This window comes from Chelonia mydas, chromosome 26 (assembly GCF_015237465.2).
Source record: "Chelonia mydas isolate rCheMyd1 chromosome 26, rCheMyd1.pri.v2, whole genome shotgun sequence".
NCBI lineage: Eukaryota > Metazoa > Chordata > Testudines > Cheloniidae > Chelonia > Chelonia mydas.
Genome location: NC_057859.1, coordinates 1,139,375 through 1,261,270, shown reverse-complemented (window position 1 = coordinate 1,261,270; position 121,896 = coordinate 1,139,375). Strand labels below are relative to the sequence as shown.

Below are 121,896 nucleotides of genomic sequence, written 5' to 3'. Positions count from 1 at the left end.
GAGCTCGGGTGAGGCGGCACGAGCGGGGGGGCGGAGCTCGCGGACCTGGAGCCGCAGGCCGGGCGGGAAGCAGGTGCGGTATCATGAGAGGAGGAGGCGACCTGCCCGAGCGCGGAAACGGGCGTCTCCGATTGGGTGGGAATCTGGGTGGGGCTTGTGGGTGGTGGGCGGAGCCTGCAGAAAGCGGCCGGCGCGCGGCCACAGACGGCGGCAGAGGCGCGGCGCGACGGCCGCTGTCGGGTCTCCCCGAGCGCGGGGCAGACGGGTCGGGCCCGCCCCGACCGAGGAGCCCCCACCCCGGGCGGCAGCGCGGAGGCCCCTGCCGCGGCGGGACTTGCCCCGCTGGACGGAAAGGGCCCCCCGGGCGGGGCCGGGTGGCAGCACTTGCCGGGCCGGGCCGCCTGCGGGCTCCGGGGGGGGCGGCGGGAGCCGGCGGCGGGGCCGGGGCTGGGGCAGGACGCAGCCCTGGGCGGTGCACCGGGAAACGCGGTGCCCCAAATCTCCGGGGGCCCTGCGCGGCAAGGTAGGGCGCAGGTCTCTTCCCCCTCGGCTGCGTTAGCCGGCCTGGAGAGTGAGCGCCCTGTAAGAAGGGTGCAGGTGGCACCCCTGTGACTCAGTGAGGAGGTCGAGCTCTGTAATCCCCAAGGTCAGTGTAACCTCCCTGCAAGTAGAGTTCAGGTCTCCCCTTTTGCTGTGGTGGGTTTAAGAACCGTTGGCGTGCTCCTCGGTGACCTCCCTGTAATCGGGGTCTGGCTCATGTCCCCATGGCTGGTGGGGTGAAGGGCTCGCTTACTAGGCTGGATGCCAGTGACCTGCCTGTAACTTTGGGTTTGGGTCTTTCCCCTTTCGGCTTTCTCGGCACTGTGGTGCTCCAGCAAGGCAGTCAGGAAGACCGCTCGCTTCACAAGAGTTCAGGTCTTGATTTTCATTCACAGAGGATGTTGAGCCCTTAAGTACCTTGAGACCGAGTGACCGCCCTGTAACCAGGGTTCTTGTCTCTCCCCTTGTGAGCTGTAAGTGGGAAACCGTGCTGTCGGGCTAGTCGGCCTGAGCGCCCTGTAAGTAGGGTTCTGGTCTCATTCCTCTCACCTGTGGCATGAGCAGGGTGACCTTTTTTTGCCTTTTTAATATGCTGGGCCCCATAGCCTTTCCCAGTTTGCTCTTTTTCTGCTTTGGGAAGTGCTGTGTCATCTGGTATATCTGTGCTGGAGAGCGAATGTGATGTGTGTGGGTGTGGAAGGTCTTTAGTTATTATTTATTTGTAAATTGCTGCAGCTTTTTTGTTTTTTTTTGGTTGGTTTGAATGAGCTCTTCCCAGAACTAGAAAAAGAACTGTTGGTTTTTATACCCCCCATTTACCTGTATAGTGGCACGATTGATGGTTTGGGTCTCATACCTTAAGGCTGAAAAGGTGTTTGGGCCCCTTGCTTAAGTTCCTCTAGACCGTGTGATCTCCCTGCATCGTCCCCCTCTCCCTTCTGGGGGAATGATGGACTTCCAAGAACCTTAGGTCTGAGGGACCTCCCTGTAACCAAGGTTGAGGTCTCTTGGTATTTATGCTCTATTAAGCCAGCCGGTGAGCATGGCCACCCTGTAAACACAAGCCCTGGTCACGTCCATGGTTCTCGGTGGAAAGGGAGATTAGAGCTTTTTAATACCTTGGGCATATGAGCTCCCTGTAATTTGGCTTCAGGTCTCTTTTTCCCTTTGGTACGTTAGCTACCTTGTTTAGCCATTTCCCCGCCCCTCTTCCCCCACCCTGTCTCGAGGGTTTGGGACTCATCCCTGACCCTCCCAGCTCTTTTTTAGTACCTTGGCCTTGAGTGGCCGCCCTGTAATTAGGTGGCAGGTCCCATCCCTTGCTTACGGCGGGGGGGGTGTTAGTGAACTGTTTGGGGACCTAGAGCAGCAAGACCTGCCTGCAACTACAGTTCAGAGGTGTCTCCTTCTTGCATTCTCGTGACTCTTCTCCTTTTTGGCTTCTGAGTCAGAGTGGCCGTCCTGTAAGAAGGGTGCAGGTCACGTGAGTGGGGATCGGGAACCAGTGGCAGCTAGAGCAGCGAGACTGCCCTGTAACCACGGTTCAGATCGTTCCTCTTTTTTTCCCTTGGGCTTGTGAACCCTTGACAGGCTGCTCGGTGTGACCTCCCTGACTTCTTTCTCGTTTATGTGGGATTAGGGGGCCGTCTTGGTCCCCTGAGAGCTCCCTGTAACTTAGGGTTTTGGTCTCTAGTCATTATGCTGCTCTTGCAGGCTGGCCAGAGTGACCATTCTGTAATTGGGGCTCAGGTCACATCCCTCTCGCTTATGGGGGGAATTCAGGTCTTAATCGCGCAGGTCTTTGGGACCTCCCTGTAATCAGGGTTGTGGTCCTTCTTCTCTTTTTGTTCTTGTGGGATTATGACCCTTTAGGCTTAGGGGAGGGACCTCCTCCACAGTTAGGGTGCAAGTCACATTGGCCCCTTTGACGCTCCAGGCACAGTCCTGGCCCTCTGGAGTGGGTTTCAAGCTCGCCCTGGGTTCTGCAGTGACACCTCCTGGGTTCTGCCTCGCTTTTGATCATCAGAGTCCGGAGAGTCTGCAACAACTGCTGGCGAATTCAAGGTTCCGTTCAACCCTTTACCTGGTTTGTTTGTTAAACCAGTCAGTACACAGCACCTTGTGTCTGTGACTCTTGCTGTTAAAGTGCATTTCTCACTAACCCGCCTCCCCCTTCCCCCCCCTCCCCCCGGCATAACATGCTGCTGATTTATTTCATAGTGAGGAAGCTGGAAACCTGGCTCCACAGTAGGGCATCAGTTGAGTCTTTGGCACTTTGGGAGAGTTGGAGGCCTGGGCGTCGAGTGTGCCATCAAAGCGCATGATGGGGACAGCTCAGAATTCCCTGCCAGCTATAGGTCGAAGGCTGCATGTAGAGGCAAGAAGACAAGGTAGCAACTTTAATGCGCTCTGTTTATATTTGAAGATCTACGGACTCTCTTAATCCTGTCGTAACCTGTCTTGCACACTCCCTCTCTCCTTTTCCAGCATGTGAGGAAGAAAATGGGAAGGAGGAAAGAAAAGATGATGCAGAAGATGGAAGAGGAGGAGAAAATACACACCGGGCACAATGACTGTCCTGTAACTAGGGTGGAAGTCGCTCTCTCTCCGCCCCCCCCCCCCCCCCCCCAACCCCACAAAGAAGAGGGCCAGCCTGAACCCGGTAGTACCTTGAGCACCGAGACCTCCTTATAACTAGGGTGCAGGTCTCTTTCCCCCTCGGCTCCGTTAGCTGGCTGGGGAGAGTGACCACCCTGTAAGAAGGGTGCAGGTGACACCCCTGTGTCTCAGTGATGTCATCGAGCTCTTTAATCCCCATGGGCAATGTAGCCTCCCTGTAAGTAGAGTTCAGGTGTCCCCTTTTGCTGTGGTGGGTTTAAGAACCGTTGGCATGCTACTCGGTGACTTCCCTGTAATCAGGGTCAGGCTCACGTCCCTGTGGTTGGTGGGGTTTAGGGCTCGCTTACTAGGCTGGACGCCAGTGACCTGCCTGTAACTTTGGGTTTTGGTCTTTCCCCTTTTGGCTTTCTTGGCACTGTGGTGCTCCAGGCAGTCAGGAAGACTGCTCACTTCACAAGAGTTCATTCACAGAGGATATTGAGCCCTTAAGTACCTTGAGACCAAGACTGCCCTGTAAGTGGGGAAACCGTGCTGTCTGGCTAGTTGGCCTGAGCGCCCAGTAAGTAGGGTTCTGGTCTCATTTCTCTCTCCTGTGGCATGAGCAGGGTGACCTTTTGTTGCCTTTTTAATATGCTGGGCCCATAACCTTTCCCAGTTTGCTCTTTTTCTGCTTTGGGAAGTGCTGTGTCATCGGGTATGTCTGTGCTGGAGAGCGAATGTGATGTGCGTGGGGTGAAAGGTCTTTGGTTATTTTATTTTATTTATTTTTTGTAAATCGCTGCAGCTTTTGTTTTTTGTATTTTGGTTTGTTTGGTTTGAATGAGCTCTTCCCAGAACTAGAAAAAACTTTGGTTTTTTTATGCCCCCCATTTACCTGTATAGTGGCACGATTGATGGTTTGGGTCTCGTGCCTTAAGGCTGAAAAAGCATTTGGGCCCCTTGCTTAAGTTCCTCTAGACCGTGTGATCTCCCTGCATCACGTCCCTCTCCCTTCTGGGGGAATGTTGGACTTCCAAGAACCTTAGGTCTGAGGGACCTCCCTGTAACCAAGGTTGAGGTCTCTTGGTATTTATGCTCCATTAAGCCAGCCGGTGAGAGTGGCAACCCTGTAAAGACGAGCCCTGGTCACGTCCTTGTGCCTTGGTAGAAGGGGAGATTAGAGATTTCTAATACCTTTGGGGATATGACCTCCCTGTAATTTGGCTTCAGGTCTCTCTTCTCCCCCCCCCCCCCCCCCCCCCCCGGCCTTTGGTACGTTAGCCACCTTGTTTTAAGATTCTCTCTTCTCTCTTCCCCCCCCCCCCCCCTCCAGTCTCGAGGGTTCGGGTCTTGTCCCTGGTCCTCCCGGCTCTTTTTAGTACCTTGGCCTTGAGTGGCCTCCCCGTAATTAGGTGGCAGGTCCCATCCCTTGCTTGCGGGGGGTTAGTGAACCCTTTGGGGACCAAGAGCAGCGAGACCTGCCTGCAACTGCAGTTGAGGGGTGTCTCCTTGCTTTCTCGTGATTCTTCTTTTTAGCTTCTGAGTCAGAGTGACTGTCCTGTAGGAAGGGTGCAGGTCACATGAGTGGGCATCGGGAGCTGGCGCTAGCTAGAGCAGCGAGACCACCCTGTAACTATGGTTCAGATCGTTTTCCTCTTTTTCTCTTGGGTTTATGAATCCTTGACAGGCTGCTCGGTGTGACCTCCCTCTAAGCAGGGTTTACATCACTACTTTTTTGTTTGTGGGATTAGGGGGCTATCTTGGTCCCCTGAGAGCTCCCTGTAACTTAGGGTTTTGGTCTCTAGTCATTATGCTGCTCTTGCAGGCTGGCCAGAGTGACCATTCTGTAACTGGGGCTCAGGTCACGTCCCTCTTGCTCATGGGGTGGGGGGATTCAGGTCTTAATTGTGTGGGACTTTGGGACTTCCCTGTAATTGGGGTTGTGGTCCTTCTCTTTTTGCTCTTGTGGGATTATGGCCCTTTAGGCTAAGCAGAGGGACCTCCTCTATAGTTAGGATGCGAGTCACGTCAGCCCCTTTGCTGCTGCTGATACGCACTCCAGAGGGCCAGGACGGTGTCCAGCTCGCCCTGGGTTCTACAGCGACGCCTCCTGGGTTCTGCCTCTCTTGATCGTCTGAGTCCAGAGAGTCTGCAACAACTGCTGGCGAATTCAAGGTTCCGTTCAACCCTTTACCTGGGTTTGTTTGTTTTGTTTGTTAAACCAGTCAGTACACAGCACCTTGTGTCTGTGACTCTTGCTGTTAAAGTGCATTTCTCACTACCCCCTTCCCCCCCTCCCCCCGGCATAACATGCTGCTGATTTATTTCATAGTGAGGAAGCTGGAAACCTGGCTCCACAGTAGGGCATCAGTTGAGTCTTTGGCACTTTGGGAGAGTAGGAGGCCTGGGCGTCGAGTGTGCCATCAAAGCGCATGATGGGGACAGCTCAGAATTCCCTGCCAGCTATAGGTCGAAGGCTGCATGTAGAGGCAAGAAGACAAGGTAGCAACTTTAATGCGCTCTGTTTATATTTGAAGATCTACGGACTCTCTTAATCCTGTCGTAACCTGTCTTGCACACTCCCTCTCTCCTTTTCCAGCATGTGAGGAAGAAAATGGGAAGGAGGAAAGAAAAGATGATGCAGAAGATGGAAGAGGAGGAGAAAATACACACCGGGCACAATGACTGTCCTGTAACTAGGGTGGAATTCCCTCTTCTTTGTGTGTGTGTGGAGGGGTGGGGGTGGGGGGAGAGCACCAACCTGAACCCGGTAGTACCTTGAGCAGTGAGACCTCCTTATAACTAGGGTGCAGGTCTCTTTCCCCCTCGGCTCTGTTAGCCAGCTGGGGAGAGTGACCACCCTGTAAGAAGGGTGCAGGTGACACCCCTGTGACTCAGTGAGGAGGTCAAGCTCTTTAATCCCCAAGGTCAGTGTAACCTCCCTGCAAGTAGAGTTCAGGTCTCCCCTTTTGCTGTGGTGGGTTTAAGAACCGTTGGCATGCTACTCGGTGACCTCCCTGTAATCGGGGTCTGGCTCACGTCCCCATGGCTGGTGGGGTTTAGGGCTCGCTTACTAGGCTGGATGCCAGTGACCTGCCTGTAACTTTGGGTTTTGATCTTTCCTCTTTTGGCTTTCTTGGCACTGTGGTGCTCCAGCAAGACAGTCAGGAAGACCGCTCGCTTCACAAGAGTTCAGGTCTTGATTTTCATTCACAGAGGATATTGAGCCCTTAAGTATCTTGAGACTGAGTGACCGCCCTGTAAGTAGGGTTCTGGTCTCTCAGCATGTGAGTTCCAGGTGCTAAACCCTGCTGGCTGGCTAGTCAGCGTGGCCCACCCTGTAACTAGGGTCCAGGTCTGTTCCCTTACACCCTGCTGTTTGACAAGTCAGACCACCTGGAACTAGGGTTCAGGTCTCTTCCTTTCTTTCATCTAGGTGATAGACGTTTATGGCTGGTGAACTGGTATGACTGCCCTGCAACAAGGGTTCAGGTTGCTCCCCTCCTTTTACTTTAGGTCATAGACACTTATGGCTGGCTGGTTGGTGTGACAGCCCTAGAACTCCATATCTCTCCCCTTTTAAAACCCAAGTAATGTAGAATTATGGCTGGCTAGTCAGCATGGCCCACCTTGTATCTAGGGTTGTATCTCTCCCCTTATGAGCTGTAAGTGGTAAACCATGCTGTCTGGCTAGTCGGCCTGAGCGCCCTGTAAGTAGGGTTTTGATCTCATTCCTCTGGCATGAGCAGGGTGACCTTTTGTGCCTTTTTTAATACGCTGGGCCCATAACCTTTCCCAGTTTGCTCCTTTTCTGCTTTGGGAAGTGCTGTGTCATCTGGTATGTCTGTGCTGGAGAGCGAACGTGATGTGCATGGGTGTGGAAGGTCTTTGGTGGTTATTTATTTGTAAATCGCTGCAGCTTTTTTTTTTGTATTTTGGTTTGAATGAGCTCTTCCCAGAACTAGAAAAAGAACTGCTGGTTTTTTATGCCCCCCCATTTACCTGGTATAGTGGCACAATTGATGGTTTTGGTCTTGTGCCTTAAGGCTGAAAAGGCATTTGAGCCCCTTGCTTAAGTTTCTCTAGACCATGGGCTCTCCCTGCATCATCCCCCTCTCCTTTTTGGGGGAATGATGGACTTCCAAGAACCTTAGGTCTGAGGGACCTCCTTGTAACCAAGGTTGAGGTCTCTTGGTATTTATGCTCCGTTAAGGCAGCCGGTGAGCGTGGCCACCCTATAAAGACAAGCCCTGGTCACATCCATGGTTCTCGGTGGAAAGGGAGATTAGAGCTTTTTAATACCTTGGGGATATGAGCTCCCTGTAATTTGGCTTCAGGTCTTTTTTTTCCTTTGGTACCTTAACCACCTTGTTTAGCGATTTTTTTTTTTCTCCCCCCCCCTCTTCCCCCCCCCCCCCCCCCCCCCCGGTCTCGAGGGTTTGGGTCTTGTCCCTGGCCCTCCCGGCTCTTTTTAGTAACTTGGCCTTGAGTGGCCGCCCTGTAATTAGGTGGCAGGTCCCATCCCTTGCTTACCGGGGGTTAGTGAACCGTTTGGGGACCTAGAGCAGCAAGACCTGCCTGCAACTGCAGTTCAGAGGTGTCTCCTTCTTGCTTTCTCGTGACTCTTCTCCTTTTTGGCTTCTGAGTCAGAGTGGCCGTCCTGTAAGAAGGGTGCAGGTCACGTGAGTGGGGGATCGGGAGCCAGTGGCAGCTAGAGCAGCGAGTCCACCCTGTAACCACAGTTCAGATGGTTCCCCTCTTTTTCTCTTGGGCTTATGAACCCTTGACAGGCTGCTCGGTGTGACCTCTCTGACTTTTCTCGTTTATGTGGGATTAGGGGGCCATCTTGGTCCCCTGAGAGCTCCCTGTAACTTAGGGTTTTGGTCTCTAGTCATTATGCTGCTCTTGCAGGCTGGCCAGAGTGACTATTCTGTAACTGGGGCTCAGGTCACGTCCCTCTCGCTTATGGGGGGAATTCAGGTCTTAATCGCGCAGGTCTTTGGGACCTCCCTGTAATCAGGGTTGTGTCCTTCTCTTTTTGTTCTTGTGGGATTATGGCCCTTTAGGCTTAGGGGAGGGACCTCCTCCACAGTTAGGGTGAGAGTCACATTGGCCCCTTTGACACTCCAGGCACAGTCCTGGCCCTCTGGAGTGGGTTTCAAGCTCGCCCTGGGCTCTGCAGCGACACCTCCTGGGTTCTGCCTCGCTTTTGATCGTCAGAGTCCAGGGAGTCTGCAACAACTGTTGGCGAATGTAAGGGTTAGTTCAAGCCTTCACCCCTTTTTTTCTCTTTTGTGTTTTGTCTGTTTGTAACAAATGTCTGATATATATCCTCTGTGGACACACAGATACTATACACTATGATTTATGCTTTATACTACTCAAGTGAAGTATTTCGGGTGTTTTCTTATTTGCATCACGAGGTATATGGAACCAATTTTTAGATCTCTGGCATTACTACTTTAAGTGAAGGCCTTTGTTTTGTATAGTCGTATTTTTTTAAATATGACTATACAAAACAAAGTACCTCTTAGAAGGAGGAGGTTTTTAAATGCTTGCAGTTCTGGTATTCTCTTTCAATTCAAACAGAACTAAAACTCAAGACACTTGGAACTAATGTCAAAAATTTGCTGCTGTTAAATGTTAATAGGAACAAAATGAACTTTAACAGAAGTCATCAGATTTAATAGTAATATTAAAACTATTAAATCAGTCATACTTATCCATATTAAATTTCGTAATCTTTTTGGGTTATTAAACATTTGTACACTAAAGTACAGTGTAAAATTATTGCATTTTGGTCAATCTTTTTAAGACACACCCTTTCTAAATCAAATCTGTGACAAAAAGCTATTCCAGACTTACTGTTTTTTAAGTAACTGAATCTTATTTGACCTTTTAAGTTATTTATATACTGAAGAAGGTGGTGGGTGGTGTGTGTTTGGTTTTTTTAGGTCTCTTAGGTACCATATTTATATTCCCAAGGGAATTCTGCAGATTAAATGTTTAAACTATGGAATTGAACCTGTTAAGACTTTTACACTTTAACACCTCCTTTATTTAACAGAGGAAGCTGGATGCTCACCCAGGTGATATGGGGTAATATGGTGAAGCAATCCAGCCTGAATTAGTTGAGCTCTTTAGTGTATAGTATTGCCAACCCCAAACGTTGAATAATCCTGTCAGGCTCACCAAAAATCCTGAGGTTTTCTAAGAATAATAGATGATGATGTGTTCTTTGTAGTTGCCTTCTGCTTTTTGAGCTTTTAGGGTGCCCTGGTGACACATTTTGTAGCTTTTTGCACAGCCATGAGGGCTAGAAAGTTCCATCTTTAAGAATGGAGGCTGAAACTGTCATATATTCACTTGACTGTAGGAGCTGGGGCTTTATAGTCTCATGATCAATATTCTGGGAACAAAGATGAACAAGTTAGTTTAGCGTGCTCTATATCCATTCTGGCTGGATGCAGATAATTATTCTTAAACTGTTTGTTTTAAGACTCATGTTCATTATTCAGATTAACTTATTTGTTTGGCCATGGTTTATTCATCCATAGGTTTGGGGGCTATTTCATGGCATTCCTGCCTAACTGCTGTGAAGGAGGCACCTTTTCAACATCCTGGAACTTCTGTGCTCCAGACTCCTCAACTGAGCTGCATTTACTGAAGTCGGAAAACTAGCTCTTCCCCTTGGCTCTTTTCCCTGCCACCCCAGCAATTTCCCCCTCTGTTTCCTAGCTCTCTCATTTACTACTTTTTCCATGGGACAGATAACAAAATAAGTTAGCCAGGAGAATGACAAATAGGTTTGTTATTACCTGGCTAATTGATTTCATGTTCTTGTTTCTACCTTTTTTTCTTTTGCTGGCAGCCAGCAAGTCCAGACTGTCTGTCTGACTAGGCCTTCAGCTATGGTTCGAATACTGAGAGTATCTTACATTCTTATTTGTACCAGTTGAACTTGGCACTGTTCAGTTCATAAGCTCAGAATTCAGGGGCTGCGTGCAAGAGTGTGGCTCTGTACCATGAAGCTCTATTTAGTTGTATGTTGCTGCTGCTGCCAGTAAAAGTGCTACTTTGCTGACTCGCATGGCATATGGGTGTTCTCATACAAGAGAGTGTGGGAGCAGTGCTGAATTTCAGTGATGCTACAGACAGTTTAATCTCTGGATACATGCCACTTTGCATAAACACCTTATGGTATGTAGTTGTAGCCCTCTTGGTCCCAGGATATTAGAGAGACAAGGTGGGTGAGGTAATGTCTTTCATTTAACCAACTGCTGTTGGTGAGCTGAAGCAGTGCTTTGTATGGCTCGAAAGCTTGTCTCTTTCCAACAGAAGTTGGTCCAGTAAAAGATCTTGCCTTATCCACCTTGTCTCTCCAAAAAAGGTGTTAGAAATGAACTTTTCTTAGTATGAAACTGTTTAATCTTAGAAAAATGGTGTCACCCCTGAATATATACCAATATTAGAGTGCTTGTTTACATCGTTTCCAATCAGGCGTTTGCTGCATGCACTGTTGTCGGAAAGGTTTTCCATTAGCAGCTCCCATCGGGTCGGCGAGGGAGCCCCCTGGACTGGCGCCTCTGTGGTGCTCAAGATATGACCCTGCTGACCCGACCTCCCCCTTCAGTTCCTTCTTGATGGCTGTTGGAACCGTGACTTGCTTGCTTCGCAAGTGCTGCCTTATCGCAGTTACCTAGTTCTTGTTTTGTAGTTGTTAGTATAGTTAGTCTAGGTGTTTGTGAGTGGGATATTTCCCTATCCCCCTCAAAACCTTGGGCTCGTGGCATGTCCCAGCGCCCAAGAAGGGGTACGTCTTGCAGAGCATGTAACAAGCCTATACCAAATACTGACCCCCCCCCCCCCATGCCTCTTGCCTGAGGGGTCTGGGGGAGGTGCATCAGACCCAGCGCTGAAAAATCTGCAGGGCTTTTAAAAAAAGCAGGATTTCCGTGTGAAGCAGCTGCAGCCTGCTCATGGAATCCCCGCTTTGTCAAGAATCTGCCAAGGATCAGGCGGAGCGCTCCGGCATTGGTTCGCAACTCTGGGCCGAGGAAGGACTCTCGTGTGAGAGACCCTCGGCATTGGTGATCCCTGGCACCACTCTACTTCCCTGGTGCCCCACAAGCACCATAAAAAGACAGAGGGTGCTCTCCTCAGAGCTGCGGGACAGCCAGGGGTTGGTTTGCTGCACCTGAGGAAGGCCAGGCTCCCAGACGGCCAGAGTCGGTGCAGTCGACACAGGTTGGGCAGATGCCAAAGGAATGCATGTGCAGTCTGGAAGCCACAGTAGTAACCCCCTGCACAATGGCCGTTTTTAGACCCCCCTAAGCTTACCATCAGGCCCAGGGTACCCCTTCTAGGGGCTCTAGGTCTGATCTCAGGACACTGCCCTTCCCAGTCTTCTAGAGGCCTGCCCCTCAGGGAGCTGAAGCTGCCCTCTCCAGGCCACCCCCTCAGAGTGCAGAGGCAGGGCCAGAACCAGCTCAGGACCTGCTGCTAATGCATGGGACAGTTGCCCCTGCTGAACCAGTGGTAGAGCCTGGTACAGTCCAGGAGCAACCCAGGCAGCTCGAGGGCTGGGAGGCCCTGTACCACCACTTGCCACCTCATCTTCCTCGCCCGATGAGGCGGTAGCAGGGGCGTCGGCCTCAGGGCCCCCGCCTATTGAGCGCAGGGCACACCAAGACCTGCTCCGTCGCATTGCCCGCAACACTGGCCTGTAGGCGGAGGAAGCGGTTGAGGCAGAGGACCCTACGGTAGACCACCTTGCCCCAAAGGTCCCTCCTGGGTGCCGCTACTGGTAATAAAGACCATCCAAAACACTAAACACCCTGTGGTAAAGTCCAGCCTCCATTCCGCCCACCGCTAGGGGCATAGAGAGGAAGTAGTTTGTCCCTTCCAAGGGCTACGAGTACCTCTTCTTGCACCCGCACCCTTGCTTCCTGGTCGTCTCGGCAGTAAACAAAAAGGAGCGTCGGGGGCGACAGGCACCGGCGCCCAAGTCTACGGAGGCTAAAAACATGGACCTCTTCAGCAGAAAGATCTATCCCGCAGGGGACCTCCAGCTGAGGATAGCCAACCAGCAGGCTATCCTCAGCAGGTACAACTGAAATTCTTGAACTTCCATGTCTAAGTATAAGGAGTTCCTTCCAGCAGAATGAAGGGTGGAATTTTCCACCATAGTCAAGGAGGGGAAGGCAGTAGCAAGGACTTCCCTACAGGCCTCCCTTGATTCAGCTGCCCGTCCCTTTCCTTGGTGGTAATGAAAAGAATTTCCTGGCTCCAAGAGTCCAGGTTACTTCCAGAAGTACAACAGTCCTTGCAGGACTGTTCTCAGACCAGACCGACTCAAAGCTGCACAGCCCGAAACACTCTCTAGGGCAACTTCGAAGTCAATAGGGATGCACACGCCAGCTGCCCAGCACAAGCATTTCAAGCCTCAGCCGTAGCATCAGCCCTGTCCTAGACAGGACCCCTACCACTGAAAGGGCAGAAATAACAGGCGCAAGCCTTCAAACCGTCCGTCAGGGCAGGGACAGGGCCCGACCGAGCCATTGTCGGGCTCCAAACAAGGCTTTTGAAGGGAGGCTCGAGGACGGTGTACCTGCCGCAATGCCGGATCCTTCCCTGTGCTTCATGAATCGTTTGTCCCACTTCTACCATTCTCGGTCACAAATAACGTCAGACCGCTGGGAGCTCCGCACGGTAGAAGTGGGATATTCTCTCCAGTTCTGCTCCTCCCTTCCCTCCTACCCCCTGTCCTTGTCATGAGCAACTCCTTATCCAGGTTGTGCAATCGTTCCATGACATAGGGGCAGTGGAGGAGGTTCCTAAGGAGCTAAGGGGCAAGGGATTCTATTCCTGATGCTTCCTTTCTTCTCCCCAAGGCAAAGGGGGGGCCTCAGACCCATTCTAGACCTGCGAGGACTCCACCAGTTCATGGTCAAGTTGAAGTTCTCCAGGGTCTCTGAGCACAATCATACCTTCCCTGGATCTGGGAGAATGGTATGTTGCCCTCGACATGAAGGATGCGTGCGCATTTCTGGTCTCCCATGTTTAAGAAGGATGAATTCAAACTGGAACAGGTACAGAGAAGGGCTACTAGGATGATCCGGGGAATGGAAAACCTGTCTTGCGAAAGGAGACTGAAAGAGCGTGGCTTGTTTAGCTTAACCAAAAGAAGGCTGAGGGGAGATATGATTGCTCCCTGTAAATATATCAGAGGAATAAATACCAGGGAGGGAGGGAGAATTATTTAAGCTTGGTACCAATGCGGACACAAGAACAAATGGATATAAACTGGCCATCGGGAAGTTTAGACTTGAAATTAGACGAAGGTTTCTAACCATCAGAGGAGTAAAGCTCTGGAATAGCCTTCCAAAGGGAGCTGTGGAGGCCAAACGACACATCTGTCTTCAAGACTAAGCCCCATCGCCTAATTTTGGCAATTAATTGATCGTTGACTGTTAGCAGTAAATATGCCCAATGGCCTGCGATGGGACACTAGATAGGGTGGGATATGAATTACTACAGAGAATTCTTTCCTGGGTGTCTGGCTGATGAGTCTTGCCCACATGCTCAGGGTTTAGCTGATCGCCATGTTTGGGGTCGGGAAGGAATTTTCCTCCAGGGCAGATTGGCAGAGTCCCTGGTGGTTTTTCGCCTTCCTCTGCAGCATGGGGCACGGGTCACTTGCTGGAGGATTCTCTGCATTTTGAAGTCTTTAAACTATGAGTTGAGGACTTAGGTCAGGGCTTTGTTACAGGAGTGGGTGGGTGAGATTCTGTGGCCCGCCTTGTGCAGGCGGTCAGACTAGATGATCATAATGGTCCCTTCTGACCTTAAAGTCCTGAGTTTTGAGTCCACATAGCGATTCATCCGGCACACAGGTGCTTCCTGTGCTTTGTGGTCAACCACAAACCTTACCAGTTCACAGCCCTTCCCTTTGGCCTTTCCACGGCCCCCCCGGGTGTTCAGCAAGCATATGTCGGTCGTGGCCGCCTTCCTCTGTCGACGGCAGGTGGAAGTATATCCTTACCTTGAAGACTGGCTGCTTTGGGGGTGCAGTCCCCCCCTCTGCCTGGTCAGGGATACATTCCTTTGGCTGGATCTCTTCCTTAACATAGCAAAGTTGACCCTGGAACCAACCTAGAGGATAGAGTTCATCAGGGTAGTCCTGGACTCTGTTCAGGTGCGGGCTATCCTTCCGGACTCTCTCATTTCCAAGGTATCGTGGGCCTCATTCAGGGCCTTCAGAGCTTTCCGACCTTGACAGCAAGAGGTTGCCAGAGTCTCCTCAGCCACGTGGCTTCATGTACATACGTGACCCACCGCACCCGGCTCCAGCTTTGGCCCTTGCACCCCGGGCGGTAGACTGAGGCGAGCCATGCTTGTAACAGCCTGAATTCAGCGGTCATCGTCCCGGAGCGGGTCCTTGCCTCCCTCTGCTTGTGACTCGATCCCTGGGTGGTGTGCGAGGGAGTCCCCTTTCACAGCCCTCAGCCTTCCTTGTCCCTGGTCATGGATGCATCAGCTCTGGGGTAGGGCGCTCATCTGAGAAACCTTTGGAGTCGGGGGCTGTGGTCTCCATTTGAGCTCTCCCTCCATATCGACATGAGGGAGCTGATGGCAGTGTGTCTTGCTTGTCAAGACTTCCAGGCGCACCTGTGTAGTTTGTCCGTGAGAACTGCCACACAACACCATGGCCATGTTCTACATCAACAAGCAGTGGGGGGGGCCCATTCCTCCCCGTGCCAAGAAGCCATTCGACTGTGGGAGTTCTGCATAGCCCGCTCCATTCAGATCCAGAATACACTGGTGGACTGCCTCAGTAGGTCCTTCCAGTCACAGGAGTGGTCCCTCTGGCCAGATGTCATCCACCTCATCTTCCACAGGTGGGGGTTTCCCCAGATTGACTTGTTTGCCACCCGCAGCAATGAGAAGTGCCCAGCGTTCTGCTCCTTCCAAGGTTGCAGCCTGGCTTCCCTCACAGACGTGTTCCTGCTTCTCTGGACAAGCTACCTGCTTTACACCTTTCCTCCGTTCCCCCTCGTGCACGAGGTTGTACTCAAGATCTGCAGGGATGGGGCAAGGGTGAGTCTGGTAGCTCCAGTGTGGCCTCGCCAGCATAGGGTGCTGGTGTGCCTCATTTTGGAGTACCTCCTACACCTGAAACAGCAAGGCCTGGTGATGGCAGTGAGGTGAACCTCCATGGAGGACATCTCGGCCTTCCACCCGGGCTCGTCTGGCTGCTCGCTCTTCACCAACCCAATAGTCGGTCGCTTTCTCCACGGCTTGGACCATCTCTGTCCTCGGATCCGGCAACCTGTCCCTGCATGGGACCTTAACCTTGCCCTTTCAAAGCTCATGGGGGCCCCTGTTCGAATCGCTGGCCACGTGCTCCCTCCTGTATCTTTCCTGGAAGACTGCTTTCCCGGTCGCCATTATGTTGGCGAGACTTGTCTCCGAGCTTGGCCTTTTACACCAGCCAGGATATTTTCCTGCCCGTTTTTTACCCTAAACCTCATGCTGGTCCCAGAGAGCAGTGGCCAGATTCCCTCTATGTCCACAGGGCCCTTGCCCTAAGCCGTTCAGGAAATCACCCAGCTCTTCATTGCAGTGGTGGACCAGATGAAAGGCCTCCCTGTCTCCTCTCAAAGGATTTGTTCCTGGATCATGTCCCGCATCCATGCTTGCTATGAGCTGGCCTGCGTCGTGACCTCAGCTCTCACCGCACACGCCACGAAGGGCCAGGCCTCGGCGGCGGTGGCGTTCCTGGCCCAGGTACCGATCCAAGAAATCTGCAGGGCAGCGACTCGGTCCTCGGTGCGTAGCTTTGCTTCGCACTACGCCATCGTCCAGCACACGAGACGATGTGGCTTTCGGTAGAGCAGTCCTGCAGTCAACGTTCTCTCACTGTGACCCTACTGCCTAGATAAGGCTTGGGAGTCACCTCATCGGAATCACCTGATTGGAATCAATATGAGCAAGTACTCGAAGAAAAAACGGTTACTCAGCTTCGTAACTGTTTGTTCTTTGGGATGTGTTGCATTCCAAACGTGCCCCTTCCCCCTGTCAGAGTAGCTGGCAAGAAGGAACTGAGGGGGCGCTGGGTTGGCAGGCTCATATATAGAGCATCATCCAGGCGCCGCTCCAGGGGGCTCTACAGCCAACCCGATGGATGCCGCTGGAGGAAAAACTTTCCGACGGCTGTGCCCGCAGCACGTGCCCGCCTAGTTGGAGTGGACACGAGCAACACATCTTGAACAGTTACAAAGGTGAGTAACCGTGTTTTTTCCCTCTGATATTCACCCCTTCTTTCAACTGTTGGAAATGGGCCACATCCACGCTGATTGAATTGGCCTTGTTAGCGCTGACCCCACACTTGGTAAGGCAACTCCCATCTTTTCACGTGCTGTATATTTATACCTGCGTACTGTATTTTAGTTGGGCATAAGCTTTTGTGGGCTATAATCCACTTCATCAGATGCATGGAGTGGAAAATAGTTGTGGCACCTTAGACTAAGAACGCCGCGTTGTTTTTACATTACAAGGTTTGTCATAAAATGCACTGAATGTATTTGATTTAATTTCCTTAGCGTGAATAGCTGTTCCAGTGAGAAAATGCTAGTGTACCATCAGTGCCTTGTTTGAATGCAAGGGAAGGGGTGTGCGCTTTTTTTTTTCTCAGATGTCAAGGGAGCATGGGTGAGTCTGAATGTAAGAACTTTGAAAATTCACCCAGTTTTTAGCCTGGCAGAAGATGTGAAATCTCAGATGTGTGGGTTTAATGTTCGGCACAGTAAAGAGCAGGGGCGCCGATCAAACTTACGGCGACGGAAGGCCATTTCTGCTCTACCCCTGGAGACGAGCGTGTCTCCATAGTAACAGTTTACATTGGGTTAGCTCACTGCCTGAACATCTGCAGAGCATGGTCTTTTGCACGGCGGTGTGCATCAGTTCTGAATGCTGCTGCTCTCGCTACCATGCTGTAAGCATATCTGTGAGCACGAGTGGCATCATGGGACTAAAGACCTGCAGTATGACAAAAGGAAATGCCATGTTGGGTTCTTAAAATTTTGCCCACTTAAAACCAAATACCCCTGTAAGGAGGGTGAAGTCAGTTTCCTGAAAACCTCCTCCAAAGAGCTAATGTATCTTTTTAAAAAAAAAAAAAAAAAAAAAAAAAAAAAAAAAAGGCAAGCCAGTGCTCTACAACAGCATTGGTCATGTTGGGAAATTGACAAGTAATAAATAACCTCTGGCTTTCTCTACTTCATGAATGGACTAAAAAGTTGTAAGGAGAGCTTTATTCCAGGCTAGGCCAACAGGAGACCACCTATGAGGTGGCATCATATTGCGTGCTTGTAGGACTGCCAAAGGGGTCCTTCTTGGCAACCCAATTGTAAATTGAAGTCAGGTGTTGGTTAGACCAAAAAGCATATTGTATTTGTTGTTTCATTAAATAGAATGTTTGGTAAAAAAAAATCACAAAATATTATGTAAACTTTCACTGTTTATATATAAGCCAAATAATGCTAAATAGTCAAACTGAAACTGATTCCCATCGCTATTAATTGCAGAGCCTGCCTTTTTCTAACCTTCTTCAGGAATTCCAGAACAGAAATGGGAGCGCACTACTCAATAGAAGAGTCTTTGTTTCATTCTCCTGTCTTTAAAGTCTGGTTCACGCTATTGCATGTTTACACTTTAGCCATTTATTTTAAAACACATGCAGAATGTGCTCATAGTATTGCCTGTACCTAGCTATCAAAAGGCAAAGACTCCTTTTTATTCTCCACTTGTCACTGGCTCTAGCACATCGGGTGCCTTTAAAGCTCATCCTTATATGGCCTGAAGCAGCAAATCCTGAACGATGGCACTGGGAAACAAGCCACCCGTGTAAGGCCCACGTTACAGCAGGGGTCCCCAAAGGCAACCCCTGTTAGGATGTTAAACTACAGCAACCAGGAAATTGACCCCTTCCTCTAGGAACAAGAAGTCTCTATCTTGTATTACTTCCACAAGGGAAAGTATGCCAGGCAAGTCTTGATGAGTGTGATATTCCAGAATATTGCAATAGACTTTCAGTGTGGTGCCAAGAAGATGTTTCATCATACACAGATGTAACTATAGTAATGGTCCTGGCTTTGGCCTGGAGTTCCATCTCCTGTGAGGAACGGATACCGCGCGGCTCTTTTGCAAAGGCGAGGCTCACGGTGTGTGTTCGACCAAGTATGGCAACAATAACAGGTTTTGCCAGATGCTGTCCATCCTATAGGTACTGTACCACTAACACACTGCTGATTATGGTATAATTTCTGTTAATGCTACCGTGTCTTATAGTTGCCTGTCATAGTATATAGCAGCTGCTTCCATTATATGTACTATGTCATTGTGAAGGGTCCCAAAGCCCTTGGTGCTTACTGATGTGTAATCTTAGGTAGGGATTTCCACATCCACTGCTGACATGCAGGTGTGTAATGATGTGCAGCGGAACCTGTGGGATGGGGAAATAAGAATAATCTTGTGTCCTGTGGAAGCTGCAGGGGGAATGTAGGTGTGACGTTATTGATGTGAACTGGGACCGTATAGATCATTGTCGGTGTGACTGAGATCCTGTAGTGGTGCCGAATCTTGTATAAAGGGGGTCAAGTAAGGTGTCTAAGACAAGGTTATGGTTTGCTGGTTATGATTAAACACAAAAATGACACACACACACACACACACACACACACACACACACACACACACACACACACACACACACACACACACACACACACACACACACACACACACACACACACACACACACACACACACACACCCGCCCTCCCCCCCCCCGGTACAGTTATAAGTATGGGCTCTATACTGTCTGTATTTCAAAGTTGTGCTATGCTTCTGGGTGACACCCCAGACAATGGGCCATCGAGCAGGCTACGCGGTGCTGATGCCAAATTAAGGCCCAATGAATATCCCTTAAGGACCATGGGCTATACAGTTGACCCTTGTGACTCAGCAAGGTATGCAGAGAACCGCCTATGGACAGAATTCTAAGAGTTTTTCAGTGCCTTGCGCTGGATAGCGTGTCTTTGAAGACAAGATGGGGGAGATGTATCAGCCTTTTATAGTCTTTTGCCATGTGGTTTCTGCTTTCTTTATCCCAGTCCTGCTTCTTGCCTCTGGGGGAATCTTGCTACAAACTGAAGCTCTGAACAAAGGACCGAATGACCCATCCCGGCTGCGGATGTACTCTAGAGACTTGATTTGAACCTGCAGTTAATTCCATCGCTGCTACAAGCCTGAACCAAGAACTTTGCCGTTACTACATGTCATTGATTCCATTTAACCAATTCTAGCTCTCATCTATATCTTTTTCCTTTCATGAAAAAACCTTCAGATTCTAAAGATTGGGAAGAGCGTGATTTGTATATCGACCTGGGTCTGGGACTTGGCCCTTTGGGATCAGGAGAACCTTTTTTTTTTTTTTTTGTTTTTTAAATTTCTTTCCTTCCCCTTTGGCTGGGGTATTGGTTTTCATAACCATTCATCCCCATAACAAGCAGCACTGGTGGCGATACTGGGAAACTGGAGCCTCTAAGGGAATTGCTTGTGTGACTTACGGTTAGCCAGCGGGGTAAAACCGAGGCCTTCTCTGTTAGGCCGGTTCAGTTTGCCTTCGTGTGCAAAGGAACCCCAGCCTTTGGCTGGAACAGCTCTGCTTTAAGCAATTTGTCCTGAATCTGCACTCTCAGTTGGGTCCCACCAGAATCGGCATTGGTACAGTAGGCAAATGTCACATAGGTTCTTTACTTCCTTAGAGGTGACACCCCTACTCTTACAAAAACACCAAGGGGTCTTTAATGACCAGAAGTAGCCAAGAGCAGAGTGAGTCTCTTTGGGGAAGTCAGCATGGATTCTGAAAACAGAATAGACATTGAGCACAGATTTCTGACAGGACCAGCGTCTGGGATGCAGGAGGTGGCTAAGCTTTTCTGCAGTTTACCCAAGCTCCTTGTGGCTTATACCGGTGTCAATTAACCTGTACAGCAACAACGGGCACGTCCATATCGAAATAGCACCGGACGGCCCTAGGCTCGGACGGTTGCTCGCAGTCGCCGGAAATGACCGGATTAATTGGCATTCTGAATAACATGCCCGTTTGTCTCTCCGTCACTTACCCTTTTGCTTTGCTCCCGCCAGGCACAAACCAAGTTCCCCCGGTTCGCTTCAGAGAAGCGAGGGCTCGAAGGAACCAATTTGGCAACTGCAGCGTTACATTTCTGGTATGCACGTCTGCTCTCCGTAAACTCAAGTAGGTTTTACATGTTAATAGTTTGGCTCTACTGGAAGGCTGAAGAGCTACTTACTTTAAAGAGTGAATAAATGTTTAATTATAATTAGGGTCATATGAGGAGAGAATTGTAGTGGCAAGCAGTGAATTGCATCTGTGAAACAGTGTGGGGTCGTGAGTGAATGAACGTTTTTGGTAAGGAGGTGTGAATTTGTTCTTAAAAGTATGGAAGTTAAGTTTGCGTGCATGGTGAGATCGCTGCTTTCCTATCCCGTAACAAGAACAGCGGTAGGAATACATTAATAGTGTAACCTTTCCTCTTAGGGAGACCGACTATTCAAATGGCTGGCCACGGTCTGGAATTTTTAAAAAGCTTACAGCGCTCTTAGGTCCGAACGGTAACTCCGAGATGCAGTTTCTCTTAGGTTTCAGAGTAACAGCCATGTTAGTCTGTATTCGCAAAAAGAAAAGGAGGACTTGTGGCACCTTAGACTAACCAATTTATTTGAGCCTGAGCTTTCAGCTGTAGCTCACGAAAGCTCATGCTCAAATAAATTGGTTAGTCTCTAAAGGTGCCACAAGTACTCCTTTTAGTTTCTCTTAGCTTAATGTTCAAAGTCAAAAAGGATCAGGAGCCAGAAGGGCTCTCATAGTTGGTAGCATGTCTCCCTCAAACCCTGAAGCAGTGTGAGTTCAGGCCCCTCTTTTGTCCTCCCTCATACTAGGCTTTTAACAGCCAGGAAATTGAGGTTCTACTGTACTTCTCTGTTATCACCAGAGTTACGAACATCTTGGGAATGGAGGTTAGCGGAACTGTGGTCAAAACGTTACGGCGGTTGTTTCAAAGGTGTACAAGTGAACATTGACACATTTGAAACTCTACTCTGCTGACGAAAAATGCTGCTTTCCCTTTATAGCACTGTGTTGAACCGACTACTTTTTAAAAGGAATTTTTTTTTGCGGTGGGGTGTGTCTGCTGCTGCCCGATTGCGTACCTCTGGCTTCCAGTGAGGTGTGTCGTTGACCAGTCAGTTTGTCACTCCAGAAGCTTGGAGTTATGAGCACCACTGTATTGAAAATTTGGTTACGAGTGGGGAAAAGAATGAGTTTGGTTAAAGCACCCCAAAAAAGGTCTAAATCTATGGCTCCGTTTACCTGTGTGTGTAAAGGAGGCCAATGTTAGAAGACATATGTACCCAAATTTAAGTACATAAGCAGAAAGAAATGTGAGGAACAAAAGGTGCGACGTGGTCTTGAGGGTGTGTCTTACTCAGTCTTTTCTTCCAACATCCTTTGTATAAGGGAAGACGAGAGTTTTTATTCAGACTTTATTAAATGATTTTAAACTGGATTTATTAGCAGCCTTTTACAAGCATCCTCGCTGCCTTGACAACCGATGTAAGCCACGGACAGGTGGAGAGCTTGGAGGGTTATGATGACGGGGGGGAAAAAAAGCTGGATGAAGGCTGAATTTCTAATGTAAAATTAAGCATAGTTGAAAATAGTTCTGTAGCCTGAGACTAAGCACAAGTGTGTTTTGTTTTCCAGTCAGAGCTCCTGTAGTCATTCAAAATAAAATTACTTGTTGGAGGTGTTTTTTCCCTACCCTCAGATTCAAAATGTCACACGTCTGTCTTCTGCAGGCAGCGGTGCCCGTTCCTAAATGGCTTGGGAGTTTCTGGTATCTCCCCATGTATCGATAAGTACATCGTTCACCCTCCCGGATTTACATAGCGGTACAATCTGCCGTACGATGCCTAACTACTGTGTAGTAGATATTCCGTCCGTCTTACCTCGTTACGCAACCATAAGTTTGGAGTAAGACAGTTAGATGGTGACAAACTCTAAGATCTTAGTTTAAGAGGAGAGTCATTTCCATAGGTTGTTCTCTCCTTAATGGTGGATTGTTTTAGTTCCTCCTTGTAAACAGATGAGCATCAGCTGATTTCTAGGGGGAAGAAGTCTAATAGGGACCGGTATCTGAGAGCACCCTCCATGTAAAATGGAGAGCAATAGCTGGCGGGTGGCAAATCACGAGACCTATAGATATGAGCAAGCAACACACTTTGATAAATCCCACTCGATCTTCATGTCCTACAGTAACCAGAACTAAATTAGTCTTTTATCTCCTTGAACTAAAATAACGTGGCTATAGATGGGGGCAGGAACAGTGAACTTTCTCACAACTGTTAGGACGTGCTTGAAGAAACAAATGCACTACCTTTGTGGCGGAGTGCAATGACAAAAAGTCATCCTATAGTCCCATGTGTAGTGTGCTCTTTTGGGGCAGGGGGTCTACGGCCCCGATCCTCAGCTAGTGTAAATCAGGAAAACTGCATCGATGCCCAAGGGAGTCTGTCAATAGACCTCTGTAGTGGTTCTAGCCTGACACATGTGGGTATTCGTACTGCAAGTCTCTGAAAGGGGGACTGTCTAACGGTAGCTGTGACATACGTATCATTTGTTTGGTACGATAAAATGCCACCTGGGAGGGAGAGGAGGTGCTGGGTGTTTGTTTTGTTTTTAAATCTTTTCTTTTCTCTAGAAAAGCGTCTCTCTACTTTTAAATTGCAGAATCCAATCACGTACACGGTCACCTCGGGAGTGACTAAAAATCACTGAGAGAAAGCACTTTCCTGTTGTACCGACTGGATTTGTTTGTAACACAAGCTTGCCTTTTACTGCTGGTTGGGGTGAACAAGTATTAGTACTTAGGAAATTTTTGGTTTTTATATGTGCAAAGCTTGTTTCAACGGGCCTCTAAAATTTGATTACCGAGCCCTAAATCCTTGAGTTTTCTATATTTAATGTATCAATGTACAGAAGTAAAACCCATTCAAAACTGTAGCCATTAGAAGGTTGGTGAATTCCACCATTTTTATTTGGGGTTTGTTCTGCTACTAATGGACTTTAATTTCCAAGCGTTTCAGCAATGCACTGTTGGTTTTGGTTAGAATGGGGCGGGAGGGGGAGAGACTAGTACAGGAGACCCGAGTAGCGAAACTTTGCTGTCTTTCTCCAAGAAGAGCTTCCCTTTATACCTGTCTCTCTTAAAAGGAACAAAGTTCAGACCCTTTTCTTCTGGAAAACAGACAGTAGTAGACCATTTTTATTATTAAAGCAGGAGTAAGGACAAGAAACAATGTAATAAATACTGTCTATTACTAAAACTTGGATGTGCCCTTTAGTTATGGGAGTTAAATGGCATAAACGACAATCTCTATTTTCATTAACAAAGCATTATGGGGCGCAACCTCACAGGCAGCGAGCCAAATTCTTGATTGTTTCTTTGGTTGTTTTTCTCCCAGTCAGTCGTACTCAAGAGGATGAATGTTCACACTTGTACAAACAGTTTCTTCATGTTGAGGATGAATATATAGAAATATCATGTCATATTTATATGCATGTAAAGATATTTTATGCTAGATGTTCCAGCTAGCTCAATGAAGGTGTTGGATCATATTAAAGAAGTTCTGTATTAAAATCAAATGAGTTTGATTCCCCATAGTTTAAATTCCAGGGTATTACTAATTAAGAGGTCTCTTGGTTTTTGGTACTGTTTCTCTCCCTCTGTGTGTGAAACTTGCAAGCTGCTAATTGTGTTAGTACATTCTAAGACAGTCTGTTCTCAAAGCAATTCACAGAGAGAGAGAGACTCAAAGCAATACTCTAACAACAGAAACAGCACCCAGAGACTCCCCGCCCTTTTGTTGTATTAACAATTGTGATTAAAATAGAGATAGAGGATGTATGCGGATGGACGCTTGGTGTGGCTAATAACTGAATGATCAGGGAGGTGCCAGCCTAAGAATCCACTGTCCATCGGCTAAAGAAGGCGTCAAGTGGAAATAACCAGAGGACCCCCGGAGGGCAGACTGGAATCCACCCAACAGCCTCAAGAATGGGAGAACCAAAGAACAAGATAACATCTAGCAGCACGGAGCCGTCAGGAATGTGCCATCTGCCGATTGATTCGGCAACAGCATGATGAAGCAATTCCCATAGACTGGCCTAGGAAGAAATGCCTATAAAAAGAGACTCTAAAAAGTGAGAACTTTGGGGTCTGATTCTGCAAAGCAACTTCCAGGAGCGTCAGATGAGCATCTGACAAGGCCCTGCTCCTCCTCATGTCCAGGCCACCTGGCCAGTGGCTTGGCATGAGCAACTCTAAGGCTGGTAACTATGATAACAACCTTGCAGAACCTGTGAGAGAGAATGAATGTGTGAATAAATGAGATTGAATGGAATGTTATAGCTATAACTGCTTACTATGATTCTTTCTGTATTCACAATAAATGTGGCATTTTGCCTTTTTCCCTTTTTCCCTTTAATAAGATCCTGCTGGTTTTTATTTTATTGGTATAACAAAGTTTGAATGTTCCTAGGAAAGCTCAGATATGCATTGGTGTCTCCCAAACACTCACGAGCATAATGCTCATAAGGAACAGTGGACTGTGCTGTAGGAAGCGCGTATGTTCTCTATGTACAAGCGTAGGGTGAAGGGGTTATTCAGGTAATTGTTGACCAAATCTGCCTTTAAGTACTCCCAAACTAATATGTGCACAATAGCGTCTTTTGCGAACGATCTGGCTTTTTGCAGGCCCTGTGACTTGCCTAGGCATGTAGAGATTCCATCTTGCGGCCATGACGTTGCGCACGAGAGAGATTCTAAAAGGCCCCGGAAACCCCTCCATTGGGTCTTCAGCTGGCTCAGAAGATGCCAAAGAGATGCCTGAAAGGAACTGGAACAAAGGACAGTAACTACAGGGGTGATCTAGACCAAGAAGGCGTCTAGTCTATCAAAGAAGCTTATCGGAACACCTCCGTGGGTGAGATTTACTTTTGTTTCATAAGCAGACAATTTACACCGCTTACTATTTTGTACAGAACAAACACTACAAGTGTCCTACTGTATTAGGCTTAAAGTAAATGCAGGTAAAAGTGTGTGTTTGACTTTATGTGCACAGTTGTCAGAACCAAATTATACAAAATTACTTGCTCTGGGTTATAAAGCTTTAGAGGGTGGACAAAGGAGTTGAGTAAATTCCTGGGGGAGCAGAGCACGGAGAATTCAATCAGAGTAGTGTTAAATACTCTAATAATGTAGTAATTGGGGTTTGGAGCCCACAGGGAGCTGGGCGCGCTTTCTAAGCTGTTTTCTGTCGGGGATGCGGTTCCGACCCGGGTCAGTGTTGTAGCAGGTGCAACAAGACAGGGTAGTGAAGTCCCAAGCTGCCAAGGAAAATGGGCTTGGGGTAGTCTCAGCACAGCGGGTGGCAGTCCCAAGGGCTGGGGGCAGTGGGGGTTGGGTCTGGTCTCTGACCCAACTTGTCACACTGCCTACCCTGACAACTGCTTTCCCTTTGAAGTTCCATTCTGACTCTCAATTTAAAGTGTGTGTGTGCGCGCGCGCGCGCCCACAGCCTCGTAATCCATGTTGGGGGGGGGTGTAATGTACGTTCTGCTGTAACAGATTTCATAGGCTAGTGCATTTCCTGTATAAACGCACAATGGGAAAGGTGTGAGTAGTACCGATTAGAAGGTATAGGAAGTAAAATATTGGGACTTGGCATCAGTGGAAGAGGCTCATTTAATTTTTTTTGTATGCACAAGAAAACCATTCCTTACTCACTGTCTTGTGGGGGGATTGTCAAACTCTGTTTTAAGATTACACTGCTTTCATACCCCATAGCGGGCCTCTAGTCCAACCAGCCAGGCCTGCGTGTAGGGGAAAACTTCTTACAGGAAGTTTGGCCACTAGGGTCATTGATCAGTAACATTACTGACCATCTGGTTACTTTATTTTCCTGGTGTGTGACTCACTTCTAGTCTGATAAGTCATTACTTTAACACCAAGGGGGTGGGGGAGAGCGGCAGTGTGTAAGGTTTCCAGTTCATCTACGGGTGGAGGTATTGGGAGACTCCTCTCCCCCTCCACGAATGGGTGAGAGAGTTCAGTGTTCTCCTCGCAGTTGCCTCTAGCTGTACTGAGCTGGCGGAAAGTCTGGTGCATGTGTCTTTTTTTGCATAATGAGGAAATAGTGGCGTCACTGACCCGCCTGCTCCCCGAAAACATGGCTTGTGAAAGGGGAAGTTTCACCTCTTCATCTAAAGGGGGGGAATACACCTCTGTGTTGGTCCCACTGTAATCTATTTGCGCATCCTTCCCCCTCCCATATATCACTGGCATGCAACAGCAAGAACAGCGATTGTGAGCATGGCTGGGCCCTCCCAGACTGTAAAATCAGAGGATTGGGAGGCAGTGTTGGCAGCGGACCTCCGACTCCTCCCCTCACAGATTTGTTTTTACAATGCTTCTTACCTGTCAGTGGAGCATGGCACTGCGTGCTGGTCTTTGCGCTCAAAAGCTCTCTCCTTGTTGACCCCCAAGAGCAACATGCCTGTTTAGCAAAGAGGGTTTTCCAAAGCGAGCGAAGAGGCTTTTGCCCTTATCTTGAAGCTCCTTGGACTGTGGGAGACTTGGTTGTACGCTAAGGAGGGCTAGAACACCGTCACTGTCTGAAGGGTATGTGTTGAGGAAGATGGCTTTAGTTTTGTACTTTGCCTTTCCCCATTGCAAATACTGAACAGTGTGATGTGCTGTTTTTATGACCTACATATTGATATGTCTGTTCCGCAAGGCTCAGCAAACAAACTAGGTGTGGAGGTGTTTCTTCAGGTGTTTAGTTTTTAAAAAAAAAAAATGCCTGGAATCGCTCAAGCACTTGACCTAGTTGTTTTGTACAAGGATTCCAATGTGTGTGGCACGCAGCAGTAGACAATTAGAGTCCACTTACTTATCAATCTAGAGCTAAATATGGATGTGAAATGTGGCTGTAAAAGATTTTAGGTGGGAGGGCCAAGGTGGTAGATAAAGGAATGATCATAGAAACAGTTATTTATTTCAGCCTACTGACGGTCAATCCAGGCCACATTTGGCATACCGGTCCAATGACCAAGGAAATTGCCACTGTGATACATCTTCAGAGATCTTGGTGTACGCCACCTTTTGTTTGTGTTTCAGGAGGTAGCCTTGGCAGTTGCACATTGCTCCGACCGTGAAGCATTTGCAGCCTCTTTCTATGTTCCAGATCTACTACCGGCTCCATGAGGTTGCTTTTTCAGTCCTAAAAACACAGTACGTGTGTATTGAGCAAATTACCCAGAAAATCTTGAGCAATTAAATCTCAATGTCAACTGTACATATGAATCTCTTGCTGTGTGAAAGAGGAGAGGTAACTTGTGTATCTGTTGCATGTTAGTAAATCTGAGTGTACACATACTTTGTATGGTTAGGTTGGACACACATGAGATTTACTTACTATGTATGTGTAATTGACAGCTATTGAGTAAATACCAGGTAGTATACCGCTAATCTATAAACTATCACACCAACATTTTTATACTTGGGTGCTGTGTTGTGTTCTTACAGATAAATCTACATTAAAATGTCATGCATGGATAATTGGGATGGTTTTCAGAGATAAGAGGGAGTTACTACAATCTGAGTTGACTTTAAGACTGATCCGCATAAAGCGGATAGCGTAGATGGGACATTTCAGAGTAGCAGCTGTGTTAGTCTAAGGTGCCACAAGTCCTCCTCCTTTTCTGTTTTGCCAATACAGACTAATCTACGTGAAAAATCCATGACAACTTATTACATTCATTAGTTTAAACTGGTAGGTGATGAACTGTTGAAAGATACAGGGGTGGAGTAGTTTCAACTTAAACTACTTGATCAACTTCTATCCGAGTAGCATGTTTGATTGTAAAAGATCTCCATTGTGTAAAGGGACTCAACTTGATAAACCATCACAAATGGAACTATCAACCTGACCAAGACAGCATAGTGTGATCAACTACATGGTTGTAATTTTTGTAAAATGAGCATAATCATTTTATCCTCTTAATTGTTTAATCAACTTGCTATCACTTGATTGATACAATTATACCATAGCAAAACTACAACCTAGTTAATAAAGCTATGCAGCAATAGCGTGTAGTTAACTGTTTAGTGTACTACGAGAAAAGAAATAGTTTAATGACATCTCAACCTAGGTCTTTTGCATCAATAACAATGTATAGTTTGTTTAAATTTAAGATTATGATCAGTTAGTTAACCATGTTTCCCATGTGGATTGAGTTCACTGCTGTCATCTAAATACCAAGATCTGTTACACAATTTCTTAAGCATGATAGGTGGCATAAGTATCTAGACCATAATATGAGATGAATGAGTGATTAGGAATCACTCAAACTACTAGTATACAAATATTACCATGACTCTGTTTTAGACTTCTTGTTGGTTACATACTTTAATTGTAGTTTGGATATGAAGTAAGGTTTGTAAGCTGACAAATTGTTACTTTGCCAAGATAGTTATTAGGTTGAGTGTACAATTAATGTAAGGTATCAAGTATTTGATATCAGTTTAACACGCACAGGTCTTTAGTTTTAGTCTGGTCATCAAACTAGTAAGAATTTGAGTACATGCACAATAGCTGTGTGTAGTTATTGTGCACTTAGTGATAGTAAGGTTGATACTTTTTCAATTGAGTAGTGCACACTGTCAATCCAATATCTATTTAGGAATAATTGGGTTAGTGTGTATCACTTGATCTTTAGGCAAAACCCAATTTATCAACAATGTGATAAGATTTTTGTTTATTCATTGTTAGATTAACTGTCAGATTATTTGCTGAGAAGATTTTTACTGTAATCACAGAAATATTGGTAATACTAAAATCTGCTTAAAACATACTAGTATCAGTTGTTAAAAGGTCAAGTCATGCAGATTACTGAATTCAAACCTGACTTGTTAATCTGTTGGTTAGAAACTCAACCATAGATCTGACATGCTCAGTTGTCAATTTCATAAATCTCACTGAATGGACAAGTAGCTGTAAATTAACAGGGAAATTGTACATCACTCACATTACTGGAGTAGATCTGTAACATTGAATACTTAAGATTTGTAACAAGGATTTGTTTTCCACTGTACTAGAGTAGCAGCCGTGTTAGTCAGTCTCTACAGTGCCACAAGTACTCCTTTTCTTTTTAAAGGACTACTTATGGCACCTTAGCTTATGCTCAAATAAATTTGTATCTGCAAAAAGAAGGGTTAATCACCAAGGGGTTTAAATAGAACATTTCTTCTAGTTTGTTGATAGCAGTCCAAGTTACTTTGACTACTGAAACTGCTAGGAGATATGGTACTTAATGTACCATACAATCCATCTGGTAGATTTGACACCTAGAAGAGGAAATCTAAGTTCCTAATCCATCAAGAAGATTTGAGGAATTAACTGCTTGCATGAGTAGTTGACACAACTTAAGGTAGAATGTATTCATCTACCTACTTTGAGCTGTACATCTCTCGATCTATCCATCCATTGGATCAGTTTGGGTGTTTGAGGTAGTCCCTGGTCAGCAAGTATGTGATGTGCTTAGGCAAAGATCTACCAGTAACACACACACACACACACACACACACAGGTCAAAGTAAACAAAGTTAACATGAACATGTTCATCTGTTTCCTTGACCAAGTTAGGTCTAACAACACTGGTTTAAACTACTTTTTCCTTTAACACACACGGTAAAGTTTCATAACTAAACTTGTTCAATGTCAGAAACTAGTTTGTTTGGTTACCTGAAAACTGCCTAAACACCAGGTTATACTTATCTCAAGTTGCTAGATTAACTATAAGGTAGAGCTAAGTTGGAAGTGTGGTTGTTTGCAGAGTTAGATGTGTAGCTTAGTTTAAACACTTAGCTAGTTTTGTTAACTACAAATGGAAATATGTTGTACATATAAACTAGTGTACAAGGTCTAGTTTAGAACAGACCTAAAGATGTAGACACTGAACTGTACACTTTTGTATATAGTGTATACCTTTGTTTACTCTGCACAGTATTTGTCTACCAAGATTTAAACAACTAAAAGGGTTGGAGTACTCAACATTACATGGTGTTTAAACACCATTTGCACTTTGGGTACTCAATATGTACTCAGCAAGATTAATTTCTATAACAGTTTGTCACTTAGAATGAGTCTACTCTCTCCTAAAGTGAGTATACTTGCTAGACTAATACATTGAGTAAACAGAACTTTACTGATTTAGTCTACAACCTTTGTAAACTCTTGAGATGTAAACTCCAAAGTGTAAAGTTTTGAAAAATCTAGAAACACTCTAGATTGATTGAGTAGCAGCCGTGTTAGTCTGTATTCGCAAAAAGGAAAGGAGTACTTGTGGCACCTGAGACTAACCAATTTATTTGAGCATAAGCTTTCGTGAGCTACAGCTCACTAGATTTAGTAAAACACTGCAGTACTCATACTGCTGATCAGTAAACACTAATCAGCATTAATCATTTACATGCACATTTATACTGAATTGTTAGTAAATTTGAGTTTAATACTCAACACCAAATTCAACAGACTATACATGTTTAGGGTATGGATTAGTAAGAGAACTACTCTAAACATTAGTATTTACATAAGTGTAATCTCTGTACAGTATTCACTACAGTGTAGACAAGTGAAACTGACAAATTGAGTGTACTTTTTTACTTGTTTCTAGTGTACAACTCTAAACAGTTTATTTCAGTCTCTCAGTGATTGTAAGCACTAAATCTTAGAGTATGGTTTTGTTGAAAAAGTTTGTATACAAAGTATGAATCCTATTTAAACTGAAGATGAATCTCTCAGAATGTACTACCCTCTGGAAAAACACAGACTAGATCTAGTCAACCAAACTATAGATATGGCTTGAGTTGTTTCAGACTGTTCCATAACTTTGTAATTAAAGTCTAACTAAGACTGTTCCGTAACTTTGACAAATACAGTTGTCAATCTAAACCCTATAACAGTTTGTGACAGTCAAGTAAAGCATTGATAGTGAAATAGACCATTAGTTTGTTTCTAAAGTAAACCCTATGTCAGTACTTTACATGGGACAAATTGTTTAAACACGTGATTCAACAATTACGGAGCACAAGGTTGAGTGTATACACTGTTAAAGTTTTTCCTAAAGTATGCTTTATTAGTACTGTAGAGTTTAGGAAAGAACAGCAAGTAAACAGGGCAAAGTAACTGTTCATATCTTGTTTGCTTATAAAGACTAAACTTGGAAAGTTAGTACTTTAGTTTAAGTGACATTACCAAATAGTTAAGTCTTCAAGTACTTGAAGACTTAACTAAGTCTACTGTACTTTATACAATGGAACCGTTGACCTAGTATAGTGTAAACTGTTACTATTGCTGACAATCCAAACAAACAGTTAAAAGAAAGTATGTGTACAGGCTATTCAAGTACATTACAATATTTAACATGTAACTTTGGAAAATGTTAGTTTAACATCATTCGTTAAGTTTCAACAACATTAACTAAACATTTCTAAAAGTTTCAAGGAGCAACATTACAGTACATAACCTAAATATGACAACTACTTGTTTAACATTCAAGTTATATAGTTTAAAATTTTGTATGTTTCAAGTCACCTTATAGATGAAGGGCAACTTTGTTCACCAGCTACAAACAGTCAAACTTTAAGTACCTTTGATATGAAAACAAACGTAGTTGAAGTTACAGTTCAACTGTTCAAACTTTTATAAAACTAAGTTCAACTGGTGTACTTTTACAGTTCAACTAAGTTTGTTTTGTTTATTCAGTTTTGTTTATTTGTTCGAACATGAGTACCTGTGTATGTACAAAGTAACGGTTACTTTAATCATGTAAATGAACTCAGTGGTTTAACAGTTAAACCACTTTTAAGTTTGTTTGTGTAGCAGTGTAGTTAACTGATTACTCAACCCATGAACAATGTGTAAACATTGAGTTTAACAATGTTAATGTTTATAAAGCTTGTTCAAGTTACTGTACAAGGAAATATACTCTAAAGCTTGTTCAGGTGTAATTGTGTACATTCTGAAAGTGAAGTACTTTGTGTCAAACATCTGTGTTAAAATCTAAGTATGAAAACTATTAACCTCACAAGTACTAGACGTAAGTCCAGAAGTACTTTACTTCAGTTCATATTTACAAAGTTGAGCTGAGTGAAAGTAAAAACAGTACTAACTGAGTGTTTCCAAACAGTTAGTACTGAGTACTTTTGAACTGGAAACTGTTACTTTTTCTTGTACTTAAACAAAAAGTTGGAAAAAAATGAACATCTTTTTAAACAGAGCATTTTAACAAATTTGAGAGTTAGTGTATACAGTATTTGTTTACATTACTAAATGTAACCTTTGTTGTAGTTTTCCACTTTACATTTGTGTTACAGTACCAAGAGATTAAGTATTGGAAAGTGTTCAAACTATTACCATTTATGTTCCACTTCGTTTACAACTTTAAAGTAGTTATCAAACAGTGGAAAGAGTACTGTAAACACTGTAGTTTAACTTACATCACTGTTTGAAAACTAAACAAACTACTAGTCATGTGAAGATTGACACTTGTCATTAAGAAGATCTGTTAAACTAATGTCATACAAAAGTTAAACTGTACTACAAAGTACATTAGTTTGTTAAATGGAACTAAACTACTCAATTTGTACTTTCAATTTACCACATGCTGTTGCTGTTAGTTTACTGTAAGCTTTATTCACTTAGTTGCCCTTTGATCTGAATACTGTATTTAATGGAAAAAAGTACTTATGATCTTTTGTAAGTACAAGAAACACTGATCTTAGTACTAACACTGTTGATCAAATTAATTGTAGATCTTTAACGTCATTTGATCAACAGCTAATGTCATTCACTTGAAACTGAACATTGAGATCAAGGAAGCTGTTGTACAGCTTCAAGATAAAGATCTACAATTTACTTGAACATACAATGCACTTTGAACATTGAGATCAAAGTATAAAGTTGAGAAACAGATGTTTGAGCTACTTGAAATCTCTACAGTGCTGTATTAGTCATCTGATTCAGTACTGAATCTTCAAAACAAGATAAAGTAGCTCAAACAGTAATTTGAGCAACATTCAAATTAGTACTTATAGTTCAATATTCAAGCTGGTGACAAGTTTTGTTTGACAGTACTAAGTGCTCAACAAAACATTGAACTCTAGGGTAAATAAACTTTTTGCTTTAGTTTAAATGTCAAGGTTCCTTCCCCACTCAATTGTAAAGCACAGCTTCCCTCCAAAATATCCCCCAAAGCCCTACAGCCCCCTTTCCTGGGGAAGGCTTGATAAAAATCCTCACCAATTTGTACAGGTGAACACAGACCCAAACCCTTGGATCTTTATACCGGAGTTTTAAGATTTGTAGGTTACAGAGGCAATTCTTTGAGAGGGTAGTCACCATCCTTGCTTGATTGTTGTTTGTTACAGGGTAACTGAAGAATCACATCATCACATTCAAAACATCAAGAATCCCTGTAGGCTACATCTTAAGCTGTGCCAAATGGAATGTATGCATGGCTGATAACCTACAAAAAGACACAAAATAAACAGTAATTACTTACTTAGCCATTTCTAGCTAGATTTCCTTTAGTTTTACTTACAGTCAGTCTCAGAACTTCTGTTAGTGTCTGTCTGCATTCCTAATCTGTTCCCAGCAACAGCACCACACTGACTTTCAGACCTGGAGAGGGGGAACAAAGGATCTTGTCTCAACCTTGCTGGCACCTGACCAGGTTCTGGCTCTGGCCAGGAGGGATTTTATAGCACTGTTAACACTACTACTTTGATGTAGTACAGTTCATGTTTCAAAATAGTTACTAAAGTACTTTCCATATAATCTGAAAGGTGGTTGTTTACTTTGGTTTATACTTAACTAATGTCCTGTACAGTTAGTCTTTATAGTGTAGTCTGTTTACACTTTTACAGTTTAGTCAACCTTAAGGTAAACAGACTACACTGGTTGTACATTAAACTAAAACTAGATGTAAACTGGTGTAAGTAGTTGTAACAAGGAAAGGTCAAGTACATGTCATGAAGTAATTACTTCATAAATGTATATTAATGATGTACATTGTAGTCTACTCTAAACACTTTTTACAAAGTTTGTAAAAAGTGTTTAACTGTACAAGCATATACAAAGTTTAGTCTACTCTAAACTTTGTAAAGTTGTATAACAACCATTAGACGTTAATATAAAGTTGACTAAACTGATTAAAGTACATTAAGTTTTCAGACAAACAAACTGAATGTGTAGTACTAAAAAGACACCAGTTAAAGTTTAAAAACTTAGACTTTAAATTAGTGAGTGTGCAGTGACCTTTGCACAGTTGAGTGAAATGTTACCAACTTCACTTTAGGTAAAGTATACTTTACCTAAACACAAACAACATAAGGGCCCTTTCGGTTATAAACCTTAAAGTGCCCTAAGTTGAGTTCATTTACGTTAACATAAACAAAGTAATGTTGTGTTAACATGAACAAGTGAACTTACTTTGACAACTAAAAACGTACACTTATATGAAAACTAAATTTAATGTTAAACATGAAAGCATAATTTGTCCTAGAAAGTACTGAACTCATGTTCACTTTAGTATACTAACCAAACTACTGAATACTGAACTCAAGACCTATATAGGTCACATTCACTTAAACTACATTTGCAGTTGTTTCAAAGTTAAGTTTGTTCACCTTGTTTCAATGAACTGTACAAAATAAGTATAAACCTTTGTACTTCAACTTCACTGTCCTACAGTCAGTCATTTATATGTAGACTAGTCAAACTACAAAGTATTCTACAGTACAAAGTAAAGGTCACTTAGTTTATGTCAAATGCAAAATTACTGTAAAGTATAAACAAACCAACTTCAAAATGACAACTGTTCAAGTAGTACTTTATCCTTGTCATTTATTAGTTAAGTAAATATTATAAAGTATAAAGGATAATGTTGAACAGTTTTACTTAACATAACATAACGTTTACCATCTACTTCTATGTTAAGTAAAAGTAAATATTATAATGTTAAGTTATAGTAAATTCAAATTGTTCTGTGTACTTTACTTCTTTCTATGTTAAACAGTCTCAGTGACTTTAAAGCAAGTAGTAAGGTCACTTCAAGTAGTTAGTAGTTTAATGTAACTTTGACTGTTCTAAAGTCTACAAACTTCACTGCACTAAAGTATTTAAACACACTAAACTACTTCAAAAGTAAAGTGATAAAAGACAGTCTGAACATGTAAGACTGTCTATAAAAGTAGAAGTACAAAAAGTTTAGTACATACTTTAACAAACTTAATGTTCACTAACTCAAACCCAGAGACAAACAAGCTTTAGACAAACTTTCAGTATTCTGTTTAAAAGTGTACTTCTTCTAGACTGTTAAACTTTGTAGTACAAGTGTAGTTGAAAAGTCTACTTTAGAAGTAGTACACATAGTGTAAAACATTAAGGCCAGTAAAAACTAACAGTGTACTGAGTTTGAATATGTGAGACCAATAGTATTTTACTTTAAAGTGAACAAAACAAAGTAGTTGTTTAGTTGTTTGACTTAGTTTGCTTAAGTCAAACAACTAGAGTTTCAACTTAAGTCAGACTGAGTTTAATAACTATAACAAGTACTTTAACCTGTAGTTTGCTGAAGTTGTTCTCTATAATGCAAAGGTTTAGACATAAAACAAACAGAACATTCCCCTAGAGTAATTACTTTAAACAGAGTGTGTTTGTTTTAGTTGGACTATAGTCCAACTAAAACACTTTTAAACTAGGTTCACGTTTTAGTTAACATTAGAGAAAAGTACTCGGGAAGTACTTTTACACTAAAAGTCCTAATAATTTGAGAACAAACAGACACACTTTCGTAGTTACTGTTTAGTAACAAAGTTTACTAAGACCTTTGTCAACCACAGTTTGTTTAACCAAAACATAGTTTACAGGTTTGCTTAAGTAATGTTAGGACTTAACTACGAGAGTACTTTAAATGACGGCAAGTAAAGTAGTTTATTAACTTTAAAAGAAAACTAACTTTGTTGAGTACGCTTTAAACCAACTGTTTGTGGTTTACGTTAACTACTTTATTCTTTAGTTAAGTAACCTTTGTGGTTACTTAAGTTCACTTAGGGTTGATGAACAAACTGACAGTGTAGTTTAGTAATGTATAGTTCTAATGTATAGTTTAGAACTATACAGGTTACTTACTGTGTAGAGTAATTTGTTGAAGTACACTGAACTGTGTAGTGTATACTTTTACCTGAATAAACAGTTACCAGAACATACATACTCTATGTATTCCCTGTCCCAAGTATACTTTATACTTTACATATAGTTCTGTCAGTAGTTTTTACAGTATGTAAAATTACTATGTTAAAACACTACAGTACATAATTAGCTTATGAACTTGAACTTGTTCTGATTACTTTTGTAAACTACACTTTACTCAGTTTACGTATTTGTAAAAACTGGGAACATGTAGAAACAGTTACACTAAACTAAGATACATATCAGAACAACTTACCTAAAACGAAAACTGGTTACTTATGTACTTAAGTAGTGTAAACTACAAACTTTGTAATCCCTTGAAACATACATGTTCTATGTAGTTTGTCTACAGTTTAGTTTTAGTTTAGAACTATACATATTTAAACATCTTAAAGTAAAAGCTTAAACAGTTTAATGATCAGAATAGTTTTTACAAACTACAAAAGTAAATCATCCATGATTTTACTTGCTTACTTGACATTGTGATTAGACTTTGTCTATCTGATCATGAGTTAGTACTCTACTTATTGGTATATAATCAGTACATTCTCAATCTGTAAATTTTATAGCATACTTTAACCATTACTTGATCATTGGATATTACATGATTTATTTGGTAATATGAATCTGAAAATCATTCTGATTTTACGTCAAGACTATGCTGAGAAGTGTATATACCAACTTTTTCACTGAGAGATAACTGAGTCTTTAATCAGAGAGTAAAGATCTGGAGTACACTTTAGATAACTGTCTAATTTGAGTAAATTTTTAAAGAAAACAAGGAGTATAATTACCTGCTGGAGATTAATCTAGATTGTTAAATTTGGTATGAGTCTAGAGAAACTAGAGCAATCTAGATCCTGACAAGTTTAATTACTGTAACTACACAAGTTTTAGCTTAATCTCAAGCTTGGACAAAATTGTTGGTTTAGATTAATATCTCAATATAAATTTTGTAAACTAATCAATGCTTAGATCCTGTCAGATTTAGAATATAATCAAGTGGTTGTCAGTTTTTAGATAATCTAGAGGTCATGTTTACTTTTTGTAAACTCAACCAAACAGGCAGAATTTAGGTCTAAGATTATGAAGTTTGACATTAAACTGATTTAGTAAGTGCTCTCAGACTTCAAACTATAGAATGTCTAGTAGTTGATAGAGATCTGTTTAGTTTTGACTGAAACATGTAGACAGACAGACATAAACTCCTAAATTTTACATTAGGATAAATCTAAAATTGAGATTTGAGTTATGTAGAATTACTATGATTTAATCTACACTAATCAATACATTAGTTCCACATTGCTTCATGTTAAATCTGAGGACTTTGAAAACATGTTTGTTAGCTGTTAATTGAGTATGTTAACATTTGAGATTTGTAAACTTTTGATTAAACACCTGTAAGATCTGACTGTACAGTCAAAGATCCAATGACATACATATACAGATCTAAAAACATGCTTAATATCAACTGAACTTTGATGCATTTTTACAGTTTAAATGTATAACTAGTTAGTTTAGTTTTACAGTAAACTTACAAACTAACTTAAAGTACTAGAACTATTTCAATAGATTATAAACCTTACAATCATTAGATCTGTTGAAGTAGGGTACAGTTTAAAAACTACCTAAATGTAGATTAAATCAAAAGCATTTAAACTAGATTTAGATCTAAACTTTGTAGTTCAGTACTATAAAATAGATTTCAAACTGTAGCATTACATTAACAACTGAAAACTGATATAAAAATCTCTGCTTTATAAATTTAACTATGAATTATTTAAACATCACTGTAGTTACAAAACTTGATTTCCTCCAGAAAACAGAAAACTAACACTCAAATTTGTAACTAAATTTGATGTTTGTAACTTTCCACAAATCTACATTACTAAGATTACTACTTTCAACTCATAAGAGAAACAATTTCTGAGTAAACTAGGTGACTCAACTCAAAACAAACAATCTATGTTTAGTTAGAGTTGAGAACTTTGTGTTATAGTACTATAACTATTAACACAATCATTTAATTAGTTTCTCTAACAATGAAACAGTTAAACTACAACAATGAACTTAATAGTTAAATCTAGTTTGTTTTAAAAGAGAGAAACTAATTCAGGTTAACAAAAACATGACTTTGATGTTTAAACCAGGAAACTTCTTGTTTTTATTCAGTTATATGAATGTTTTACATAGTAAGTAAGTGTGAATAAACAATAGTGTACAATCCATAAAGACACTATTGTTTGCATTGAAACTGTTTGAGACAGAACACCCATTTTTTGAGAATGTACATTTTAATGTTTGTAAATTCAAAAGTTTCTATAACAAATTTGTCTAAACCTATAAACACTGTAGCTGTCACATTGTACACAACACTGAACTCCTGTGAGTAGTTTAGTACAGCCAAATCAATCATCTCCATCTGATGTTCATGATCTATGCCAAAACTTAAATCAATACCTTATCTCATCTAGAGACAAACTTAGCACATGGGATCTTTTATAAACACAAATCTCACTACTGACCACTTAGTACAGCATGAGAAGGCAAATACACCATATTTATTGAAAATAAACAGCAGATGCTTTTCAGTCACACAACATACACACACATTCTGCAGGTGGTCTTTGTTGTAGCTCAAGTCAGACTGGTAACTATAATCTAATGGCCAGTTTGAGCATGAGTGAGGAGCTAGGCTCTGTCAGTTGCAATCCAAGGCTTTGCAGGACTGAACTCGGCGTTCCATGGCAAAACACCCCATCTTTATGTGACTCAATGATTACAGGATGACATTGCAAAATGCATGGAGTCCTTAAGTGGTGTTAATCTTGGTTTTCTGCTGTTAATGAGGGGAAGCCAGACAATAACCATCAAATGACATCTCCTATTTGTCATCTTGCCTTCAGGGGTGCCTGCCTCGCCTCTGAGGTCATCGGTGCTGCTAACATGTTTGTCTCCTGGTGTTTAGCCTTGGATATTTTCCGATAGATACAATGGAAAGTCTCTCACTTTTCCTGACGCGTGCATTCCTCTTTGAAGGTTTCTGTGAGAGAGACTGTTTGTGATGGCTTTCACATCTTATCTTTTTCTTGGACAAAGGTATACAGAATACATAAATAGATTAGAGAAACGTTGAGGGCCTGAAGCGCCAATGTGAACTGTTTGTATTACAAAGACAAAATCCTGAGTGACTGTCTAAGGTTTAGTAAGATAGTTATAGGAAACCAGTGTAAGTAAACTAATCCAGACTTATATAGATTTAGCAAAAGTAAACAGTCAGAACGTCTATAGTTATCCTACTAAAACAAAAGGGTGACCATAAGGATGGTTAAGTTGTTCTGGTCGGTCCCTGCCTTATTGGTACAGACACTGGCAGTCTAGCAGAAAGGAATGCATCTGACATTCAATGTATGTCTTTATAGATTCAAAAAGGGTGGCCGGTAAAATATGATTATAAAATACTGCTCCTACAAGAATAAAGGTACTAACTTTGTGACAAAAGAGAAAGTACAGCACAAGATTTGTACATGTACAACAATACTATAAAGTTGAAAACTAAAGTAGAATCCTAAATTACTGGATGATCAGTTCAACTGATCCAAACAAATACTTGTTAGAGTTTTTACTTCAAATTCAAGTAGAAATTGATTAGTACTGACACAGACAAACCCTTATTGTAAACATTTAAGGATTTGAGTGTTTTGAGAAATACCATTAACTTAAAAGTAACTTACACAGATTCAAAAGTGTAGAGTAGATATCAAAACCTTTTGGTAATGAGATTTTTCACAAAGATGATGTCTTTTTAATCAAGTGTACCTGTAAAGTAGTAAAATCTGAACAGGGACTGTAAACTAACATATCTGGTTGTGATTTGTGAGATTTCTTACTACAAAAGATGATAATTGGATGAGGTGTAGATGGAATCTGAAACACTAAATCTATCATAAGTAAGAGTACAAAAGTGAGATCCAGTTTTAGATGAGATTCTCTAGTATTAGAAAGTTTTGACCACTTAATGAGTCAGTACAGATCAAAATGTTTGCTTAATTCCAAATTTAAGAAGTAGAAAAGTAAAACTGTCACTTATAGTATTTGTTTCAGTTTAGTCACTTGACATTAATATTCAGGTCAATAAGTTATGAGATTTAACTAAAAGTTTTGTCTGTAAAGTATCTGACAAACAGTGACTCAGTTTTTGAGAGAGTTTGTAGTTACTTGGTTTTAAAGAAGTAGATTAATCTAAACTGTTGTTTTTTAAAAACCGGTCAAGCAGAATATAACCCTATCCTGTAAATGCAGACACAGAATGCTACTACTCTATGCTTAAGATGAGTTTAAAGTGATGATGGTTTTGATAAACTATGACAGAAGTAAGTAAACTAAAACAGTTTTAAAGAATCTTATCCTTTACTATGTTACCAAGATATCCTGTCAACTAACAAAGCATCTTACAAATGCTTTGAAAACACAGAAGTGTTAAGCATACTCCTACTACTGTTTAAATCTAATCTGGAAAGTAACTATATCACTTTGGTATACCAATCAACTTTAGTATAATGAAATCAACATCTGAAGATTAGTGTCAAATCTTATGACTAATCTTCAGAAGATGGATATATCCATGTCTCAGTTTCGAGTCATGTGCATTAGTCTCTTAAGTGCACTTTAATGCACTTTGAATATTATCCTAATCATCATAATGTTTGCTTTGAATTTGGCTGAACTCAACTGTTTGGAAAACAGGTTTGTTAATTGTGTGAAAACTAAACAAAAGAACAAACTAAATGACAATCTTTAACCTTTGGATATCAACTACAAAAACGTCTAGTTTTGTAATAATAGTTCAATCTATGGACAGTGATTACTGATTCTGATAACTGTCATCTGATTGAATGTTAAACTCCACATTAGAAAAATCACATGACAGAGAATCTAGGATGTTTGTTCACTAACATCCTAGATTCTTTGTCATCTGATTAAATACTGATTAGAATAATAAACTCTACAATCAGATGACATAGTGAACAATCACTGTCCATAGATTCTGATAACTGTTAGTTTGGTAACATCCTATCAACATCAAGATCTAGGATGTTACATTGATTGTTTTTCTAGTGTGATAGTTTGGTATTTGGGCATGTGTTGTTAAAAGGTGCCACTGGACTCAGTTAACTACTGGTAGTAAAGCAAAATAACTTTTACCCACAAAAGCTTATTGGATCAATACCCTTAAACACATAAACCACTTCTTCAGATGCAATGTTACAACAACAGTCTCACATTTGTTCACCAATCCTCAACTTTGATAAGATCAGATACTGATAATCTTGAGTTTGATAACAGTCTCAACACTGATGTATTTCCTGATATCTAACTAGTTACAAATGCTGAATATCCTGAATACAAAGCACCTCAACACTTCAACTATTTGTATCTCACAGATCTATATAGTCTGAAAGTTCAGCAATTAACATGTTGCTCTGAGTTTGATTCTTTCCTTGTCAGTAAGTTTGTTAACAAACTTTAAGATTAAAACTTGTTAGTCGACTAAAACTGATTTTGACTGATATCTTGAGACAAATCTTGTTTTCAGTAAGATCCTAGAATATCATCTGATAAAACATCAGGTAATATTACATTTTATCACCCTACATAGTTAATATAAAACTGTTAAATTGATTATGTTTGCTATATTTATAACTAACTATGTAGGGTGATCTAGTTTTATATTACCTGGATTTACTGTTAGACAAACATGTCTACATCATTCTTGGATGAGTTCGATGAGAGAGTGTATTAGATAAGATTTTTCACTCTGATCTTTAACTGGTTGATATGTTTGTTTCTTAGATTAATCAAACTCAGAAGTAAATCAGTTGTTATGCAGACTTGATCAGTTTTCAAAATATTCTCAAATTGTTTTAACACTTTCAGTGTAACTGAAAAACGATAGTTGGAGATGTTCTCTAGTGTTTCGTTTAAACACTAAATTTAAACACCCACATGAATAAGGTTGAACAACCCTGATTGTTATTATACACTTAGTTCCTCTAAACTCAGTTAATAACTACACTTTATCAAAAGAACCAGAGAAATAACACAAATGGTGTTGTAAAATCTAAGATCAAAGTGTGTTTGTTTACGAACTAAATTTTTTTCACAAGGATGTTTACTTTAATACTTTAGAGGATTGAGGTAGTAGAAATTGTTCAAATCTGTATGTTTGTGTAACAGACTGATTTGTTAAGATTTGATAAAGTGTTCTGTAGTGAAATGTTTATGAACTAAATAAATACATTACCACAAGTTTTAATCCATAATTGAGATCTGTTAGATAAACAAGCATGTGCTACAAGTGTTAGAAATTAAAACAAACCATTTCATATAACAGATGTGAGCTTGTTTGGTATCTACATGTACACCATTCATAAATTTACAATTAGTTTGATCATGTGTACATCTAGAGATCTCATTTGTACCAAAGTTACATTTTCCATGTGGTATTTGAAGATAATCAATCTCTACAACTAAATGTGTAAAAACACACAAAAGATTGTAGAGAATCTCTACAAACGAACAAAAAACACACTAAAAGTCAAGCACTTTGAGGAATGACTATTCAAGTCAAGCACTTGTACCAATAAACTTTATCTCATTGACATATATTTAGTCAAAGTTTATTGGTATATACAGGAAAAGTCAGGCACATCAGACTGGCAATTTGAAACACTGACATCTTGTATGCACAAGTATTCGTGCACAGGCAGTGTATTGGCAATACACTTTACCATTGCTCTATACGTGTACGGATGTGTATACTTGCTGCACTCAATGCCTGTCCATGTGAGTGGCAAAAATTCATACAACTGTTATACGTTTGATCTGTATGACTCTTTAAATATATGTGTTCAATCCAGTGAACAGATCCAGCTGCTTGCAGATGCTAACACACGCAAATAGTTTTAGTCACACCCTATGATACATAATGTGCACAAAAGTGCAAGCAGAACACCATTGCATACATACACTTTTGTGATTGTTGACCGTGATGATGCACCAATACAAACGTACAAACATTTTCTTATCCGATCACAAATTCAAGCTCTCAAAGAATACACATACATAAACTCGGTCAGCAGCCTGCAGCATCCGGTAACCATACCCCCATAGAGACTTTTTCTAAATGCAGGACACACCCTACAGTAACATGCACCATGGAACTTCCAGTGCAAGGGGGCACAATTACCCCACTTTAATCAACATCTACTTCTGTTGCAAACACATTCTTTGCAGCAGCAGCTTGGGGTGTAGACTTACTAACAAACAAACAGTATACTCAAACTGAGAACAGTAAACTGACTGACAGTCAATGTGTCTGTCATTATACCCATCTCAGTCACAATACAGGGGTGAAGAACTGAAACGTGACTGTGTGTGTGTGGGTATGGCCTTGAAGAGTTTCACAGCACAAATTCTGTACTCCTGGTGCACTAAGCAAAGAATCTGCACGATCGCTATTCGGAGGCTCCCGCCACACTCGCAACTGAAAAGAAAAACAACAGCCCGCAAAAGAAGAGCGGTGGCGGTGCAAGCTCTTGATAGACCGAAAAATTTTGTGCATGTGTTTGTTTGCTTATTGAGGGATGAGAAAGTAAGGCCAAAAAACCCCCACGGCCTCGGAGTGTACCTTAAATCCTTGGGAAATATAGCTCCGATCAGAACCTTGTGCCCTTTGACAGTCATACTGCCTGTATGCCTAGAATCTGCTTATGTTGTGGTGATCTTCCACCACATTCTTGCCCTTCTTGAGATTTACATGCTGCACATAGGTCTGAATTTAGGGCCTGGCTTTGTACAGGATGGGATTTAATCTTTTCTGGCAAATTGCTGTTTATTGTGAATTGGACCCAGCTCCTTTAATTCCGTTACCTTGCTTTATGGCACGTTTACTCAACCGGCACGCGAAGAACTGACCAAGTTATGAGTCATCACTGTGGTACACGTGCTCCATCCACCCAGGACTGGAAATTCCTCCTCCTTTGGAATGGAATCCTCCTATTACTGTGTCTTTTCCTCATCTACCATTTGCGGACTCTCTTCTTCCAATCAACATTTACCTGTAAAATATATGGAAATACAATTAGCTACATGTTAGACTTTAGTTTAAGCAAAAACTGATGTGTCAGGGGAGAGGGGAGGTTTCTTCCCCCTAACTAGAAGGCCCTTATCCCAACAGGGCCAGGTGTCAAACCTTGCCTCTCCTTCCCCATGGATCTTCCCAGTGAGTACCCCTTGTGACAGGATCCCCGGGATGCAGCCTGGGACACTGGGACCACTGTAGCCCTTAACTCACAAGCAAAGCATTGAGAGAGACAGCCCAGGCTAGAGACAAGCAGCAAGCCCCTCGAGGCGCTGTGATCGCTCAGCACAACCGCATGTGGAGCCCCGCACCCTGCTAGATTGCATGAATGCTCCCAGAGCCACTTACGGAGAAAGGCACCGCCCAAATCCCTCCAGCTCCCAGCTCTCTACCTCAGGAACGTACCGTCTTGTGCTGTTCAAGACAAAGCAGTGAACCAATTAGTATGACGTCACAAAGATAAGCAGTGCAAATTTATTATTTCCATTGATGAAGGCTAGTGTATATCCAGTCATCTCAAACTTTCCAAAACACTATCTCTTCTGATACTTTGCTCAGGTCTGCATACTCTGGAATGACATCGCATTCAGTAAATCATATCCATCTTGCAGAAAGCGGGGGCCTCACCCATAGGAATATTATGTTACTTTGTGAGAGAGTTCTGAAAATAGATATCTAGTATATGAGCCAACTTGTATGTCTGTAATTTGACTATTTCTGTATCTGAAGTTACAATATGACTGTAACACTTCAGGTACAACAATGAAAAAGCCAGACAGCGTTAATGGCCGATCACCAAGAGACAAGGTCTTTTACAGCGGGCCTACAGAGGCATGTGACCACGTCACCTGATACTGGAACCCATCTTGCATTCTGTACTTAGCCTCTTGTGGAAAACAGGTGGGACTCCTGGGGGGGGGGGGGGGGAGGGGGTCTGTTTCCTAATGTAAATCCTATTTCAGGGTGGGGAATGAGGTAATCCAGGTCATCAGTTCTCCCCTGTGACCTGACCCAAGATGAAAGTTGTTTTCAGTCCTTTCTTACCCTTCCAACCTGGTTCCAGCAAAGTCTGAACTGGGGGAAGTCTGAAGAAGATCACATGCAAGTTCTCACCCTGAATGTGGTTCTAAAAACCAGTTAGCAGACAGAGCAAGAAAACTTATTTTCTTAGAGCAAGGCAATCTAAAACAGATTGTTCATTTCTGCCCTATAAGAAAGTGTATTAAGCTTAATACAGTCCAGGTTAAATTCCTCCTGTTGTTTGTATTAGTAAAGTAAGGTGTAATTTACATGTGATTTCTAACCGGGGGCGGTGGGAGTGAAGTTGTGTGGACCCTCTTCCGCATTGAGGGAAGAGGTGAATTTCATATACATTGTCGGTTTGTACTCTTGGGGGGGGTGGGGGGGGAGCACCTGGGTGCTCTGGCAAGCCCTTTAAGCTGAACCTTCCCAGAGCAGATGTCTGGCACTCTGTGCAGCTGGGCGTGGCCCGGTCTGTGTGCTTGGCTGGAAAACGCTGGGGAGCCTAGCCCAGCACCACTGGGTAAAAGACTAATCCGCCAGCCTGGGTCCCCTCGTGGTGGCCTCCCGGCACCCCAGGGGACACCCGAGGGGGGCCAGCCTGTCACAATCTTTACTACAAAAGATCAATACCAAAGTTTTTACCGGTGTGTTTACTGTTTGCGTGTTTATATGTTCTTTTAACAGTTTGCCTGAAGTAAGTATGTGGTAGTCTAAACTCTCAAGCACCATTAGACTGGGCAACATCTAGTTTTACCCCGTCTTAGATGTACTTAAATTTCAAATTAGACAAAAAGTCAGTTTCTCTCACCCCCCAGGTATTGCAGTCCTTTGGCCCCGGGTGAAGGGACAAACCTGTGTTTTGGCTCCGCTGTTGGAGTCTTCGGTCTTCTTCGGAGCGTCTGTCTTGCTTGCAGCAGAGGGGGGCGGGAGAAAGGCCCAGCATATGGCCATTGTGTTCTGTTTTATACCCTCAGTCCACATGCTTGGAGAACACAAGTCCAGGCATGTCTTGGGGGCATTGCTGAGTAAGTCCCCAGGCAAGGTTGAGCAATTCCCCTGGGGATAGTCACAACAATTATCAAGGTAGGAAAATACATGTGAGTTACAACTGGCTCCTCAAGGGCCAGTCCCACCAAGAACAGATGGCAACGAGCACCCTGCTGAGCCTGTGCCGGTCCTTGGGGCCTCAGTGTCACTCTAGTGTGTGTCCGGTAAGCCAACAGAGCGTTCTTTGGAGCAGCTCTGGACTGGACCATGGACAAACCATACTTACCGCCAGACAGGCTTCTACCCTTGAGGAACCTCAGTGTCCAAAGCCATCTCAGCCCTCAAACAATAGTTTGTTCCTTCCCGATGCTGTTGGGTCAAGTAGTGGCATGCACCCACGTGACCCCATTTGCCAAACCGATCTTAACCAGGGCTGAACACGTCGCAGGTGCAGTCTCTACCCCAGACAGGGACTCCATAGAGAAGAAAGCCTCCGTTTCAGTTCGGCACAGCTTCCTCCTCTACACAGGGCAAGGGCTCAGTCCACAAGGGCACAAACTGCCTCGGTGGCATCACTTTCAGAGGTTGCTGCCCTCTAAATACCAAGCAAACGTGGAGTTCCATCCACACGTTTGCAAGACATTACGCCGTGGGTCCGACGCTTCTCTGCTGAGGCATCCTTTGGAGCAATGGTTCTACAAGCAGCAATCCCGTCGGCATTCTTACTGAGGAAGAGACAGTGAGTTCTGCTAGTCACCCACATTGGAATATACAGTAAGGAAAGAACTGGAGTTCTTTCAGTGCTCGTCCCTGTGTAAAGTTCCCCTTCTTGGAGCGCTGATCGCTCTGCATATTCCTGCATGGGTATGCGTGCCCAAGACAAGAATTCTCGCAAGCGGCGTTTGTTGGTCCATGCTTGCATCCTGTCCAGTCCGTGCCCCCTCATGCTCTGCACTGAGTTGATCCGCCCCACCCCTGGTAAGCCCTGTCTCTATCACAAATCTTGCCAAGATCTGAAGCAGAAGGGAAGGAGGGCAGCTCGTGAAATACTGAGAGAGGCCATACATCTCAAAGAGCTCCAGTTACGGTAAGGTAGGGAAGTTACTCAAAGGGTGTCCTGCTTTGTCCGATTCAGAATAAATTCCCTTTTTTAGCATCACAGCATTGCTGCTAGCAGAACCTGCATGTGTAGAAAAGTGGGCAAAAGTTAAAATATATCAGCTGATCTTTGAGGAGAGGGGGGAAAACAATTGTTGTATCAGACCTAAAAAGAGATGGGCCGGGATTATTCAAGAGTAGTGAAGGACTGAAATCACAAAAATCCCCCTGCAACCACAAAGCTAGTTCTTAAACGTCCAGCACGTGACATTCCTTATGAAACATACTGGGGCTGCTTTAACAGCGGTTCCTAAAAGGAAAAGCTGTTACCTCTACAAATGCAAAAGAACGCACAGAAAATACTACTTTGATTTAGTTCCCGTACATAGGCGGGGCATGCAGACTCCCAACTGGAAAGGCCTGTTCAGTGGGGGTAGTAAGTTAAAGTTTAACAACCAATGACAAATCCCTTTGCTGGTGTCAAAGAAGTGCCGGCACCCCCCACGCTAGAAGCTGATCCGATAAGGCTGAACAACTCAGGAGGAGACATTCCAGCTCAATCTACATGGCTTCAGCTGCGCATATGGCTCACTGTAATGGTAAAGGGGCTAACAAAGAAAAAAGGGATAACCCTACTGCTCACCTTCACCTTACTGAAGAGAAAAACAACAAGTGGGGAGAGAACTTGGTAAAATCTGGGTCACTATAACCAGCAACAAGGTATGGGAACCGCAGCTCTTCCCCCCACCCTCCGAACAGGTATGTTATATTCTCTGTACCTGGGGCAAAGCGCCATGGAGCTGTGGTTTTGTCTCTGGAACGGTCTGTACTTGGTTATCTGCTGAATTCTTCACAGCAAGCCAGGCAGGGACCTACGTAATCAGGTTAAAAGGAGACCCCCACCCCCCGTCTGTCTCAGGTACTGTTGTTCAGCAGTGCATGGTTATTCCTACAATAACTCTAGGAGCAGGAGACGCTTTGAGAGATTGGGGGTGGGGGAAGGGCGTGCATAATTCATAGATTCCAAGGCCAGAAGGGACCATTGTGATCACGTCGTCTGATCTCCTGTATAACATTGGCTGTAGAATGTCCCCAGAACAATTCCTTATGCCAGATCAAATCTCAAAAAATCAAGATTGGACTTTAAAACTTGCCGATGATGGAGAATCCTTCACAACACCACTTGATAAATTGTTCCAGTGGTGAACTACCCTCACTGTTACAAATTTACACATTTTTTCCGGGCTGCATTTATCTCCATTCAACTTCCAGCCATTACTAGATGGAATATATAGGCCCAAACAAATAAATATTTATCAATCTATGGGCTCGTCAAAGTTACAACACCATCCAAAGGTATAACAGTACAAAGGTGTTTAATATTAACATTGGACAGTGATTGGGTTAACAACAAAATTTGGTGTTTGTTACTCAAAGTCAAACTGTATACCACTGAGACCTCAGTCTAATGGCATGTTAACTTGCTTTTTATTTACTGAGCACCATTTTATTAATTACCGGTACTTACCCTCCGTTTTCCCTTCTTAACCAACTACAAACTACCTAGACTAAGGAAACTAAGGATTGTTAGAGAAGATAATGTTTTAAAATGCTTGAGAGTCTTATTTTTATAAGTTTCAAGGAAAACCCTCATCTTTGAGGGTCTTTTCCCCCCACCAAAAGTAACAACTGTTCGTTGTGTTGGGCTAAAAACCACACTTCTCTTTTACATGGTATTAGAGCTGTTGGAACTGTCCTTTGTATAAAATGTTCTTGCTGATGATGCTGCTAAAGAGAACACTGGGAGCTTATGTTCAGCTGATTATCTTGGGAAGCAGCGACTAAACACAAAAAGGGGGAGTTGTGGTGGATAAAGTCCCCCATTCTGTAAGTATGGCCTACATCCTTAGGCATGGTAAGCTGAGCTCAAGCAAACACTTGCACATGTGTACATCAATTTGGCCATATTAAAAGTGATCTAGGTCTGTGCTTCTTAAGCTATCTGATGTGGGGGACCGGCATTTTTCCCCCCCCACAATGTGCGCGCAGACCGGCAGCCGATGGCTCGTGGAGCGGCACCGGTCCACGGACCGCCACTTTGAGTAGCGCTGGTCTAGGTCACTCAGTGATCTGCTCGGAGATTTGTTTTATTCGAGGCCATTGACACGCTTAAAATTTTTTACATCATCGCCCATATCTGCGAACCATGTACCACTCCCCCAATTTATCATCACAAAAATAGCATGGGGCCAAAAACCAATCTCCCGCTAGAAAGAAAAAACAACACAACTCACTGGCTGACTTCCCATTTCAAGATAGGTCTACAATTATACGATTTTACATTAACACTTTGGGCACAGAGGACAAGTCTGAGGAGACTTTCAGCTTTAACCCTTCGAGGCTATTTCCACGCAACTTCCCTGGCTATAGAAATCAAATGGAGAGAGTGGGGAGAACCGTTTCCCCGAAGGGAATGGCTGGAATTGGTTCCCTCTGGATTCAGAATAGCAGCCGTGTTAGTCTCTAAGGTGCCACAAGTACTCCTTTTTCTTTTTGAGGATACAGACTAACAAATTTAATTTGAGCTTAAGCTTTCATGAGCTACAGCTCACTTCATCGGATGCATTCAGTGGAAAATACAGTGGGGAGATCTGAACATGAAACAATGAGAACATAGAGAACATGAAACAATGGGTGTTACCATACACACTGTAACAAGAGGGTGATCACTTAAGGTGAGCTATTACCAGCAGGAGAGCGGGGGAGGGGCGGGAGGGAGGGGGGAAACCTTTTGTAGTGATGATCAAGGTGGGCCATTTCCAGCAGTTGACAAGAATGTCTGAGGAACAGTGGGAGGGGAGGGGGAAGGGGGGGAATAAACATGGGGAAATCGTTTTACTCTGTGTAATGACCCATCCACTCCCAGTCTCTGTTCAAGCCTAAGTTAATTGTATCTAGTTTGCAAATTAATTCCAATTCAGCAGTCTCCGGTTGGAGTCTGTTTTTGAAGTTTTGTTTGAAGAATTGCAACTTTTAGGTCTGTAATCGAGTGACGAGAAAGATTTAAGTGTTCTCCGACTGGTTTTTGAATGTTAATTCTTGACATCTGATTTGTGTCCATTTATTCTTTTACGTAGAGACTGTCCAGTTTGGCCAATGTACATGGCAGAGGGGCATTGCTGGCACATGAGGGCATATATCATATTGGTAGATGCGCAGGTGAACGAGCCTCTGATAGTGTGGCTGATGTGATTAGGCCCTATGATGTGTCCCCTGAATAGATATGTGGACACGGTTGGCAACGGGCTTTGTTGCAAGGATAGGTTCCTGGGTTAGTGGTTCTGTTGTGTGGTTGCTGGTGAGTATTTGCTTCAGGTTGGGGGGCGCTGTCTGTAAGCGAGGACTGCCCTGTCTCCCAAGATCTGAGAGTGTGATGGGTCGTCCTTCAGGATAGGTTGTAGATCCTTGATGTTGCACTGGAGAGGTTTTGGTGGGGGCTGAAGGTGATGGCCAGTGGCGTTCTGTTATTTTCTTTGTTGGGCCTGTCTTGTAGTAGGTGACTTCTGGCTCTGGCAATCTGTTTCTTCACTTCAGCAGGTGGGTATAGTAGTTGTAAGAACGCTTGATAGAGATCTTGTTGGCGTTTGTCTCTGTCCGAGGGGTTGGAGCAAATGCGGTTGTATCGCAGAGCTTGGCTGTAGGCAATGGATCATGTGGTGTGGTCTGGATGAAAGCTGGGAGGCATGTAGGTAGGAATAGTGGTCAGTAGGTTTCCGGTATAGGGTGGTGTTTATGTGACCATCATTTATTAGCACTGTAGTGTCCAGGAAGTGGATCTCTTGTGTGGACTGGTCCAGGCTGAGGTTGATGGTGGGATGGAAATTGTTGAAATGATGGAATTCCTCAAGGGCTTCTTTTCCATGGGGCCAGATGATGAAGATGTCAGTGTAGCGCAAGTAGGGGCATTAGGGGACGAGAGCTGAGGAAGCGTTGTTCTAAGTCAGCCATAAAAATGTTGGCATACTGTGGAGTCATGCGGGTACCCGTAGCAGTGCCGCTGATTTGAAGGTATACACTGTCCCCAAATGTGGAATAGTTATGGGTGAGGACAAAGTCCAGCCACCAGGTTTGCTGTGACAGTATCGGGGATACTGTTCCCGACGGCTTGTAGTCCATCTTTGTGTGGAATGTTGGTGTAGAGGGCTTCTACATCCACAGTGGCTAGGATGGTGTTTTCAGGAAGATGACCGATGGATTGTAGTTTCCTCAGGAAGTCAGTGGTGTCTCGAAGATAGCTAGGAGTGCTGGTAGCTTAGGGCCTGAGGAGGGAGTCTACATAGCCAGACAATCCTGCTGTCAGGGTCCCAATGCCTGAGATGATGGGGTGTCTAGGATTTCCAGGTTTACTGATCTTGGGTAAGAGATACACACCCCTGGAACTCCGACCAGGGGTATTCTATGTGCTTTTTCAGGGAGTTTCTTGAGCAAATGCTGTAGTTTCTTTTGGTAAAACTCAGTGGGATCAGAGGATAATGGCTTGTAGAAAGTGGTGTTGGAGAGCTGCCGAGCAGCCTCTTGTCATCATGAATAGATCGGAATATGAACAGCAGCACCTCCTTTGTCAGCCTTTTTGAGTATGATGTCAGAGTTGTTTCTGAGGCTGTGGATGGCATTGTGTTCTGCACGGCTGAGGTTTTGGGGCAAGTGATGCTGCTTTTCCACAATTTCAGCCCGTGCACGTCAGCGGAAGCACTATGTAGACGTCTAGTCTGTTGTTTCGACCTTCAGGAGGAGTGCACCCAGAATCCTTCTTTTTGTAGTCTTGGTAGGAAGGTCTCTGTGGGTTAGTATGTTGTTTAGAGGTGTGTTGGAAATATTCCTTAAGTCGGAGACATCGAAAATAGGATTCTAGGTCACCACAGAACTGTATCATGTTCGTGGCAGTGGAGGGGCAGAAGGAGAAGCCCCGAGATAGGACAGATTCTTCTGCTGGGCTAAGAGTATAGTTGGATAGATTAACAATATTGCTGGGTGGGTTAAGGGAACCACTGTTGTACGTAGACAGTCTCTACGTAAAAGAAAAAATCGACACAAATCAGACATCAAGAATTATAACATTCAAAAACCAGTCAGAACACTTAAATCTCTCTCGTCACTCAATTACAGACCTAAAAGTTGCAATTCTTCAACAAACAAAACTTCAGAAACATACTCCAACCGGAGACTGCTGAATTGGAATTAATTTGCAAACTGGATACAATTAACTTAGGCTTGAATAGAGACTGGGAGTGGATGGGTCATTACACAGAGTAAAACAATTTCCCCATGTTTATTCCCCCCCTTCCCCCCCCGTTCCTCAGACATTCTTGTCAACTGCTGGAAATGGCCCACCTTGATCATCACTACAAAAGGTTTCCCCCCTCCCCCCCACTCTCCTGCTGGTAATAGCTCACCTTAAGTGATCACCCTCGTTACAGTGTGCATGGTAACACCCATTGTTTCATGTTCTCTATGTATATAGATCTCCCCACTGTATTTTCCACTGAATGCATCCGATGAAGTGAGCTGTAGCTCACGAAAGCTTATGCTCAAATAATTTCTTAGTCTCTAAGGTGCCACAAGTCCTCCTTTCCCTCTGGATTGCAACGCAATATGAAATTCCCCCTTCGCTGACGTCCTTTGTTCATTTTGCATGCAGCACTGCCACCCTGTGGCCAAAATGAGCACTGTAGTGAATTACAGACTAACACAGGTTTCAGAGTAACAGCCATGTTAGTCTGTATTTGCAAAAACAAAAGGAGGACTTGTGGCACCTTAGAGACTAACCAATTTATTTGAGCATAAGCTTTCGTGAGCTACGGCTCACTTCATCAGATGCAGTCTGAGACACAAATTGTCAAGCACTTCCTGTAAAGAATGAGATAACATTTGACCAAAGATGACATCCACGCTTGGAAGCGCTGTAGCATTTTGCGTACACACTCATTACAACGATGCGAGTGAGTCTCCTGTTGCTGCAGTTAATCCACCTCCCTAAGCGGAGGTTGCTAGGTCCACGAAGGAAAATTCTTCCGCTGATCTAGTGCTGCCTACAGCAGGGGTCAGATCAGCATAGGGCTCTCTGGGTTCGTCTACACTACCTCTTAAGGGGTGTTGATTTTTCATACCCTTGAAAGTCTGCAACAGAGCTGCTTTTCAAAGCCTGATGTAAAGTGACCTGTTCACATAGGCAGAGGTGAAAAATAGCTCGGAGAGATCTGCTAATCAAGACAGATTGGGTCTGGGTCAGAATTCATATTTAAATGCCAATAGGAACATCACCTGAAAGGTGCTTGTTCCCCTAACTGTGGGGTGGCTCAGTTACTTGGAAGTAACTCAGCTGAAGTCCCAGGGGGCTGAGGTAAAACCAGGGTCCGGATCCCTTGCCCATTAACATGGCTTCTCTTACAAGGCATGTTATGGTACATCAAACATTTTCAACAGTCCCTGAACATGAACGTGCTGTGCCCGCCAGTTGCCAGCCAAATTGAACCACATTGTCCAAAAGGAATTTGTCCAGGAATTCTGCCTTCCTAAATTCCCTCCCCAACACACACACACACACACACCCCCCTACCTTCCTGCCCAGTCTTTTCTTATATTGCTGCACCCTATTTAATAGTTGCCATAGCCCTTCTCAGAAATGACTGCTCTTCAGAGATGGTGACTTCACAGAAAGTGATCCTTCAGGATGAAAGGCACCAAGACAACCATTGTTGGGAAATTGTGTCTGGGTGCCATCAGGTTGTTCCGTATTTATTAGCCTGGAGAGAAAAACAAACCGACTTTAACCCTGCCCTAAGGAACGAACGCCTTGTGATCAGGACAATTTGCATCAAAAGACTATTACTCGCTACATTTGGTAAGGGATCGATTCAGCTCTGTTACTTCTCAAACCTCATGAGTAAAGAGAAGCATTAAGAGGAGGAAGTGATACTATTTTGAATTTGCTGGCTACACAACAGAAAACAGAAAATAAGCCATCAGGTGATTTTGATTGGGGAACAAAAAAGTCCCCCATACATTACTTGCCTGCTCTTTGGAGTTTAAATAGGTTGTAAATGAAAAGACAGGGCAGTTTCTACTCCTGATAGAGCGATAATTTCTCATTGCTCAGGGGCTGATGGGCAGGGAAATTAAGAAGCTACATCACAGGCATGGAACATGAAGACAAAAGTGAGAGTCTGCAGAACCTGGAAAAGTTTCATGTTTCAGAAGAATATGGCTTTGTTCTCCCAGACCCACTGGTAAGAGTTCTAGTATTACAGTGGCAAGTTAAAATTTTACGCAGCACATTTGCCTGGTCTGCTAAACCGATAGAGCAAATATATTTTTGCTCTATATGGCAATATAAAAATATTTGCTATTATTTATTTATTATATAAAGTAACTGCTGCTTAGCAATTATTGCAATTTTATATGTTAATATGTGTAATACACGATTGTTTGTTATAGCATTAAATATGTTTTACACACACCATTCCTTATAAGTAATATGTATATTTTAGTAATTCATTTCTAACTAAATTAAACAGAAATTTAATGCTTGAGTGACACAGAGTGACTTACCTGAGAGCTTGTATGTAAAGTCACAGTGTGAAGCACTAGAAACAGCTCCAACAGGGCTGTGAGCTCTTTTTGCTCAGAATATCTCCAGGTTGAATAATCAATGGGTTTTGCTGTCTGCTACTGTCCAATTTTTAAGTTGGAAATTGTATACAGTTTGTAGCTATGGTCAGGCACGACTCCGTGTCACTCCAAGAGTCCTAGACCGTTGTGATATCAGAAGTAACAACAAATTACCATCCTTACTCTTCAGCTACTTTGCACGCAGCAATTTCATTATTTGTACGAGGGAGACTGCACGGATGGTGGATTTCTTGATTCGGCCGCCAAATCCACGTGACAAATATCCCAAATGCACAGACCCCCTCACCGCAGCGCACAGCCCTCATTCACCACCCATGTAACACCACAACCAGCACGTGCAGTCACGCAAACGTCACGCTAAAGCTGAGTGTGTTTGAGAGTCAGCCTGAAGTGTTGGACACAGGGTGCTCTTTTTCTTTAGAATGGCGCCAGGTTCCATCATTACTGGGATTCACGGTCTGTTTCAAACATTAGCCAAAACAATGGTTGAGAACTTACAAAAAACAAAAAACCCCACATCCAAACAAACACACCTTTCACATTATACCTTAAACCAGGATCTGAAAGCCTGTCCTGTCACAGGGGTGTCATTTGCTATCAGCTACACACTTGCAGTTGGTTTAAGAGACTCAGTGGATGAACTGAATATTCTGTGAAACTCTTTATACATTTAGGGTAGCAGGCACCTACATCCTTTATTTTCAAAAAGCACCTTTGACTTGAACGGGGCCTAAGCATTTCATGTTTCATGGTCCCTTCTGGCCTTACACTCTAAACTATTAGATCATCCCACCTGACCATCTGTATCTCACAGGCCATTATTTTTTAGCCAGATAACCCTACGTTACCCCAAACACTTCAGTCAGACCAGAGAATTTCAGTCCGCAGGAGACTGAACAGTGGACCCCAGGGAAAGAATGGGAGAGACCAAGGTACCACCACTGTCTTAGGGCCTGCAATGGCAGGGAATGGATTAGATATGCCCAGATAATTGGAGGAAGCGACCCGCACACCCACACGTGGCAGAGAGTTTTTTGCTTTCCAAGGTCCCTGAAAATCTGACTGGGAAAAAATTCCTTCCTGACCCCCACATTGGGGCAGGGATTGGTTAGACCCTGAGGTCTGAGCAAGACCCATCAGCCCCTATCTGGAAAGAATTCTTTGTACTACTTCAGACCACCCATCCCCCTTTTCCAGCTAATCTCTGATGCTTCACAGAAAAGGAGGAAAAAAGGGGGAAGAAAAAAAAAAGCAGCATACATCTGGCCAATTGGGGTGGGTGGGTGTTCCCTCCTGACCCCTGCAGGGAACCACCTGAATCCTGAAACATGAGATTTGATTACCACCACTGTCTTAATGCAGAGCTGTAAGCATTATGAACCCATTGCTGGCAATGCAGGCAATCCCGTTCTCCCCATGAGGAAAGGAGATGTATGAATCCCACTGTTCATTCAGATTCTAAGGCCAGAATGGACCAGCCTGACCCCCTGCACACAGATGCTTTATTCCAGCTGCTGGGAGAAATTCTATGGCCTATCTTTTAACAAGATATTTCAAGGTTGAATTTAAGATATAATTTCCTGGCTGTGAGGGTGATTAAATAATGAAAGATCTTAGCAGGGGAGGGAGTGGAATCACCATCGCTGGAAGCAGATGAAGTTATTTAAAGTAACATTAACTTCCTGCCACTGATTCTTGTTATGCCTGTGTCAGAGAGGTTGAAAAGCCCCTGCTATCACACTGGTGATCGCTGTGTATAGATACGGTACTTTATCAAAGAGAAGGTAAACTAAATCAATTGAGAGAGGACTTGAGGTCCTTAAGCCTCATTGCAAAGCTGGTTTTCCAGTCCCAAAGTAAAGCAGACTGATGGGACACTCTACAAATACGTTCACATGGTCATAACAGGCCAGATTCCGATTTCACTCCAGAGGAAGTCAGTAGGCGGCCTCACATCTTGCGCAACATGAGATCTGGCCTCAGAATCTAGCAGCGGACAAGGGGAGGTTGTCACATTTATTTATTGCCATGACAGTCTAGATTTAAAAATTGTGTACATTACATACAGTTCAAATGGATTGTTTTTAATACTTATCAAGAGAACTTACATGGACTGAAATTTTTGACTTAAAACACTTGTCGCGAATACACATTGTACCTCAGAGCATCCCTAGAGACTTGCTGTGATTGTACAGTGAAGTTTCTACAAGATCAAGATATCCAGCAGAGCAGAGCAGAAACTTGGAAAGCTCATGAGCGACATAATTATCAGTAATAGATTGAAGTATCACTTCATCCTGGGCTATATGAGAAACATAATTAAACTTGTTTTATTTTCCGACACAATGCCATCTCTGTTCTCTCTGCACTTCCTTTTTATTTGTGCCTGTATCATTTTCAAACCACCGAAAAAAGGGTTTTCAACATGCCAGTGAGAGGGGGAAAAAGCCACCAAACTATTTCTCCTAAACTTATATATTTGAGCACAAATAGTGCAAAAATTCTGTAGAAATAGTGCCTTGCTGTAGTATGACATCAGGCCAAATTTGGGGCTCCACAAACATACAGCGAGAGACCAATAAATAGGAAGACGTGCATCTAAGCCTCAGATCTACGTGTACAGCATGCTAAAAAGCACCATCAGGCCATGGTGGTTTTAAAATGGGAGTTTCCCCATCAATAAGTGAATAAAACCGAAACGTTTGTCTCGCATGATGTTTACGTAGCGTCTGACTGATCCCAAATTAGATGCATCTGTCAAGCATGATTGCTTCTTCTGTCTGTTCTCATTACACCGGCCAAACCAAATTGCCCGTGCCCAGGGAGCACGGTTGGACAAGCAAATATGTTGTCTGCCACTCGGTTAAATGGAATTTTGATTTGTAAAAAAGAATAATAAAAAATTCTTCACAGCTGTGTGTATTTTACTCTGACAGTTAATCATCATTAGCTGAAAGGGGGAAGAGGCTGCAGAGGCTAAATATTCCAACTGTATTTCAAGGCGTGCTATTATTCCCTGCTCCCCCCAACATGCCCCTTTGAATGCCCGCTGCATGTTCGCTGGCCTCCAAGCTGATATGCTGGAGCTGAGGACTAGTGGCAAGACACGAAGAGCGTGCCTACGCTGCAATTAAAAACCCCACGGCTGGCCCATGCCAGCTGACTCAGGCTTGGCCTAAGAGGCCGTTTAATTGCAGTGTAGACGTTTAGGCTCAGGCTGGAGCCCTGGCTCTAGGATCCTGCAAGGTGGGAGGATACCAGAACTTGGGCTAAGCCCGAACATCTCTGCTGAAATTCAACAGCCCCTTAGACGCGTATGGCTGGCCCTTGCCAGCTGTCTTGGGCTCGGGCTAATTGCAACGTAGACATACCCTCAGTCTTTAAAATAGCTGAACTTTGCTGTAGCAAAGAGAAGCAGGAAGAACTAGCTGCCCATCCAATATTCAGGCCCTAGGCCTCATGAGAGTCTTTCCAGTTATTCTTCCCTTGGCAAGAGAATGAGCAGCACTCCCAGATTTTGTGACCAGGTCTGTTCGGACCGCAGCTCCCACGGAGATGCTGGGCAGGGAGAATTGGGAACGGGGTGGGACCAAGAGGGAAGCGATCGCTATTTCCAGCTCTCCCCTAAACTCAGGTTCTCTTGGCGAGGACGTCTCCAGAGGAACGTTCTGCTCTCCAAAGGGCCGGAATTCCCAGAGGGCTCCTGGCCACAGCCAATTGCTCAGCCCCCACAACTGGGGCCAGATTTTCAGCAGCGCTCTGTGCCCAGTGGGTATCCAGGACGCCGAGCTCTTTTGAAAACCTGGCCTTCAATGGCCTGCAGCTGAACTCGCACGTCTCCCGCTGGAGTGCCGGGGGAGAGTCAGTGGGAGTTCTGTGCTGATCTGGGAAGGCCCGCGAGCGGGCATGTGGGATTCTACTTGGTTCAGACCCAGAAGGAAGCTGGGTTGCAGCAGGGAAAACATTCTCTCGTTAAAAGGAACGCCCTCATTTTGATTTCTTTCATACAGACAGAACTGCCAGATTATTACGCTCCCTGGATGGATGTCGCAGCCAACCTGCCCCACCTGATAGAGGGACATCAGCTCCGCAGGGAGGTAGCAAAGGTTCGATATATAACCTGCTGCGTGCAGCGCCGGTTAGCTAACTCACTCTTCCCCGGGGGCTGCACTAATGCATTCATGCCTTTTCCCCTCGCAGATGCCGCTGCTCAGCACACAGTACCTGCGAGGACACAGGCAGCTGCGCCTGGCTCGCCTGGCTCTCGGCTTCATCACAATGGGATACGTGTGGCAAGGAGGCAGCAGACAGACCGTGAAGGTCAGCGCCTTTATTACCCTCTGCTATTCTACATCCTGATCGTGCAGTGTCAACGATGCCAAAACTCAGTCCCTGGCTTGGCTCCCATTTCACTAGGGCGGGTCAGAGACTGAGGAGCAAGTGCTGGGGAATGTTACTAGCCCACCTACCTGTAAAGCATGCGATGCTCAATCACATGCAGCTCTCTTCCCCTATGCTGCATGAAGAGCAAGCATCAGAAAGCCCAGCTAACCACCCACCCTCTGTCCCTGAAGACACACACAAACTGCGGCAAAAAACATGATCGCTGAGCCTAGGTACCACCCTCTTGAACTGGTGTGTCAATATAAAGGCAGTTGGTGAAAAGCAGGGACTGACAGTGCCCTGGGTTCACAGTATCCCACTCGGCACTGATCTGCAAAATTGCCTTTGTTAGGAGCAGAGTTTCCATCCCAACATGGTGAATTTCCCCAGGTTCGCCTCCGTTTCGCTGCCCAGCACAGTAACCTTCTGCTGTTATTGTAACACTCTTGTTTAACCTAGATCCTTCCTAGAGTGCTTGCGGTGCCTTACTGCACGATCTCAGAGCTTCTCGACCTGCCGCCCATCCTCGTCTATGCAGACTGTGTTTTGGCAAACTGGAAGAAGAGAGACCCCTGTGGGTATGTAGAGCTCCGGGATGACCTCTGTCAGACGCCACAGCGCTTTATATATAGCGGCGCCCCCACCACCGCCCTGCACCGGTTGGATGTGTAGGCCCACAGGTCTCACTTGTCGGTCATGCCCAGATCAGGTCACCTGAATGCATATAAACGCATTACAGTGACCCCAGTCAGTGCAATCAGACAGGTGCTGTCCAGACGCTTTCACCTGCTGGTGCTACATTAACTGATCCAGGCATCCTCCTATCTGGTACAAGCCTCCTCATAGGACATTTCAGTTACCAACTGCTTAGTCACTTCGAGCTCTGGCAGTGGCGGGGTGAGACACTGTGTGACCCCAAGTAGGGGCTGCTCTCTCCAAACTGCTGAACCCAGATATAAGGTAATTTCCCACCCTGAGCCCCCATCTGTGACTGGGTGCTCGACACCCCACGGTCTATGCAGCCCCAGTTAGGGTTCTCTCGTTGGCTGGGTTGTGACCCCTTCCTGTCTAACCCTGACAACCCATGTCATGGCCACTCAACGGCGCTGAGTTGTTCTCACTTACGCAGTTTTAAAATCTTTCCTCCTTCTCACTGCTTTCTTTTTTCTTCCTCAATTGCTGCTCCGCCCCGGCTGTGCCTGGAGACCCCTGAATGTTGAGTAAGTAGATCTGTTTGTCTTGGCGAATGACAGGACTGTAGAGCACTGTACCAGAGTGACCCAAGGAGACATACCCAGCACGCTCAAAATAGTGCATAACTGCAGCAGGTGGGAGGGGTGGGAGCGGCTAGCCACCCCAAGTACATGCCTAGCTTGTTGGACGGGTCCGTACTCGATGCAGCACCCCCACACCACCATGGCTACATTCTGTTCTTAGCATGCTATCGCAGATCAACATCGTGTGGGTAGGTCTCCACGAGCTGGAGTCACACCTCCAGCTGGAAGTGCAGACACACGCAGGAAGGCATGGTGAGAGCAAGGAAAGGAAAGAAGGCTTGGTCTTACGGCTACAGCAGCATCCCCAACTCAACCTGCGCAGACTAACAAGTGCACCACCAACCCCAAACAGGTTGCGGGATCCTCACCTCTGTGTTTCAGCTTTTCCATCATAAAACTGGGATAAAACTACTTTTGGTGGGGAGAGAGGGAGGCAGGGATTGATTAGTTTATGCTCATGGAGTGACTTGTATGAAAGAGGACCAGCGTCGTATAAATAGATATGGGAAAGAAACCAACCATTCAATTCTGCAGGGTAGTTTAGTGAGCACGTGCAAATGTGCACGCATCACCTTACACAACTGATTTCAGAGCCATTTCTATACGTCAGCCTCAATGCGTGTTATGGAACCTAATTCAGATTTGCAAAGTGTTTTGCTTTTCTACATGCATCTTTCATCTGAAGAGCTGGCAATCTAGCTGCACACAAAAGTCACTGCATGTTTTCCTTTGGATTCCACACGAGCTTCTGGTTAATGATATTTTTACATTGCACAGTTCTCCTTGGATACAGTTTCTCAGCATCAGCTACAAATTGCTATTACAATGAGGTCATTTTACTGACCTCGCCCTGGGGAATGTATCTATCTTCCCTTAGGAATCTGGACATCCTGTTTTCATTCCCTGGAGGGGACAGCAACAAAGGTTTCTTCCTAGTCTCTCTTCTTGTTGAAGCAGCAGCTGCAGCTGGAATCAAGGTACAGAGTCCTAATGAAACAGTCCAGTTGTGAGTGAGCAAGCCCCCGCCCTGCTCAGTGTTGCTTACAAACTCAATTTAGTTTACCTCACAGGAACATAGCATTCTGTCTAGTAGATTCTAGGGCGGTTTAAAGTGATCAAACACTTCTGGGACGTGATGACCAAATACAAGTGCAGGTTTTTCCACCATCCATCTAAACCCTTGTGTTGTAGAAGTCACTTTGCACCCTTCACCCAGCAGAGGCTGAGATCGTTTTTTTCCCTCATTTGCCCACGGACGGGAGTCCCCCATCACAAACAAGAGCAAATGGGTCCCAAACCTCAGTTTGCTGTTAGCTGTGTTATTTTCCACCCTTCCCTGCTGTTGCTGACTACTGGAGTAGCCTCAGCATCCCTCTGCAGGGTTCCAGCTGCAGAGCTGTGGAGAAGGGGTTTGGACACCATTCCTTTAAGAGGATGGCATTATTTATGACCCCACTGTAAGTGAACCCCTGCCAAGGAGGCACCAGCTTCATTCCCCGCCAATCCCCGTGATGGCTCCTGCTGGAGAACCCTACAGTATCACAGCTGGGAGTGACCTGGGACTCTCTGTAGTCTCTTTCCTCAGAAAGTCTGAGCCTGGTGTTCTGGATACCAAGAGTGTCTTTCCCCCTCTTCCCTTTAAGGCAATCCCCATGATCATCAATGCCATATTGCACCATGACCGTTGCTCCTTAGAAACGGCACTGCAGGATGTGGTCTTGTCTATATGCAAGATGCGTGAAGCTTTCAAACTAATTCATGGTAAGTGCTTTGACTGGATAGCTGCGCTTGTGAATTCCAACCAAAAATCCCACAACAAAATTTATATTAATGCAACAATCAATCCCCATTTTATTACTTCCAGGTCGAGAGACCCCCCCTCCCCCAACAGTTTGTAGTTAGGAGTAAAATATTCAGGCTCCCTGAGTCTGTTGCAGAGTCTCCTTTGTGGTCAGATAAGCAATTAGAACAAGTGTGGAATGGTTCCCAGGGATGTATGGAGTTTGGTGCTGATTGAGGAAGCTCCTGCATCCTTCCCACATGTCCAAGACTGGGCATCTGCACAAGTTATTTCAGCCAAAGAACTAATTTCCTGTCCCTAAAGACATCCCACAGACAGTGCTCTGCTGAAATGAGATGCACTTTATTCTAAGCTTGGCTCACCAAATACATGTTTTAGCATGTATGCCAGTCAGCATGCCCGTGAGAGGGATCACAGGGACAAGTAATTGACAGCAGCATTGTTACACATGGAAATGAGCAGGAGATGGAAGTTCAGAACTGGATCCACATCACTAAATTCTGTACACGAGTTACCATCCCTGGTGCTAAAGCCATAGCATGATGCCGTCTGGGAATTCTTATGCAAACCACTTTGGCTCACTAAATGAAGCGAACTGCAAGTACCACTAACTGACAGTAGCATTACTTCACTCAAGTTGCCCAAGTGTTTGTGGGCAAGGGACGTCTGCAAACCACTCCCTGTGCATGGCTGGGGCAGAGGCCTGCCTGGCAGGAGGAGAGGGTTGCTGCATCGCACCGCAGAGCGATGCGCCAATCCTCTGTGCCAGGAGCAGAGCCAGTTCCCAGTGGGCCGCCATGTATTGTACTTTATTCTGTGGAGAGGCCAAGCAAGCAAGGGGCTCTCCTGAATGTAATCACTCAAGGTTTGTGCAGTGCTGGGTTCAAGAGTAATGTATTTCTAAAATGTCTCATCAGCCGAAACAGATTAAATACTTTAAACCAATCAGGAAGGGACACATGGAATCTCTCCAAACCAAATAATAGCTGAAAAGCCAGGGTTCTAAGGGTTCATTTCACACGTTGCTTATGGCTCCTCTGTACACACGTTAACCTGAACAAACGTTCCGTCTCTCCACAGAGTGTGTACATCCAGGAGCTTTTTTCAGATCCCTTCGCATCTACCTCTCAGGGTATGTACTTTCTCTGGGTCACTCTCTCTTTTTAGGAACAGAGGCGTCACTAGACTGCATCAGACCAATACCCTGCCTCCCACAGCAGCCAGCACCAGATGGTGTAAGAAACAGCAACTACAGCATAACCTGCCTACTACGGAAAAAATTCTTCCCAGACCGCTCGGTTAGGGGTTGATCCTGCCCCAAAGCAGGGGGTTTGTAATTTCCAATTAGGGATAAGGAGGGAGAATGTATCCACTTGATATAGATAAAATGGAAAAAACAGCTATCATCATTAAGCAATAACATTTGCTCCATCATTTTATAAATGCACACTGAGTTCTCACCTCCCAGCAGGAGCGGGTATTTATCCTTCTGCTTCCCCCTTCTGGAGGCTGCTGACACCAGCTCCGTTCCCTTCCTCCTTTGCTTGTCTACGTCTTGCCCTCTCTGGCAGGCGGTGGCCACTTTACAAAAAACTGGACTAGTGAGCCAAAATGTAGGGGGACCAGATGTGCCGATATTAGGGGCTTTATATAGGACCCTATTCCCCCCCCCCGATTTTTCACACTTGCTATCTGGTCACCCTACCGTGATACTACATGAGAAACTTGGCCCATCACATGTTGCATAAAGAACTAAGATGTTCCCAGCCCAGTCCAACAGGCACTGCCTGGAAGCCTACATTGCAGCGCCAAGTTCCCCTTCCTGCAGGTAGCACAGCGCTTCCATGATGGGATAACTAGGGGGTGGGGTAGGCCTGGGTGGTGCTAAGGTCACTCTGAGTTAACAGAGCATAGATCTTGCATTGGGCGGCTTTACTGCCGAACCACTATTTCCAGGAACAGCTGTCTGATCCGAAGTTACCTGTGCTGCAAGGCACTAGTGTCTATCACTGTGGCGAGTCAAGCCACACAGAAACCCCAGCAGGCAGTTAGCACATTCAGGTCATGCTGCTGCTTCTCGCTTCATGTTTTTGGAACTAGCTGGAAGGACAGTTTCCTGATGCCGGAGGGGCTGGTGTACGAGGGGGTGTGGGACAGCCCCAAGCAGTTCTTTGGCGGCAGTGCGGCACAGAGCTCTACGTTACAGTGCTTTGACGTACTGCTAGGAATCCAGCACCGCGCAGCCCAGGGTAAGTGGAAATAGCAGAGGCTGGAAGCTGCGGTTATTCTGGGACTAGTACACAAGCCTTTCACCAAGAGATTCCGTTTCTGGGGCACCAGCCACTGGAAGATTATTCAGCAGGTTAGTCCACAAGACTCATGCCAGACACGCATGGGCAGGAGACCGGGGTCTCCCCAGAAAGGCATTTCCCCCACAGAACAAAAACAAACCTCACACGGGCCAGAGCCAGAAAACACAGTGGGGCCACCAGCCTCGGCTTAGCAACACGTTATTAGAAGGCCCGCGTGCGCACACGCCGCTTGCCAGCTGCCTGGCCCACATAACCCCGAAGGGTAGAACTCTGTCCGAGCCCACTGCTGCTCTCAGGGGGAATCAGTACTTCAGCAATAGTGCAGTCACTTCCCGGGGTAAGAGTTTAGAGCAGGGCACTGGAGTGGGGAGAGAGAGTCAGTCACCCATTTACATTAGTTTTTGTAAATGACTCAGAGGAGCGATGTGGGTCATACCACGTGGAGGCAGAGCAGGGCTGAGCTGGGGAACCACCACCACCACCGGTTTGGCCCAGCACCTTTTCTTTAGTGGGGGACAGTGCCGAGCTCTCTCTTACTGCATCGCCCAAACTAATGCTCTTACCTTGCTGTTGCAGGGTTCTCGGCAGAGTACCTTGGTTGCATGAGGGATTACATGCCAGCAGCTCACAGGGCCTTCATCCAGACCCTAGCTTCTGGCCCGTCCCTCCGGCAGTTTGTCCTGGCAACAGGAGACGCAGGCCTGCATGCAGCTTTCAACAAGTGCGTGTCGGCGCTGGTGGACCTACGGAGCTATCACATACAGATCGCCACCAAGTACATCACCATCCCGGCCGGGAGGTGCCGAGCAGAGCAGCAGCAGCTCGGGGGCTGCGTCCACGAGGGCATGTCAGTGCTCTCAGAAAGGGGAACCGGTGGGACAGGGTTCATGCGCTTTCTCAAAGCCATCAGAGACACCACCCGAAAGGCACAGCTCACGGAGCAGGAGGCAACGGTGTTAACACACTGACTAGATCATGGTGACGGCACAATCGGACGGGCCCCTTTCCTGTTGCTGTCAGCCTCGTGTTAGCCATGACCCTGAGATGGGATGGGACTGCCGGGGCATGGGGAAGGATTGGGCCTTCTCCTCTAGTGTCAAGGGGAGCAGGAAGGCAGCAGCCAGCCTGGTCTGTGGACCACTGCAGATGGGTGCATGGAGGGAGCATCCACTGAAGCCACAAGGACCGGCTGGTGCCCCTGAATGGCAACTGCACCCTTTGCAACATGGGTAAGGACAATCCAGACATTACAGCCAATATCGAAAGCCATGGATTTGCTGTATTTATATCGATGGTCTAAAGAGCCATGCACACTCATCGCACCGGGGAGTGGCAGGAAAGCGCAGTGCTCTGTACCTCTGTCTTACATATGGCATCTTGGTCATGGCACATTTCACTCCCCTTCCCACCTGGCAGTTATTAGAGCTCTGCCCCAAGCTGGGGTTGCTGAGAACAAACACGTTGCTTCCAGCTCTAACTTCCCCCGCACTCAGGTGATATTTGTGAATCCCCCAAAAGGAGGAAGCGCAAACAGGCTGAAAAGCTGCAAGGGGAAGAAAGTTATAACGCAAGTTGCTAAATACTTGGGTCTGTATCTGGCCTCTGGTTACTCTGGCTTGTAGGGGAGCAGGTTAGTTGCAGGGGTGCAAGATGCCCACAACCCCAGGGGCCTGCTGCTGGCCCACCAACCTGGTGGGGTGGGGGAGATAGGGCACTCAGATAGGACCCTAGTCCAGCATTGATCCCAGGGAGCTGCCTAGGGGCTGAGCCCTGCCAGGAAGTTAAAACGGTCCTTAGTCTTCTGGGTGCAGACCCCTCCTCTGCCTGCTTGCCCTCCCCAGGGTACGTATGCCCTCTCAGGATCAGCGTAACGTGAACCCAGACCATTTGTGAACCACAGAGAAGCAGGGAGGGGATAGGAAAATCCATTTCCTAGCTGTGAAGCTACAGGATGTTTAGAAACTACCGAAGAGGCGGCCAGAAGTGGCCTGGGGCAAGGAGAACTGCCTCTCAGATCCCCCATCATTCAGCCAGAGCTGAGAAACCAACCCTGTCTGGAACATGAGCCGAGCGTGAGCGTGAGGAGGAGACGGAGGCAAAGCCATACGCCAGGGTATTGCATGACAGGAGTGCCTATGCACAGGCCTGGGAAATGGACCGACATTCCCCCGGCAATACCCGACCAGCTTCTGCAAACCGTGTCTCAAACTCGTCGGCCAGGAACCCCAAGCGGCAGCAGCAGGTGCGGTGCACCCTGCTGAGAGCCCGTCAGTTGGGGATGCAGCTGCACCTTAGAGAAATGCCTCCAGGGCAACCAAAAGCCATTGCAACTGCAGCAAGCCGAACATCCATCGTGGTTATGAAAAGCCACCAACAGCAGCTCTGGCCACTGCTCGGCAGAGCCTGGAGAACTTCCGGTCTGGGGCAGACCGGAAGACATCAGCTGACCTAACCCCCACATTGCCTGTCGGGGCCGTGGAGGCCATTCTCTAACAGGGATAAAGCACAGTGGATGCTCAGTCCCTCCCCATTGAGCCACAGTTCAGATTTCAGATCAATGCACTTGTACACCCTGTGGCTGTGGGGGCTGGGGTACGACAAGAGGAAGTCTGATTCATAAGGGCAGGAATCACTTCAGGAAATCCCCACCAGAGCCCCAAGCAGTTGCCGACTCATGGCCAGAGTCATGATGGTCTCGTGGTTCAGAGCTAGGTGTGGAGCGACAACCCCTGGGTTCTAATTCCACTTTTACCACCAACCTCCTGCAGGACCCTGGACAAGCCACGTAGGGCCAGATTTTCCAAAGCGCTCAGCATTTGGTGTGTACCCTAAGCCCCCCTTTCCAAGGGCAAACTGACTCAGTAAGCTGTGCTGAGATAAGAACCCCAACCAGACCATGGGCTCGTCATGAAACCACATTCTAAGCCAGAGATGGAAGTTAGGCTTTCCCTGTGTTTGTTGCATTATCTTTTCACATGAGGAACTTACTTAGCCACCTGAAGTAGACGTGAGGTCTGATGTACTGAGGACTGTGTTGGAATCACAAGCTGTCACTTTAAGAGCTGGGGGAAGCAGAGTTTCTTGGTCTTACTTGCAGGCTGGGGCTCTGTGGGAAAGTGCCCTCAGTCAGTTCACAGGAGGCATATGTAATATTCTCATTTTGCAGAGGCAGATAGTTTAAAAAATTTGGCCAGAGGCATAAGGACCTGAATATTCAAACTTGGATAGCCAGCTTTAGATGCCAAATTGACTCGCCCAAGGTCTGTCATGCACAGTGCCACTCCATGGCAGAACCAGCAGAGAACCCCAGGAGTCCTGGCTCCGCGTCCTTTGGTGGCTTTCCATGGAAAGTTTATAGAAATGAGCCCAGTAATGCTGACAAACTCTAGGCGATTCTAAGTGTTCCCAGCAGAGAAGCTATGGAGAGAGAGCTGGGCTGACCTGAGAAGGAAAAGCAGGGACTGAACACAAGGAAGGAAGGATTTTAAATGTTTTTGCTCTGAGCTTTCACATTCAGTTAGGACAAGTCCCCAGCCCTACAGGAAAAAGGGTGACTATCTGTGGGCGACATGTTGAGCAGGACTGCACTTAGGCAGAGAGTTTGCTTGGGCTCTTTATGGTTTACTGGGTCTGGTCTTATTTGCCTAATCAGACAGCAGGCTTAGCCTTGTCTGCATTAACCACCTAGTGGGCAGGGAGTTTTGTTCCCATGTATCACTGAAACAATTAGCCTGGAAATCAACAGAGCCTTATTCTAATGACTCTCCCATAAATACCTGTTTGTTATACTCCATTGGCTGGGTGCATGCAGTAGGTACAGATGCATATTACCCTCAGTGACAAGCATATTAGCAGCATGTAATTTACTAATGCAAATTAAAACAGTCATTAGGATCTTATGCTCTATTTGGCATTGGCAAAATCATAACATTAGCATACATTTAATCATTAGGAAGTTAGCTGGAACCTCAAAGAAATCCTTAATTTCATAATACACGTTTCATGTCACTTATTTTATTCCCTGCTGTGATGTGCTTATTTTTGTGACAGCAGCTTCAGTTTTCGTTTCCATTAACTTATGTGCTAATAATATCCTTGGCACAGCCAAGGTAAATCAGCAGCACCTTGTCAAAGCACAGAGACTAAGATACAGCCTGTGCTTAGTACAGCATACATTGTTCCCTTTGGGGAAGAGAACAAAATACTTTAGCACTCTTCCTGCCTGGCTGGTGTCAAGGGCTGCTTGAAGGGAACTGTGGGCCTTGCTGGAACAATAGCCAACAGGAATCAGCACCGACAGGATCTGTACCTAGCATCATGGTCACTTCTGGTTTTTCATTCCAGTGCAGTGTCTGAGCTGGATTAAAAGCTCCTGCAACCAGAGGAAAGGCAGCTTGGGTCACTAGATGGGGGCACCAGGCTAGGAGTCAGGAAACCTAGGTTCATTGACTTCAAGTCCAGTAGGAACTCTTATGATCATCTAGTCTGACCTCCTGTATAAAACCCAGACCAGAGAACCTCACCTGCTAATTTCTGCTTCAAGCCCATAACTTCTGTTTAAGTTATTGCAGTGGCTCTGTGCCCGACCTGCTCTGTGACCTCAGACAAGTCACTTCCTCTCTGTGCCTCTGTTTCCTCTCCCACCTTTTGTCTGCTTTCTGTATTTACAGTGTAAGAGCTCTTCGTGGCTGGGACTGTCTCACTATGCGTGTGTGCAGCGCACAGCCCAGTGGGCCCCCGATCTCAGTCAGGGCTTCTAGATGCTACCGCAATACATAATAATAATAATAAAACAAACACCCCCACTCTCCCCCAGTGGGGTGTAGATCTCCTTAATGCAACAGTTACCACTGGGACCCGTCACATTCTAGACAGCAAGAGGAAGCTTGAAAGTAAATCGTCCTTCGTTCTACCTTTTTTTTAAATTATTATTATTTAAATAAGACAGAACCTGCTCTCCCTTTTCCTATGGGAGATGAACATGGTGTGATGCTAGTTTAGTGTCCTCATGAGTCCATGTAACTCCAATAGCCCAGAACATGCTCAGAGTCCCTGGGGGGTAATTATTTGGGAGTTAAAATGTAGATACCAAGGGCTAGACCCTTGGCTTGTGTAAATCCAGCTAAGCCCATGCAGCAGTGCCAATTTACACTCACCAAGGATCTAGTCCCAAACTTCTTCATGACCCCTACAGGTGCTGTCTGCACAGCCGGAGGAAGAGTCTTGCTCTGTGGAGTTAGAGCCAAGACCAGTAATAGACAGACTTGAATATCTAAGGTGCCCAGTTGCAGAGCCACAAGCAACCTATGTGCAATGGAGAAGTGTCCACAGTTTCTCTCGCTGGGACCTCACCTTCCGCATGATGGGCTGAGATAAGCTGGTTCACTGGGGTTGTGGCTCCACGCAGGGGAAGTCCTGCTCCGGCCACAGCAAGCACAAGCGTAGGTTTGCTGTGCAGCAGAGGGAAGGCAGGGTTCCCAGATCCTGTATGGGGATGCTGGAGCTCATCTGCGCTGGAGCGTTGGGGAGGAAACTGAAGGCAGGCTGCTGGCCATTCCACTGGCATGTGTACGTATAGGTAGTGACCACGGCCCTCAGCCAGCAGTAGCAGCTGTGTTGACTACTGTGTGGGAGGAGGAGAGGAAGTATTTGAAACCCCCCTAGGCCATCATCAGAAAGAGCACCCAGGAGACACAGGAAAGGCAGCGCTACAGAACCCGGTTTTGCAGAGACTGCGGGAGCCACATGGGTCAGATTTTCAGGACAACAGCAGCACAGTGGGGACTGTAACTGACACAAGTTAACATGAACAGAGGCTGCAGGGCATGTGGCACTGGCAACAGGGGCGGTTTCCTACAAGGCGGGGGTAGGGTCTAAGTTAAGAGAGGAGCGAGAGGCTTTGCACTCCTTTTCCAGGCAGTTCCCTGAGAACACTCCTACACCCTGAAACTCAGCAGCTGCTGCCCAGCCCAGACCTGCACGACAGCCACTCAAAGGACGGGAGGGGACTCTTGTATCCAAGGCTGGAGCACAGGGGCATGGCTAGGGAGAAGCAGAACATAGTTGCTTACAATGGAACATGCCTCGGGATCTTACACCAGAGCACAAACAGCTCAGCTGAGGTGACTAACGGGGCAGGTAGGCAGAGCTGACTCAGAGCAGGGAATTGCCTGCCTATTTGATCACCAATATCATTTCCAAAGGAAGTCCAGGGTCCCTCAGGAGGTCTCCCCTGCAACCACTGACCCAGCCTGACCTGCTTATCTTGCCAGCCCTGTGCAGATCACAATGCAACAGCCCTGTGCAGATCACAACTGCACCACCACTCAGAAGTTCAAGCCAAGGATGTGATCCTTTTTATTCAAGGCCAGATCCTTAAACCGCTTCCTGACGGCCTAGGATGCAGTAAGCAAAGGCCCTGCTTAAAACCGTCTAGTGATTCAAACTTTATGCATTCCCATTCTAGGTCTCCCTCTCTCCTGACTTCACACCAGCTACCCGTATCACAGTGCTAACGCTCAGCCAGCAGAGATCGTCCCCAGGCATTCTTGGGACACACACGCTCCTGGCCTTCCACTCATCCACACAGCACAGAGTGTATGCATCTCCCTATACTGACATAGCTAGGATGGTAACATGCATATAAGGTGCACCTCTTTATTTATTGGAAACTGCAGTGCCTGGAGACTGCACTGGCTGCAGATCAGAGGATGTGACTTGCAAGTCATTGCCGCCATCAACTACAGGCCATCTTTTACTACAGCATAGGAAATGACAAGCACCTTAGCGCAATGGAGACACGCGCCTTCTCTGACGGGTCCATTTTTTGTTACAAATGGACATAGACCTTCTGGAAAAGTCCAATTGGATTTAATTGGAATTAATCCAATAGGGCTTGGTAGATATCCTCCTCTCCCCCCATTAAAATCTGTGGGGATTTAGAGTGATATTTTTAATAAGTTTCCCAAGTCAGTCTAGAGCTTTTTATTGAATTCCACAGGAGTATCCAGAAAACACACATCTTAACAGAGAAGGAGAACCTCTCTTTCGGAACTTTTCTGTAAGGGGATCTTGCTTAGATTAGAGTTTGCTCGGCACACTGCCTTATCAGTAACCTTTAATCATGTTTACTCAGACCCACTGGCCATTGAGGATTCTACGCCCAGCACAAAGGTTTGGTTCCTCTGGATTCCAGGGAAAATGCTTCACTTACTCAGCACATTACAAGTGTGCTTATTTGATGCTTCCTACGGCAGGGCCAGCGCCCAGATAGAGTCTGAACCTTCTCTTATGCAGTAGGTTCTACTTTCCCAGACTGAGGCCGAGTTCAGCTCTCTAACGATGGAGATTAATAGCGAAAATGAGGAGAAACCACTGCTTTTTACTTTAAGAAGATTTCAGCTTTCTGAAGATTATGGCTTCCTTCTTCCAAATCCTCTGGTAGGGACTCTCTCTATACGAGACATTCATGTCAAGGGAAATGCAACACCTTCAAAGAGAGGGGTTGGTGGGCAGTTGTCTTATTCTGTAGCAATTATTTGTAATTCACTCATTTACTAATATTTATTTATACACAAATACAATTTGTTTTTTGCTTAAATATTTAAACAAAATTAAATAGAGGATAACATTCTAATTCTTAAAAAGCAATAAAAGTGCCAGGCGCAAGCTGCGAGGAGAGGGGAAATGAAAGACACCAAAGAATTGATCTTGTATTTACGGATTGTTCGTGAGTCTGAGTACAGGGGAGAGTGAGCTTTAGAATACAGACTTTCAGCTTTAATCCTTTTTAAAAAGTGACAGCAAAATTATAAATGGCACTCCTTGAGCTGAAGCTTGCAAGGATGCCAAGAAATCAATTCAAGATTATGCAGTAAAATGCTGAGAAACAGGATACAGACTGCGAAGTTAAACACAAGCTATTTGATATTAAGCTACACTTGTTTAAATCACAGTGCCAGCACTTGAAAGGCCCAATCCTACAAAATTCTAATGCTAATTACTGACAATCCCACTGGCTTCACCTGCTCAGAATCTGGCAGGATCAGGCCTTTGAAGTCATTGTATTTACAGTCATTAGGATGGTAACTGACATTCCAGTTCCTTCGAAGCTGGAAAAAGACCATGTTCCACAGATAGTGAAATGCCAGAACAGCAGGATTGATTGCCTTCTGCACACACTGAGACTGCACATTAGGAAAGACATGGACAAATTGGAGAGAAAAGCAACAGAAATGATAAAAGGTTTAGAAAACCTGAACTATGAGGAAAGGTTAAAAAATTGGCCATGTTTAGTCTTGAGAAAAGGCAGCTGAGGGGAGACAAGAGAGTCTTAACATATTTGAAGGGCTGTCAAAGGGGATAAGGATCATCTGTTCTCCATGTCCAAAGAAAAAATAAAGAACTAATAGGCTTAAACTGCAGCAAGGGAGATGTATTAGAAGGTTATTCCTAATATCTAACCTACGAGGGAAGTTAGGCTCCAATGATGGGGACTGTACAACCTCCCTATTCTACAGCTTTTTAAGAACAGGTCGGACAAATACCTGTCAGAGATGGTCTAGCTTTACTTGGCCCTGCCTCAGCGCAGGGGGCTGGACTTGATGACTTGCCTCAGAGGTCCCTTCCAGCCCTATGTTTCTATGAACACCCACTCTCCTTTGGAGACAGCCTTCTGAAAATCACAAGATTGTTTATTTTGCAGCCAGAACAAAGCGCTTAGAGAAGGGATTTTAAAGAAAGAGAGAGTCTCTACCTGTTTATCTTACCAAAAGGCTTAACTATCCCCGAAGCAGACCTCACTTCTTCAGGCACATCAACTGGTCCTATGTATCAGTCTGGTTCCACCCAGACAAACAACCACTCCCCCTCTCAGGTTCCCTTTTTCAACTGCCACAGCCCTTTTGATCATCTGGTTTCCAGGCTTTGGCCCTGCTCATCAAAACCCGTTTTGTAAGATGCCTGGAGCCAGGATGTCACTCTTCAAAGTTAATAGTTCAACCATCATCTCTCAAGAACCCACAAGTGTTTACCAAGGGGTGGCTTATCTTGAGCCATTCTGTTTCCTTACAGTCCTCCTCATTAATCTAAGCTGATGTAGTCATTAGTAATACCTCAATAACTAGGTCAACATACATGGTTCAACCATTATTACAGAGCGGCTCCATTTCCCCTCACATGCTGCTCTCAGAGACATGTTACTACACAAGAATCTGTCATTAAAAAACAACAGCAACAAAAGCTTTCCAGAGTAAGTCTAAACAAGTGACCCATATAAAAGCCAAGAAAACCATGAGATTTCTTAAAATATTGGGTTCTTTTTAAACCACCCGGGGCCTGACTCAGCTTTTGAATGCTTGGCGTTTGTCAGTACTGTGTTAGCTGCGGTGTTGAACGTGTCACAGCCAAACAGCTCCCAATGCAAGGATTGCTGCCTGCTCGGGCCGGTTCTTTGTCTGCATCTCATGGCGAATGACTGTTTTAGAGCCAAGCTACAATATGCTGCTATGGTAATGTAATCATCATAATTATATACGTAATCACTAACAAAGTGGCCCCCTTGGTGTGTGCATCTCTGCTGGGGAAGGAGTTATATTTTCCCCGTGCAGGGACTCTGCTTGTTTCTGTTTGGAAAGTGCTCAGCAATACCAGAAAAACAAACCATTCAATTCAAGCCAGCTCCTCTGCCCCATCTGCTCATTGCAGGCCGCTAATCACCACAAAAGTACTTTCAGAAGTAGCTCATTTTCTCCCCCTTTTGGCACATAAAAGATAATGTAAAAGTTCCCCACCCATCCCCAGAGAGATCACATCCTGAATGTCTTGTGCACCATAATGGCTGGCCAGGCGCATCAGAGGGGTTGGATTATGCAGCGAGCTCAGCTGAGCTGAGCGGTAGTTTTCAGAAGCTGGCTAACCTCAGCTCGGTAGTGCAGCCAAATTGTTACTCAGTTTTTCATGTGAGTCTCTTTGCTATTCCCAAATAAAGCCCTCACTCACAGGAGAGCAGTGAGAAACTCCATTTGTGCTTTAAAAGAAAAAAAAAAAGTCTCGATTTTAATTTAATGGCCATGGAAGGGACTGCCATTGGGGGAATCCTAAAATAGCCCCATACTCCCCCACTGGCTCCATGGGGAACACCCCTCCCTACCTGCTGGGCACCTCCACAACACACTCCCTACTTTGTGTCTGTGTGTTTTAAATTCCATCAACCGTCCTTGAACGAAGGAGGAAAAGAAGCCAATCTAAACTGATTGCAAGTCAGCTAGTACCACGCTGTCTGGGTCCCCCCTGCAAGGAAGAGGGAAATGCCTTAGAATCGGGGAAGGCAGAAGTAACAGGAGCGACATTGGGCAACATCAGGAAATGAGCCTGTCCTCTCCTTTACCTTGCCTGCGATCACCGGAGGCAAAGGGGTGAGAGAACAAGGGATTTGTTTCACACCAGTTATCAGTGGGTCATTAAAGTGAAGTTTTTAAAAGCAGAAAAAAAACCTCCATTAAACCTTCATCCTGTTCAGATCCCACACAATTAAATAGTTTACATTGATCCCAGATAAAATATAAAAGCCATGTGGCCCCAAAGGGAATTATTCTTCATGAAAATCAATGGATACAAAATACCATGATAGGATCAGGATTCTCCAGTTGAAGAAAGGCAGCTTTGTTTCCCCTCAGAAATATCACACACACACACACCCTTCTACCTCACTGCTCTTTTTAAGCACCACAGTATTTAACAAGAAGAAAGAGGACGCAGGCCAGATATTGCCCGGTGAGGCACTTTGCAAGCATCCAGCACAATTCCTCAGATACGCTTCAGTTGCCCGTTACTCCAGTCTTGGACTCCCTCCTGAACACGCAGCTCTACCAGTCCTGCCTATCAATCCCACTCTGCAGTCCCGCCTCCCTGAACTCTGCAAATGCCCCTCATTCCTGCCGCATAGCATCCATCACTACACCAATCATGAACTTGCCCATCAGATTAGGGCTCGGTGGGGAGATCCAGCCAATGACTTTTTAATTGTGCCAGCTCCTAACAGACTTGTTTGATGATTTAAGGCCTTTTGTCTGTTCTAGAGCGAACTCCCTGCTCCCTACGGGCCTTGGATGGAGATTGCCAACAACCTGCCTCACCTGATCCAGAGCCATCAGCTCCGTTCACAAGTTTACAAGGTACCTATAGAATTCAAGCAGAGGATTAAAGATTCTTAGGGATTAACCTCAAATTAATGTTGGTGCCAGTCACCTCCGCAGAACTGGAGCTTCATCTTCAAACAAAGCTACACACAAACATTTAGGAAAACACAGATCCTGACATATAGGGATTAAAAAAAACCAAAAGGGGAGAAAAGTTAAATTAAAAAAACAGCTTCTCCTATACAGTGTGTAATACAGAGATTTTCTTCAGGTGTCACTAGAGGTGAAGCACAAAGATGGGCCGGAACTCATCATTTCAGCTAGAAAGTACATAGGTTGGGAGTTAATCATAACATGAAACTATTCCAGATTCCTGCATCTAGAGCTTTGCTAAAGTACCTTTAATCTCAAATTAGCTCTCAGTGATTTTTTTTTTTTTTAAAAAAGACTAGATGTGAGAGGGAAGAACACCCTTCTGCAAAGCTTCTCTAAAACAGTGTTTCTCAACCGGGGTATGCAGAGGTCTTCCAGTGGGTACATCAGCTTATCTAGATATTTGCCTAGTTTAACAACAGGGCTACATAAAAAGCACTAGCTAAGTCAGTACAAACTAAAATTTCAGACAATGACTTGTATATACTGCTCTATATATTATACACTGAAATGTAAGTACAATATTCATATTCCAGCTGGTTTATTTTGCAACTATAGGGTAAAAATGAGACAATAAGCAATTTTACAGTAAGTGTGCTGTGACACATTTGTCTTTTTATGTCTGATTTTGTAAGCAAGTAGATTTTAAGTGAGGTGAAACTTGGGGTACACAAGAGAAATCAGACTCCTGAAAGGGGTACAGTAGTCTGGAAAGGTTGAGAGCCGCTGCTCTAAATAGACCAGGGGAGTTACCATATAGTAGTGCTACAAATGAGAAGTTCCATCAGTGTAATAAGCCCTGTTGTAAGGCAGAAAGAAGAAAAGGCAGAGCAGAGCAGCCGTGTGTGTTGATGGCGGCAAGGATAGTTCACAGATGTGACAGAGCACAGGGATGGGCATCAGGATGCCTGGGTCCTGTTCTGAGTTCAGACTGACTTGTTTTGTGATGCAAGGCAAATTACTTTGCTTCGGTGCCTCGGTTTTTGGGAGGAGAATATCTCCACAAGGCATTGGGAGTTGGCCAGGTGCATTGAGATCTCTGGTGGTGGTAATTTTTACCACTAAAAATGCCTTATTCACAAGTTTCTTGTTGGCAGATGCCCCAGCTGAGCAGTCAGCATCTCAAAGGGCACCGAGAGCTGCGCTTGGCCCACCTGGCACTGAGCTTCATCACGATGGGGTTCGTCTGGCAAGAAGGCGAGGAGGAGACCGTCAAGGTAAAAGCTGCACCAAAACGGATTTGCTCTTTGAAGCCAAGAAGGATTTGCTCTTTTCAGATAAATGCTACCAGAATAGGCAGCAGAATGGCCCCCTTCAGGTAAAATGTTTGTCCCTGCAGAGGGCTGGAAAGTCCATGCTGAGCTGGGAACTGCTTGCGTTATTGACAGGTACAAAGCTCTGAGCTTACCTGACATCAGTCAGCATCAATAGCAAAGTGCAGCTCGAGGGTTCGTCTACACTGCAGAAAAAGGAACCTTCTTACCTTGGGTTCCAATAGCAGCAAAGACCTGGCAACTCGGCTTTTCACTCAGGTTGGCAGCTTGAGTTCAAACCCCAGCTTCCCTGCAGGCTTTAACTTTAACCCAAGTTGCTGTGTCTTCCTTGCTACTTAAACCCAAGTTAAGAACACTCCTTTTTTGCAGCATAGATGTACTCTTGGGGTCTGAGACCAGAGCATGCTGGCCAGTGTGCCCCTGGCTCCCTGCTGACTAGGAGCCTGCTACATCGAACATTCCAACTGGATCATTTTCAGGAGAAAATGAGTAAGCACAAGTTTGTGTCTTCCAGCTTCTGCCACGAAACCTTGCTGTTCCCTATTGGGAGATCTCACAGATGCTTGGGCTGCCTCCTATCCTGGTCCACGCGGATTTTGTGCTAGTGAACTGGAAGAAAAAGAATCTTAATGGGTAAATGTAAGAACAATGAAATCTACAGCTGGACAGACCGAAATCGAGTTGTTAAAGTGGTTGTGTTAGGTATCAAATCGGCACAAATGCAACCATTGGTCAATCTAGTAGGAAGGTTTGAGACCATTTTTGTCCATTTAGATTTTAGCTCTGACATTTTGATAGTCCTTTAAAATATTCCCTGTCTTACTCCATTCTGAGCCTGGCTGGCATGAAAGATAAATATTCCCTACAAAGATCTTTTCAGGTTTGGTGTGAGAGTCCAGTTCTTTATCAATTGAGGGGGGAGGTGGTGTGCGCACATGGAAAAACAGGAGCCAGAGCCACATTACTGTTAACATCAGTGTTAGGACAAAAATCTCATTCTGAAGTACACACATATCTTTGGTAATAGATTCCATTTCTATATAGTGATTTGTTATTCCTGTTTCCTTTTCTCGCACTTTTGCTGTCAATACCCGAAACTCCTGTAGCCCTTTGGAAATAGAGTAAGTATCTAATATGCTTATTTATTTTTAAACTGTATTAGCTTTGTTTCAATTCAATTATTTGCTCCATCACCTCAGGGCTCTTTTTAGTTTACATCTGTCTCCTGCTACACGAGCACAACGTAACAGCTCACTCTTGGGCAGAGGAATTCCAATGCCCCATAGCAGCAGCTGGGTGGCCTCTATGTGACCCCCAGACTTCTGTAAACCAGACTACAGCTGTGATCTTTCACACATAGGTATGGATTGTGGAGACGGACTCAGCTCATTGGGCGCATGTGGGGTACGGAGCTCCTTTGAAAAAAATCAGACCCTACATGCCCCATTTTGATCTGAGGGGCTGGGAGTAGGACGTACAAGCCACTTGCAATTTGCATAGGAGGCAGGTGCTGCCTTCTGCAATGCAGATGTCTTCCACTCTGAATGCCCAAAGACTTGAAAAATTCAGGTGGGTTCTCAGTGTGTGGCATCCTCTCCCCAGTCCTGATGTGGTGGCTGGGGAAAGGGATTAAGAGGAGGAAGGCGTTTTATATCCCCACACGGCTACCTACCCAGCAGCAAGGTTTGTAGTGTACTGGAGCCTGACCAAAGCTAGTGCAAACACTTGTGTTGCAGGGTCTGGCTAGAACCTGGCTGACTGCACGTCAGAGCAGTGAGGTGGAGGGAGCGTGAAGGGCCAGTTAGTCTCATTCCTAGAATTTGCGTGTTTTAATCTCCACACGTTATGTGATTTCAAAATCATCATCCTTAAAGGAATCTGGACACCATCTTTTCCCTGCCCGGAGGGGAGAGTTTGAGAGGATTCATTCTAGTTACTCTCCTTGTTGAGAAGGCAGCAGCGCCTGGGGTTAAGGTACAGTACAACTCATGTGGTGCCATCCTGGGCAGACAAACATTTCTCTTAATGCTTTACAACTCCCGATGCAATTCACTCAGATCTGCAGGCATAGGCAAAGCAGATAGGAGGTCACTTCAGAGGTATCAGTGGAATGGACTATTGTCAAAAAAGAGTCTGTTGAACAAAGGTGGTCTGGCCTGCAGTCAACACAATCCAATCCGAGTCAGATTTATTAGGAATTAAAACAGAAGATAAAGACGAAGGGCCCAGATCACGTGGCCCAGATCTGTAGTACCCCAGGCTGACAAATGGCTGCTCACCTGGAAGAGGAGGGGTGGCTGTTCTCAGAAGACATAGGCCACTTTGTTAGCAGTCTTGGCAAACAACTGAATGGGATATGTAGAATGCACTTGCCTAGCAGGTATTCCCCCAGGGGAAGGTTCTCTCTGTGTTAGCATAGAACGTACGTATACAGATGCTTGCACTGCTACTGCCCACGTTCCCCTGTGCTGTTATAAACAGAGAATGTCGCAAACACAGCCATGGAGACCAATGCCTGCCACTGGTTGGGAAGTCACATCTGGAGTTATTGTGCAATCCTGTGTTGGGGGCACGGATGGGCACAGAACCACCATCTCTCCTGTGCTTTGGGAGATCCTGTCCCAGCATCTGCCAGTGTTTCAGGGGTCGGAATTTAGAACAATCTGCACCTTCTAGCATGGTGGCAGTTTGCTTAGGTTTCTCTTACCATGGCAAGGTGAGAAAGCCCTGCCAGGTGAGCTCAGGATGAGCCAGTAAGATAAGGAGAGCCTGTCCCAATGAAAGAGAGGGGGCAGCGTGCCCAGAGGCACACAAACCCAAGTTGCTCCAATACATCACAGCTCTTCCACTGTTCTCTTACAGGCAGTTGTTCAGGCAGGTCATGCCATCCTGCAGCCTGACAAAGAGTCCCTGCATAAGGCCCTGCAAGAGCTGGCAAAGGCCATTAAAGAGATGACCGATGCTTTGAAACGGATGCACGGTAATACTGCTGCTTCACACGTAGATGTCTTTAGATCACGGCACAAACATTAACTCATTGGGATACAGGAGTGGAAATACATTTGCACACAGAGTAGAAAGACTCTAGGCAGGGACAGGGCTGCAGGTGTCATGGCTTAGAGAAAATCGAATGCAAGACAGATATTCCCAGGACAGTGCAGGGATGTGTGTGTGTCTGTATTGCTCAGCAAGAGTCCCGAATGAAAATCAAGGGAGTTTCGTGAGACAATCAATCAGAGCAGCGACACTGAAAAGCCTCTCACTGCTCTTCAACTCCCCTCTGATTCCAGAACAGCTGTGACCAGCCTTGCTTAGCCAGAGTGAACGGTTAGTCTGGCGTCTGTCCCCTGGTACGGAAATAGGGAATTCCAGAAGAGTGAATGCTTAATGATAACATGGCACTTTCTACCCAGGGATCTCAAATCACGTCCCTACACATTTTTTTGTGAAGCAGAAGACTATTTTATAGAAAGGAACACACACAGCTACTGTTAGTTGTCTGAGATACAGCAGCCAGTTAGGGCCCAAACCAGGATTAGAACCCAGCTCTCACACCCCCATGATGGACAACGTGGCGCTCTTCATGGGAGTTCCAGTGGTCTCCGTGTGGGAGGAGTTCAGACTGCACCTCTGTTATTCCACATCCTTATAAACGACCAGTTCTTTTTAATACAACAGCTCCTGGCTTTACCAGACGTTCATGCCCCCTCCTCTCCATTACTGAGATACAAGTACGGGGGCGGGGGGGGGGGGGGTAATGTTAGCTGCACTGACCTCTGAACCCACTGTGATTCTCCACTGTCACTGGCAGGCTGCAATCAGACTTTGCCAGCAGCAGCAGCGTGATCCTGCACCAACAAGGAACACAGACAGGCATAGATGCTGCGATGCATTTGTTTCAAGTGAAGTTACCATGGCGTGCTTAAGTGGGGAGAGCACGTTTTCTGCGCGAAGCACATTTGTGATGTGCTTAGGCAGCCACGGCGACAGACAGAACTAAATGGGTCCATATGGGGAAACCTGCCCTTGAGAGCATTTCCAGCTCTCAGCCAGTGGGGGCCAAGGCAGAGGGATGGTACTGAGGTTTCGGCAGGATGGCAGAGCCAACATCAGAGCACTCAGGGAAGAATCCATAGAACAATATGAGCAACAGCCTAAGCTGCTGAGGTCTTGGCCAGAGACAGCTTAATTCTGCTGCACCACGTGACTGGCTGATGTAACAGCTCCCAGTACCTGGAGTTCCATTATTTCAAGTGAACATTAAGTGCCACGAATGAAGCTCACGGGAGCATTAAAGGGGCCAGGTCACATTTGGGAGGGGGATGATGGCAGGGCACAGCATTCCAGCCTCCTCCGCAAGTTATTTTTCTAAAGATTCAGGGCATTTCTCGCTCAGACTGAGAAGGAAGAGATGGGAGATGGGGGAAGGCTGATGCAGAAGTAAGTAACTGCCATTGGCTTGGAGTAACATCACACTTTGATTTCTTTCCTAGACCATGTGGATCCAGCAATATTTTATGCCGTGATTCGGATCTTTCTGTCTGGGTAAGTACGTGGTGCACATTTCCCTCTGGAATGATCATGTCAGCAATTCCCAAGGGTAGAGAGGAGGCTGTTGGAGGAAGGCAGCCCTAATGTAGGTACAGCAGGTGCCATAGTCTCTCTTGTGCAGCAGGGATAGCGCAGGTTATAGTGAGCGACGCCCTTGTGCCTAGACACGAGGCAGTAAAATTATTTGTACTGCCTCAGAGCCCTCTTTTGGAAAGGGAATGTTTTGTTTACTTTATCCACGCTGGGCCAGCCGAACGCATGGGATGAAGAGGTCCCCGGGGCTCAGGTGTGTTCCACCCTGCCCCAATCCTAAACTTCTCATATATGGAGACAATGGTCACAGGAGCCTGTTTCAGCAAGAGAGCACAGCACAGCACAGCACAGCACAGCGCCTGGTCGGAATTCCTCCTCTGCCTTTCAAAAGACTAGCCCACCCCCAGGTGTTTTCTGCACCATGAACATTGTTAGTATCAATCATACGGAAATGGATCATGAAAAGTTCTTGACCCAGCTAGCAACCCTGGGAGATGGGTGGTTTTTTGTTGGACACATTGTTAATTATTTGCACCGTGTCAGAGCCCTAGTCACAGAACAGGGCCCCATTGTCCTTCTGAACAAAACAACAGTCCCTGCCCCAAAGAGATTACAATCCACACACTTTCAGTTCTCTCTTCCTGATCTTGTGCTATATAGTCTCTCTCTCCATATATAATGTCTCTATAGACATTGCTGGAAGGTCAGTAGGTCTCTTCTGCTGTTCTCCATGGAATCACAACAACAAATTACCTTGCCACTGTTTTAACAGGATGCCGCTCATTAATGAACACACACACCACACACCCCTGAGTGGTGGTGTGTAAAGCAACAACAAAAATCTCAGGAATAACTGAAGTCTCATTCAAAACGCCTTTGTCATGCCAGATCCTCACTTGGAGAGCTCAGAACCCCCAAAGTTACTCTAATATCAGTGTTATTTGGGGGTTTCTAATTTTAAAAGAGGTGTCAGTGTTCCTGAGTGTAAAAGCCTGCTGCATCTTAAATTTTCTTCAGTTTTCCATCTAAACTGACCTTGTCTTGAAGGTTGTCAGCCTGCTTTAAACTCTGTTCTGTTATAAACTTCACAGGACTGGAGGTTACTATAAATGTATTTCTGGGAGAGCTACAATAACTGAAAGTTTGATGATAAAACTATTTTCCCTCTTAGATTTGTATAACAGCTGCTCCTGGAAGTTAATGCAAGGGGGAGGGTCAGCCCCAGACACCTAACTGAAACCCCAAAATTGCAACATTTCAGTAGTATGAACAGCTAAATATATCCACTCTTCAGAAGCCAGGAGACATTTTCAGGGCAGGGCACAGTTATTTCCAGAATCCTGATTCCTGCCCCCACCCCTTTCCATTCATTCAGGGCTTTTAGCATTTGTAAACATGCGATGCATAAAGCAAACACTGCAGGGTTTGGAGGAGTGGTGGAAAAAAGCACGTCAGATCAAGAAAAAAAAAAAAAAAAAAAAAACACACACGACTGGCCAGTTTATTGGTTTGCTGAAGACTAGTGTTTTTTGTGAGGGTAGGGGAATTACATTACATAAAGGTAAAACCCTGCACTCCATTCCAGGAAACAAAAAGTTGTCCCTACTCTGTATCCAGGGGAATCATTATGCTAAAGGAAAGGTGACAAAAAGAAAGAAAGAAAAGGAAAAAAACGTTTAGGACTTCGTTATATCTGCCTCAAATGCTCTCCTAACCCAGCAGATCTGAGAATAATACAGCAATGTTATTTTGCTATTATTTTCCTTTTAGCAAAACCACCAAACACAAGTTTCCCAGCAATGGTGATGGGGCTTGGGATGGTACCACTGCAATTTTGTTTTCAGGCAACAGAGCCTGTATGCTTTCCACTACCATGGTTCACACTATCGCATAGTCAGTGTTTATAGGAAACACTGGTGCTTTATAGAAAAGCAAGACAAGTCCCTGCTACAAGGAACGTAGGAGGAGATTACAAAGACACAAAGTGCAGCTAGGTTTCCAGCTCCCCGTTGAAAGTCAGGGGCAGGGGGGTTAGTCAGGAGCCTAACTGCCCTTTGTATCTTTTAATAATTCACCCTTGCCCCCTAGTCTAGCAGGCATGACGACATTTCAAGATCCAATGCTGAAGTAGAGTCATTTAGAAAATTTTAGCTCATAGCAAAGCTGTAAGCTCTGCACTGTAAATTAAAAGGAGAAATTGAGAGAGATTACCAGGGAGAGAGGTTGGTTTCAAAACCATGGAATGGATCGATCTCGATTTTGCAGCAGTCCAGTGGGCTACTACAATGAACAAGGACGCTCTTGGTATCTGAGACAATTAAGGTTACATTTTAAGACCACTACACAGTCATTTCAGAGTAATCGCCCTGGAGGTTAATGAGAATTGAGTGCCCAATCCCTGCCTATTACCTTGAGAGCTTGCTCCTTGCAATTATATGTTCTGTTGCTGAGGAACACACACACACACACCCTTTAAAAAGCCATACCCCTTTTAATTCCTAAAGAACTATACAGAATGGAATTAAAATCTCAGGAGCCAAGAGTTTATCTTGCTAAAATGCTTGCCACCATACTGATCACTGCCAAAATATTATTTTATAGAAATCCTGTTTCATTAGAGATCCTCCCCCCCCCCCCCCCCCCCCCCCCCCCACTGTAGCCTTGCGCAAGTTTGATGCTTCTCCTGAGTATTCCAGGCAGCCGAGAAAATCTGAGCGGTCGTCATTCTGCTTCACGCGATTGTTAGCAAACGGCTTAAAATAGGCATTGCTGATCTCATGAGCATCTGGCTACCGAAGGTTCTAAAGGATGGTTTACAAACAAGCGCACAGCAGGAGCGTCAGCAGACGCGCACACGGTGCTCTTCTACCCAGAGCGCGTTTTCTGCGGCATTTAACCCAGCAGACGACGACAGGTCTGGATGGTGTACAAGGATTATGCAGTGGTCTTGGATGGCTTATCCTCAGTACCATCACCTATTTCTCCCGCTGAATTTTCTTGAGAGGGGATGGATGGGTTATATTTGTAATCAGTATTGCTGCTGTTGGTTTGTTGTATTCATTTCTCATGCAGCACAGTCGTGCGTATCACTTTACAGGGAAATGGCAGGTCCCTGATCTGAGACGCTGCAGTCTGCATTACACTTGCCATGGCACGGGATGACCACACACACAGGATGGGGAAGGGAAGTATCGAAGGATGAGGCATGAGAAGAACTTGTTGTTACAGACACATCTTATGTTCAGTTTCTTCCTGTGTAATATATTAACATTTGAGGACTTGACTTGAAAAGAGGGTTAGCCCCAAGATGATGATGTAGGAGGCAGACCCAGGAGGATTTACTCCATCTGGCCTGTGTAGGGTCAGCATTTTGAAGTCTTGCCCTGTTTATCGAACGCCGCGTTCTTAGCTCACTGAAGCACCATTTCTTACTGCCTTGCACTCTCATTAAAGGTGGAAAGATAACCCAGCAATGCCAGGAGGGCTGATATATGAAGGAGTTTCTGATGAGCCCATGTCATATTCTGGAGGGAGCGCAGCACAGAGCACAGTACTTCATGCCTTCGATGAGTTATTAGCAATTCGTCATAGCAAGGAAAGCAGTAAGTCAAACAAAACTTTGCTTATTTGTTTAAGCAGATGGGTGTGGCTCTGTATCAGGTATATTTACAAACGGATAAAGCCATATGTCAATCAGACTGTCTCAAAATCCACCTGCTTCTGTGTCAGCTGGGAAGAAGTTCCCTTCAATACATTGTGGGAGGATGTCTATTAAACCCAGGTTCTGGCAGCCCCCTTACCAAATCCCAAAGGCATGCCCTACTTAATAGACTAATTCAAACCAAACAGGTCTGTCTAGGTTATATATGGACACAGCACCGGCAGGAAGCGCAAGAGTGCAGATGCTGCCAGTAACATCAACTCACCCCCCATGTACACGTTATAATTAGCCTAACTAGGAACTGAAACGAGGACATGTGGGCTAGGAGTGCCCAATGGCTTTGGGGTTAAATATGTAACCCTAGTGGTGCGCTGCAGTATTGGGGTTAGCGGGGTGGTTCTTTTCACATTCCAGTTAGTCCTATTCTTTTGAAAGGAGATAAAGAGGAAGGGAAAGTAAAGCTTCCTGTACATGTTGTGAAAAAAGGGCTTGATGCACGACTTGATGGCCCTGCCTCCTGGAGATAAACAGGATGCATGAGGAATGAGAAGTAGCAAAGATGGAAAAGTATTTTACACATGCTGGAGGTTTGTGCTGCACCGGTTTCAGTGAGACATGAACACCGTCCCAGCACCAGCAACTCTTCAGCCTCTGAAGGCAGGCTGGGAAATGTACACTGGGTAGAATTCACCCCCTTCCAGCGTTCCACCACCAATCCAACGCCCCCCTTCAGTTGGCTTTAAGCCCTCCTTTGAGGAGGGCAGTGGCACATTGGCCTTGGGCTGAATTTCACTCTCAGGACCTGAAACTCTTGGATTCGTTTTCTAGCTCTGTAACCAAATGACAGTGTGCCCCGGCCTCAGTTTCCCCATGTGTAGAATAGAGATGCTGAGGCTTTCCAACCGTGCAAAGCGCTATGAAGCATGCTACCAGAGTGAAGTATTAATTATTAAAGAGCAGAGTTTTACTAGAGACTTTTCTAAAATCTGAGCAGATTTGAGCTGAACATACTCAAAGTGATTTTTCATTTGCTTATCTGAACTATAAATAGGGCCTCTTACAAATATGCTCATGCTGAAAACCGCAATTTATATTTATCAGTTTTTTTAAAGGCACTTAAATGTTTTTAATTCGCTTTATTATTTTCCCCCATTTACACAGATATACCTTGAAAGAACACAAAGAATGGAAAGCGAAAGTGCTTTAGTCTTAAGCAAGGCTAAATGAACTACAGGATCTCTCCAGATTTATTGCATGCACTTGGTTTATTAGGGATATATTTCTTGATATAAGAGCCAATATTACTCACTGGGGATATTTAGCCACATGCATTTGTGAAGAGAGACCATACTACATTACGGGTCTCTAGTGTGCTCTGTAACTTGAGTAGAGTTGCAACAGGATCAATAGGATGGATACTGTAAGGTGCCACTGATTAAGAGCCTCCAGGCCCAGAAAAAAAAAAAAAAAAAAAAAAAAGAGTGGTCACCAATTGCCCTCTTAGGCTATAGAGCAAGTCACAATCACTACTGCTGTCAAGGGGCAGTGAGAGACTCCGGCACGACCTTCCCTACCAAGATCTGTGGCTACTGGGAAGCCATGGATGGGAGTTCTGGGTGCAGCTGGGAATATGGGCTTGTTTTCTATGCTTGGGATCTGCAGGCAAATCTGACTTAGGTCACAAATGTAAAAGTGCTGGGTGGGTTTCAAGCTAGTCCCTTATTGATCCATGTCAATTCTACACAGCTGGCATTCTCTGCTCGGACATGTCAGCAAGTGCTTGGCAGGTCAGGGTTGAGACCCGCTGGCAGGGTATTTTGGGGAAGATCAGGAGAGCACCTGTCGGAAGCACTCTAGAACGAATCATAGCAGGTTAGATGTTATGCAGGTCCCGATAAAGTATTCCCTGGGAATTGTCAAGATTAGCTTTAATAATTAATAGCTCCCCCCTCCTATCTTTGGCTAAGTGATTCACCTCTTCCTTTCTTGGTCTTTTCCAGCTGCATTTCTACACAGGATGAGGGACTACATGCCACCCCACCACAGGGCCTTCATAGAAGAAATCCATTCTGCCCCTTCACTGAAGCAACATATACTGTCCGCTGGAAATGAAAAGCTACGCATAGCTTACAACCAGTGTGTGTCCGCCCTGGTGGACTTGAGAACCTATCACATTGCTATTGTCACCAAGTACATCACCACAGCAGCTGCTAATGCCAAAGCCAAGAAAGGGAAACCAAGCCACTGGGCGGGCAGCCTTCAGATTAACCCGCCTTCGTCGTTACAAGAGAGGGGCACTGGTGGCTCAGGCATCCTGAGCTTCTTGAAGAGTGTCAGGGACACAACGAGAGCAGGGATAATCCAGGGTTAAACGCTGTCATGCCACATGCGTTTCACTAGGGACGAGAGGCACGCGCAAGCTTAAGACCAAAAGAGCTTTTTGTTTAATATTGGCACGTAGCGCATGTGCCAGGATCTGGCCGGGATCACCCTAGTTGAAAGGTCCATCCTAGGTAGAGCATCCTATGAACAAAAAAGGCATTCAATGTTGGGAATAAGTGAACCCTGGGGTGATTCACTGGAAGAAAACCATGGCCCATCTGACACATAGGGTATGCCTACAGCGGGATAAGAGACCTGCAGCACGGCACAGCTGGTGCTTGTGAGGCTAAACGTTGCTGTGTAAACATTCAGGCTTGGGACCGAGCCCAAATGTCTGCACAGCAATTGTTAGCCCCGCGAGCCTGAGTCAGCTGACCTGGGCCAGCCACGGGTTTTTTATCCCTGTGTGGACTTACCCTTCGCTTCACCTTCATTCAGACAGGAAACTGCAAAACTTTCCTGCCTCTCAGCAGCCTGGAAGTTCCCGAGATAAGAAGTCCCTTCCCCGATGACCACATTGTGACATGAGTCACAGGTGGCTGGAGGCAGCTGCTGGTGGGGGCTAAGAGAGGGAGACTCAAATTCCGGCCAGTTATTTAGGAGCTTGAATACAGATTAAGGGATCTAAGTATTAGGCACCCAGTTTTGAGAAGTGTAGTCAGTGTTCCAAACTAACATTGATCCTGAATGTTTTCTTAATACTAGCAAATACTTGAGCAGGTTGGAATCTTCTCTACCCACTCTCAGGCTGCCAGCAACATTACTCTCCACCCCATGGCTCAGCAGGAGATTCAACAACACTGATTGTAATAATAATAACAACAGATACATGTCCTCGTTTGCTGGGGGAAGTCATTCCAGATTGCGAGGCTCAGAAGAATAAGGGGAGCATCTCTGGCCTTAAACTCTATGCATCTCTAAATTCAAGGATTTTTTTTTTGGGGTGGGGCGGGGGGGAAATGATAAATGTTACATGACTGACTGTTATAGCCTAAGATATGGAGCAAATGTGGCACCCATTAAAAGGCTCAGAAAGAAGAATTTCTTGGTAGTTCACTACTCTCTGGGTACGATCAGCCCACAGGAGCCTCTTCCGGCGCCGTGGGGGGTCAGCACACATCCTGCTGGTGCTTTGGGTGCAATCTCCGTGGAAGCTGCTGGCACGGGCACCCTGCCTCTTCCCTCCTCCTGCAGCTGTAGTTAAAGCTCAGTTGCATTAAATTATTTTTTTTAAATCCTGATTTTTATTAAGCATTTTTCCTTCAGGCTCCTCATTTATTTACTGTTACTGCAAAGAAGGGCAGTAAATATAAGGGAAGCAGTAAGTCCAAAAGGTACCCCTGTCGCTTGTGAAGTCACTGAGAAACCCAAGTCTGCCACAAGAGGCGAGGGTACTCAGTTCTCCTTGACAAAGGAGCTTGGCAATTCTCTCTGGGGGCCTTGCGAAGTCTGACTTCAGTGGAAGCTGGACACAGAATCTGAAAGTCCTGACGCCATGGACCTATAGTCTCATTTGCTAATTTCAGCCCTGGTCCAGCAAATGGATTCTTGCATCCATGAAACAGCCCACTGGCTTTGTTGGGCTCTCCATAGGACAACAGAGTCAATTCGCACGGGTCTGTCTGCACTGTCTACTGCCCCAGGGACGTCATCATCGGTCACCCTCCATCATTCAAATAGAGTTTAGTGTTTAACGTATCCCTTCTCTGCCCACCACGCCAGGCTCAGCCCCTTTGCTGTCCTTCTCCGGCTGCCACGTTTGTGCCATCTTCCATACACAGAGCAATTACCCTGTCCCCTCGTCCAAATCCCTCCTAAACACTCACTTCTTGCACCAGGTAGCAAGCACTAACCCATGTCAGTCGAACGCTGCCTTCTCCACCCAACAGAGCACAGATAAAGGGGGAGCAGAGAAATGTCAAATTCAACCCATCCTCTTACTCTCCCATGCATCTTATCTGTGTTTGAGCCATAAATCCCCTGGGGTCAAGACCCACAATGTAGAGGCTGAGCAGATTGTCAGCACTTAAGTATCATCACTACCAATGTGTTCCTAGAGCTTCTGGATGTCAGGGTGAGGGGCACGTCACAACGAGGTCCCAGATCATGTTTAGAGCTCACGGGGTAGCAGGACTTGTTTTTTCCTGGCTGGTTTCCAAACATTTTGTGGGACAGACAAATCAATAATCTGAACATGTGTAGTCCACAGCTCTGAAGTCTGCAAACCCAGGACCTGACCTGTCAAACTCACATACAGACCTCACAAAAGAGGAAACAGCAGACAAAGGGGTTCCCCTTGGGGCCTGGTTATTTTATCTTGCCAACAAGTGCCTTCCACGTCACTGGCAAGTGCTGTACACCTGTCTCCATGTATTTCATCTGGAACCTAAAGAGACAGTAACTCCCTTAGGACTTGATTCTCTGGTGCCTTGCCCCATGTGTGCAGTTATCTCAGCCAGTGCAAGACGGGTGTTAAAATGCTGAGATTTCGCAGTCACTTTGCACTAGTGTAAATGATGGCACAAGAAACATGGCAGTGGAGACACTGGCCCCTGATGCTGCCAGGACTGCTGGATCCACAGAGTAGTTTTCAGGTGTAAAATATAAATCAGAATACATTTTTGACGAGTCATTAAAAGGGGTGGGGAGGAAGCCGCTGCAATTCTGGCACATTTCAGTAGATTTCAGAACAAGAGATATTTCCCGCTTTATAGGTGGTTGCGTTACCTAGGGAGGTGGTGGAATCTCCTTCCTTAGAGGTTTTTAAGGTCAGGCTTGACAAAGCCCTGGCTGGGATGATTTAGTTGGGGATTGGTCCTGCTTTGAGCAGGGGGTTGGACTAGATGACCTCCTGAGGTCCCTTCCAACCCTGATATTCTATGATTCTATGAATCTGCAATATAAACTGTACTGGGGCAGCAATGGTTGTTGAAAGGAGAGAAAGATCAGAGCTCTTTCCAAAAGATCTGAATAACCCTCTTGTTATCAGGAATTTTAAAAAAATAAACTAAAATTTTATTAAATTCTATTTTTCCCCACATACCCTTTTAAAGTTTTATGATCAGCTCCATGCCTTCACAAGGGAAGTCTTTAAAGCATTATGCAGTATGCAGAGAATTTCCATTATAATTCAGTGTTTCTTGCGGGTCTGGTCTCTGTTTAAAGCAACTCCTGAGAAGCACAGTTAAAAGGCTCCAATTGTAGATGGGACCTTTAAGGGGATGGAAATATTTTTTATTCCATGGATCAATATGCCGAGATGCCAACTTTATCTTCTGTGGTGTTGTCTAGATTTGTGAGCATGCAGGCAGGATTTAGGAGAAAGTGGCAAAAAGCAGGACGATTCTCCGTGGGAACCGTTAAATGTAGCTGCTAGGGGGCTATAATGAGGGAATTCCCCCAACCCTCCCCATTAGGGTACTTAGTTTCTCATTTTGTTTTTGTAACTCTTAGGACACAGCAGGCTAGGAAGAGATTTCTCTTGTGGGTATTCTGCACAGATGTGCTGTTTACATTACTTTCAGAAGATGGCTATTACAGCACTGGAGTGTTCATTGTACACTAATTACAACTAATAAGGAAAGCCAGTGTAATTGCTAAAGTAATTTGTCTAGTTTAGCACCTGCTTTCAAGCAATATTAACAAAGCCTCATCAAGGACAATGAAGAGGGAAGATGCCTATTCGATCACCCAGTCCCAGTGGAAGATCACTCCCTACAGTACATAGCCTAGTGCTTTGTTCAGGCTACATCAGCCTGTTCTGATGGAATGTATCGGTTCTGTGTCCTCGAAAGCTCTAAGTCAGGCAATCAGTTTTTCTCAGTAAATTACTCACAACTAGCTACTTAAAAGGTAAAAAGCAGATATCAAACTAATGTAAGCCACTATATTAGGAATTTTTAAAGAATAATCACCTTAATCTTAATTCAAAGCATAAACCCAGTGAGTAATTCAGTCAGTCCGGCATACAGGCCGCTTCAAAACAGCATTTACCATTGCATTAAAAAAGTGCTTTGCTGTTTCAAGCTGCAAATCTGATGCAGTGATACCTGTGGCACTTCCTGCTCCCCCAGGTCCTCCGGGCAAATAGCACTTTGCAACCTTTTCTTATTCTATCACCAGATGGCAGCAGCAGCTTGTGGTTTTTTTAAATTGAGGGTGAAAAGCTGCTTGATTCCAAGCCGTGCAAATGCGTTTAGGGATCGTTCGTGGCACGAATTAAAAATGAACAGAAAAAAAATTAAAGCATTTCATATATATATATATATATATATATATATATATATATATATATATATATATATTACACACACGCGCGCACACACAAAAGGAAATTCCTTGGTAAGGAAGAGAAGCTGATCATGGAAGCAGGATCTTCCATGCTTGTGTTCCAATTAATCCGGGCAAGCTATCACCAAAGGACAACATTCTTCCACGGAAAACCACCACGTCAAGTCAAGTCTTTCAGACTAGACCCTGTACTTGTGCTGGGACCAGCAGCAATCCAGTCTGAACACAGAGGTTTCCTTGTTGCTCTGCATTTCATTATGTGCTGCTGATGGACAATTTTATCTAGTGATTACCTATCTAAGCCTGTGTAAATAGATGTTACATCTGCAACTGGGTCATAATTACTCACAGCCTTCGCGGGCTTACAAACACTGTAATTATTCAGTCACTAGAATTATGCTCAAGTCTTTCAAAACTGACCTGAGAGAGGACAGTGGATGATGACAGAGAAGAGAAATTAGACCACGTGGGAAGAAGCTAAAACAACTGACTAGTTGTCAGGGAGTCTGGTATTATTTTTAAAATGGTCCATTAAGCACCTGCATGCTCTTATACCCTCCCTCCAGTCTGAACTGCGTTGATTGAATAAGCATTAAGATCTTAGCAGGATAACCATAAAACCCCAAGTTATTCTTGTCACACATTGGTAAGGATGGAGTTCTGGGTATGTGTCATTTCATTAGGACAGATGCCCTAGAATAAGGAGGAAAACTGCGCTATCTACTGTATCTCCTCTGGGGCCTTCCCTTGGACATTCTGTACCAGCTCACACTGAGTCACGCTGGCGGGTGCTACACTGCCCATCATCACGGACAGTCACAGCATCAGTGCAGGTAGCTGCTGTCCTTCGGCTTTGAGACTTCCACTGCGTGCAGCAAAGGGTGATGATTTCACAGCTGAATGAGAGTTTAAGACTGTGGTCCCCTGCTACAGGGGAACTTTTAAGCAGGAAAGAGATCCCTTGCAGGCTTGCTCCCTGCATGGAGGTCAGTTCTACCCTAGAATATTTCTCCTTTAAATTGTCTCCTGCACCCCTGGCAGAGGCCTGAGAATTCCAGCCCCCTTGTACCACCAAAGCCCTGCCTGCCACCTCCTGGGTTTAGAACTCAACTGATCTCCCCTTTGAAGCCGATCCACTGAAAGGAGGTCACAGCCTGAATGGAAATGCAGAGCGTCCACCTCTGGCCCATTGGAATGGCTTCTGTGAATGCCTCTTTGTACGAGCTGACCATAAAGTAGCCTGTGATTGACAGAATCATTAAGGAATATTCTCTGTGCAAAGATAAGAGCGAAGGTCCTTTCATGGATTGGTAACTGGTTAAAAGATAGGAAACAAAGGTAGGAATAAATGGTCAGTTTTCAGAATGGAGAGAGATAAATAGTGGTGCCCCCCAGGGGTCTGTATTGGGACCAGTCCTAGTCAACATATTAATAAATGATCTGGAAAAAGGGGTAAACTGTGAGGTGGCAAAATTTGCCGATGATACAAAACTACTCAAGACAGTTAATTCCAATGGTGACTGTGAAGAGTTACAAAGGGACCTTAGAAAACATGGGAACCGGACAACAAAATGGCAGATTAAATTTAATGTTGATAAATGCAAAGTAATGCACATTGGAAAACATCATCCCAACTATACATATAAAATGATGGGGTCTAAATTAGCTGTTACCATTCAAGAAAGAGATCTCGGTGTCACTGGATAGGTCTGTGAAAACATCCACTCAATGTGCAGTGGCCGTCAAAAAAGTGACCGGAGTGTTGGGAATCATTAAGAAAGGGATAGAGAATAAGACAGAAAATATCACATTGCCTCTGTATAAATCCATGGTACGCCCACATCTGGAATACTGCGTGCAGATGTGGTCGCCCCATCTCAAAAAAGATATATTGGAATTGGAAAAGGTTCAGAAAACGGCAACAAAAATTATTAGGGATATGGAATGGCTTCCATATGAGGAGAGATTAATGAGACCGGGACTTCTCAGCTTGGAAAAGAGATGACTAAGGGGGGATATGATTGAGGTCTATAAAATCATGACTGGTTTGGAGAAAGTAAATAAGGAAGTGTTACTTACTCCTTCTCATAACCCAAGAACCAGGGGTCACAAAAGGAAATTAATAGGCAGCAGGTTTAAAACAAAGCAAGTATTTCTTCACACAAAGCACAGTCAGTCTGTGGAACTCCTTGCCAGAGAATGTTGTGAAGACCAAGACCATAACTGGGTTCAAAAAAAGAACTAGATATGTTCATGGAGGATCGGTCCATCAGTGGCTATTAGCCAGGATGGGCAGGGATGGTGTCCCTAGCCTGTTTGCGAGAAGCTGGGAATGGGCAACAGGATGGATCACTTGGTGATTCCCTGTGCTGTTCATTCCCTCTGGGGCACCTGGCATTGGCCGATGTTGGAAGACAGGACACTGGGCTAGATGGACCTTGGGTCTGACCCAGTAGGACCGTTCCTATGTTGTTCTTAAAGAATTTCTGCCTGACTTTCTAACAGCTCGATTTGCAGAGCTGCTGAGCACCCTACATGTCTCACTGAAGTGAATGGGTACTGCAGATGATCAGCACCTTTAGGGAAAAAAAAACAAAACCCTGCCATCAGCGCCCCTTGTCCCATTTGCCCAGCGTTTGCTGGCATTGCCACCCATGACATCTTCACCCCCAGCCAACTTCTCCATGCCACAACAGCTTTGGCAGGGCCACCTTTCCTGCCACGTAAGGAGAGAGTCAGGGTCCTTTGAAATCGAGGCTTTATTCCCATAAGGGCAGCCAAGAGATCAGCACAAGGCAGCTTGAATTATTACAGCTCCTTGATAAGTTTCATTTTGTGCCCTCTTTTGCCTTATAACTGCGGCTTAGGAGAAGAGGACATCTCTATAGACTGTTTACAGACGACAACTCCTTTCAGTCGCTCTCAGCCAAACCTCATTCAGCTACATCTCAGGCCGAGACTAGCTGCTGCATGTTTTATGTAGGAAATATTTCATATTGATGATTGTCTCGGTCTGTTAGATTTCAGCCCCTTTCAGAAAACCAGCATGAACGAGAGAGAAGAATCACTCCAGCTAAATGAAAACCTATAATAAGTATTCTAAGGGCACTCATGCAGATTGGCACTGCAAGCAAGATATATAGGGCTGTCAGCCTCATCCACATGTACTGCAAAACTGTGGAACAAACAGCAGATTAACAGCAATCACAGTGCCAGGAAAGAATCCCAAGACTGGAATAAGAGAGCATACTGGTGCTGTTGAATGTGTTCACTACAGCTCCAAAGTGCCCCACAGTCTTTAATGTATTTATCCTCACCCCTCTCCCCCCACCCCCGTGAGGTAAGGCAGTGCTAATATCCCTGTTGTACAGATGGGGAACTGAGGCACAGAGAGACTACATGGCTTGCCCAGGGTCACACATGGAATTAGTCTGGGGCTTGGGAGACATAGGTTTGACACCATAACCACTCAATAATCCTTGGTTTCAGAGTAACAGCCGTGTTAGTCTGTATTCACAAAAAGAAAAGGAGGACTTGTGGCACCTTAGAGACTAACCAATTTATTTGAGCATAAACTTTCGTGAGCTACAGCTCACTTCATCTTCCTTTCTAGACTAGGAAAGCTCAGACACATCCTGATATGGGGATACCCATTTCACTTGCCCCCAAAAAACATCAGGCATTTCTCCACCAGCTGCCCATCTCCAATAAGGAGGCAAACTGGACTGCATCCTCACTAACTCTTTATAAAGGCCTCCTCCTGCCTCAGGAGCCTTTGAATTCAAGCAATGCTGCCAGCAGCTCTAACTCAAAGTGCCTTCTCAGACAGCTCTGTGCTTACAGCATCCAGGGAAGGGAACAAAAGCCCTCCCAAAAGAGCAGTACAGAAAGTTACTTCAGAAAGTATTTTTCCACTTCAGAAAGGGAGGTCGGTGTATTGGGAAAGTGTCTCTGGAGCCTGCAAGAGAGAAGGAGAAGGCAGATAGAGAAACTTGAAAAGATGGGAGAAAACTAAAGCCATTTATTCAAAGGGCCTGAGGTTTTTGTTTTGCTTTGCTTTTAAAAAAAGGAAAGAAAAAAAAAAAGAAATGGACCTGATCCAAAACCAGAACAGCCCATTAGTTTTTGCCAACCAACTTCACAACTCTTTTTAAAAAAAAACGCTTGTTGCAATTACTGCTTCTGAGCTAAGCTGTGTACGCGCATGCAGAGTTTGCCTTGTAACATGTTATTTTATTGGGGAGAATGGCTAAAATCTCTCCACCTTCTCTGCAAATTGTTCCCCTCCCCCAACTCCATGTGTCTTTGCTGTGTACACAAGCCAAGCAGAGAGGTTACTGAATTTGGCTCTTGTTTACCAAGTACATAGAAGAGAGATTCCTTCAACTACACACAGACAATTCAATCATCAGATTCAGTTCCTGCAAAGAGACTCACCAGCTGCTGAGATTTTGATAACATCCTCAAACAAGGAAGATTTGCACAGACCTCACCTGGCTTTCTTTCATGGCATTTTGGGACAGCTACTTCATTAGAGCTTTGATTCATTTTTATCTTGTATTCAAACCACTGATCTCTCTCATTGATCACAAGATCCAGACATCACAAGGCCTCAGCTGAGCTGTGATTGAAGGTACATACACAGTGGTAAATTATTTAGGGGGTCCTGTGCCTAAAAATACCATGAAACAAAGTATTTTAAACTTTAACAAAGACACTATGCTTTGTCTATGGTGCATTAGCCATTTCGCAAACTACTGTATAAAATTTTCATTTAGGTCAACTGTAAATGATCTCTTTCACACACACACACCCACACACAAACTGGTCTCAACCACACTTGATGCCTGAGGCCTTTTTAATGTTGCATATTGGTCACAAAGGACCAGTACTTCATATGAAGGACTCTGGGCCAAGCAATCCCCTCTCACACATAGCATGTATTCAGCTCTTAAATCTTTCACTAACCAGAGAGCAAGGCATTGTGTAGGTGTGACCGGAGAGAGGAATTGCCCTCTTCTTTGTGGCATTCCACCTGGAGAATCAGGTGCGTGGGTGGCTATCATATAACCACTCCCCAGCGGTGCTTCGGACATGCATTGGGATTATTCAACCAGATTCGTTTCTGTACTTGCTATGCCAGCCAGCTCCTCACAATCCCTTCACTTCTTTTCTACCTTACTCTGCCTAGTATAGGGATAGGAAGTTTCTCAGCAAGCAACAGCACTCCCCCATTCTCCCCACCAACTGGAGGCGGAAGTTGAGCAGAATTTCAATCATGAAGCAAATGAGCAACAAGAGAACGTGTCACACTTCAATTTTAAAGCAGCTGAGGCACCAGACCAGCTCCTCTAGTGCCCAGTGCCACAGAGCACAGTGGCCAGGAGCGGCAGCTGCACCGTGACTGTTATACTGGGTAGCATTTTGCCTCTTTAATTAAGATGGGCTGGGATTCCTGCCCGAGGACAAAGACTAACAACCATCTCTGTGTCATCCCTGGTAGAGGAAAGCAGGCTAGAGTGGAGTGGAAAGCAGGCTAGAACGTTAACTCCTTGCTACAGAAAGCAGAGAAGTGATTTCAGTTTGGAACAAGCCTCCTTGTGAGTCTCAGGCCAGCAGCATGATTAACATCACATTTCCAGCAGACAGTCACAAAGGGGCCTGGGAGACAACTTTGCTGAGAGGCTGGTGGAAAACGAACGGCAGTGAAGTCAGTTACGATCCCTTTTTCACACATAATCACCAAGTTCAATCCTTTCCAGCCTGAAAATCCCCTCCACGCAATATATTTCCACATCTGCAATATACCACATTCTGTTCAATTTTTAAAGGGGCTGTACTGAGGGTCATAGAATCCTAGAAGATCAGGGTTGAAAGGGACCTCAGGAGGTCATCTAGTCCAACCCCCTGCCCAAAGCTGGGCCAACACCCACTAAATCATCCTAGCCAGGGCTTTGTCAAGCTGGGCCTTAAAAACCTCCAAGGATGGAGATTCTACCACCTCCCTAGGGAGCCCATTCCAGTGCTTCACCACCCTCCTAGTGAAAAAGTGTTTCCCAATCAAACCCTGGGCACTGCTCAGAGCCTTTCCCCCATAAAGCTACACTTCATCAGTGCACTGGATGTAGTAAAGACATATGCCACAGCATCTCCCAGTTTACTTTCCAATGCAGTGCAGATGTGAAGGTAGCAGTGCCTGCCTAGAACGGTCATGTACTCAACAACCAGGGAAAGTTAGACTCCCAGCTCCGTCAAGAGATTAGGGTAATTAAAAGGGCTGCTGCCCATGCATCTATTTGTAGTGCCCCAAATTTCATTGAATGCATTATAGTACGAGTGATGCTCACAGCCACACCCCTTCAATAAAGTGGCTCCCCACCTTATCCAAAACAGAGACCACCAGAAATACCAGGAAGGAGGTAGGGGGTGTTGTTCAAAAGCACCTTTTACCAGCTAGTAAAAACACTTGCTTGGAAACTAATTTTATTCTCCTCCAATTGCCTGTCCCTCCAGAAGAATCACACATGGCAGCATAGAATAGGCACATGCATTACAGCCCCTTTGCTCCTTCAGTCTTCAGTGCATCATTTGAGTCTCTAACCTTCCTAGTAGCCTTTGCACCATTCTTCACAGAATGGCCCTGCCCTTACGTGATCGGCAGCGGTTCAGAGAATAAAGAAAGGGAAAAATTCCGCAGCTACACTGCCCCGATGAGCTGTGCTCCAAAGCACATCATGCTGCCCAGGACCTGACCAAATGGCCAAAGCCCTGGCGTGAGACTGAAATTTATGCTAAGCTGTCCTGGAACATCCCTTCCCAGCATTGGGATAGGAGGCAAACGCCTCTGCTTTAAAATCCATGTGCGTAACACTCTAGTAATATACAACATGTCCATATTAAAGTAAGTTTGACTCAAGAGAGGGCAAACAGCAGAGGACCAGCTTTGTCTGAAAGTTACCGAAAGCAAAGGAGCGTCCTTAGCTGGCAACCTCAACCAGAAGCTGCATCACATTAACAACAATCCCAGCACAGCACCACTCTCACCCTCCCTAGGTCCCACCATATTGTCAAACACTGATACAAACATAGGGCCTGATCCTGCAGAGATTTACATAGACCCTCCCCTTAGCTTCCAGTTGCAAATTTGCAGGATCAGAGCCATGTCACATTAACACAGCAGCCCCAGCACTGTGATTTGAATCGCTGTTTTGGATGGGGAGTGGGGGTAGATACACTGAGCATGTCTTTCTTTGGAGAACTTTTGTCCTTCACATCCGTGTGTGTTTTATGGCTAGAAAGAGCTTAGAACTACTGGAGAGGACCCCTCAGAGCAAGGTTAGAATAACTCAGTCATTTATTTTGTGTTGATGCAGCTCAGCACCTTTACGTGGGCGAGTGGGGGCTTGCTCTATGAAGCCTGACCACCCTGTATGTTTTAGATCAGGCATATAACACAAGCACACACCTAAAGAACAAACCTAGGCCCCAGCTCTGCAACAAGCTCCACACAGATGGTCTCCCCCAAACCCACATGATTCCCCATTGACTTCAGTAGGGGTCCAGGCAGGCTCAGCAGTCTGCACACGCAGAGTCCAGTGCAGGGGCAGGGCTCAGCTGACTAACCCTGGGTAAGGAACATTTCCCAGTGAGGAAGGCACCATCTCCACCCAACAGCAGCAGGCTGACCTAGGGAGGCAGTAAAACCACAACTAGTCATAGATGAAAACAGTTCCTACCAGTCACTTGCTCCCACAGGGTCAGAGTCCCTAGAGAATCCTTTGCTCCCTCCAGACACCAGCCAGCCTGGGATCCAGTAGGTAACCCCTGAAAAGGAAAAGGGAGCGGTGTCAGGCTAATGAGCCCAGTGAGAAAGGGCTCTTCCTCCAGCTGAGAGCAATCCCAGCCCCTCTAACTCTGCTGAATACCCAAACAATAAAGTTGTATTCACCTCTCCCAGGAGACCAAACCCACCAATAAAAAGACCACAAACCCTGTAATTTCACCCGAGCCTCCTTGCCTGGCCGCCCACATCAGCTCACGCTGACCAGCTGAGGCACTCTCACAGCTGGAGGCAGTTCTGCTCTGATAGCAGGGAGGGGCTGGGAAAGACTCCCCAGAGCTGCTTGGTAAGAAACTGTCACCAAACAGGGGAGCAGTTTTCCCTCCTCTCACAGAACTCACCCTCCTCTTGGGAACTGCTAAACCTGTCCCACCAGACACGCTTATCCCAGAAACACAATGCATTTAAGGATCAAATTATTTGCTTTTGGGATGCACCAGATGTAAGGTACAGAAAGGAAGAAAGAACAATCCTAGCAGTGGAAACTCTTTAGCTGCTCTAAAAGGCTTTCGTACACCCCCAGGCCTCCTTTCACATGACACCAGCCAAACACGCTGCTCGGCTCTTCAGGCACACAGCATGTTCCCCAGGAACCGAGTACTAGCATTTACACTGGAGTGCCCCAGGATAGTTTGCCTCCCTCTTGAGTTTGAGGCATGGGGGGAGTTTTGTTAAACAAATTAGTAGGTTTTCTGCACCCTCACCTCAAGCCTTCCCAGGACACGGGGCTTGCCACAGCCCGAGGCCCCAGTCCTGCAATGTGCTCATTACGGAGCTGGAGGGATAGAAAGTTGGCAGGGGGCCCCCAGTTACAATGTTGGGGGACAGCTACTGGTGACCTCCAGAACTAAAAGCATAAGTGGTCACAGCCTGAGCTAAGAGCTGTATCACACCCAGAGCTTCTGTGGGCTGGGGATCTCTAGTGCACACTGCCCACGGGGTTACCTGCTTTCTCAGGGCTGGGGAAGCTCAACCCATACACGTGTGGCCCACAACAGTTTGAATCCCAGATGAGCCACCACATATGGGTGGCTGCCATTTTGGCCCACACTAGGCCAAGGGGATTGAACTGGGGACCTCTTCAACTGGACACAGGAATCTCTATAACCCAGACACTCAAACTAAGGACTGTACCAGACCCATATCTCTGTGGGTTGGGCCCAGAGGGAGACAGGTTACACTGGTCGCAAATCAAGCGTGTGTCAGCGCTAGCTTCATCCTCCATCCTTTTCACCAAGCACAGTCCTGGTCACACTTAGCCAGCCAGGGTTTTGTGCAGCACTGACACACAGGCCGGCCATCAGCTCCCCTTTGTTTGCTGTGACTCTGTGGCAAGCAGCCGCTGGCAACAGGTCTGTGTGTAAACAGCCTCACTAAATCCACGCTCTGGCAAATGGCCCCTGGGGGAACTCACTGGATACTATTATTTTACTGGGCCCTGTGTAAGTTAGCCCCCTCGTTAAGCTCCCCTAAGCCCCGAATTGTTTCTATTATTTTTCCTTGCAAATAAAACAGAAGAAAATTCAGGGGAGCTTAATGAGGGGACCTAAATTACACAGAGCTTCCTGCTGCTTTGGGCTGAGGAATGCAGGCAAATCCACCAGCAGCTTGCTGTTTCCAGGGACTGGCCGTAGAAAAGACTGAAGCTTCTCCCCAACACACCTCCTTCTCCCCAGAGGGATGAGCCCTGAGCCACCAGCAGCCTCGACAACAAACAGCCTGTGGCCGTCACCCCCTCAGGAAAAAGGCAGGCTGGTGCAGTGGTTGGGGCTGTAGCTGGAGAGCTGTGTTCAGTTCCCTGATGCATCAAGAGATTTTCTACAAATCTCTGCAACAGTCCCTGAAATATTTCCCACCGTTTGCAGCCTTTCCTCCTGGTGGTGGAATCCCAGCTTCAGTCCCTGAGGGCACCTCATACTTCTTCACAGGCAGCCCCATAAAACCAGAAGCTTTGCGACTGCCTCCTTTAGCGCTTTGATTCTCATGGATATTTGAAATTGAACAATGTTGTAAACATTTGGATTCCAGATGCCTCCCGACTGTATTTATCATACTCGGCTCATTTCCTGGCACTGGGGCCAGAACAGGCTTCGAACTACTCAGGTGAGTTAACACGCTGTGTATGGATCAAGCCTGCGCTCCCCTCCAGCAATGGGTTTCCTTTTGGGGTTTTCTGCACAGTTATTTTGTCCGTCAGTATCAGCGTAATTAAAATCCCCCATTAGCCAGGCCCTGGCTGCCTTACAAACTTTTCATAGCCATAAAAACATCCCCTGATCAACTTTCCTCAAGTGCCCACTGGGGTTGTAGCAACACCCAAAAATCCTTTGACTACTTTTAGGGACCTTAAAACCAAACTGTGCCCAGGCCAAAACATGTGTGTCGTTCCCCTCTGCATATTCTCATCCCACACCAGAATTGTCACCTTTTGTCCCGATTTCTCTCTTTTATCTGGCAAGCTCATTTAAAAATAGCCTCTCTGTGGCCTGCTTAACTGCTAAACCAGGAGGCCAGTGCCTTGTCCTGTCAGTTTGATCCTTCTTACAGAAATGCCCAGAGGCGTCAAGGGTCTGGTTACTCTTATTCTGGATTCCAACCTGCTGCACAGTCTCTTCGCTCATTCTGTCCTGAAAACTGTCTGCGTACCAGAAGTCTGTCAGAGTCTGTGACTTCATCCATCCCTTTATTGTCCAGGTCTGCTCCTCCCTAGCTGTGCTCTGAGGAGTCTGTGACAGTTCGGGGAGGGCCCCTGCAGGAGATGCATTCAGTAACTCAGCTGGTCAAACTCTTCCCCTTCGCTGCTGAGTCTGAAATGGCCCAGAGGCCACCAGCAAGCCTCTTCGATTCTGGATCTCAGAAAGCCTTAACTGGCTCATTTCTTACTCTCTCCCCTCCATTGTTCTGGGCGTACATCACACACAGTGCAGTGCAGTCATTCCCTCATTTTGCTGATCTTTATTTGTGTATTATTTATTTGCTCCTCCTTTGGAATAAGTGGGCCTGGGGATCTGGTCACCTGCAAAGTGAGATAACATACTTGTGCTCAGTTTGCAAAGTGGCTTGGAGCTGAGGGGATTGTTTGTTTTTTTGTTTTTTTGAGGGAGATGGGGATTTTTTAAAAATATGTATTTGGGACAGCAGAAGATGGGAGTGCTGGGGGCTGGAGCCATGTAGCTATATTTCCATCTCCTTCCCCTCACAACTTTTCCTAAACCCCAGCAAATGGAGATTTACTGCAGGATGCATCATTATGACAAAACTGCAATGCATTACATCTCCCACTCTTAAACAGTTGTGGCTTTCCCATCTCCAGCATCTCTCATCAGAGGACCTCAAAACACTTAAATAATGAAAACTAATTACTCACAACGTCCCTGTGAGGTAGGTCAGTATTATCATCCCCATTTTACAGAGGGGAAGACAGAGGCACAGGGAGGGAAGGTGACTTGCCCAAGGTTATGCAGCAGGTCAGTGGCAGAGCAGGCAACAGAACCCATCAATGAGCTCTGATTGCCACAGCCCATAAGGCATCCCCCGAGCTCTATTTCAGCTCTTGAAAAATGCAAGGGCTTCATTTGGTCCATGTGTGACTCTCAGAAATGTAGAGGCCTTCATCTTCGATATCTGAATTACTGGCCTCACTGGGAACCAGTAATCCATTCCAAACCCATTCATCCTTCTGGGATGTGTCAGCAGGAGGTGATGGAATCTCCATCATTCGAGGATTTTAAGAACAGGTTAGACAAACACCTGTCAGGCATGGTCTAGATAATACTTAGTCCTGCCATGAGTGCAGGGGGCCGGATTAGATGACCTCTCAAGGTCCCTTCCAGTCCTACACTTCTATGATTTATGAATTAAAGGACATGGTCAGGCCAAAAAGTATTAATTACAGCATGGGAGCAGTGATGGAGGAATGCAAGAATTACTAGATGCCTGAAGTGGAAGGGGAAGAAAAAAACCAACAGAAGAGCTGTCTCTGCACATACAATTAGTATAAGGATTTCTCAGCAATTAGCATGGCCAGTGACTCCTCCGATGTAAAGCCTCTGATGCAGTAGCAGAAGGACAGCTGTCTCTTTTGTTCTGTTCCTTCAGCTGTGCAGGGGTGATGTAGCTTTGGAGAGAGCAGCATCACAAAAGAGCCGCTTCCAGCTGCCTTGCTGTGAAGGGAAGGGCCATTCCAGGCAGGAGGTGGATTGCACAGCACCAGAACTGCCATTGCAGCTGGCAGAGAGGATTTGTTCTCTTCAGTCTGTTCTTGTTCTCTGCACTTATAAGTGGGATCTGAGGCACACGCTGAACAGCAATGGGCATTGTTGCACCTTCCTGAGCATCATGAGAAGATTTCAACGAACATAGATTCAGATGCTGAATAATCAGTGCAATGGAAACGAGGAGAAAGAGTCAGACACACTCCTTCCTGCTAGATTAAAGAATCTAAACTACTCCATCACTGGGATGCTTAACCCTATCAGCACCATCAGACCCCAGAGATTAGGCAAGGCCCTCACTCAATGGCTGAGTTCCATTATGGCCAAATACAGCAGGGAGCGTTTCACCACGATTTTGTTGTTTTGTAATGTTACAAATCCTGCTTAATGTTAAACTCCCCATTGTTGTATCTTCTCCCAGCTGGGAGGGTCCCTGGGAACTTGCCCTTCAGGGGTTCTTCAGAATCCTGCCAGATCCCTGTGCTGAGGTTGAGGTAGGATGGTTTAGTGGACAGGGCACTGGACTGAGACCCAGTTTCAGTTCCTAGTGCAGACACAGATTCCTTGCGTCAGTCACTTACTCTACCTCGGGCCTTAGTTCCCCATCTGTAAAATGGGGATAATACTTCCCTACTCTACCCTTTAATGACTGAGGTCTGAGATACTATGGTGATGAAGGCCATATAAGTTCTCAGATACAGAGAACCCTTGCTTTGTGTGCAGTTTGCACAAGTCACTCTATGGTGTCCTGTCTGTTTTGCTGCTGATTATTGACTCCTAGTGGGAAGAAATTCCTGCCTTGTTCACGGTTTTTTGGTGTGTTTATGCAGTGTCTGAAGATGCAGGAATAGTGCGGTAGAGTGACAGGCAGATGTGCAGCACTCAGGCTGCTTTAGGGGAGTGAGCGCAGTAATAATCTTACTAGATAGATTCTCTTAGCATTTTATATTTTCAAAGGCTGGGAAGTTAAAATGACAGGCTGGCCTGTGCTGAAAAACCATTCTGTGTAGCTCTACCTTTGTATATGGTCTGTACTGGAAACAACTGCACCAGTTTAAAGGTGATTTATCAGATGGAAAGCACTACCCAGAAGGATCTTTGGATATGGGCTATATTGCAGTCAGTGAAATCTCTGATGTGAAAAAATTTCGAACAATACACTGTGGCTGATATGTCACTGTTAAAGTTGTTGGAGAAAGAAGGGAACTAGAGACTGAAATTTAGTGGGGGTTTGGAATAAAAATTACTTCATGCAGGGAAAAAAACGTGATTTGGAAAAACAACTGGAGCTAGAAATCAGCAAGTCTTTGTGAAAGTCTGTTCTCCTTTTAGCAAGTGCAGCCAATTACCCTCCTAAAGTGATGTAAGTTGCTTGGTATCTTTGAAACCTGCATTTCCCAATGCCCCGCACTAAACCCTCTGCGAACACTATGAATGACTTAGTTGGCAGTAACAAGACATTCTGCCACTGGCAGCTAATGTTTTACAGGGCTCTGGGGCACAGCAGGAGTTGCTTTCCCGCATGTGCAGAGACGGATTTAGTGCATAACAGGAAACAGGACTGTGTTTGCAGCTTCATTGCTGGAAAATGCGTAACCCAATGGAAGGAAGATATTTTGCTCCCTGTATTTTCTCCTCCAATGACCTGATTGCCTTTAAATAAACTATAGGAATCATGGTTAGAAACATGGTTGCATGTTCTGGGGATGGCCAGTTCTTTCGTGGGGTTGGGGCTGTGGGCCCAGAGCATCTCTTAATTCCACCTGTCAGCCACTCCTGCAGCTGGGGAGGAGCAGATGGAGGGTGCATCCCTTTGGCTCTCACTAGCACTTCCCCTGCAGGGGTCAGTGTAGAGCCAAGTGTTGAAACTCCACTCCCAGCTAAGAAGGTTGACACCAAAGTTGCTTTTCATAGATTCATAGATATTTAGGTCAGAAGGGACCATTATGATCATCTAGTCTGACCTCCTGCACAACGCAGGCCACAGAATTTCACCCACCACTCCTGCGAAAAACCTCTCACCTTTTGTCCCATGGGGTCAGTTTCTCACACCACTGCTCCTCCTGAGAGTGGCCACATCTGCCATGCTGACTCAGTGGCACTCTCTGCTGGACCTCTCCAGCCATCCTGCATTTTTAGCTGGCCTTCCTAGTGCACTGGGACATGGCAACACCATTCTAAGTATAAGCTTACAAAAAAGAGCCCTGATACTGGCGGCTAGTACAGAGGGGCTGGAAAGCCGTCTGAACTGGCCACTGGGAAATTCCCTTAGCATAGGGGAATTCCTTAACTAGTGTAAACAGGAGGAGACAGCTTTATTCCACCCCCAGGGTGGCTGCATGTTGGAGGAATAGCAGAAGGGGAGGAGGTATGGTCAAAGCACCAGAGTGCTGGCTGTGGAATGGCTCCCTAATAGCACAGCATAACGTGGAGCAGCTCTTGGGCTGCGGTAGCTGACGATGGGGACTGCGCAGCGTTCCAGACACCCCCAGATTCAGGAAGCTACAAAACCAGCACACAACCGTTTTGCTCATTCCCCTTTCTGAACGGAACCGAGCACAGCTGGCCTGCATCCCAGGATCAGCATCAAAACATCCTACATCATTCAGCAGGACCTGCTTGTGCCGCTCTGCAAGACTATCATGCTGACGACGCACCTTGTCATCTAGACGCACTTCACATGCTGTGTGCACATGTGCAGGAGTAGAAACCAGAGGTCTGCAATCTATGGGGCAAGCCCCCCTAGGGGGACACGGAGTAACATTCGGGGGGGTATGGCTGGGGCCCGGACCAGCCCCCACAGGAGGTGGGGAGGGAGCGCCACCTAGCTCCGCTCCTGGTCCGGCCGCCTGTCTTGTGCCCAAGGTCTTGGTTGCCGGCCCCCTGCCTGCCCTGCACCTAGGGTTCCGGCTGCCTACCCCGCCCCGCGCCCAGCTACAGGCTTCAGCCCCTGGCCGAGGGTCCACTCCCACCCACAGCTGTGGCCCCAGCCTCGGCCCCATTACCCCTGTCTGCATCCCCCCCCTCCCGGAGCCGCGGCCCCAATCCTGGATCCATGGGTGCGGGGAGAGGCACAGACAGCACTAAGGGGCAGTGCAAGGTAAAAAGTTGGGGGACCACTGGTATACACACACTCACAGGAAGCACTTCTCCCATCACAAATATGCAAGCACCTCTGCAGCAGAACACAGCAGCTGTTTAATAGTTTGCAACAACACGCATGGCAATTTCCAGGTATGCCGCTACGTACTGCAGTGTAGACCTATTCCTAGACAGGCAGTGAAGAAATACCTTCACTTAGTTCGTAATCTCCTTGGGGCAGGGACTGTCTTTTTGTTCGGTTTGTACGGTACCTAGCACAATGGGGGCCTGGTCCATGGGCTATGGTAATACAAATAACAAATATCAATAAGAGAGGACAGAGATATGAAAGACAGATTTTCCATAAATAAGTTCTTAGTCTGCTTGCATAATACTCACACTAAGCTTTACTCAATACTAAGCTTTACTCATAGTTCGCAACTGATACCAGGATTTAAACTAAATCCATGAACATGCCCCATTCTTATGACACCCAAGGAGATGTGACTCCAGTTCTTTCCTGTTTTAGGTTCGCAGCCAGGGCCTGACTGCCTGTCTGCAGACACTCCCTGATGTGGCACCGCTTTCTTTACACATCGTTGCTCCGCATTTGCAGTTCAACATCTCTGGTGTGATTACATAAGGGGTGCCAGCTCCATAGAGTCTGTATTATGCTCTGATTGCTCTGTATGAAACAAGCCCTTCTCTGGTAGCAAAAGCCCGCCCCAAATTGTGTGGGCATCTCACCTCAACTGAACAATCAGCAATTGTTTGGGAACTTTAACTACATGAAATCTGTGGTACATACATTAAATTTAATGAAGGGAGAGTGGGTGGATGACTGGAAATTATTTATCTAAACATTTGGAATGCCCTTTTTTGTCATGAGCTGGAGTTTTAATCATCATCTCGACTACAAGCATTTTAATTCTGCCATTTGGAGAAAGCTCCAGATATGCAGTAGCTTTAACACCTGTTCGTAAAGTTAGTCACTCAAAACTAATAGTCACTAAATAAGGGCCAACAAGCCATCTAAGGCTTTTCAGGCAGACATGTAGATTCTATGCGGTAATTCATACCAGGGTTCCCAAGGGTACAGATGTCAGACTGATTACTTAAAAAGAAAGCCACTCAGCTATCATCCACACTCAAAGAATGTGTCATACATACTAGGCTCTGCTTCTAAATATATTCTGTGTTTACTGTATGCAAGAACAACAGGAAACTTTCAGGAAATACAGAGGAATTACTCAGATTTTCACCATCAACCAATGATTCCAAACTGAGCCATTTTCATTCTGGCAAAAATGGAATATGTTAATGGTTTTAACTTCTACAGATCAAAGAATCTTTACCTCCACAGACAGCAGCCCAACAGCTGCTGGCAGTTTCAGAATGAGCTGTTGTATCAAGGAAGGAGGACAACACCTGTTCATCGTTGGATGCACCTTCCTTAAGGCAGTGATCAGCAGGGCCACTGGTGCTCTCCAATCCAAACTATTTGCTTGCCAAGAGTTGATCATTATTCACCTGCATTTTGGACACGGACTCTATGAGCGTATACAAAGAACAGAGCACTGATTGCTAAATAACGCCTCCAGAAGCACAAAGAATGGCAGCTTTAACAAGGCTGACGTCAGCAGCTGATCAAATTTACTGGCAATGGGCGAGGAAGCATGTTTATGCCAGCCAGACCGGGCTGTCCTCATACCGGTCTCCAGTCATCATTCCTCACCCCTGTCTTATTACTCAGCTCTCACATTTATTAGTGTCTAAATTGCTAGCTGCATTAGCTGCGGTAACAGATTAACCTTTCCTGAAGCAGTAGGGTGAATAAACAGGTCCCGGAAGCAGTAATTTGCTTACTCTTCCAGCACTTGCCAAAGCAAGATTCTCTCTCTATGCTTCTATGCCCTTCCCCATAGTATCTGAGGGGGGCTGTGTTTTAGGGAGATCAGAGACTTTTGTCTGGGTCTGTTCCTAAGAAGAACCTCCTTGTAGCCTCTCTTTTAGAGACCTCTGTACTCAGAGAAAGCCTGCAGCTGCCCGCGGCCAGTGATATGAAAGAGCCCAGTAAACTGGTGGTATCATCAAAAAGCCTCCAACTCCAGATTACAGCCAGCTCAGTATTAACCAGTCCAGAGAGATTTTGAGCAGATGGCCACTGTCAAATTCTTGGGACGCGTCATAGGCCGTGCTGGAGGAGGCTAAAAAGAGGGAGGCGCTCATCTAGCAGCAGACGACACTACCTTTCAGGCACTTCAGCAGCCTCTGCGGAGACGTTGCGACAGGAAGCTTGCTACGAAGCCGTGGCTCGAGCCTGACGGTTATACCTGCCCTGCCGCACAGCAGTGAGACGCGAGTGCTGGGGAAAGCTGTAGAGCAGTCGATGGACGTTTTAGATTCTTGCCGTCTTCGTCCAAGGCTCCATGTTAAGTGATAGGACGAGGCCGGCAATGAGGATATCCGTAGCTGAACCCAGAAATTGCCTCCACGGGCACTGGTTCAGATCCAGGGACTTTCCTGGTACAGATATAGTAGGATGGAAGACGACGAACTGCGAACCGTGCTTGCCAAGGAATGCCCCGGCTTGTCTGGCAATCGCATGGGCATCAGTAATCACTAAGATCACCAGTGACTGACAAAGCCTGAACATTCAGCCAGGCCATCGTAAAGACCTGGCTAGAGATCGATCTGGGTGATGCATGAGCTGCAAGGATTCTAGGTCTCTTTGGGATTTGCCTTGATTGTGATCATGACCATGGGGGGTGTGGCTCAGAGGAGGAGAAATGGACAAGTTACAGACTCAGGGCCCACTGCAGCATCCTGTGACTGCCTCCTATTCTAACCTGTTCTACCCCTGTTCTCTCTGCTGGCTATGGAGTAGCACACTGTTTCCTCGCAAAATCTGAACCTTGTAAACACTGTCTTTGTGACGGGCACGTTTCTTTGTTGTTTCTCCCCAGTGAAGATAGGAAGAGAGAGATTTGCCGAGGGGCAGGCTTTGTTGGGATTAGATATTAATCAGGAACCCTCTGCGTTCCCCACTGGCTTTTCCTAAATAAAAAGCTGCTTTAGCAAATGTTTTTTAAATGTATCTCTGTGCTGTTGGGGTGGACTCGCTTTCCGCACTATGGTATCTTTCCAAAAATCTCACATAACTCATTAACCTCCGATCATCCTTTGTATTCTCTTCTCCACTGATAGCAGCATTTTACTGTGTTATTTTATTTAATTTCTGCATCGGGTCATGGAATCAGAGATTTTTACACACAGTGCCTATGCCTGGATTTGGGAGTTGTTTCTGTCGGTGCAGTTAACCTCAAGCCGGTTTCCCCACAGAACTCTGACAGCGTCCCTACGCAAGCAACATGAATTCTTCTCAAGTGGTGTTTAGAGTAGTGAAGAGGTTCCAGGCATGGGTCGCTTATCTCAGGAATGTGACAGAGGAGCTGGCACTGCTGGAGAAATGTAAACTACGCAGCACGGAGCTGTCCTGCCCATCCCCGTCATGGGCCTAGCTAGTTGGCTGGTCTCCCCTCCCTGGCTATGGTGCCAGAGCAGCAGTAGATCCCATCATGGCATGTGGCTGCTGCTTATGCATGTAGCGTGGTGCTGTGATGCTCCCGAGTGCATTGTGCCACTCTCTCAACCTCAGGCCGTTGTGAACGTCAGACTGCATGTGAGCGTCTTGGCTGCCTGAAGTTGGGAGCAAGGCATAATCCACCCAGCTGCGCCACAAAGCCAAGCGACATGCACAAGCATCTGCCTCAGCACGGCACACAGCGATAGAGGTGCCCAGTGACAGAGGGAAGTGGTGGACATTAAATGTGGGTTGTCGGGTTTCAGTGAGGCCCCTATTGCTCCAGCAGGTGCTTCCTCCTACCCTGCCGTAGGTGTGCACGCATTGTCATTGACTCCCTGTGCAGGGGGGTTTTGTGAATTGCACAGAACAACACAAATTAGAGAGGGAAACGCCTGGTTAAGTCCCCTCCAGTCCTTCCCCCGAGGCAATGCAGGATTGCTCCCTACAACACATTCCCTAACATTTTGTCCAGCCTGGTTTTAAAATCTGGTTTAAAATCCCATCTCTTCTCTGAGATGATGATGCCACAAGCTAGCAGATCTCACTGCCAGCAAGTTTGTCCTGCTATCCAGCCTAAACTATCCTGTTTCTTACCACACTGGGGCTACAACTTGGATGACATCACCGGTGATGAAACTGAAAAGGTAGGAATGGATAGGGGAGGTTAGAATAGGAACAGGTCACAGACATTATTCTGTATGGGTGTAGACTATTCTGCCAGGCCAGACTCCATGGGAACAGGTGAGGTATAAATGACTAGGCAGGTGAGGCATAAATGCCTACAGTAGCCTCCGTGGTCCAGAACACAATGCGTTTTTTGATGGAGGGAGAGGTACCTGTCCCTTTTCCCTGCAGCCCAATAAGTACACACTTAGGCTCGGTCTACACTACAAACTTATGTTGGTATAATAAAGTTGCTCAGGGCTGTGGAAAATCCACACAGGGCTTCTCTGTCGACATAGCTACTGCCTCTCGGGGAGGTGGAGTACCTACCTCCTGTCCTGCCAGCACAGATAGCTTCTTCACAAAGTGTTGGTGCTGCACTGGTGTAAGTGTAGACAAAAGCCAGAGTGACTGGAGATCAATGCTGCTTTGCAAAGGTTGAGGCTAGCGAAGAAAAGGAGTGAACACCCAGGAGGCCGTAGGTTTAATATTTCCAACTTTTTATTCCTTATCTATTTGTGATTTCCCCAATCGTAACAGAGTCTGCTACCCTCTTCAAAGAACATCACCTCCCAGGTCCACAGGGAATTCTACATTACAAAGTGGCCCACAGGCCTTGCGAGTTGCTTGGCTCACAGGGCTCACTATGCACAGCTGGATGTGGAGTGAATTCCTTTCACTGTTGTCATTAGCATTTCTGCCCAAGTGTTTTCTTTGGAAAGTTGCTATCTGGGGATATTAAGTTCCCAAGAATCTTGTTCTCCAGCAACAGACTTTTGCTGCCTGCTGGGGGATGATGCTTTCAATTCTTTCCTGTGCAGGTCAAAGTGAACAAAGGACTCTACAAACGTGCAGGAATTTCTTTTCTGAGGACTCCCAGGCTGCAGGTGGTTGAAGGCTGCTCACCAGCTGGGGCTGTGCGGTAGATAGAGGATTTATGTGCACATACCAGAAAAGCTTGATCAGCCCTCACCCATTTACATGGGAGCTTTACTTGAAGAGTACTTGATGCATTCCACAATAAAAAAAAAAAAAAGGAAAAAAAAAAGACCTCTTATTAAGATTTTTGTCATCGTTAACCACTTGGGGGTTTGAAAAGGAAATTTAATTATTTCCTTGCAGCTTTTTCCTCCATTGCTACCCATACTAGTGTGTTATAGGGTCTCTCATGAGTGCTGGATTGTGGCAGGGAGGTGATGGACTCTCTCTATACTGAGAGACTGCTGAGACTGAACCTAGAACAGTGGTTCTCAAAGCCGGTCCACCGCTTGTTCAGGGAAAGCCTCTGGTGGGCCGGACCGGTTTATTTACCTGCCGCGTCTGCAGGTTCGGCCAGTTGCGGCTCCCACTGGCTGCGATTCGCTGCTTCAGGCCAATGGGGGCTGCGGGAAGGGCGGCCAGCATGTCTCTTGGCCCACGCCACTTCTGGAAGCCTCTTGCCTGCTGCCATGTGGGGTTCTGGAGGGTCACTGCATATCTGATTCCAAACCCAGGCCATCCAGGAACTCAGCGGGTTTGAGAATGCTGGTTTTGACCCATTTTTCTTTTGGGCCCTCTATGCAAACAAGAGTAGCAAGGAGCATGACAACTTCCCTGTCCTGCTCTAAATCCCTTTTATATGGCTGACCAAACTATTAAATCTCCTGACCTCAGTTGTGATCTGGCCCACATCTAAACCACTAACCCGTGAACCTGATGAAGCCCAAGAGCAGGCTATGAACTTATACATGGTAGAAGCGTCTTTAACCACAGAGATCACGTCTGTAGTGAAACCACAAGTCCAGCTGCTGACTGGTTCTGTAATAATGCTGCACTAATGGCCTGTGGAATTTAAGCCATTGAAAGACATAAATACTTTCATCAGATTTTATGTCTAAACCATTTGGACCAAATTCTGTCCTGTTTTACACCCCAACCCATCTCTCCTGACATCATTAGGACTGAGCTGGCTATATGTGCAGAAATGGGCCCTGTATTTATACGTCTGAATAAAGCTTTATAACCTATAAAGATCAGAGTAATGGTAGCAAATTGTAGTAGAAAATACCCAACCCAGGGTGTAATTATGATCCCACCCAGCCTGTTTGTAAGTTGTAGAGGGAGCGTATACAGTTCCTGTCTCTCTGCCTTTGCTAGATGACAATCTTAAGTCCACTATACATATATTTGCACTGGGTGACTTTCTATTCAAACAGCAGGTGTAAAAGCAAATTCTAGTCTGATTAATTTTTTTAGGCAGCTGCTGCTAACTTCAGAGCACTAATGGAAGACAGGTTGTTTTTCTACTTTGTTTCTGAAGGGCTCACAAATCAGAATCAAAGTATTAGAAGTAAAACTTCGTACAGCTGCTTAGCAGTTTGCTTTCCCAGGGGTGACATGTCTACGAGCGTGTTCGCAGTTTTTTGAAAATCGTTCGGTATAAGCAACTTTTTTTGTTCCTTTAATCAGAATTACCGGCTTGCTCTTTCAGCTGTTTGTTTTTTGTTTGAACTGTGAGAGCATAAATAAACCACCCTAGCCTGAGACAAAATATCCATAAATTAGAGCCACCACTTAGTTATGATTCCAGAGCAGAGCTTTACAATGAAGTCATGACTTCCCTGTGAACAATGTATCAATCTGAATATATATAGTAATTAAGTGAAAGTACACGTTGCTGGAAACTTCTGGAAAGTACCAGTTGCTAAGGTTGGTTGGTACAGGCACTTCTGGTACATTGCCATTTTGAAAGTGTCAATTAAAAAAAAATAATCCACATCAGGGTCATTGTTTTTAAGCCACGCTTCAAATAGCCCCATCCCTCTAGGCTGGTGCATTGGTGTGAAGTGCAGCCAAGTTCATAGAATCATAGAATATCAGGGTTGGAAGGGACCTCAGGAGGTCACCTAGTCCAACCCCCTGCTCAAAACAGGACCAATCCCCAACTCTAAATCATCCCAGCCAGGGCTTTGTCAAGCCTGACCTTAAAAACTTCTAAGGAAGGAGATTCCAACACCTCCCTAGGTAATGCATTCCAGTGTTTCACCACCCTCCCAGTGAAAAAGTTTTTCCTAATATCCAACCTAAACCTCCCCCACTGCAACTTGAGACCATTACTCCTTGTTCTGTCATCAGCTACCACTAAGAACAGTCTAGAGCCATCCTCTTTGGAACCCCCTTTCAGGTAGTTGAAAGCAGCTATCAAATCCCCCCTCATTCTTCTCTTCCGCAGACTAAACAATCCCAGTTCCCTCAGCCTCTCCTCATAAGTCATGTGTTCCAGTCCCCTAATCATTTTTGTTGCCCTCCGCGGGACGTTTTCCAATTTTTCCACATCCTTCTTGTAGTGTGGGGCCCAAAACTTGACACAGTACTCCAGATGAGGCCTCACCAATGTTGAATAGAGGGGAACGATCACGTCCCTCGATCTGCTGGCAATGCCCCTACGTATACATCCCAAAATGCCATTGGCCTTCTTGGCAACAAGGGCACACTGTTGACTCATATCCAGCTTCTCATCCACTGTAACCCCTAGGTCCTTTTCTGCAGAACTGCTGCAGAGCCATTCGGTTCCTAGTCTGTAGCAGTGCATGGGATTCTTCCGTCCTAAGTGCAGGACTCTGCACTTGTCCTTGTTGAACCTCATCAGATTTCTTTTGGCCCAATCCCCTAATTTGGCTAGGGCCCTCTGTATCCTATCCCTACCCTCCAGCGTATCTACCTCTCCTCCCAGTTTAGTGTCATCTGCAAACTTGCTGAGGGTGCAATCCACACCATCCTCCAGATCATTTATGAAGATATTGAACAAAACTGGCCCCAGGACCGACACTTGGGGCACTCCACTTGATACCAGCTGCCAACTAGACATGGAGCCATTGATCACTACCCGTTGAGCCCGACAATCTAGCCAGCTTTCTATCCACCTTATAGTCCATTCATCCAGCCAATACTTCTTTAACTTGCTGGCAAGAATACTGTGGGAGACCGTGTCAAAAGCTTTGCTAAAGTCAAGGAACAACACGTCCACTGCTTTCCCCTCATCCACAGAACCAGTTATCTCATCATAGAAGGCAATTAGATTAGTCAGGCATGACTTGCCCTTGGTGAATCCATGCTGACTGTTCCTGATCACTTTCCTCTCCTCTAAGTGCTTCAGAATGGATTCCTTGAGGACCTGCTCCATGATTTTTCCGGGGACTGAGGTGAGGCTGACTGGCCTGTAGTTCCCAGGATCCTCCTCCTTCCCTTTTTTAAAGATGGGCACTACATTAGCCTTTTTCCAGTCGTCCAGGACTTCCCCCGATCGCCATGAGTTTTCAAATATAATGGCCAATGGCTCTGCAATCACATCCGCCAACTCTTTTAGCACTTTCGGATGCAGCGCATCCGGCCCCATGGACTTTTCCTCGTCCAGCTTTTCTAAATAGTCCCGAACCACTTCTTTCTCCACAGAGGGCTGGTCCCCTCCTCCCCATGCTGTGCTGCCCAGTGCAGCAGTCTGGGAGCTGACCTTGTTCGTGAAGACAGACAGAGGCAAAAAAAGCATTGAGTACATTAGCTTTTTCCACATCCTCTGTCACTAGGTTGCCTCCCTCCTTCAGTAAGGGGCCCACACTTTCCTTGACTTTCTTCTTGTTGCTAACATACCTGAAGAAACCCTTCTTGTTACTCTTAACATCTCTTGCTAGCTGCAACTCCAGGTGTGATTTAGCCTTCCTGATTTCACTCCTGCATGCCCGAGCAATATTTTTATACTCTTCCCTGGTCATTTGTCCGATCTCCCACTTCTCGTAAGCTTCTTTTTTGTGTTTAAGATCAGCAAGGATTTCACTGTGAAGCCAAGCTGGTCACCTGCCATATTTACTATTCTTTCTACACATCGGGATGGTTTGTCCCTGTAACCTCAATAAGGATTCTTGAAAATACAGCCAGCTCTCCTGGACTTCTTTCCCCCTCATGTTATTCTCCCAGGGTATCCTGCCCATCAGTTCCCTGAGGGAGTCAAAGTCTGCTTTTCTGAAGTCCAGGGTCCGTATTCTGCTGCTCTCCTTTCTTCCCTGTGTCAGGATCCTGAACTCCACCATCTCATGGTTACTGCCTCCCAGGTTCCCATCCACTTTAGCTTCCCCTACTAATTCTTCCCAGTTTGTGAGCAGCAGGTCAAGAAGAGCTCTGCCCCTAGTTGGTTACTCCAGCACTTGCACCAGGAAATTGTCCCCTACGCTTTCCAAAAACTTCTTGGATTGTCTGTGCACTGCTGTATTACTCTCCCAGCAGATATCAGGGTGATTGAAGTCTTCCATGAGAACCAGAGCCTTCAATCTAGTAACTTCCGTGAGTTGCCAGAAGAAAGCCTCGTCCACTTCATCCCCCTGGTCCGGTGGTCTATAGCAGTCTCCCACCACGACATCACCCTTGTTGCTCACACTTCTAAACTTAATCCAGAGACTCTCAGGTTTTTCTGCAGTTTCATACTTGAGCTCTGAGCTGTCATACTGCTTCCTTACATGCAATGCAACTCCCCCACCTTTTCTGCCCTGCCTGTCCTTCCTGAACAGTTTATATCCATCCATGACAGTACTCCAGTCATGTGAGTTATCCCACCAAGTCTCTGTTATTCCAGTCACATCATAATTCCTTGACTGTGCCAGGACTTCCAGTTCTCCCTGCTTGTTTCCCAGGCTTCTTGCATTTGTGTATAGGCACTTGAGATAACCCGCTGATCGTCCCTCTTTCTCAGTATGAGGCAGGAGCCCTGCCCTCCTGCTTCCTCCCGGTATCCCACTTCCCCACTTACCTCAGGGCTTTGGTCTCCTTCCCCCGGTGAACCCATTTTAAAGCCCTCCTCACTAGGTTAGCCAGCCTGCTTGCGAAGATGCTCTTCCCTCTCTTCGTTAGGTGGAGCCCGTCTCTGCCTAGCACTCCTCCTTCTTGGAACACCATCCCATGGTCAAAGAATCCAAAGCCTTCTCTCCGACACCACCTGCATAACCATTTGTTGACTTCCACGATTCGAAGGTCTCTACCCAGGCCTTTTCCTTCCACTGCTGAGCTATTCAGCACTCAGGGGTTCCTGCACTGCTGAGCTATTCAGCACTCAGGGGTTCTGTGTTCATTTGCAGGGGCCATAATCATCGGCTTCCCCTCTGTTCTAGGGCATCAAGATGCCACCACCTCTTTAAAACTGGTATGGCTCCTCTGTGCAGAAGCTGATATAAATCAAAGATTACAATTTACTGGGCAAAATTACAATTTACAAAAATTCAGGCTGACCCTCTGGCCCCACAACAATGACAGGGGATCTGTAAAGAGCCTCAGCCAGATTCCTGTTCTATAGGATTTTAGGGATAGGCCAGGAATGAGGGGAGGGAGCAATGCTGGGAGGAGGGGAGGAAGGAAGCAGAGTAGTGTTTGGTAGTGGAGGGCCCGCCCTTGAGCAAGACACCTTGGTGTCATTTTCAGGACTAGATTTCTCCTCCCGCACAGGAACCCTGCTGTTTCTCTACCCGTTCTAAGCCCCGCAGAACTCGCTACCTAAAGGGACCAAGTGCTTGGAATTGCTGCAATCTGACCCCCCTGGGGTCTATGGCCTACTCTGCTTCCAACAGAATCAGCAATGGGGTAGCGGCCTGACTGGCTTTTGTGGCATGACTATAAGCAAGAGAAGATGCTGTAGGACTGCAGTGCCCAGAGCTCTGTGTGCCAGTCACCTTCGTCTGCAAGTGGGTTCAGGAGACTTTAATCATCATGGCTCATGCTCAAGGGAGGTTAACGGCGGACATCACGGAAAAGGAGAGTAAATATCATACAAAATACAAGTGTGCACTTACACTGAGGCATGTCTTCACACGACACACAGCCAACCTGTGGAACTTGTTCCCAGGGGATGTTGTGAAGGCCAAAAATATCACTGACTTCAAAAAGAATTAGATAAGTTCTTGGCAGATAGGTCCCTCATTAGCTATTAGTGCAGGTAGTCAGGGATGCAACCCCCTGCTTTGTGTGTCCCTAAACCTCTGACTGCTAGAAATTGGGACTGGATGACAGGGGATGGATCACTCCATAAATTGATCTGTTCTGTTCACTCACTCTGAAGCATCTGGCACTGGCCACTGTCAGAAGATGGGATACTGGGCTAGATGGACCTTTGGTCTGACCCAGTATGGCTGTACTTACGAGCATGTGCAAGCCAAGGACAGATCAATAACCATGTATCAGCATGGGGCTGAAACATTCAATCTCCGATCAGGGATCCATAGCAGGGAAGACAGACCTATCACCCTGCCAAGGGTCATGCCTGAGGAGATAAGGACAATAGCAGGAGACAGAGGAGTTTAAAACAGTGAGGGAATCATTTCAGTAGCAAACAACATTTTCCGTGGCCTGGTCTATGCTACAAAGTGAGGCTGACGTAAACCGCCTTGTGCCGACCTCGTTGTGCATGTGTCTATGGTGAAGTTGGTCTCTCATTGATATGTGCCCTCTTACAGCCACGCAGTAACACCACCTCTCTGAGCAGCGTTGAGCCATGGTCGATGTACTGAGGTGGAAGCAGTGCAAGTATAGACACCTCAGTTAATTATGGGAACCCTAACAGTCCTCCAGCAGCTGTCCCACCATGCCCGACACTGACCGCTCTCGCCACACTTGTGAACTCCATGGCTCGGGGTCATGGAGACTGGAAGGTGAGCACACCTCACTGCTCTCCATTGCTGAGTGCAACTGCCCAGCTGATCAGGCCAGCTACGCGCTCCAGACGCTCTCTGGCTTGGAGTACACTGGAGAGATTAGATCTCCTGGGCCTATGGAGAGAAGAGGCTGTGCAAGAACAGCTATGGACCAACTGTAGAAACATGGACATCTCCTAGCAGATTGCATGGGGGGGCAGGAGAGGAGGCATGACAGGGACCAGCAGCAGGAATCATGCCAGGCCTGGGAGGCCAACAGTGGATCTTGTGCCAAACCACAGACCCGGCTCTTTCACAAAAAGCTGCCTGCCATACTTGGCAGAGTCTCTACCACCACCCTGTGCACCACTGTGGAGACCTCTGAGGACCCCGAGCCACAGGCCCCTGGTGAGAACAGTGAGGAGGGGGAGGATGGGTGACATGTGACCGGGGGTCCAGCTATGCTACGAGCCAGGACTTGTTTGAGACTTCACCGCAGTCCAGTCAGTCCCTGCAGTCAAGCACAGGCAAGCCCCATGCAGGGGAACAAACCTCAGGAAAGTGTTTAATTTTTTTTCCATTACAATGATGTACTGATAGCACCCCCAACTTGAGAGGACACCGCTATCGACTTTTCATTACTTTACTTGTTCCAGGACAGATAGCGGTACAACAAAGAGAGGTAGCGCTGTTATCCGTTTTCATTCCCCTGTGGAGTTAGGTGGGGGGCCATGCGGAGCAGTTTGTTTATGTACCCAGAGGTGTTCCTTGAATCTTCCTGAGAGATTTTGATGAAATGTTCATGGAGGTACTCTGCAATCCTCTCCTGAAGGTTTCTAGGGATGGCAGCATTACTTCTTCCTCTGCAGTAGGACACTTTCCCACACCCGTCAGCGATAACTTCAGCAGGCACCATTGCAGTGTGCAGGCTAGCAGCCCAGGAGGCTTCAGGACACCAACACCAGCTGCGCTCTCTGCCTTTGTTACCCTCAGGAGTAAGAGATCAGCTAAAATCACCACTGTCTGTGGAAAGTGGTGGCAGTATTCAGTGCCATTCCCCATTGTTTCATGCAACCAAGCAATTCCCACCTCATTTCCCTTAGCCCTGGCAGGCCGTACTCACCATGGCTGGGGTGTGAGTGGTGCCGTGCACAAGCAGAAGTGTCAACAAGCATGTCTTGTTTAAAATTTTAGGGGAGCAAGGGAAGGGAGCTCTGAATCTTCTGTTGTGACTACACGGACAATGATACCTTTGCATGTTTTATCTGCAGCTGCTGCCTCCGGGAGGGGTTCCGCCTCCTGGAGGGGTTCCCCCTCCACACCCACAGAACTCCTGAACCAGATAAGGAGGAAAAAGAACAGAACTCAGGATGACATGTTCAGTGAAATCCTGAAAGCCCGTGCTGCGTCAGACTGTTAGCACAGGGCCTGGAGGGAGAACACTGCAGTCTGGAGAAGGAAAGAACAGACAGGAGAAAGACCCAGGAGTCCCAGCACTAAAAGGAGAGGGCGATGCACCAGGACATAATGGGGCTTCTCTGACAGCAAACACAGATGCTGCAGACTCTTGTGGACCTACAGGTTCAACAGTCATAGGCTTGTCTCCCTTTGCAGTCCAGGGAGAACTCTATTACAGCATCCCCCTACACCCCTCTCAACATTCCACGTGATATCAGGGGCCACATCTATACCCCTACTGCTCCATCCTGGGGGGATATAAAAGTCAACCACAGCTTCACATACACTAGCCTCTGAAAGCCACGGCTGCTCTATGTGTAGGTAAAATGGATGTGAATGTTCTTTCCCCTTGTTAAGGTCTGTCTTATTAACATATTAAGATTTAATGTATTTGCTTTTAAATTGCACAGATTCTTCTTTGCACTGGTTTTGTTACTGAATAAAATTCTATTATCTGGAAAATAATGCATCTATCTTAGTTCATAACATATGCTACAGAGTGCCTAGCAGTTCTGAAAACACCCACTTACTTGTTGCTGTACAGTGTGACACAACACATGGGATCAGTGACAAACACAGTGTAATACTCAGAAATGCACAGCAAACACCACAA

General features: G+C 45.6%; 2 protein-coding genes and 1 long non-coding RNA gene across 13 annotated transcripts; all 3 read left to right on the top strand.

Annotated features, from left to right (window-relative positions):
• The first annotated feature begins 399 nt into the window (after positions 1-399).
• LOC102946062 (indoleamine 2,3-dioxygenase 1) lies at positions 400-69,325 on the top strand. Of its 9 annotated transcripts, XM_043536398.1 has the most exons (14): positions 400-646; positions 2,477-2,604; positions 2,761-2,930; positions 3,028-3,120; positions 8,269-8,397; positions 59,551-59,646; positions 59,741-59,860; positions 60,383-60,501; positions 61,129-61,143; positions 62,078-62,177; positions 62,844-62,961; positions 64,082-64,133; positions 65,102-65,250; positions 65,890-69,325. In XM_043536398.1, exons 4-14 carry the CDS (start codon positions 3,043-3,045, stop codon positions 66,279-66,281), a joined length of 1,368 nt encoding a protein of 455 aa, XP_043392333.1. In that variant the 5' UTR covers positions 400-646; positions 2,477-2,604; positions 2,761-2,930; positions 3,028-3,042; the 3' UTR covers positions 66,282-69,325. The 9 variants fall into 9 exon arrangements, 3 of the variants coding, with proteins under 3 accessions (XP_043392333.1, XP_037742262.1, XP_043392334.1); XM_037886334.2 differs by lacking the exons at positions 400-646; positions 2,477-2,604; positions 2,761-2,930; positions 3,028-3,120; positions 8,269-8,397 and adding exons at positions 48,497-48,610; positions 55,008-55,137; XM_043536399.1 differs by lacking the exons at positions 400-646; positions 2,477-2,604; positions 2,761-2,930; positions 3,028-3,120; positions 8,269-8,397 and adding an exon at positions 54,649-55,137 and having other exon boundaries at positions 59,551-59,637.
• On the top strand, positions 35,145-42,909 carry LOC122463876. Of its 2 annotated transcripts, XR_006287571.1 has the most exons (3): positions 35,145-35,158; positions 36,689-36,691; positions 36,815-42,909. It is a non-coding gene; the product is annotated as an uncharacterized LOC122463876 (long non-coding RNA). The 2 variants fall into 2 exon arrangements; XR_006287570.1 differs by lacking the exon at positions 35,145-35,158 and having other exon boundaries at positions 36,370-36,691.
• On the top strand, positions 66,297-88,644 carry LOC102945834 (indoleamine 2,3-dioxygenase 2). 2 transcript variants are annotated; one of them, XM_043536400.1, is made up of 10 exons: positions 66,297-66,542; positions 76,392-76,487; positions 77,702-77,821; positions 78,393-78,511; positions 78,985-78,999; positions 79,753-79,852; positions 80,741-80,858; positions 82,372-82,423; positions 85,916-86,064; positions 88,124-88,644. In XM_043536400.1, exons 1-10 carry the CDS (start codon positions 66,516-66,518, stop codon positions 88,492-88,494), a joined length of 1,167 nt encoding a protein of 388 aa, XP_043392335.1. In that variant the 5' UTR covers positions 66,297-66,515; the 3' UTR covers positions 88,495-88,644. The 2 variants fall into 2 exon arrangements, with proteins under 2 accessions (XP_043392335.1, XP_007053525.1); XM_007053463.3 differs by lacking the exon at positions 66,297-66,542 and adding an exon at positions 69,456-72,753.
• The last annotated feature ends 33,252 nt before the right edge of the window (positions 88,645-121,896 follow it).

Bases quoted from the DNA above. Each gene is read 5' to 3' on its own strand.
- LOC102946062 (XM_043536398.1), top strand. From the start codon at position 3,043: ATGGGAAGGAGGAAAGAAAAGATGATGCAGAAGATGGAAGAGGAGGAG. The intron at 8,398-59,550 runs GTTAGTTCAAGC...TCTTTCATACAG, and splicing joins AACTGTTGGCGAATGTAAGG to ACAGAACTGCCAGATTATTA. The intron at 62,178-62,843 runs GTACAGAGTCCT...CTTCCCTTTAAG, and splicing joins CAGCTGCAGCTGGAATCAAG to GCAATCCCCATGATCATCAA.
- LOC102945834 (XM_007053463.3), top strand. From the start codon at position 72,655: ATGGAGATTAATAGCGAAAATGAGGAGAAACCACTGCTTTTTACTTTA. The intron at 72,754-76,391 runs GTAGGGACTCTC...TGTCTGTTCTAG, and splicing joins TCCTTCTTCCAAATCCTCTG to AGCGAACTCCCTGCTCCCTA. The intron at 76,488-77,701 runs GTACCTATAGAA...TCTTGTTGGCAG, and splicing joins TCCGTTCACAAGTTTACAAG to ATGCCCCAGCTGAGCAGTCA.